At 38.2% G+C, this 144,179-nt stretch overlaps 2 protein-coding genes across 5 annotated transcripts in view; one reads left to right on the top strand and one right to left on the bottom strand.

Moving 5' to 3' along the window:
* gk (glycerol kinase) overlaps nucleotides 1-1,533 on the bottom strand; it is a 100,303-nt gene extending 98,770 nt beyond the window's left edge. For 3 of the 4 annotated variants that reach the window (XM_051926259.1, XM_028799708.2, XM_051926260.1), the window contains exon 1: nucleotides 1,306-1,532. In XM_051926259.1, coding sequence (XP_051782219.1) covers nucleotides 1,306-1,383 — 78 coding nt within the window. In that variant the 5' untranslated portion in view covers nucleotides 1,384-1,532. Of the gene's footprint in view, nucleotides 1-1,305 lie in introns of all 4 variants that reach the window. The other variant, XM_051926258.1, reaches the window with a different exon arrangement.
* A 46,978-nt stretch (nucleotides 1,534-48,511) lies between these two features.
* On the top strand, nucleotides 48,512-113,640 carry LOC114651128 (protein FAM124A). Its single transcript, XM_051926257.1, has 4 exons — nucleotides 48,512-48,656; nucleotides 69,376-69,407; nucleotides 88,020-88,759; nucleotides 112,373-113,640. Exons 1-4 carry the CDS (start codon nucleotides 48,553-48,555, stop codon nucleotides 113,198-113,200), a joined length of 1,704 nt encoding a protein of 567 aa, XP_051782217.1. The 5' UTR covers nucleotides 48,512-48,552; the 3' UTR covers nucleotides 113,201-113,640.
* Nucleotides 113,641-144,179: the final 30,539 nt, after the last annotated feature.

Below are 144,179 nucleotides of genomic sequence, written 5' to 3'. Positions count from 1 at the left end.
AGGTATCAGAATTTGATAAAATAAAAAGAGAAATGGATTGAAAGTCTTCACAAGGCAGGGCAATATTTATACATATTACTTACTATTTGTTTGTCATTCTACAGCTTCTCTCATTTTAGCTTGTTACTGTTTTTACAATGCATCACTCTCCACTGGGGTGGTGGTGGTGGTGCAGGTGTTAGCATTGCTACCTCACAGTTCCAGAGTTCTGAGTTTGAATTGGGTCACTTGCTTGTGTGAGTTATCTGGTAAATCTAAATTGGGCCAGCATGAATCTGTGTGAAGGTGCTCTGAGATGGACTGTCATCCCATCCAGGGTTGGTTCCTGCCTTACACCTGATGCTACCATGACAGGTGCACGCACGCATCCAGTAACCAGGAATAGATAAGTGGGTTGGAAAATACATGTATAAATCTCAGTTTGTGGCATCTACCATACCTTCCGAGTTCTTTGTAGTGTTTATAACTTTTGCGTAGTGTTTATGGGTTTGATTTGAGTATTGCTTGCTCTGTACCTGAAATACTTCTAATGACCCAATTAAAGAGACTGAAATTTTAAGTTTTCTTGTGGCTTTACTCCCACAATTTCAGTATTTGCTCAAAACAATTATCTATAGAACACACGACACCTGGAAGTTAACTGGTTTGTAACAGAAAGGACAATGTGATTCGGCTTTTTAATTACTGAGTCGAAGTTTGCGTCGTCTAAGGTTTTGATTCTGAATGGTATGTTCGATTAGCATCTCAGCGTACAGAGCCCGCTCTTCTCTATGTTTTTTTTTGTTGTGAGGTTCACTCAGAGTTTATGCTTGAAGGAGCATCTGAACTGCAGAATATTTTCATATGTTTCCTTTTCTGACACAGTCTTTTCTCAGCTTATAGTTTTATCGCGTGCATATGGATATCTGGAATCTCTGTGTTTTACGTCTTGCTCTGACCTTCAGCAAACTCGAGTCTGCACCACGTCTTCCGGCAGATATTGTGAAGGGCTTTTGCGAGATAGCCAATTTACTTCAATATCAATACATCACGTAAGTTTTAGTATGAACTGACACCTTTAAAGCCATCTTTCAATTGCTGACAGAATAGCCATCCATCCCACGTTTTATTTGACAACCACTTCCATGTTGCGTTGGCGCTGTTCTATTACCACCGTGTCTCGCCCATTCAATAAGTCCAAGCACAACGCACCACATTCAGTCGTTCACAAATACTCTCCACGCTAACATAAGCACGCGGTCACAAAAGGAAAAGAAATGATTCAAAACCGATCGCCATGCCTCTCGTGCAACACGAATGACTCACCAAGAACCTTGTGGAACTGGTTCCCTGGTCAATTGCGCCAACCAAAGGCCCCAACATGACCCTATCCGATGCGGCCATTCCCTAGTAAGATGACTTATCCGCCGTGATGACACCGTGTAGTGCCAAATGTCCCCTTCACGGCTTTAAAGTCTTTCTCAGACGTTGGAGGTCTGTCACAATACCGGCATCTTCGTGGCGCCCTCCCACTTGCAATTCCCGAAAAAAAAGCCCTGTTGGAGGAGGCGGGGCTAGCGCGGCAAGTGGGCGCTGGTAGAGGCGACGCCAACATTTCGACCAATCGTACAAAAAACGTCACGTCGACCAACCCAAACGTCAGCCAATCATAGGGGAGGCGCGACGGGAAACAAAAGCACGTGACGCGCATATGTAGTCTGTGTGACGTAAATAAAGTAGACGCCACTTTAACCTGGTGACCGCTACCATTCAATGTGAAATCGTTGTCGTTTTCCGAATAGACTGAAGCGGACCTCCAGAGCTCCACGCCACTGAGGAGTTTGTCACTTTATATTATACGTCAGTGATAAAATCTTGTTACGCTATGGTTAAGATTAAGGTTAGGGGAGAGTTATCTGACTCAAGTCAAGCAAACCAAGTGACAAAAACCTGCATTCCAATTGGTTGTCTAGCGGAGATGAGGAGGTCTGCTGCTGGACCCATCGTCGTTTTAGCCCACTGGAATTTGTGATGTCGTTAGCTTCAAAACTATTTTAACTGTTTTTTTCTCTCTGTCACTTTGTGTAGCTTGCATTCTATGTATTCATTATATACCTGTATCGTGCATTTTCCTATGCTTTAACTGATGGAACGGAGTGGCGCGGTGACGCATTGATTAGCACAAGAGTAGAAGTTCACGGTCGAGCGTCAGATATGAGAGAGTGTAAATCCCCATTCCTTCTGGATCATTCATTCCTGTATTTGTATAAAAGTCAAAGTGCAATCAGTTAATAAGTAAAGTTTTCATACCTTGTATGCGTCACTCTTCTTTAAACGGAGACGTGATATACATAAGTCTGAATGGTGTTTTTTGGTCAGAATTTTCCAATTAAAAAATAATTTGTTCAGAATTTTCGTAAGTTTAAAGTTTCAGTGTTAAAAGAAAATTACATACATTGCAATAATATTTATTTTATGAGTCCGGCACCGAAGCCAGAATGAATCCTTTGCTCTTTACATCGCTGTTTCTGGTGACTCGGTATGCTTAAAAGGACAGCTCGCCGTTGGTGTAGGAATTTTTTTTCTGACACGCATTTGGGCACCCGATACCCACTGAAAAATATCTAAATAGCAAAGTGCATCTAAATATTGTTGCTTACCAAGTTTATCCTTGTACCTCAGAATGCCATGTATTGTCACTGAATGGTTCTGGGAATATGCCAGTGAGGTTCCGTGTTTTCAGTTTTATGCACCGTTCCCAGATTCCAGACCTATCGAGCATCTGTTAGAAGAAATGATTGTTTGCAGCATGACTGTGGTCATTTCATTTTCAGCTACAGTATTACACAACGCAATAATTTGGACATGGTACTGCATTTCTGAAAAATGCATCCAGCATCTTGTACAATCTATGCCCATATGAACTCATGCTGCTCTGAAGGCCAAAGGAGACCCAGCACACTACCAGACAGATGTACATAATAAACTTAAAATTCAGTGTTTTTATATTGTGTACCCATGCTAAATCATTTACGGTAGTTTGTTGAAGGTTTGAGATATAAGCCTTTCTTTACAATTTTTGTCTGAGGGAATGTCACCTAAGATGACTTTTATATGGACAGAAAGGTCTTTATTAATTGTTGCTTGTTCATTTAGTTACCATTGCTGCCACATTGTCACAGTTTTTCATTTTGTCACCATTAGTATGTGTTATTTCAGCCCCCATGCCTTCCTGTAGATTCTACAGAATGTCTCAGAAGTAATAGGCAATTGTTCTATGTATTTTTTTATTTTAATTTGGACTTTTAATTGATTTTTAAATCTCGGAACTACGGAACACTGTAATTACCATCACTACACACAGAACATGCCTTTATTGTGAAAAATGCATTGACATAAATGGCCAGCACTTTGATCACTTGTTGTAATTTGTTTTTTTTTTTTGGAGCTGTGTTGCCCAAGGAGAGGAGATGTTGGGAACATGCACTAATACAGCACATTGCCACACCCACTACACACAAGCTTAAAATAATACTTAGAAAAACAGTATGTTAAAACTTGTTCAATGACTGTGTCTGTGTTACTGGAGAATATTCTAAAGGAAACGGTTCTCACTGCAACCTACCTTAAGTTGTTACATCCTAGGACTTGATTCTAAAATGTTGCAGTCCCCAGCCCTCATGTGGCAAAAATGATTTTACCCTGAGATATTGTACAACTGCTGCTCTTGCAACAAATTCTTACCCTAACTCTGTTACACAATTTAACATTTATTTAAACTACTGTTTGTTTTGCTGAATATACTGTATATACAGGTGCTGGTCATAAAATTAGAATATCATGACAAAGTTGATTTATTTCAGTAATTACATTCAAAAAGTGCAACTTGTATATTAGATTCATTCATTACACACAGACTGATGTATTTCAAATGTTTATTTCTTTTAATTTTGATGATTATAACTGACAACTAATGAAAGTCCCAAATTCAGTATCTTGGAAAATTAGAATATTGTGAAAAGGTTCAATATTGAAGACACCTGGTGCCACACTCTAATCAGCTGATTAACTCAAAACACCTGCAAAAGCCTTTAAATGGTCTCTCAGTCTAGTTCTGTAGGCTACACCATCATGGGGAAAACTGCTGACTTGACAGTTGTCCAAAAGACGACCATTGACACCTTGCACAAGGAGGGCAAGACACAAAAGGTCATTGCTAAAGAGGCTGGCTGTTCACAGAGCTTTGTGTCCAAGCACATTAATAGAGAGGCGAAGGGAAGGACAAGATGTGGTAGAAAAAAGTGTACAAGCAATATGGATAACCGCACCCTGGAGACGATTGTGAAACAAAACCCATTCAAAAATGTGGGGGAGATTCACAAAGAGTGGACTGCAGCTGGAGTCAGTGCTTCAAGAACCACCACGCACAGACGTATGCAAGACATGGGTTTCAGCTGTCGCATTCCTTGTGTCAAGCTACTCTTGAACAAGAGACAGTGTCAGAAGCGTCTCGCCTTTGGACTGCTGCTGAGTGGTCCAAAGTTATATTCTCTGATGAAAGTAAAGTTTGCATTTCCTTTGGAAATCAAGGTTCCAGAGTCTGGAGGAAGAGAGGAGAGGCACAGAATCCACGTTGCGTGAGGTCCAGTGTAAAGTTTCCACAGTCAGTGATGGTTTGGGGTGCCATGTCATCTGCTGGTGTTGGTCCATTGTGTTTTCTGAGGTCCAAGGTCAACGCAGCCGTCTACCAGGAAGTTTTAGAGCACTTCATGCTTCCTGCTGCTGACGAACTTTATGGAGATGCAGATTTCATTTTCCAACGGGACCTGGCACCTGCACACAGTGCCAAAGCTACCAGTACCTGGTTTAAGGACCATGGTATCCCTGTTCTTGATTGGCCAGCAGACTCGCCTGACCTTAACCCCATAGAAAATCTATGGGGTATTGTGAAGAGGAAGATGCAATACGCCAGACCCAACAATTCATAAGAGCTGAAGGCCACTATCAGAGCAACATGGGCTCTCATAACACCTGAGCAGTGCCACAGACTGATCAACTCCATGCCACACTGTATTGCTGCAGTAATCCAGGCCAAAGGAGCCCCAACTAAATATTGAGTGCTGTACATGCTCATACTTTTCATGTTCATACCTTTCAGTTGGCCAACATTTCTAAAAATCCTTTTTATGCATTGGTCTTAATTGATATTCTAATTTTCCGAGATACTGAATTTGGGACTTTCATTAGTTGTCAGTTATAATCATCAACATTGAAAGAAATAAACATTTGAAATACATCAGTCTGTGTGTAATGAATGAATCTAATATACAAGTTTCACTTTTTTAATGGAATTACTGAAATAAATCAACTTTGTCATGATATTCTAATTTTTTGACCAGCACCTGTATAAACTACTGTATATACTGTTGATACCTAGTTATAAATATATTTACATACTTAATCAAGAGGATTTAAAATTTGGAAGAAGGCTTGGATACCACGTATTAAACTGATTTTTTAAAATACAAAAATTTCAAATGCACTGTGATTTAGTGCCTTGCCAGCAGTGGGTGCAAGGCAGGATACAACCCTGAACAGGGTGCCATTCAATGCCAAGCACCCATTTTAATAAAAAATCTCCAGTCTGCCTGAGATGTGGGAGAATGCATGAAGGACCCAGGGAGGGAAAAAAACAACACAGACACGGGGAGAACTTGCAGACTCTAAACAAACACTAATGGGGCATTGAGTTTGAACTGAGTTCAGCTGGTCCATTAAGCAACAGGGCTAACTACTGTGCTGTCTGTAATATCTGTAATGAGTATTGATGACAGGCTTGTATTGTGTTGGCTTAAAAAGTAAAACAACACATTTATTTGATTATTGTTAATAGTTTAATTTTTTATTTTTTGGAATCATGTGAATCATTTTGCTTTGAAAATAATATTTGTTGTGATTGGGGAAATACCTTACTCATTATATTTCAAGCAAAAACACATATGGCTAAATATATTATTCATTATTAAATATTATTTTTTGAAACAACCATATTTGTAAAATGAAAGTGGCTAAGATCATTCTAATTTGCTTTAAACAGAAACATTCAATTACTTGAACCTGAGAATGATTAAAAATAGGAAAGTTGTGTTCATAGGAAGAACTTTGATATTTTACCTTTTGTTATAAGTGTACTTTTCCTATTATAATAAGCTTTGTAATAAAATACAAATAATACTTGATTTAATTAAATCTCTTCAATCGGTTTCTTTAATCCCACTATTCATATCTGAAAGAAATAATTTGCTAAAGTGGTGCATTTTCGGTACATATTTGTTTTTTAAATTATCTTTAAAATATTCAGTAGACACAGACAGGAACTTGGACAATAAAAACAACTGAATTATATAATGTTCTTTAATTATCTAAGTTTGATAAATTGACCTGTAATAACTGATTATTGTAAAAACAAGAAACACTATGACTATTTTGCTTTTATTTAATACCAGGATATATGTCAGATCATTAAAAATAAAGCAAAAAACATTTCCACATTTTTTCTTACCAGCAAAGCAAACTTACAACATTAATAGTAATATTTCAGTAAATGAAATAAAGAAGACCTTAAAAGAATATGTGAGAGGAGGCCATGAAGTGCAAAAACAAGGTACTTGAATAATAGAACTATAACTGCAGCTTGTTCCTAAGAAGATCCATGCCATATGTCCAATCCCAGGGCCCACTCCTGTGATACACACAACAGATAAACAGCAGCTCATGTTTGAACATCGGCCTTTTCACTCTTGCTATTCCTGTCTTTATTCCTTTTCTTTCATTTTCTGTCTTCAATACTTCTTCATCAACTCAGTCTATTCTCTTATGTACATAGTTCATTTCCTGTTTTTATTCCTCTTTAATTAATCATATATTTGCATTACTTAACACAGTGGCTTTGAAATATGTTTTCTTTCGTTTTTACAACAGATTCATGACTTCCAGATAACACACTTATATCAGAAGGAGCACATTGATATTTCACTATATTAAACTATAGGATATGGCAATTTCAAGCTATGAAATTAATTTAAGAATATTTTTGCACTAATGTTTAATAAGGGCAGCATGGTGGCGCAGTGGTGGCGCTGCTGCCTCGCAGTTAGGAGACTTGGGTTCGCTTCCTGGGTCCTCCCTGCGTGGAGTTTGCATGTTCTCCCCGTGTCTGCATGGGTTTCCTCCAGGTGCTCCAGTTTCCTCCCACAGTCCAAAGACATGCAGTTAGGTGCATTGGCGATTCTAAATTGTCCCGTGTGTGTGTGTGTGTGTGTCCTGCGGTGGGTTGGCACCCTGCCCAGGATTTGTTCCTGCCTTGCGCCCTGTGTTGGCTGGGATTGGCTCCAGCAGACCCCCGTGACCCTGTGTTAGGATATAGCGGGTTGGATAATGACTGACTGACTGCCTGTTTAATACATTTGCATGGGTTATTCTAGGCAGAGTGGAGGACATTTGTACAGTATGAAACATGCATTTTGGTGTCGTGTGGGTTTCTGTAGGGAGTGATGGAGGATCATTCAGACCTATTAATGAATATGTTTTTGCTCTAACAGTGCATATAAACACAGTGTCATCATTGGTACTGGTAAGTGTGTGTTGAGCCCACTAAAGAGGTAACCTTCCTGTTTAATGCTGCATTAAATGTGATTTGTAAGATTCTACACTTTAGGCAGTTGCACTAAAGTACATTAAAGTTATTATCATGTTCAAGGTCTTTTTACTAACAACACCATTTAGCCATCACCAGTTCACATCACTGCCATTGCAGTTCAGGTGCTGATGTTTTATTGAGTATTTTAGGAAGTGACTGGATGAGGAAACGGGGCAAAGCAGCTATTATTTGATCTATCCATCCATTATCCAACCCGCTATATCCTAACTACAGGGTCACGGGGGTCTGCTGAAGCCAATCCCAGCCCACCTCAGGGCACACACACACACACACACACACACACCAAGGACAATTTAGGGACACCTAACCTGCATGTCTTTGGACTGTGGGAGGAAACCCACGCAGACACTGAGAGAAATGCAAACTCCATGCAGGGAGGACCGGGAAGCGAACCCAGGTCTCCTAACTGCGAGGCAGCAGCGCTACCCACTGCGCCACCGTGCAGCCTATTATCTGATCTATTGAGTTAAAATTGATTGTTAAATAAATTATTTGCTTTTGTTTGTTTTTTGAATAAAGGACTAACAGTGCAGTTTCTGGAAGCCAATGTTACATGCTCTTCCTAGCATTCAACTATTAATTTGGAGTTAGTTTTCTGGTTGTTTCCACAATAAAAAAAAGAAAACCCTGTATGTGCAATAATAAAGCAAAACAAAAAAATCTCTCTTGTTCAAGTGTATCTAGAAATGATTTATATATTCAGCAACAGAAGCAAGAAAATAAAGAATTGTCATAATAAAGTCAGGTCTTCCCCTACTTGCCATTGATTTTTGAAGGAAAAGCTGTTCAAAGCACAGCTGGCTCCACAAAGTAAATACAGCTGGACAAGCCGCCTGGGTTGGAAAGATAGTCCCGTATTTTGTTATTTTTGATGGATTTTGCTCTTAATAGGTAAACAAATGTTCTTTCATGTGTCTGACAAAACATTGACATTTGTGTAGTGTACTTTGTACATGCTGCATATACTGTATTGTCACTAAGTACCCTTGGCCAGTTCCAAAAGAGCAGTTACAATAAAATATGACCTAGAATTGCTTCTACATAAAAATCTAGAAGATAAATATGAAAGAAAGATATCAATCATAATATGACAATACAAAAACCTACAGTTTGTGTTTTTTGGATAAAACCTGTGAACTCAGAAGAAACCCATAGGAAGTGTGCTAATGTCTCATTGGCAGCAACAGGGTAACAGATCTGAGCCCAGAACACTGAATCCATGAGGCAGGAGTTCTAAGGACTGCTCTGCCGATCTGTTTGAACTGGTTCTATGTTAGATAACTCTACCACCTCATACGTGCCCTTCTGTCTACCAGTCTTCTTTGTTTTCTTGCCAGGCTCATTAGCCAGGAGCAGAAGGTGATTACTACAACTTGGTGAGGGTCTAGAAGGGCCACAAATGTACAGCTGGCAAATCATCTGCAATGTGTACTTACTAATTAATGTATTCTCAAAAACAACATTTATTTATATAGCACGTTTTCATACAAATGATGTAGCCCAAAGCGCTTTACAAGATGAAGAAAGAAAAAGAAAAATATAAAAGTAAGATTAGGCAATGCTAAGTAACAAAGAATAAAGTAAGGTCCGATGGCCAGGGAGGACAGAAAAAACAACAAAAAAAAAACACCAGAAGGCTGGAGAAAAAAAAAAATCTGCAGGGGTTACAAGGCCACGAGACCACCCAGCCCCCTCTAGGCATTCTACCTAACATAAATGACCTCAATCAGTCCTCATGGTTTTCAGACTTCTCATGGAAGAACTTGATGATGACGGTCATGTGGACATCTGGCCTTCAACCCATCAATGTAGGAACTGCATGGTGCTTTGATCAGGTGGTGGTGGAGCAGATCAACACTACAGAAAACCAGAAAAAGAACAGCAGAGAAGTAGCGGTTAGTATGGACGGGAGGGCCATGATAAAAATGATAATTAAATGCATACCCAGAATATCAGGGTTACACTAAAATGAAGCTATGAGAAAGCCATGTTAAAGTAATGGGTTTTTAGCAGTTGTTTATATTGTTCCACTGTATTAGCCTGGCAATTTCTTATTGGTAAACTATTCCAGATTTTAGGTGCATAACAGCAGAGGGCTGGCTCACTACTTCTTTTAAGTTTAGCTCTTGGAATTATAAGCAGACACTCATTTGAAGATCTAAGGGTACGATTTGGACTGTAAGGTGAGAGCATTCTGAAATATAGGATGGAGTGAGATTATTTAAGGCTTTGTATACCATAAGCAGTATTTTAAAGTAAAAAATTTGCCTCTCAACCTGCCGCTGCTGGGCTATGGTTGTGTAACTGTCACAGGAACCCCTTTTCTACTCTTTGTGATTTTTCTTTCCCATAGCAGGCTCTAGGCTCTGTAACTTACAGCATAAGATATCCTCTACTGAATTTCTTCCCTTTACTAGGTCCTGCGATGAACTTGCACACCATCCAGGGTTGGTACCTGCTCCAGGACCTAAGAACTCTGAATTAGATTAGGTTGATTTGAGAAGATTATGTTACATAAATAAGATGCTGGCACTTTTTATCTTTCGATTGTTGAAATGTTGAATATATGAGGCCAAAAGTTGAATATATGAGGCCAAAAGGTACTATCAGTGCTTTGGTGTCATTTGTATAAATCCTCTTGTGAGCTCCCAGCTGCACAGTTGTTCTACTGCCCTCTTATGGATTCCTTTATCTCACCTAAAGTTTTATTTTGTGCAGGTTCCAGAAGATCAAGTACTGGCACTACACAAAAGGAGCATGGATGTGCCAGGGTTCAATGTGCCTTTACAGAGAAAAAATTGAAGAGCACAAATCACACCTAAAGACAAGCAACAATATTCAAATTAAAACCAATTCAGAATCAAATGTGGGTAAACATTGGCAACTAGAGGAATAGGAATTCTTGGAGCACCCGATTAACCAACTAGTCTGATTAGAAGGATCCAGAGAATCCTTACATGAAGCTAGGACATGTTTTAATCACCAATGAACTATAGAATGATATGGCCGCCTTCTGGTAGGAGTCTTTAAATCTGAAGATGGAAGATGGGCATAAAGACAAGTAGTATGGCCAGAAAATAAAAGAAAGGGAATGATAAATGGAGGAATGGGGTGGTTGGCTGTACATTAACAACAAGTTAATGATCATTAAAAACCTGGCACTCCCAAGAGCAAAACCAAAACTGAAATCCTATCACTAGGGCCTACTTCAGATTGAAATAAGGTTAAGTAACACTAAAGATCTCTTGAGGTTGTTTTATGTGCTGAAGGATAACATGTAGTGGGAACCCTGGCATATTTATTGTGTGGCATCCACTACATCTTCAGTGCAGTAATTGAAGTCGTGACCTTCAAAACAGCATCATGTGAATAAAGAAAATCATCTGTTAAATTTCAATGCAACATGTGAAAAAATCACCAAGAATTGATTCCATATGTGTCAAAACCTTAGAGTATGCACAAAAACAGTGTCACTGAGGACATAGATTGGCTGGCATCCTGGCTGGGAAGAATGGCTCCTTACCTGGTCAGGAGGTCTTTACAATGGAAGGATGGAAGGAGTCTGCCTCCTGGGGACACAAGCTCCCCCAACACGATAGATTGCAGCACCTCTCTGGTTGATCTCTCATGTGCACACCCCCAGGGCTGTTGCGTTTCTTGGGAGTCACCATGGACAACTTCATGGAGGTGGATTGCAACCTTTAAGACGATTCAGCCTGATCCAGAAGTCCTTCCTGAGTGCAATAATGTGGCTTCAGAAGTACTGTTGGAACCTGCTTTGCATCATTCAGGCAAACTGGAGTTGGGAGTGGTTTGCTTGCCTTTTCAATTTCCAGGTTTCCATTTACATCCATGAGATGTACATCTTAGCGTAACAAATTAAACCACTGACAGAAAACTGTTAATGAGTTTGTATGAATGTACAGTGGGATGGACTAGCCTTCTGTACGAGTCCAGTGGTACCAGGATATACTGGTACATATTGAAAAAAAAAACGGCTAAAATGGTTGGGTATGTTGGACCTGTTTGTCTACTTCACTTTGTCCAAATACAATAACATGCATTTTGAACCAAAGCTTCTATTTTCTGGTCTTCTTCTTCCTCTGAGTTCACTGCCAGCAACCCCTTACGATGTTCCTCATAGTTGTCTTTGTTAATGAAGCCCTTTCCAAAAATGTTTCCTAGTCAATGCCCATTTACTGTCTGTAAATTCTTAATTTCTAGACATCCTAGCAGTTATATTCCTCAATACCCATCCAGCGTTTTATTATATAAAACCCTGAGCAGGTCAAAGTGATTGGTGCCACTGCTGGCCTGGACACGTTCAGCTGCTGGCCTGGGTAATGTTTGAGCAGAGAGTACATGTTCTTTCTGTGTGCCTATCTTTTCTTGTCCTAAATACATAAGACAACTGGTCACTGTAAATTGGCCCGCTGTGGGAGTGTAAGTGTGGAGCGCAATAGACTGGAGCTTCTCATACTGTAGGTTTGGTTGTTGCTTGCGCCAAATACTGCCGATGGGACTCCCACAACCCTTTCTTGGACTAAATGGGATCAGAAACAAAATGAATGAATGACCCTGAGCATGTCAGAATGGTCCTTTATTAAATAGTTCAGGTATCATATCTGAATTGAGCATACTTCATGCCACAAGTGTTTTCATTTTTAATTGACTGACTTCCTCCTCTAAGTGAAGACATCACTGAAAAGATGGAAAGGAATCCTTTGACTGGGCTAGGAAAAGATACTGGGAGTAAATAACTCACTGGTCTACAAAAATATTTTTTGTTTGCTTCTGGAAACTTCAGAGCATCTCTTTATTAATTTTTTTACACTGATTTCATATATGAAATCGGAATTAAGCTAGCACGTCAGGTTTTTGAAATACACATCATTGACGTTTTGAAACATTTGAATATCAATATAATATATCAACATGATATCTGGAGTTTGGACTATGTCCCACCAAAATTGTTTTGATGTGTTTATTCTGAAAACAAACCAGAAGACAATACCAGAGACACGTTAAAGCATATTTATGTCAATTTACCTCAATATAAAAGTGAGGTCAGCATGCCCAAAAATGTTGGAAGGCACTCACCTTTGCATTTACTGCACATCTGTCTCTCTTTGCAAGAACCAACAGTAGTCACCCATCATGCTCTGAGTGAATTTTCCCTGATATCAGTTTTCCATCACCTTTATATCTTGATGAAATCTTTCTCCATGCTCATCTCTGACATCACTTAGATTTGGTGGAAAAAAGTCGAGATGAGAAAGTAAAAAATGCGTCTTCAGTGACATTCTGGCTCCTTTATGCTAATATACCTTCAGCAGGTTCTCCAAAAGCTCAGTATTATTCTCTGCTCTGTGACTATCAAGAAAATTCTGGACAACCCGCACAAATGAGGGTGCTGATTCAGTTGGTTTCAGTTTCCTTTTGAACTCATCATCAAGCATCAGTTCACGGATTTCAGGGCCAACAAAAACACCTTCCTTAATTTTGGCTTCACTTTTCTCGAGCCAAACTTATTTCTTAAATGCTGAAACACATCACCTTTACTGTCCAATCACCCTAGTTGTCCAAGACCTGGAACATCATAACTAAAAAATGGGACATGCTGGACGAAAACAGTTTTCAGATTTGGAGTCAGCAAGTGAAATTTGTTAAAGTACAGGTGAAAGAATCCCAGTAGCAAAATTCTTGTTGACCAGTGATTGTTCTGCATCAGAGTTTATATAAATTAATCAATCACTTTAACACAAATCACAGAAACATGCTTTGGGTTTTTTTCCCTTTGCCAATGTTTTTCTTACAAATAACAAAGTTGAAGTCGAGCATGAAGAAAGGACACATTATAAAGGCTGAGGATGCCTCTCAGTACGCTGTTGTGGTATAAGATGATGGCTAAAAATGTTCCAGGTGTCGTACATGGCTGGGGGTCAGACCCGGCCGGGACGCCTGGAAGGACAGAGTTGTGGCATATTTGTCCTCTGGGCCGCGAGGGGGCAACCGCCCTGGAGTAGAAGAGGCCCACGGAAGGAGAGCAGGGAGGCTCAAGACCGTTGGGGCCTCTAGTCACCGCCAGGGGGCGCCCCGAGCCTCATGGAGCCCGGGACTTATTTACTTCTGCCACACATACGGAGGACGATCCTTCCAGGGTCAACCGGAGTGCTTCCGGGTGCTCTCCTGATGCTTCCGCCACACCAGGACGTGACATTGGGTAGAACACCTGGAGCTCATCTGGGTGAGGATAAAGGGGGCCGCCTCCCTCATGTCAGTGAGCTGGAGTCGGGAGCAGGAGCAGGACGAAGCTCCTGGAGAGAGGAGACAGATGGTCCAGGGACAAGGAGAGAGAAGGCCCAGGAAAAGGGAGACTGGGGCTAGAAGCACATTGTGAGTTGTGCAGGACTGAGTTAGTGTTGTGTGGAGAAGAAAATAAAAGCATATCTTTGATAAAGATGTGGTCTCTGACTGATGGTGTCCGGGCAAATATCACACAGGATAATAAATCATGGAGAGGATGGCCAGCATTAGTTTTGTTAGCCTCTACTTTACCATCACCCTCATTTTTCACCACTGACTTTAGTAATCCCAGTGTCTGTCTCATGATGCAGATCGCTTTATTGTTTGCTTTCTTCATCAACTGGAATCCCCTGGTCTGTAGTTGCTCCTTAGCCAGGCCTCTATGTACTGTTAGAACATTGCCATAGGCTGGTCACATACCTCAAAAACAAAGCCTCTTCTCTGGTCCTTTTTGTATGGTATATCAGTGTTGTGCTCCCAATCCAATCTACTGCTCAGATGACTGATTTATGTAACTACAAAACCTCCAGCTCCATATTCACCTCCTCCTTCATTATAGTGGCTAAACTGAGAGGTTTCTTGGAATTCCCATTTGTCTTTATATGTCAGCCTACCACTAACGCTTTTGGTTTGATACTTTTTCAGTTGCGGATGGATCTCCCTGCACCACATAACAAAGTCCTCCATCGACTCTCTATACTCCTCCTCATCTCAGAATATCCTTACTTGAAGTAATTTTGCAGTTGTACTTAAAATCAGTTGTGTTGAGGGTGGGGTGTCCCTGTACTGTTGACCACCATCTCTGCTACACAGTCTAGCAGTCTCACAATTTATCTCATTAGTTAGATAGTCCATGCTCAATGACTTGTAGGGGCATCTGTGTGCATTATGTCTTGAGCTTGTTTCGCAACTGGAGAGGCTTATAGTGTTACAGGCACAGGTGAAACCAAAGACCATGATCCTGAACATAGTGTGAGCTTTGTTCAGGTGGGACCAGGTTCTATGGATCATGTAGATCAAAGTGTCATCTACTTATGTATGTGTCAAACAGATTTGCAACCAGGGATCACATTTGTTTCAGAATCTCAAAAGCCTTGGTGATGTTCTATTTAAGAGCCCCTTCTGATGTGTAGTCTTTAGGAACGCTAGAACAGTGTATCTCAGCCACTGGGTGGGTTGTGAATTTCTATTCTGTATAATGCAGGTGGGTCATGGCAAGTTGCCAAAGCATGATCTATTTCCACTCCTAGCTCTGATGAATGTAATTCACAAAGGGGGACCTGCCCCCAATCTAACGATTATCTTCTTTGATTCCCCAAGGGGGGGCATCCCCTCCAGTGAGTCACAAAGACAATGAGATGTGAAAAAGTGGATTGCAACATTAAAAAAGTTGAGAAACATTGCACTAGAGTATTGAGTTTTAGGTTTTGGAACTACACCGGATGTCTTCCACAGTTGAGGCACCCTCTGGAGATTCAGAAGGTGTTCAAATAGGGTATGAGACACTTCAAAGAACCTTTTAGCACAAATCTTGAGTGCCCTCTGGATAGTGCTATCCAGGCTGGCAGCTTTGGTAGGGCAGATCTTCTGTAGAGCATGTCTCACCTGATCAGTTGGGGCAGGCAGAGTTGGAAGGGGAGTTAGGGCTCAGATGACAAGTATGGTGACCTTTTAGGGGAAATGCAGTGAGGTGAGGACGTTGGTACACAAAATAATCTTGGCGAGTGGGAGTCAAATCTGTTAAAAAACACAGAATGGCACTGTCCAAATACCCTCTCCACCTTCTGATTACTGAACTGTTTGTACCCTGTGATGTCCTTTTTCCCACTACAGTTCACACCCCCAGTGTTGTTCGGTTAATACAACTCCAACTTGATCCTGTACTCCCCCTTGTTTTTCGCTGTACCTATACATGCTTGACTTCCTCCTTATCCTTAGACCTGAAGCCTTCTTCTGTTTGTTCTGCAGGTCCTTCTGAAACTTTTGGACTTTTGTTATTCTGGATCACATGTTACAATATGTGCAGAACTTCCCAGTAATGGTGTGCTGATGATGTTTATGGAGCTGACTTCATTATTTCATTTGGTCTAGTTTATACTGACTAAAAGACAGTTCCAAGACTAACCAATAGGTGGCAATCTTCCTCAATGAATCAAAGTATTATGGAGCAAAAAACAAAAACCTTAGTCATCTGCCCTCTGTTTGTGCGAGTAAAGCAATAATAATATGTAAACTGGACCAAAATGATTTTTACTCATTAAAAAATAAAAACAAGTTAGAAAATGTTTGCATGATTTTAATTGTTGTACTTACTTCATCAAGTAAGTAAAAAGTTAACATGTTCTTGTTTATTAAATATGTTTGAGTGATGTATGAGTCATATTCAGAAATAACAGATAAAGGAATGTAATTACATGCATTAGTAGACTACACTCAAAACATACTTTAACAGCACACTACAGTGTCATGTACCATACTTTAAAACGTAGTTCCAAAAAGGCTTTCGATGGCTAAACGGTTTTCAGAGACAGTAGATTCCCCTTCAACACAAAGTAAAAATGGCATATATTGATATTCTATTGTCAGTTGCCAGGTCTCAAACTAATTGTAGTTCAGATGACATTTGTTAAAAGAAGTACCAGACGGAGAGTTAAAATTTCTGTTGAAGAGATTTGAAGGTAAAATTGTTGGCTGCTTTGGCAGATGATGGGTGCTTTGGTGATAAATTATTGTGTCGGAGAAATACTGAGTACATACTGTATTTGTTCACCCTGTGCTCACAGAGATAGGAACACATAATTCCTTTCCTCTTACATTCACTTTTTTCCTAGTTTTATGGTTAACTTACTGTACCTCAAACAGCAGGCGACTTGAGCTGTTGTTTGATTAACATGTATTGGGGATCTGTTTCATTGCCATTAGTGGCAATTAGAAGAGTAAAGAGGAAAATGAAAAATTTAAATGAAATATTAAATTCACGTGACCTCTCTCAAGTTTGAAACAGCAAACTAATCAATAATTGCGGATGCACGTCTCTGTTTTCAGATAAACAAGTTTACAAATTTGCCAATGCTTTTCAATGGATTTTAAAATTTCAAAAATTTGTATGCCACACCTTATCTAAGACAACTCAGCAAAAAATGAATTTTCTTTACAAATTTCCTTAAAGAATCAACAAAATTGGTTCAGTGGGAGCCGAGTTTTTTCATGTAGACAGAAAGACAGAACAACCACAGTAGGTGCTTTTCACAGTATTGCAAACATACCTAAAAAGACAGTTGCCTAAATGGTACATTATCTACAAGGTTGCCGCCTCCCAAAGTAAACATAGTATAAAGCATAAGTAAAATGTGAAGAAAAAACAACTACATATGCAATAAAATCAGTTCACTCATTTAGATGATACTGATAAAACAGAAAATGCTTTCATAGTATATTCATACAGTATCTGTGCAGTGTGAGGTGTTTCATATTGCAATGGTCTTGAAAGCTGTGCCTTTAGTTTGCTGGCATTTTTTGAAACAAAAGGGGAATGATGACCTTAGGTGTACAGTAATCCCTCGCTATATCACACTTCGCCTTTCGCGGCTTCACTCTATCGCGGATTTTATATGTAAGCATATTTAAATACAGTGGTGTGAAAAACTATTTGCCCCCTTCCTGATTTCTTAGTCTTTTGCATGTTTGTCACACAAAATGTTTCTGATCATCAAACACATTTAACCATTAGTCAAATATAACACAAGTAAACACAAAATGCAGTTTTTAAATGATGGTGTTTATTATTTAGGGAGAAAAAAAATCCAAACCTACATGGCCCTGTGTGAAAAAGTAATTGCCCCCTTGTTAAAAAATAACCTAACTGTGGTGTATCACACCTGAGTTCAATTTCCGTAGCCACCCCCAGGCCTGATTACTGCCACACCTGTTTCAATCAAGAAATCACTTAAATAGGAGCTGCCTGACACAGAGAAGTAGACCAAAAGCACCTCAAAAGCTAGACATCATGCCAAGATCCAAACAAATTCAGGAACAAATGAGAACAGAAGTAATTGAGATCTATCAGTCTGGTAAAGGTTATAAAGCCATTTCTAAAGCTTTGGGACTCCAGCAAACCACAGTGAGAGCTATTATCCACAAATGGCAAAGACATGGAACAGTGGTGAACCTTCCCAAGAGTGGCCGTCCGACCAAAATTACCCCAAGAGCGCAGAGACGACTCATCCGAGAGGTCACAAAAGACCCCAGGACAACGTCTAAAGAACTGCAGGCCTCACTTGCCTCAATTAAGGTCAGTGTTCATGACTCCACCATAAGAAAGAGACTGGGCAAAAACAGCCTGCATGGCAGATTTCCAAGACGCAAACCACTGTTAAGCAAAAAGAACATTAGGGCTCGTCTCAGTTTTGCTAAGAAACATCTCAATGATTGCCAAGACTTTTGGGAAAATACCTTGTGGACTGATGAGTCAAAAGTTGAACTTTTTGGAAGGCAAATGTCCCGTTACATCTGGCGTAAAAGGAACACAGCATTTCAGAAAAAGAACATCATACCAACAGTAAAATATGGTGGTGGTACTGTGATGGTCTGGGGTTGTTTTGCTGCTTCAGGACCTGGAAGGCTTGCTGTGATAGATGGAACCATGAATTCTACTGTCTACCAAAAAATCCTGAAGGAGAATGTCCGGCCATCTGTTCGTCAACTCAAGCTGAAGCGATCTTGGGTGCTGCAACAGGACAATGACCCAAAACACACCAGCAAATCCACCTCTGAATGGCTGAAGAAAAACAAAATGAAGACTTTGGAGTGGCCTAGTCAAAGTCCTGACCTGAATCCAATTGAGATGCTATGGCATGACCTTAAAAAGGCGGTTCATGCTAGAAAACCCTCAAATAAAGCTGAATTACAACAATTTTGCAAAGATGAGTGGGCCAAAATTCCTCCAGAGCACTGTAAAAGACTCATTGCAAGTTATCGCAAACGCTTGATTGCAGTTATTGCTGCTAAGGGTGGCCCAACCAGTTATTAGGTTCAGGGGGCAATTACTTTTTCACACAGGGCCATGTAGGTTTGGATTTTTTTTTCTCCCTAAATAATAAAAACCACCATTTACAAACTGCATTTTGTGTTTACTTGTGTTATATTTGACTAATGGTTAAATGTGTTTGATGATCACAAACATTTTGTGTGACAAACATGCAAAAGAATAAGAAATCAGGAAGGGGGCAAATAGTTTTTCACACCACTGTATATATCGCGGATTTTTTGCTGGTTCGTGGATTTCTGCGGACAATGGGACTTTTAATTTCTGGTACATGCTTCCTCAGTTGGTTTGCCCAGTTGATTTCATACAAGGGACGCTATTGGCAGATGGCTGAGAAGCTACCCAACGTACTTTTCTCTCTCTCTCTCTTGCGCTGACATTCTCTGATCCTGACGTAGGGGGATTGAGCAGGGGGGCTGTTCGCACACCTAGACGATACGGACGCTCGTCTAAAAATGCTGAAAGATTATCTTCATGTTGCTCCCTTCTGTGCAGCTGCTTCATGAAGCGACATGCTGCACGGTGCTTCGCATACTTAAAAGCTCGAAGGGCACGTATTGATTTTTGATTGTTTATTTTTCTCTGTCTCTCTCTCTCTCTTTCTCTGCTCCTGACGGAGGGGTGTGAGCTGCCGCCTTCAACAGCTTTGTGCCGCACGGTGCTTCGCATACTTAAAAGCCAAAAGCTCTATTGATTTGTTTGCTTTTCTCTCTCTTTCTGACATTCTGTGCTCCTGACATGCACTCCTTTGAAGAGGAAGATATGTTTGCATTCTTTTAATTGTGAGATGGAACTGTCATCTCTGTCTTGTCATGGAGCACAGTTTAAACTTTTGAAAAAGAGACAAATGTTTGTTTGCAGTGTTTGAATAACGTTCCTGTCTCTCTACAACCTCCTGTGTTTCTGTGCAAATCTATGACCCAAGCATGACAATATAAAAATAACCATATAAACATATGGTTTCTACTTCGCGGATTTTCACCTTTCGCGGGGGGTTCTGGAACGCAACCCCCGCGATGGAGGAGGGATTACTGTATCAGCTCTTTTGCAACACACAATTTATTTTGTTCTCCAGCTCTGACTCTCCATATGGTCTTTGAGTAGTTTTTGAATTCCAAATTAAAAGATATCCATTCATCCACCACTTTTCTAACCTCCTTGTCCAAATCAGCAATGTCAGTAGTACTGGAAGCAAGATGGAAATCTACACTGGATTGGGTGGAAGTTAGCCACTGAGCACATATACACACCCACACGCAGTCCTATAGGGCCTTTTTAGAGTCATACAGATCAAAATTATATAAAAAAATATAAAACTATATAAAATAAGTTTGATCTTTTCTTCTCAGTATTATCCTTCTTACTTTCTTTCCTCTTTTATGAACAAGTAGTCAGCTTTAACTGTGACTTATCTTATGTAAAATACTGTTTCATAAATTAATGATAAAGAATTATTAAAGAGACATTAAACAAAAAAAGACTAGAATTACATATACAGTGGTGCCACAGTTTGCGAGCATAATTCGTTCCGGAAACGTGCTGGTAATCCAAAGCACTCATATATCAAAGCGAATTTCCCCATAAGAAATAATGGAAACTCAGATGATTCGTTCTACAGCCGAAAAATATTCATATAAAAATGATTAATACAAAATATAAAGTAAAAATACGTAAAACGAATTAACCTGCACTTTACCTTTGAAAAGACTCGTGACTGGTATGAGGGAGAGGACAGGAGGAGAGTTATTGTGTAGGACGACTTTCACTCTAACTAACGGAATCACTGCAATCTGTTGGCTCACTGGAATCTTTTTCTTTTTTTGTGACTTTAACAAGGAACCTATCCAATGACAGTTGCTTTTGCCTGAAGAGTCACTACACTTGGACACAAAATTTAAAAAATGCTTTACGCACTGTAAGGATTCTAAACTCTTTTGGGATTCCCCCCCCCAACGGGACGACACACGGAAGAGTGTCCCTTTAGCCACTGCAGGCTCCCAGCACTGTAGCAGTTCGCCGTAAAAGTGAATCAGAAAAGATCGCAGTCGCTCTATAAGCGGTCACCGTCGATGGGTGATGCAAGGAACATTATAAATGCAACAGCACAGTATTACTTAGCCACTTACCTGGTCACGACCCTGCCTGATTGCTGTGTCTCTGTATAGGAGCACGGTAGATCCCGCTACAATAAATAACCGTGCTGTTCCTGTTTCACTCTGAATAAAGCTGGTTTTGCTAAAGCACTGAGACTCAGCCTCGTGTTTTGGGGTGCATAACAGGGACTTGCACGTTACAGCACACACACGTGGTCACCATGCTATAGTAAACATTATATGCTCGTACGGATGTTGACTATTTGAGTGAGGCATGCCGACTGAGACCAAGCATGGGAGACGATTACTCACAATCCCGCAGTGAGATCAAAGCATATACATACTACTCGTATTGCAAGACCTCACTCGTTTATCAAGTTAAAATTTATTAAAAATTTTAGCTCGCCTTGCAAAAGACTCGCAAACCAAGTCCAAGGTTTTACTGCTGTGTAAATTAATCTGATTTATTCATTTAAGAAAACAAAATGATAATGGTGAATGGTCATATTGTAGGTGTGTATCTCATGGACTAAGTAAGTGTTTTCCTCACATTCTATGCACTTGGCTATTTGGACTTTTTTTATCCTTTATTTTATCCTTTATTAGCATTAACATTATTAGCATTACATTTACCCTGAGAAAAACAAGCCAAAATTTTCTTCAAAAAGAAAAAATGTTATTACGTGTGAAGAAAAGCGTAAATACCAAAATATCTACATATATATGGTAAGAAAAGTATGTTGGGTATCCATGCTGTACTGATGCAGATTTAGTACACATCCTATTTTAAAACAGGCACCGATGCACAGCCAGACGTCACAAGCCTATCCTGGTAGCTCTTGTTGTAATCCAGAAACCTAACCCTGGATGGAACAGTAAGCTGTCACAAGGTACACTCACACAAATGCTCACTTGCACTTTCTCTTAACCAGTTTATTGTAACTGCTAAATATAACTTTTTAAATTAACAGGATCACTAAGATTAACGGATCACTAAGAGGCCCACAAGAACAGATGCAAACAATGCAGTATTCATGACCAAAAAGCTATTAGAAATGAAAACTGCATCTCACATACCCATTAACCTCCCCTATCCCCTTCAACTGTAACACTTAATCTCTCCTTGGGCATCAACCATAACTTTCCTAAAATATGGACTAATCCTTCCAATAGCAATTTTTTTCTCTGGCTTCAGCTTTCAAAATAAATTTTGCCCTTTCACAACCATGAGTTACCAATCACACAGCACTCTGACGCTACTGCCATAGGGATAAAATACTTGTTTCAATCTTCTGTCTCAAAACTTTAATTATGCTGATGTCTGCTTAACAAATAAGGGAAAAAGAAATCTTCGCTTCATTCCTCTCAAGGACGCCTAAAACAATCATTAATCATTAAGTAAATGAAATGGGTGTAAAGTCCAATGCCTATTCACACTATAGAGAAATACTTGCACTAACATTAACTGAAAGGCTAATTCACTGACATGTCAACACACTGCCGTTCTATCTAATATTAGTTCGTGCCACAGGAGGGATTTGAACTTTATTTTCCTTACTCTCAGTTTAGTTTTATTCCCTTACTCGGTATGTTTAATGTTGCTCCCATTTCCTCTCTACACAAGCCAGCTTTTCATTGTCTTGACTTTGCCTTCATGTTCACTCCACTGAAATAATAGAATGGAAGGTATGACTGAAAGCTTGTTGTCACTGGAGAATCTGAAAGAAATGAATTGACTGTGACTTACTGTGCTTTAAGAAAATGTTCAATAAATTAAATGCTTATAAATGTGGGAGGTGGCTCATAGTATCATCACCCTGGGCTCAAATCCTGCACCTCCTCATTGTCTGAAAGAAGTTTTTATCATGTCTGTTGTTTTTCCAGTTTTCCTTCCCCTTTCCTGAAGGTGTGCATGTTATGGTTAATCCAAAATGGCCCCTGTGTGACAGTGGGTATGGCCACGAGGGGACCCAGTAATTGCCTGGCACACTGCTTAGAGTTGTTTCCTGCCTTGGGTACCTGGATAACTCTGAATTCTGCAACACGGAATTGGATTTAGCAGGTCTGTGTCTGCTATGTTATGTTACGTAATGAATATTAAAAAAAAGGTGTCACTACCATAGTCACTAATCTAGCTCTGCAAAAAATATATATAACAAATGAAAAAATATTATTTCAGTTGCTGTAAAAATGTTAATCTTAGTTTTATTCAGGAATAGCTTAGTAATGCAGTTCCAACTACTTCTACATTTCCTCATTCAGCAATGACAATTTTGCTGTGTAGCTTCCCCATGGGATATGTATCCATTCCATTCTAGTCCACATATTTTTTTATTTACTTACACACAACGATCATCATGTAATCAAGAATAAATAAAGAATAAAACTGATCCAGCCTACTCATCTTTCTTTAATACTATCTTTAACCAGAAGATGGCAATATACTAAAGGCAGGGAAGGACAAAAGAATTGATTTACATATGGAGTAGTATGAAGATGTTGTACCGTGTTAGTCATTGTGAATGTAGTGAGAAGTCAAGCAAAATGACACCTTTTATTGGCTAACTAAAAAGATTACAATATGCTAGCTTTCGAGGCTGGGGAGGATGAAAGCCACTATCTAAATCAAGTGGACTGTATGGTAAACTGGTGCAATAAAAATTCTCTCACTCTGAATATAAAAAAGACCAAAGAAATGATATTTGATTTTAAGAGACAGAAATCTGTATGTTCACCTATTGTAGTTCTGGGAGAGGAGGTAGAAATAGTGAATGAATATAAATACTTAGGAACTTACCTAGATAACAATCTTAACTGGAATACAAATACAAAAAAATTATTTTCTAAATGCAACCAGCGCTTATTTCTCCTCCTCAACTCAAACTCAAACTATTTAAAGTAGACAAGGACCTCATGTTGTCCTTCTATCGCTGTATGATCCAGTCTGTGATCACTTTCAGTTTCATTGCCTGGTTTAATAGTCTGACAAACCAAAACTCAAAAAAACTCCAGCAGATTACGAAGTATGCAGCTAAAGTTATTGGGGCTGATGTAGATGATTTGACTAGTGTGTGTCAGAGGGCAATGCTAAAGAAACTGGAAATCATCTCAACTGATGACAGACACCCATTACATGTAGAACTAAAGTTCAGTAAATCAGGAAGCATAGTTGCTTTGAAAACCCACACAAATCGCTCCAGAAACCCCTTTCTTCCTAGTGCCATATGACTTTTCAATAAGAAATATCGGAAATAATGTTTAAGGTTTTGATATATATCCTGTTACCTTTTTTTTTTTTTGGTGTAAATATGTTTTATCTAACTGCCTTACCTTAACCTTTCTTATTTCTATTTGTCTGTTTTATTTCATTCTGTCTGTTACCTGTTATTAGATGCAACTGAGAAGGCAAATTTCATGTTTTCTTGTGTAAATATGACTAAATGAAGAAACCTAAACCTAAACCTAAACCCCTTGTTCAGCCCACAACGGTAAAAGACACATCAGTCAAACAGTATCCAAACCATCCACATTCACACACAAAAACTTGCACTGTGTTACAATCTAGAATACTCAGGGACAGACTTGACTTTGCCTTTTGTCCAAGAAATGTGAAGCCCAGAACTTAACAATCTCATATGTCTTAGTAGACTGGAGGATAGTTCTGTACTCCTTGGCTTAAACTCATTTTAATGTACTTTACATTATGTTATCATTTACTTGTGTAACCATCACTAGGAGCTTTAAGACCCTGACAGACTGAGAAAATTAAAAAAGGAGAAGAAACACTGACTGTATTCATCAACAGTTCAGCCCCTTTGATTTGGTCTGCATGTTGCCATCCACCAGAATATCTGATTGAACTCGGTAGAACTACTGACAAGAAAGGTTAACTCCATCATTATCTCAGAAAAGGAATCAAAAGCCATCCATATACCACTCAGCCAAGTGTGGGCACAAACAGAGAGAAGGACAACATGATAATAATATTAAGTAGAGGGAGTAAAGAACTTGTACAGAAACAAATTGAATATAGACAAGTAGAAGGAGGATAAACAACAAGAACATTCACATAAGAAAACTAATGTTGGAAGTACAATTGGTAAAAAAGAGAGAAAAGAGATGGCCCTTCAGCCCTGATGTGATTTGTATATGCTTCCATTTAGTGGACCAACTTGACAGAAAGTAAGAGTTGTGGGGAACTGCAGCCTTAGATGAGGTGCCAATTCATTCCACAATACACTTACTCCTGCACACATCCATTCTCACTCATAATGGACCATTTCAAGTCAAAAATAAAATTACTCTCTATGTCTATTAGATTGGGAATGTACAGTATGTAGACTTCTAGAAGGCATCCACATGGACATGAGAAGAATGTGCAGAGTCCATATGGACAGTGACCAGGACTAAAAATAAACCCAGTTTTCTGGAGCCATAAATCATTAACATTATCCATTGTAGACTAAAACATAGGTATAACTAAATATAAGATAATTTATAGGAAAATATTAAGATACTGGGTTTATTCTACACATGTCAGTTAATATTCTTACAATATATTTACTTACTTATATAATGCAATGCTAAGCATTTTTATCTTTACTTTGTCTGCTACTGGTATGCTATGACAGAGGCAAAACAGAAACCATGAAAATACAGCAAAGTGCTGTCCTGAACTCTTGTCTACCTACATTTGTCTACAGTACATTTTGGCATTGTGAGCATAACTCAAGACGGAAATTTATGCATCTCATTTTATTTCAGCCTTCAACCCAGTTTTTACTCACTTATCCATTTCCTTCCATAACCATACAGCACTGGACACAAGACAAGAACTGACCGTGTGAGTGGGTACACTCGCATTCTCACTCACTTCAGGTCAATTTACTTTTGCCTGTAGATCTTTTATTTCAGTTTTTCAAAATTTGTTGATGTATGCCTTTTTAAAACTCACACCCTATAATTTACTCCTTCAAATGTAGTGTAATCTTCCATAATACTAGCATAATTCTTGTAAATGCTTGTCAGCTACCTATTCACAAAACCATGATCTGCTAGGAAAACATCACAATAAGAGGACTGGGATCAAATTTGGAGATGCTAAATTTTCCTACTAAAAAGTGTGAGATGCACACTGTGTACTAAGCATTCCTGACACATGTAAAATTATATTATTACTACTTTTCATAGGTTCCACATTAAACGTGGCAACACAGATGTTCCTGTAGCAGCTCACTTCAACAGCCATGGACACTGTGAAAGTGACTTTAAAGTCACAGTGTTTATGGGCAACTTCAGAACACAGCAAGAGAGAAAAGAATGGGAAGTGAAACTCATGCTAAAATTTAACACATTACAACATGGTTTGAATAGAGACAAGAGTTTTATGTCCAGAGGATTGTTTACATCTCTCAGAATGACACAGACAACCTGTCTACAGATCCACATTGTATTGAAAAACTCATCAGAAACTTCAAAAGACTTTGTTGGCCAGTTATCTTATCCAAAGATCTTTACCATACATTGTTCTTCTCTCTTGTTAAATGAACCCTAGCCTGAAGGAGTCTATTAATTTTTTACATTTAAGATTTCTCACTTAAAGATTTACCAATATTGTTTCTTATCCTAGTGTGTATATAAACACAGGGAACTCCAGTTTCTGTATTACATGTTGCCTGAAGAAGGGGCCTGAGTTGCCTCAAAAGCTTGCATATTGTAATCTTTTTAGTTAGTCAATTAAAGGTGTCATTTTGCTTGACTTTTCACAACATTTTCTAAAAAAATATAATGAACTGATTTAATTTCAGTGTCACACAGCCATGTAAGTTGTACTTTGTTTTCATTATTATGTAAACATATCTTCAATATACGATTAAGAACAAAAAAGTACAACAAAGAAGTAACAACAAATCATACTACAGTAATCCCTCCTCCATCGCGGGGGTTGCGTTCCAGACCCCCCGCGAAAGGTGAAAATCCACGAAGTAGAAACCATATGTTTATATGGTTATTTTTATATTGTCATGCTTGGGTCACAGATTTGCACAGAAACACAGGAGATTGTAGAGAGACAGGAACGTTATTCAAACACTGCAAACAAACATTTGTCTCTTTTTCAAAAGTTTAAACTGTACTCCATGACAAGACAGAGATGACAGTTCCATCTCAATTAAAAGAATGCAAACATATCTTCCTCTTCAAAGGAGTGCATGTCAGGAGCAGAGACTGTCAGAAAGGGAGAGAAAGCAAACAAATCAATAGGGCTGTTTGGCTTTTAAGTATGCGAAGCACCGCGGCACAAAGCTGTTGAAGGCGGCAGCTCACACCCCCTCCGTCAGGAGCAGAGAAAGAGAGAGAGAGAGAGAGAGAGAGAGAGAGACAGATAAAAACAAACATGCAAAAATCAATACGTGCCCTTCGAGCTTTTAAGTATGCGAAGCACTTTGCAGCATGTCGCTTCACGAAACAGCTGCACAGAAGGTAGCAACGTGAAGATAACCTTTCAGCATTTTTAGACTAGCGTCCCTATCGTCTAGGTGTGCGAACAACCCCCCTGCTCACACCCCCTAAGTCAGGATCAGAGAAAGTCAGCGCAAGAGAGAGAGAAAAGTACGTTGGGTAGCTTCTCAGCCATCTGCCAATAGCGTCCCTTGTATGAAATCAACTGGGCAAACCAACTGAGGAAGCATGTACCAGAAATTAAAAGACCCATTGTCCTCAGAAATCCGCGAACCAGCAAAAAATCCGCGATATATATTTAAATATGCTTACATATAAAATCCGCGATAGAGTGAAGCCGCGAAAGGCGAAGCGCGATATAGCGAGGGATTACTGTATTCTCTTTACTCATTTCTATTTCTCTTTTAATGTTTTTACCCTAACTTTGAACACTAAATATATTTTAATTTAAGCTCAGTTCATTGAAACTGGGAATCAATATCGTACCACAGTTCCCATCCTTGAATGAAAGTGAGACACTTCAGTGTACAGTATGTGATCTAGCTTGGATTAGATCCTGCCTTGTGTCAGTTGTTGTCAGGCTGTGACTTTGTAACAGAACATGGATAGAAGAAGGTGCTGGTACAATACTATCACCTTGCTCCTTACTCAAATGTTCAGTTAGTTGCATTTATCCTTCATTGTATTTCTTGGAACAGCTCACATTGACAGGGAAGATGGAAAGGTTGTCCTGACCATGCTTGGCTCCTTCATGTAAATTTTTATAATAATTATACAGAAATGCATACATACAGTATATGTTTTTGAATTGATATGTTATATATTATAGTCCAACATTCATATGGTAGGAATGAGTTATATAGGCTCATTCCAGGAATAAGTTTGCAATTGTCATCTGCCTTGATCAATACTTGAATTTATACATAGATCCACCAACACATCTGTAGTAATGGGACTACTATTTCCAGGATGCTTTGCGGTATGCCCAGGATGTGGGAGAGTAGGGAACTTCATGCTGCTTGTTGAATAAACGTTTTCTAAGGTTGCGACTCCGTGTCCCGCGTCCTCATTATACATGGTGTCAGAAGCTACGAACTGTAAGTCTCCAGTCTGTTTTAAAAGTTTGGAAGATGTTGTTATTACCGTCGCAGGACAGATGAGAGGTTGTGCGCACGGCTGTGTCAGGAAGAGTCAGCTGGTGTGAGTGAGAGTCGCTGCGAGGCACATGCAGGCGGAGGGAGACGCGCAGCAGGAGGACGCATCTGAAAGTTTGGATCCTGAACGCGAGGAGAACAGGGATTTACCAACCAGGATGGCGACAACTGTGCAAATAACTCCCCCAGAGCCGTTCGACTTTTCCTGTCCCACAGACTGGCCGAAGTGGATCAGACGATTCGAAAGGTTCAGAATTGCAACAGCTCTCAATGAAAAAACGGAGGAATATCAGGTGAATTCGCTCTTATATGCCATGGGAGACGCAGCTGATGATGTTTTGGCGGTTTTACCACTGTCTGATGCAGATAAAAAGAAATATGACTCTGTTAAATCAGCATTTGAACAGCATTATGTGGGAAAACACAATGTTATTTTTGAAAGAGCACAGTTTAACTCAAGACGGCAACAAGAAGGGGAGTGTGCAGAGTCCTTCATCACAGCTGTACATAAGTTGTCAGAGAACTGTGGTTTTGGAGTGCTTAAGGAGGAACTTATCCATATTACTAACCGAGAATGCTAAACCGGATGATGGACGCAGGCACATCCGGCAATGGGCCGTAGCTGCAAAAAGACGTACTGCGCAGGCGCAAAAAGAGTCCGCGAGGGTCGGCTGAGGAGCCGAGAAAGGCGGATAGAAGAGGGCGAGAGAGGCGGATGAGGGGCTGGCACTGCACGTGACATCCGTCTTGAAAAAATGTTGTTTATTGATGAATGTTCAATGGCATGAAGTCACTTACTCAACACCATTCATAAACTTCTACAAACGTTTATGAATAATAATATTCGATTTGAAGGAAAGGTACTTTTATGAGGAGGAGATTTTAGACAGTGATTAGCTATTCTTCCAGATGCCGTGCACTCAGCTATTGTTCAGTGCACCTTAAAATACGCAGACAATTGGCATTGCTTTCAAAAGATACAGTTAGTAAAAAAGATACGATGTCCAGAACCAGATCATAACAATTGCTTATTACAACTGAGAGATGGTACACTCACCAATACAGCTGGACTTCAGGCACATATTATTACAATTCCTCAAGCCTTTATCTGCGACAACTTAGTTACAGAGACATTTCGAACAGCAATCTCATTAGACCAAATGCCCCTTTTAACACAACGCACTATATTATGTCCAAAAAATATTAATATGGAAAACATTAATACCCAAGTCATTCCATTACTTCCTGGAGAGACACAACTCTTTCTAAGCTCTGACAAACTTGACTCTGATCACAACAATAACCATCTTAAATGACCTTACAAGTTCTGAGCTGGAATTACCTTTTACACTTAAACGGCGTGTACAAAGAAATTTTCAAATAAACCTTTACACTGTGCCACACACTTTATTGTTTGCTTTCTATTTGCATCATCTATACCGTCACACTATTCTATATCTCATTCATGCATCACACTCTTTGTCATTCCCAACACCAGGGGTTGGCGAGCGAAGCGAGCAGGGGGCGGAGCCCCCTAGTAAGAGATAGAATTGTGGTTGGCATTAAAGACAAAAAGTTGTCAGAACAGCTACAACTGGACTCAGATTTAACACTTTCTAAAGCCATACTTAAGGTCAGACAGAGCGAAACTGTGAGGAAACAACAAACAATATTGCTCAGCAGTGTACAAGAGGAAAAAACTTCAAACATGGACGCCATACGGACAAACATGAAGAAAGCAAAGTCACAAACGTGGCAACAGACAAAGAAAAGACAAGGACCAGACAAGCTGTGTGTTAAAGAGTGTGGCCGCTGTGGGCGTAAAAATACACACTCATGGAAAGACTGTCCCGCTAGAGACGTTGAATGTCGTAAGTGTCATAAAAAGGGACATTTTGCCGTAGTTTGTCGCAATAGTGAAGCTGCAGGCTTACGTGAGGTTGTAGAATGTCAAGATAACAGCGAAGATTTTGTGTTTTTGGGAGAAGTAGGGACTGAGAGATCCAAACCATGGGTAGAAAAAGTCCTAATGAATGGGGAAAATGTTGAGTTTAAGTTAGACACTGGGGCAGACGTTACGTCCATTCCTGAGAAGTGGTACATACCAGAACGAGATGGAGCACTGAAGAAACCCCAAAAGACTCTTTTAGGGCCTGGTGGATACCCACTTAACGTGAAGGGCTGCTATAAAGCACAAATAATAGCAAAAGGCCGCAGTACATCAGAGGATATTTACCTGGTTTCAGGGCTAGTTCAGCCACTATTAAGCAGACCAGCATGTGAAGCTTTGGCTTTGGTGTACAGAGTACACACAGTTATGAAGTCTGATGTAGATTTCAGAGCTGCTTATCCAGAGGTTTTTCAGGGTTTAGGCAAGCTACAAGAGTCTTACCACATTCAGCTAGAACAGGGAGCTACACCAGTGGCTCTGTCTGTCCCCAGAAGGGTCCCCCTCCCCCTCAGAGATGCAGTGCGTGCAGAACTACACAGAATGGAAGGAATGGGAGTTATTTCTAAGGTTACTGAGCCAACAGCATGGTGTTCAGGCATGGTAGTCATCCCCAAACTAGGTGGGAAACCACCTAGGATATGTGAAGATCTCACACCTTTAAACGCAGTAGTAAAAAGAGAACGTCATATCCTTCCAGCAGTAGACCAAACACTAGCGATGTTGAAAGATGCTAGGGTGTTTACAAAACTGGACGCTCGATCTGGATTTTGGCAAATCCCTCTTACTCCACAGTCAAGGCCCCTCACAACTTTCATCACTCCTTTTGGGAGATATCACTTCAACCGCCTCCCATTTGGAATATCATCGGTGCCAGAGCATTTTCAGAGGAGGATGTCTCAAATGCTCGAGGGCTTTGAGGGAGTCATCTGCCATGCCGATGATGTGCTTGTCTATGGCAGGGACAAACAAGAACATGACCAAAGACCTTACCGTGTGCTCCAAAAGTTTCAAAAAGAAGGACTCACTTTAAATGAAAAATGTGAGTTTGCCAAGACTGAAATCATGTTTGTAGGTCACAAGGTTTCGGCAAACGGCATTGAGCCCGACCCAAACAAAGTCAAGGCGATACAACAGCTGCCGCAACCCACATGTGTGGCAGATGTGCGACGTCTCATGGGCATGGCCAACTACCTTGCAAAGTTTGTGCCACAGCTCGCCACGATAACAATGCCATTAAAGGATCTGCAAAAGGAGAGAAATGAATGGAGTTGGGCAGAACCCCAAGAAACAGCTTTTCAAGGACTGAAAGGGATACTAAGCACTCCAGAAGTACTTGCTCAGTACTCTAACATGGCAGACACAAGAGTAGCAGCGGACGCATCGTCATATGGGATTGGAGCTGTTCTTACACAAAAGCAGCAAGATGGTTCATGGCGACCCATTACATACATTTCAAGAGGACTAACAGACACCGAGAGGCCCATGCCCAAATTGAAAAGGAGGCGTTAGCTGTCACATGGGCATGTGAAAGACTGTCATCATACTTAATGGGTCTACATTTCACTTTAATGACAGACCATAAACCTCTGGTCCCTCTGCTCAGCACTAGGGGCTTGGATGATCTTCCCCCGAGGGTCTTGAGGTTTCGTTTAAGACTGCTACGCTTTACCTTTAACATCATTCATGTGCCAGGAAAGAACCTCGTCACAGCTGATGCCCTGTCTAGAGCACCGCTACCTGGTCCGCCCTCTGCAGGTGAGCTGCAGTTTGAAAAAGAGGTGGAAGTTTTTGTTGACAGTCTGGTGATCGGTCTCCCAGCCTCAGACAGGAAGCTGGAGACTGTAAAGACGGCACATGATCGGTCTCCCAGCCTCAGACAGGAAGCTGGAGACTGTAAAGACGGCACAAAAAGAAGATTATGTGTGTAGAAAAGTGATTGAGCACTGTTCCACGGGATGGCCAGAGAAATGCCAGTTAGACCCAGACATTAAGCCCTTTTGGCAGCATAGAATGGACTTTCATCTTGCAAACGATCTTCTGATGAAAGGACAGAGATTGGTAATACCACATATCCTTAGAGCAAACATTCTAGAGCGTCTGCATGAAGGCCATCAGGGGATTTCCAAGTGCAGAGCCAGAGCTCGAGAGTCTGTGTGGTGGCCAGGCATCTCCACAGAGATTGGTCGCATGGTGGATAGCTGCGAGATATGTCAAAAACACAGGGTACAGTCTCACGAACCACTGATACCAACTCAGGTCCCAGACCGCCCATGGCAAAAGGTCGGTATGGATCTTTTTGAATGGTCCAAGAGACAATACCTTCTCTTAATAGACTTTTTCTCAAGATATATTGAGGTAGTTGAGCTTAAGTGCACTTCGGCTGAAGTCACCGTTAAAGCTATCAAGGAGATCTTTGCAAGACATGGAACCGCAGAGACTGTTGTTTCTGATAACGGGCCACAGTTTTCCTCAGAGCTATTCAAAATGTTTGCAGAGGAGTATCAGTTCACACATGTCACCAGCAGCCCACGTTATCCCCAAGCCAATGGGGAGGCCGAACGTGCAGTGCGGACTATAAAGGACTTGTGGAAGAAGGATCCTGATCATAGCCGAGCACTACTGACATACAGAGCCACTCCACTGGAACATGGGTTCTCGCCAGCACAACTGCTAATGGGGAGAAACCTGCATACGTCCCTACCCCAACCAACAGCTAAAATGGATCCTCAGTGGCCGGACCTGCTTGCTTTTCGAAAGAAGGATGAAGAGGGACGGCGTCAGCAGGCAAAATATTACAACAGGAGACACAGGTCCAGACCTCTGTCACAACTCACACCTGGACAGAAGGTTGGGATCACTACAGAAGGAACTAGTGGTGCAGTTGTCAGGTCTGCCAGTACTCCCAGATCATATGTAGTAGAAACAGATAGGGGTACTTTCAGGCGAAATAGAAGCCATCTTCGACCCACAGGAACTATTACTAGGTCTGGTCGAATGGTGAAAGCGCCTGACAGAATGGATTTGTGAACTATCAGAGAAAATAACATCGCACAAGTGTTCTAAATCTAAGGTTGTGAAAAAAAAAAAGTGTTCATTATGTGTTGTTGGGAAAGAAAGAGAAAGGGAAAAAGGAAAAGACGATTAAAGCTAAAAGGAAGAGGTGTAGTAATGGGACTACTATTCCCAGGATGCTTTGCGGTATGCCCAGGATGTGGGAGAGTAGGGAACTTCATGCTGCTTGTTGAATAAACGTTTTCTAAGGTTGCGACTTCGTGTCCCGCGTCCTCATTATACAACATCTGTGACCACTGCCCCTAGACTTGACAGAAGCTATTTCCCAAAAGAAATTACTTAAGAGATACTAACATATTAGGCAAGACATCACTTTAATGCTAAATAATATATCTCATAATATATCTCATGCCTCACTGTGGACTTCATTCTCAGACTTCTCCATAAGCATAACCATCGTTGTTTGCATGGGATTTCTCTAGTGATATAGATTAGATTAGATTAGATTAGAGAAACTATATTAATCTCAAGGGGAAATTCCAATGCACTGTATACAGCATCAGAAACATAAAAAACAAGGACACAGAATCACAGGGCAGATAATACAGCCAATCAATCAATCGATAAGTAAATACATAAAAATAAATCTAACTAGTACATCGGGTGGAAACATTGAATTACCTGATATCAGTGAGCAGAAAAGACACCCAGATACGCTTGCTAGCACACCGTGGTGGAATGAGCCTGTGGATAAAAGTGCTCCAAGAGAGTACCTCTTGGATGGGATGGAGGAGAGTTTTCATGATTGCATCCAATTTTGCCTTCTTCCTCTTTTCCACGACATCTTCCAGCGTGTCCAGGGTTAGGGCTGTGATGACACTGATAAGTTTGTTCAGGCATTGTGCATCTCTTGAACTCAGGTTGCTTCCCCAGGAGACTGCAGCTTAGAACACCACACTGGCTATTATGGCCTGGTAGAACATTTCCAACAGCATACATCAGAAGACCCAAGTCACCTTAGCAGACACAGCCTGCTCTGGCTCTTCTTATACAGAACCACTAAGTTGTCAGACCAGTCCAGTTTGTTGTTCATGTGAACTCTCAGGTACTTGTAGTTCCGCACCGCCTCCATATCCTCCCTCTGAATGGTGACTGGTCTCAAGAGGCTTCTTGGCACTCTGGGAGTCTACCAGCAAATCTTTTGTTTTGCTGATATTGAGTTGCAGGTTGTTGTCCCTGCATCAAAAGACAAAGTCTTCCAAAACCTTCCTGCACTCTGACTCGTCTCTACTACTAATGCAGCCTATGATGGACGAGTCATCTGAAAATTGCTGTAGATGGCGATGTACTGATGACTGATGTACATTTTAGGGTGATTATCATCTCTAAAGTGTATTTGACAAATAACAAAAAAAATGGTCTTCAAATTAGGCAACTTACCAAATGACATCTGTATGCACTTGACTTTTGCATTCCAATAACAGTGGAAGGAGCTTAGAACTTGGCCCTCTTGATTGCGCTCCTAATTAACCCATTTCACACCATCAATTTCTTTCCTAATCTCTCTTGCCCATGGTGTTTAGTGGGAGCTTCAAATTCTAGATTCTCCCTACATGCTGGGCACAAAACAAATGCCAAAGCAATGGAGCCAGGGAGTAATTTCTGTGCTTCTGTGCTTATCCATTTTAGATGATGGTTCTGGCTAGTCCTTTTAAAGGTTTAATAAACTTTAAGTAGGAGTATTTTAAAAAGGAATAAAAAATATGCACACATGACACTTTCTTCATAAATTTCATTGTATTTTTTTCTTTTACTCAAACTTACATTTTTATGGATTTTTGTTGTATGCCATGTGCAGAATTCTGACTATTGTATTTTTAGTTATGATATAGTATGTATTGGGTATTTTCATGAGTATTTCTGTATGTGTGCACCTGGCTTTACGCTGCCAGAAAAAAACAGTCATTCTATAATGAAAAAAACAAGCTCACTTCATGAAGTGTGATCTAGCCTCACCTGGGGAGGAAAAATGGGGGGGGGGGGGGGGTTTGGGGGAGGAGAGAAAGCTATTTCTGATCTATCCTTTTCATCCCCACAATTGTAAGTGCCAACACAACAATAGGCTTCATAGCCATAACTCCTTGCAATATTGGAAATTAAAGTTAAACCTACCATATGCAATAATGTACAACCTTAATTTAAGATTATAAAGTGACAACAAAAGATCAGAAGCAATGTCTTTACAACCAGACAGTAAACTTTGTGAGCTGGAGTGTCAAAGGTCTCAATCACGAACTAAAGAGGAAGAAAGTATTCTCTCACCTAACAGGTTTAAAAGCCAAGATAGTATTTTTACTGGAGACTCACTTAATCAACAAGGATCAGTTTCGGTTGCAAAGAGACAGGACTGGACAAATATTCCTCTCCATCTATACAAAGAAAACTAGAGGTGTGGGAATCTTAATTCACAGAACAATTTCATTTGTGGTATCAGATCCTGAAGGGCGATATGTGATGATTATGGATAATTTATTTAATTGTAAACTGATTTCGATAAATATCTACGCACCCAATTTGGATGATAGAGACTTCATCCAAAACGTATTTGCATCCATTCCTAACTTGAAGACTCACAAAATTATAATGGCCGGAGACTTTAAGTGTGTTTTAAATCCAGACCTGGACAGATCTTCAGATACAGGGGTGACAACATCTAACACTGCAAAAATAATCACACAGTTGTTAATTGATCATAATTTATCAGACCCATGAAGATTACTAAATCCATACTTAAGAGCATATTCCTTCTTCTCACAAGTACATGATAGTTACTCAAGAATTGATTATTTATTTATAGATACAGCGCATCCTCTGAGGTTTCTGTAGGAATACTCTGACCTCAAAGTTAGTCAGTGAAATTACCAGAATAGATCAAAAACACATCAGATCTCCAAATGAAGCACTTTTTAGGAAAAGACAGGCTTTGAAATCAGAACTCAACCACTTAACAACAAAAGAAACAGAACAACTAATTTTTAAATCGCAACATCTTTACTATGAACATGGAGAGAAGGCTAACAAGATCTTAGCGCAGTTAATCCATTAGCAGGAAGTTAGCAATACAATATCAGTAATCACCAACATAGACAGAGATAGAATCATTGGCCATGAAAATATAATGCACACATTTAGAGACTACTAAAAGTCCTTATATTCTACTCAGTTTAAAGAACACAAGACACAATCTAATGTGTTTTTGATACATTATGGATACCACTGCTAGATACTCTAAGTGCAGAGGAATTGGATAAACCTCTTACTAGATTCTATAAACTCATTTCAGAGTGGGAAAGCATCAGGTCCTGATTGCTACCCTGCTGAATTTTATTAAAAATTTTCAGTTGTTAGCTCCCTTCTTATTAGCAACATTTATAGAAGCCAGAGACAAAAAAAAATCTACCTCAAACTTTTCGCCAAGCATTAATTACCGTTTTTCCTCAGAAAAATAAGGTCTTATTACAATGTGCATCATACAGACCAATCTCACTTCTGAATAATGATGTTAAGATACTCTCTGAAGCCCTAGCTAGAAGGATTGAGAAAGTACTCTCTTCAGTAATATCACAAGACCAAATTTATTTATTTATTAAAGTTAGACATTTGGCTTCCAATCTTCCGACACGTATTTAATGTAATATATTCACCCATAAATAATAAATAATATTATGTTTGGAAGCAGAAAAAGCATTTGATATGGTTGAATGAGATTACCTGTTCACAACTTTGCATAAATTTGGGTTTGGCCAGAACATATGTGCATGGATCAAACTACGGTATACCAGTCCAGAAGTTCAGTTTGTATTAACATTATTTCAGACTACTTCAAACTAGAACGAAGTACTAGAGAAGAATGCCCCTTGCATTGGCTGTTCACTTTCAACATCAGAGATAAAGGGGATTTTCAGAGAAGGACTTGAACAGAAAATATAATTATATGCAGATGATATGGTACTGTATATATAAGACCCACAAAATTTTGTGCCTACAGCCCTAAATGTACTAGCAGAATTTCAAAAGATATCTGGACTCAAAATTAATTTGAACAAAAGCGTGCTTTTTCCAGTGAATTCTCTGCCAACAAACACTAGATTTGACACCTTCCCTTTTATCATTGCAGATCAGTTTAAATACCTAGGGTTCAACTTCACAAGTAAATATAAAGCTCTTTTTCAAAAATATTTTGCTGTTTGCATGGATAAAATTAAAAAATATGTGCATAAATGGTCTACCCTCCATCTTACTTTAGTAGGGAGAATTAACATTGTCAAGATGAATATCCTCCCATATACATTAGCAAGTCTTTTTTTAAGAAATTAGATTCAATCATAACCTCATTTATTTGGAATTCAAAAAAAACACACATTCAGAAGGCTCTACCTCATTTTCAATTTTATTACTGGGCGGCAAACATACAAGCTATATAAACCTGGACATTGACACAAACAGATGAACACACACTAGCTTGGTCTGCAATAGAAATAAAATCCTGCAGTACTTCTTTATGTTCCTTGCTTTGTACACCAGTAAACGCAAGGTATTGTCAATATACAACAACCCAATTGTCCTTCATTCACTCAGAATATGGAACCAATGTAGGAAGCACTTCAAGTTAGAGAATATTTTATTTGTGGCACCTCTACATGATAACCACCTTTTTCCACCCGCTCAAACTTTTTTTTTTTAATGTTTGGAAAATGTACAGGATTAAAATATTTAGAGATTTATATACAGTGCATCCAGAAAGTATTCACAGCGCAATGGATTAAATTCATTTTTTTCCTCAGAATTCTACACACAACACCCCATAATGACAACGTGAAAAAAGTTTACTTGAAGTTTTTGCAAATTTATTAAAAATAAAAAAACTGAGAAATCACATGTACATAAGTATTCACAGCCTTTGCTCAATACTTTGTCGATGCACCTTTGGCAGCAATTACAGCCTCAAGTCTTTTTGAATATGATGCCACAAGCTTGGCACATCTATCCTTGGCCAGTTTCGCCCATTCCTCTTTGCAGCACCTCTCAAGCTCCATCAGGTTGGATGGGAAGCGTCGGTGCACAGCCATTTTAAGATCTCTCCAGAGATGTTCAATTGGATTCAAGTCTGGGCTCTGGCTGGGCCACTCAAGGACATTCACAGAGTTGTCCTGAAGCCACTCCTTTGATATTTTGGCTGTGTGCTTAGGGTCGTTGTCCTGCTGAAAGATGAACCGTCGCCCCAGTCTGAGGTCAAGAGCGCTCTGGAGCAGGTTTTCATCCAGGATGTCTCTGTACATTGCTGCAGTCATCTTTCCCTTTATCCTGACTAGTCTCCCAGTTCCTGCCGCTGAAAAACATCCCCACAGCATGATGCTGCCACCACCATGCTTCACTATAGGGTGACGCCTGGCATAGACACCAAAGAGTTCAATCTTTGTCTCATCAGACCAGAGAATTTTCTTTCTCATGCTCTGAGAGTCCTTCAGTTGCCTTTTGGCAAACTCCAGGCGGGCTGCCATGTGCCTTTTACTAAGGAGTGGCTTCCGTCTGGCCACTCTACCATACAGGCCTTATTGGTGGATTGCTGCAGAGATGGTTGTCCTTCTGGAAGGTTCTCCTCTCTCCGCAGAGGACCTCTGGAGTTCTGACAGAGTGATCATTGGGTTCTTGGTCAACTCCCTGACTAAGGCCCTTCTCCCCCAATTGCTCAGTTTAGATGGCCGGCCAGCTCTAGGAAGAGTCCTGGTGGTTTCAAAATTCTTTCACTTACGGATGATGGAGGCCGCTGTGCTCATTGGGACCTTCAAAGCAGCAGAAATTTTTCTGTAACCTTCCCCAGATTTGTGCCTCGAGACAATCCTGTCTCGGAGGTCTACAGACAATTCCTTTGACTTCATGCTTAGTTTGTGCTCTGACATGAACTGTCAACTGTGGGACCTTATATAGACAGGTGTGTGCCTTTCCAAATCATGTCCAAGCAACTGAATTTACCACAAGGTGGACTCCAATTAAGCTGCAGAAACATCTCAAGGATGATCAGGGGAAACAGGATGCACCTGAGCTCAATTTTGAGCTTCATGGCAAAGGCTGTGAATACTTATGTACATGTGCTTTCTCAATGTTTTTATTTTTAATAAATTTGCAAAAATCTCAAGTAAACTTTTTTCACGTTGTCATTATGAGGTGTTATGTGTAGAATTCTGAGGAAAAAATTGAATTTAATCCATTTTAGAATAAGGCTGTCACATAACAAAATGTGGAAAAAGTGATGCGCTGTGAATACTTTCCAAATGCACTGTTTAAATAATGTCTTTGCATCCTATGAATAATTACTTTAGTCTCCCATCAACAAAATTTTTCTCCAAATTAGAAACTGCTAAATGAAATCTTCCCTATTTTCCTCACCTCCCACCTATTTATATTCCAGAAGAGATATTGATCAGTCTTGGGGACTCAGACAGCATTTCTATAATATATAAAAACATTTTAAAGTCACTTCCTTTTAAAGATCCCAGAATACAGTGGGAAAAGGATCACTTACTCAACATTTCAGAAACAGAGTGGAAGGCAGCCATGCACAGAATTCACTCTAGCTCCATATTTGCAAAGCATTCAAATATTCAACTCAAAATCGTTTATCAAGCACATCTGTCTCATTTAAAATTGTCCAAAATGTTTCCAGGGCAAGCTCCATCCTATGAATGTTTCAATCAAGCTCCAGCTTCACTAGTCCACATGTTTTGGGTGTGTACCAAATTAACATCATTTTGGAGAAAAATTTTTGAATGCTTATTAGACAGCCTTGGTGTCACAATCTCTCCTAACCCATTAAGAGCTGTGTTCAGTGTACTCCCAGATGGGCTTAAATTGGAGAAGGACAAATAAACTGTAATTGCCTTTACTTCATTATTAGCATGTAGACTTATCTTGCTCAACTGGAAGAAAACTAGCCCACCTCTTTTAAGTCAGTGGGTAACTGATGTTATATACTATTTGAAATTGGAAAAAAATCAAATTCTCACTTAGAGGATCTGTTCAAAACTTTTTTAAAACCTAGCACGACCTAATCAATAATATTTTAGAATAAGCATTTATAATTTAGGGAAAAGACTCCTTTCTCTCTTTACTTCTGTCAATTGTTTAACACTGGCGATTGGCCTTCCTCTCTTTTTCATGAGTGGGGGTTGATTTGAATTTAGTTTTGTTAAGTTTTGACTTGATTGTATTGAATGTTATGTTTTTAATACATTCCATAAAAGATTATAATAAAATTTAACTTTTAAGAAAATAAAAGTTTAAATTAGTGCAAGACTCCCTAATTTGGGGTTTTCATAAGAAATGTAATGATTTACTACATGAGATACAAGTACATGATAAACAATAGTGGTTGTATCAGATATTTGAAGTATTAAAATGTGTGCTTGAATTGAAATGTTTAAAGTCTAAATATTCTGATTGTAATAGAAAAAATCAAAAACAACATTATATTCGTAATCAGTCAATTTTTAACAGTTGTAAATGCTACATGGGTTGGGCGGGCATCCCGAACAGACAGGCATCAGCCCATTTCTGATGGGCTATCCGTCCATCCCCTCTGGCTGTTACTTCTGGGTCTAACTCTTTCCTTTCTTTTGGTCGGGATGCCCGTCCAACCCATGTTGCATTTACACAGTCTAAAACAATCCCTCATGTTAATATTTGAAATTCATTATTTTTAACCGTCTTCAACCACCGGTAAAGAAACAAATATCAAAAATATTACCATATTCGTCATCAGCAACCTTGAAATAGCATAAAATGACACTATAATTTTGTGAAAGGCATTTACTTTGCCTCCTCTTATCCCATTAAGGAGTGAACCCCTGGAGCCAGATGATGTGGCACGTACAACGTACAATTTTTGCTGAAGACATCTATTTGTTTACCCTATATTGTAAAGGTGTAATTTCCTACACAAAATATGGTCCAAAAATCATCTGAAAACGAGGGTTTTTCTAGTCTAGAGAGAGCCAAAAGATAGGAGGGAACCCCAAAAAGCTCAATGTCTTGTATAGCTAGACATCAAGATGAGCTGATCAGTCTATCATATGTGGGTGTTTTCTTGTACTGTTGAGTCAGGATTTCATAACATTCATAAGTAATTTTTATGGACACAATAAATAAAAATAACAACAACATTTATTTCTGTAGCACATTTTCATACAAATGATGTAGCTCAAAGTGCTTTACATGATGAAGAAAGAGAAAAAATACAAAATAAATAAGAAAATAGAATTAGGGAACACTAATCAACATAGAATAAAAGTAAGGTCCGATGGCCAGGGAGGACAGAAAAAACAAACAAAAAAAAAAACTCCAGACAGCTGCAGAAAAAAATAAAATCTGCAGGGGTTCCAGGCCACGAGACCGCCCAGCCCCCTCTAGGCATTCTACCTAACATAAATGACCTCAATCAGTCCTTATTGTATTCAGGGTTCTCATGGAAGGACTTGATGATGACGGTCATATGGATTTCTGGCCTTTAATCCATCAATGTAGGGACAGCACAGTGCTTTGATCAGGTGGTGGTGGCACAGATCGACACCACAGAAAAACGGAAAAAGAACAGAAGATAAAGTATGGGTTAGTACGGATTATGGAGTTTCAAAAATGAACATTGCAGTAACTAAACTAACTGAACTAATAAAAGCTGTCACCTCTACTAATCAAACATGCGGAAAGCGTAAATTATGCAGTTTGAATTTATTTTAAGTACAGACACACCCCAAAGGCCTATATTGCACAACCTGAGAGATGGATGCAGTTAAGGATAATGTTGAATTAAAAATGGCAACATCCTAGATAGATGGTAAGAATGAGACCTGGTCAGTGCAATAGCAGCAATGAGCAGATGTCCTTTTAAATAAAAAGTAAATATTTAAAAAGAGCATCCTGCTGTGGTAATAATTTAATTTTTTTCTGTAATTAAAAGAAATCACAATTCAGTGTTCATGTATTTTTATGAAAATAAAAATCAACATGCATATTTTGTTTCATTATGTTCATATGGTTACTCACAGTATCTATTTGTGTCTATTTTAGACAAAATTTATTGTGGACAAGTGAAACTGAAATTCTATTTTATCTTTTCCCATTATTTTTGACGGGTTTCACCTTCTGCAGCTATCCAGTGCTCTTTTAAATATTTCATTGCTCAACAAGCATACACTAGTCATGCATTGTGGCATAGCACATAAGGCCCATTTCAAAGTTACAGGACCAGATCTAAGTAGTGACTCATTAAATAGGTCGCAGAGCATTTATTAATATCGTTATCAAAAAATGGAATATTTTTATTTGTGGTTCACATGATTTCATGTTGTCTTTACTGTCCCTGTTTTGCATAAGGCTGATTACCTTAAGAAGTCCTTCATGGTGATCACTGCCCCATATCCATGTTACATTTCTTAGGGTACTCCAGGTTCACCTCTACATAGAAAAGACATGCAGACAAAAATGTTGGATTACTAGGTGCTTCTAAGTTTTATCTAGTGTGACGCAGTCTTGGTGTATGAAGAGTTTTACACTTCGTGTGGATTTGTGTCCCCTGCCTTGTTATTTCTCCATGAACCTACAGCATAATAGAAAAAATAGGTTCAAATAATGAATATTGGGATAAAGCAAATTACCTTAAGTGTTCACAATAAAAGGTCCTGAATAAAACAAAGATTCATTGAAGTGGGTTGCATCAAGAAGGCTACCTTATACGAATAAGTAGTAAAGCAACGTGATCCACAAGGCCGATTGTGCATTTCCCACCACTGACCTTGACTAAGTTGTTTGCTCTAGACTAATAGGATACACAGTGTGAAAGTTCACTTTGTTAAATTGTTTATGGGGTGTTAGTTGAATTACAATTATTATTGTAGTCCTTATTTTGCATTTTTTGATTAATGCTTTATTTATATTAAGCATTGTCGAATCACATTCCGTTCAGCTGCGGTAGTAATGGCATTAATGTTATTGTTTTAGAAAATATAATTAGTAAGTTAACTTGGATAAAAGCACCTATTAAATAAGTAAACATTAGCAAACATTATTCTGTACCTATTGCAAGCAATTAATAAAATATTATGCATTATTATGAGTGTGTCCGCTTCAATGTCATTAAAGTCAGTAATCTGGCAATCCTTTTTTCCAGATGCCTGTGCTTAAAGGCTGGAAGATGTCCAGTGTGGTAAGCTGATCCATGTTTTTGGAAGCTTTCATGCCTCACAGCATTTCTTCCCCATGTAGCCATTAATCATTTTTATGTACAATAAAATACTCTTTCATTGCCTTCACACTGCAAACCAGTTAACCCTGATGTTTTCCTGGCTGGGTGGTCTGAATTTCTAATTCATTCCATTGTGAGGCCACCTATACTATAAGTAGGTTATTATGCAATATAACCTTTTTTGCAATTATTACCCTTAATTAGTTTTATTAAATACTCAATGTTGACACTATTCCCTTCTCCACTTAGAAAATCCAAATATTTGAAAAGGTTTTACAATGATTAGTCATTTAGCCTAAAATACATAATTCCTGTTCACCTTACCTAACTTTAACAAAAGATCACCAAGTTGAGATTTGAAAATTACTAAAATATCTACCCACTACACTACCATTAACATATTTCATATATTTATGATTCTCTTTAGGAAGAAATATGTAGTTCCTAGCATTTACGCAAAATTTACAAGTGTTCACATGTATGTTTTCTCTGTCTCTGCAATGATTTTCTCTAAATATTGTATTTCAGTCCTTTGCCCAAACAAGTATGAGTTAGTCTGGTTAATCTGAATTGGATGGATGAATGACTATTGATGTATTTGTGGGTATATGTAATGAAATATCAGCTGGCCAGCAAGGCAAAATGTTGCTGCCTTTGGTTACTGCTCCTTGGACAGGCTCCAGCTCACTGCAACCCTGAACTGAAAAAGCAGATTCAGAAAATGAAAAGATAGAATACAGCTAATGTGGCATGAAGACCCAACACATTCTAAGTAAAAGAAGTGCTTTCTAGAATCTGTCTTCATCATGAATTATGAGGAATATTTTATTTTCACTTCACTAATATTTCCTCCCTTATGCAGAAGTGGGCTGTGGTTGCAGTGTGGTGGAGTGACCAAGTCACTCAGTCTGTTCTCAGCAGTTTCTTTCAGCTCCTGTTTGAAACTCAGAGAAAATGACATACAGTATAATCCTCCCAGTGGGTCCTGGATATTTCTGTCTATATCCTTGTAGTTCCTGCTCTATACATATCCCAGTGGAGTCACCCAGAGAATATCGTAATTACATGTCTAGTTTATCTCATCTTGCATTCTTTTAGATAGGAGAGGCACCTTATGTGATCTTAAGTCCTCATGCATTTCCTGAGGTCCTCACCCTGTCATGGAGAGTGAGCACAGAAATGTCAAGGAGGGGGCTTCATTTCAGCCACTTTTACTCATGACCTCATTTTTACAATCACTACTATGAGCGTGTACCCATAGGTGAAGATGGGAATATACCTGTAAATTGACAGCTTAATTTGGGGACAGCTTCCTTTTCCCTGTGGACAGTCAGGTAATTCAAGGCTTCTGTTGCAGTACTGAGTTGTTGGCTAATCACACAATCACTTCTACCCTCATGTGTGTAAAATATCACTTTGTTCTGGAACTGCTCCATTTGGCATAGCCAGCAATTCCTTACATGTTGAGAACAAGCCACTTTTATCTGGCCTGACCTCAGATTTGGAGGTGCTATTATTCTAGCTGCATCAGAGTCAGACATGAACCGTTTCAATATGCACCAGACGTTACATTATGATGAGAACAAGAAGTCAACATCGTCTGCAAACAACAGAGATGCCATCCTTGTGTTTCCAGACTCTATACCACAAAACCATAGCTGTGTCTTGACATCTTATCCATAAAAAATATGATCAGGAGAAGAGGCGAGATGCAGTTTGAGGTCAAATGTCTACACTGTATGTAAACACATCTCTTTTCCTCAATGTACAGGGTCTAAGAGGGTATATTGATAGGTACAATTTATAGACAATTGTAATTTTATTTTACATACATTTATTTCCTGTTTAAATTCCTTAATGTAACCATCTATTTGTAAACCTGCATATTTCAATTAAGAGTTGTAGGATCTAAACTCTATGCTGAAAATCACTGAAATTTAGAATCAAACCAAATGGATGCTGGTCCATCACAGGACATTCCCATATTGACAGAATTCAAAGGTGCTACCTGATGTAGCACATACATCTTTGGGACATGGGGATGACAACCAGAGTACCTAGAAAAAGTTTACACAGACATGAAAAGAATATGCATACTCCACACATTTCTGCATTAAATAAATATTGCACAGTTTTATAAATATAATGATCATATAAAGGAAATGGCATTAGAAAGTGTGCCGATTCACCATAAGATCCAATGACAAATACACATACTTATTTAAACTGAGTCCAAGTAGTCTAATGTGCATGTTTTTGGGATGCAGGAGGAAAACTCACACAGACATAAGGACAAAATACAAAAGTTTATACAGACATTGGCCAGCCTGGATAAAAGTTCAGAGTCCTGAAGCTGAGAGACAGAGTCACTAACCTCTGTAATACTGTGATGCACTTCTTCAGTATATTTATGGCCAGAATTTTTCAAAAGCATTGCCCCAGTTAGTGAAAGCTACAATTAAAGAGCAGGTGAGAAATGTACAGTTTTACCGGACTGATCTAGAATTTTTGTGAAATGGAGTGTTTTCAGTGAGATTAAAAGGTCACATCATAAACTGTGGTCTGTGTTTAGTCTCAAGTTTGCTTAAGAGCTTGTGACCTCAGACAAAATAAAAGACACAAATTAACATCTAAGTGTTCGCACATACCAGAGTTTTAGAAGGAGTAATTAGGCAGTGTTTGCACACACTCAAATAAGATCTAATGCAACTTGACTTGTTCAGGCTTTGCTAAGTAGACATTATTTAAAGCAACCTCCTTTTCTTCTCCTACTGGCCTTAACCCACGGGATTACATCTGGAGACATTAAATTTATCCACTAAAATAGGAAGGATCTAACTTACTGAGTACTTAATATAAACTACTTAACATTACATAACAATATTCTTAAACCAATTCAGGGTCAAGGGGGACAGTAGGTTACATTATTATTTACTAATCCATCTTTATTTTATATAATACCTTTCAAAACCTAATACAAATCACAATTTTTGCAGTTTTCTTTCATTTTATATTTATATACTTGTTACAGTAAAATACAATATTATAGTTCAAATCAATTTAGATCAAATATTTCTAAGCACTTCCTAAACCAAAAGACCACTTTGACATTATAATCATTAATATACACTAGACCACTTTAACATTATAATCATTAATATACACTAGCATTCAATGGTTTGGAATCACCTAGAAATGTTCATGTTGGGGTAGAATTTATCTCTGTTTTTATCAAGATACAATTAAACTGATTTAGAAATACAGACATGACATTATTAATGTCAAAAATGGTCATTGCTGCTTGAAATGACTGATTTACAATTTATTATTCACATATGACACTCAAAACCCCATTTTCAGCAGCCATTATTCCAGTGTCCTAATGGTAAACTCTCTTGCTTTATCCTTAGTTATTTAAGTATAAATGTTAATTGGGTTATAATAAGAAACATTTGTAATTGTGTTAGAACAAATTAAATGGTTATCCTGTTCAATAAAGCAAATAGATTGACTTACCTTGGCTGGAAAGTTCTGGCATTTCTCCAGAAACATGTCAGTCTGTTTTTGTTTTGCAAAATGAAGGTAATTTTATGCAAAAGATTGACAAGAAACTAAAGAATTCCTATAAACACATCCACTATTGTCTTGAGAACTGGATCTATCCAGAATAGTTGTTGTAAATTAAGTAACAGGTTTCAGCTGTGCTAGCACAAATATAAAGGCTTCTCTAATAACCAATTTAAACACGACCATAATTAAGGATGAGCTAAGGGAGTTTACCATTAGGACACTGCCGGAATGGTCGCTGAAAATGGGGCCGTACCTTACCATCAAGTGTGAGCAATAAATTAAAAATCAGTTATTTCAAGCATAAATAGCCATTAGCAATCTCTTGGCTGTATTTTAAAAATCTTTATAAAGCAGACAATGAATTTCTATGCAAAACATGAACTTTTGTATGGGTGTCCCAAATGTTTAATCGCCAGTGTACATAATCTATCTGTAAAATTTATGTGGAAAAACTAATAATACCTTATAATAATTTTTAGAAGACATTTTTATTAAGTGAAAAAACATAAGACAATTTATTTCTTGATTTTCTAACCTTTATACCTGCATCACTTGGTTAGTGCATGAGCTAGTCTAATGAAGCAGCAGTCCATGGCACACTCAACATAGCGACAGTATACTTACACTGGCACAATATTGAGTTGCCAGTCCATGTAAACAGGGTGTTTTTGACAAAAAGTATAACATATTATTAATATATAATACACTTACACATCAACTGTATAGGTATTTGAATCGCTCTAGTTCATACGTTCAAAACAAATGAGAATGTACATAATCCAAAAGACAGAACATGGAATTGAACACCTTAAACGAGAAATATATTTAGAAGAACAGACTTCCCTTGACAGCTACGACGAGACTAGCGACAGTGCTTCCATCCCCCAAACCCCCGTCTCTCTCTCTCTCTCTCTCTCTCTCACACACACACACACACACACACAATCACACACGTGCACACAGTGAGATGCCTGCGGAGTGCAATAGACATCAAGGCAGCATTCTGTCCTTTAGCATGGAAAAGAACTCAACTGAAGATGAATGCGCGGACTCGGGAGCTGAAACCGGCGGGTGAGTGAGCGTGCCCGTTCGACTTTTCCCGTTTTTGTTAGACAACTGCTACTGGCGACTCGCGACTCCGGTGACACACAAGCTCTGTTCGGAAACGGGTCGCCGGGGGATTTTCTCTGCCTGGCGTGCAAGGCCCTCAATGCCCCGAGAGAGCAGATTTAACTCCCATTGTACGTGTGAGTGCCAAGTGCTGCTGGCGCCTAGAGCGACACTCGCGAAGGTGATAGTTGAGACTCTTCCACGCTGTTGGGCCGTAGTATTTGCGGACTGGAAGCACTGTCACCCTCGGATCGCGCTTTATCTGCTCCTTCATGATAGGATGCGACACTACTGCCAGCATCTAAAACTATAACATTCTTCACATTATCTGTGACCATTCAATGGAGTACACATTTGATATAATATATTTGTGATACATCATATACAGATACTAGTCAGATGCTACTGAAATAATAATAATAATAATAATAATCATCATTCAATAAGTATACACAGCAACTGACATATTACAAATAGCATTACGTATTTATCCTACATTTCAGCCCATTTATCTAGTTAAGCATTTGAGTTTATTGTCACAAAGCCTCTACTTGACTGATACCTGAGTGCTACTCTGAACACTTCTTGCAAATAAAGTTTCAAAGTGAATACCCATAAAACATTAAGGCACTGGCAATGGGCATTGCACTTGATTGCAATGTGCATATTATGCACCAAGTCCCTCTCATCAGTTGAGTCTTGTAGTCTTGCAAACTTGTATAAACTAATGCTTGGAACGTCCATTTCAGCAACCTACTTAATGCAGCTCAGGCTGAGTCAGCTGGAGCCTATCCTGGCAGCATTGGGTGTAAGACAGGATACAATTGAGGACAAGGTACCAGCCAGTCATCACAGGACACAGTCACACACAAACCCACACACACTAATGCAGAGACAGTTCAGGGTCACCAGCCAAACTAATTGCATGTTTCTGGGATGTAGGAGTAAAAAAAGAGAACCTCACAGACTTAGGTAGAATGCATATACTTCATATAGACAACTGGCAGGGATTCAAACACAGTTTCCAGTCTTATGAAACTATGAAGAAGTTTTCCGGTTTAAATGGTTTAATTTAACGGTGGAATGTATCTTTTGATTGTGATTTCCATGTTCCATTCTGTCTTCATTTTTCTATCATTTATTGAACTCTTTTTCATGTTATTGTTATGTATACAGTATATGTATACATTGTATGGCGATGGTCTTTATCTTTAAGATCATTCATTCTTAAATTTAAAATTTGTTTTTACTGTGTAAATTAGAGTTAAATTAGAGTATTAATATTTAACTATGTACTATACACTTTTTCTGTATTTTGTCTTGCAGAAAACAGTAGGTGTCAAATGGCAGCTTGGTGTATTTTAAATGTGGTTTGTGCTGCTGCCGCACAGGTCTGGCATCCTAAGTTCAAATTCTGGTCATGCATGTTCTCCCCTTGTCTGCACAGGTTTTCCTCCAGCTACAGTAGTTGTTCTCCCACATACCCAAAGACGTGCTGGTGTATTAACCCAACATGAGCATAGGTCTATGCATAAGTGTGCCACATAATGAACTGCTAACCTGTTTTTAGGGCTATTTTCTGATTTGCATCTGATACTGCTAAAATAGACTTAGGAGCCACAGTGACCCTAGGTTGGATTAAAGAGGTCTGAGAATATATACTCTTTACCAGTTAAAACTATGATTCTCATGTTCGCCTCCTTCTTTTGCAGTCCAGGATTGTAAAATACTAACAAACAATACAGTACACGATATTTAAATAAAAAGTTAACCAAAATACTAAATAAAAATATTAAAAAATAAATCATACTTTAGCTGTGCCTTATTCAGGGCACTTTCCTAGTTTTTGTTCTTTGAATGTATATAATGAAAGGAAAGTGTTTATTTGTAGAATAGGCTGATTAATAAAGTTATTACAGTACGTTGGAAGAATGTTGTAGTGGTTAGATAGATAGATAGATAGATAGATAGATAGATAGATAGATAGATAGATAGATAGATAGATAGATAGATAGATAGATAGATAGATAGATAGATAGATACTTTATTAATCCCAAGGGGAAATTCACATACTGCAGCAGCAGCAGCATACTGATAAAAAACAATAAATTAAAGAGTGATAAAAATGCAGGTATAACAGACAATAACTTTGTATAATGTTAAAGTTTACCTAACGTTTACGTTTAGGACACTGGGTCTTAAACTAGTAGGCAGATGCCATTACAGTTTTAAGTTTTGCTCCACAGTGTGACCCTGAACAAATCAATTAACTTGTTTGTACTCTAACTGAAGCAAATACCTGAAAACAGCTGTAACCTGAACTTGTAAAGTCACTATGGACAAAGTTGACAACTAAATAGCCAAAAATAATACCATACCATACCATTTTTGAAGCTGGCTTAATCCTGAGTAGGGTAATGGGGGAGCTGGAGCCTAACCCAGCAAACATAGGACCCACGGCAGGAAAAGTCACCGGACATTGCACCATCCTGTTGCAGGCTGAACACACACACATGCACGCACACACCATGGCCAGTTTAGCTTTGCCAATCCACCTATTCTGCATGTCTGCATACTGTAGAAGGAAAACCATGCAGACACAGGCAGAACATGCAAACTCCACATACAGAAGACCTGGGATGCTAACATTGGTCTCCCTACTGCAAGGCAGCATTGTGCCAACCCAAATAATAATAATTATAAATGAAAATAGGAAAATGGGTTAATTACCTATAGCAAGAATTAAGGTCAAGTGTGGTGTTTAAAAACCCTGGAATACAGATTGTATCAGGAAAGGTGTAATTCTCAAAAGCTTGATAGTGCATTCAAGTGTAAGTCAGACTACTATACTGCCATTTTTACACTGAGTCAACTGCTAGACCGTGGTCTGGACACAAGCCTTGCAGAATATTCCAATCTGGCATGTGCTTTGGCCTAAAGAGCTGCTCATTTGTTGGATGACTGAATAGTGAGGTTGTGTGTTTATTTTTACTTGCTCCTAGAACTTAATCACCGGCTCACAGATCATCCCCTTGTCCGTCTACTTATGAGCTAAGACAATCTTTCTGCCTTCTTTGATTAAGGCTGGATTCTGCTGGACTGCTTTTGACTTCTAGTTTCTGCAATGATCCCTTACTTACATCTTTATCCTCTTTATTCTAAGGAGCTGTCAGATGTTATCATATACCCAGAAAAGGCAATCCTTGCCATTTGCCCACAATATACTATAGTCTGTTTTTGGTACTATTTTACCCAGATTCATGATGTACTATACAGTTTTCAGTGGGTCTAAAGTAAATTTTCAACTCTTTTGCTATGTTAACCTGTTCAAAACAAATGTGGCTTTCAATGTGTTAAAAAACATAAAAACTTTTGAATTCAGATACAGATGGAAATTTGTTACCCCTTTATTCATTTTGCCGAGTTACAAATACAGTTTATAGCATGAAACCATTGAATATGACAATATGAAGGTCCAGAGGTTAATACTGTTATATGTTCAGAATACTTACTTGTGTGTAATTTCTGTCTAGCAACGAATTACCAGTATATTGATATTATTGATGAGCACTGATAAATCTGCAATCTAATAGAAAATAATTGAAAATATGTATTATAATTTATTGTGAGTTAAAGTGTGTAGTGCATAGTAAATGCAGGACCAAGATTGTCTCAATTTAAAGGGTTTTTGTTACAATTTAGTTTCCTTAAGTCTCGGGGCACTAAAGGATGGTACATTTAACACCCATTCTTTAATGTACACTGCTTAATCTACTTTATCTGACATTGTATGCTTAATTCATTGTAGGTTTGGGGCTACAAGAGGGTCATACCATACCGCGACAGCAAGTGACACCAGTGACTCTATGAAAATGTTATTCTGTATTGGAACATGTCAATAAGTGCTATTGTGGCTTTGGTTATATTTCCAGAAAATGGTTTGATAATCCATTCATTTATATTATTGGAACACATATTTGGGCTTCACATGTACTGTATAAGCACATATCTTTTTTTGTTATCCTGCCAAGGTTCTTTTGCTGTCATAGAAGAGAATAGTACACTTTAATATTGATGTAGTGCAGTTTTATATTGGTGCTCTTAGAAGCAGATCACATCACATCACTTTTATATAGCTGGAAAGATGTAAGGATGTCTTGATATTCTCAATGTTTAACTATATATCTTTTAGCCACAGTCTTCCATTATACGAACATTGACCTTGTGTGATTAAATGGTTCTAATAACCTGTTGGGCATGTATTTCAGTACTCAGACAGTGAAGGTGAGAGTTTAAGGTGACTGTACATATTGGAAAACACTCTTCATTCTTGTTAGTTCATGATCATATTGTAGACTTTCAAACTATTTGCCTCATGTTCAACAAATACAGAGCAACATATGACCATTTAGGTTTATACAGAAGCATTTGCAGCACATGGAGTAGCTAGCCTTTGTTAATATTAAACCTGACAACCGCAGGAATTAAAGATTAGTAGCCTGTTTCTTAAAAAGCACTTAATTTTATTCTGTCTCTGCTGATAGCTATTAAAGCATTCCAATACTGAGGAGGAGGAAGGATTAAACAGAAGAAAAATAAGAGATATTCACAGAAAAAAAAAGCTCATGAAGTTCTTTTACTTTGAACCTTGGAGCTTCTGGTAAATTCTGGTAAAGCTCTATTTAAGTACTGAGAAAAGCGCTATATAAATGTAATGAATTATTATTACGCCTGCATAAGGCAACTGGCAAAGTCAGTAATAGAAAGCAGTGTCATTCTGCTATCTTTGGATGCAGAAAAAGCATTTGACATGGTTGAATGGGTTTACCTGTTCACCACATTGCACACATTTGGGTTCAGCCTAAACATTTGTGCATAACTACTCAATACTAATCCAGAGCCTCAGTTCGTATCAACAACATTGGATGTCCCCTATCACTATTGCTCTTTGCAGTCGCCATTGAGCCATTGGGTGTTTACTTTGGAAATGCATCAAAGATGAAGGGGACTTTCAGAAAAGGACTTGAACAGAAAATATCAATATATGCAGATGATATGGTATTATATACTGTATATATCAGACCCACAAAATTCTGTTCCAACAGTCCTAAAAGCACTAGCAGATTTTCAAAAGATATCTGGGCTCAAAATTAATTTAAATAAAAGTGTGTTTTTTCCAGTAAACTCTCTAGCACACAATATTAGACTGGACACCTTCCCATTTATCTTAGCAGATCAGTTTAAATATCTAGAGGTAAATATCACAAGTAAATATAATGCTGTTTTTCAATAAAAATTTGCTATCTGCATGGAAAAAATTAAACAAGATGTGAATAGACGGTCCTGTTAAGATGTTAAGATGAACGTCCTTCCCAAGCTTCTTTTTCTATTTCAGACCATCCCAAATATATTAGCAAATCTTTTTTTAAGAAATTAAATTCAATCATAACTTAATTTATTTGGAATTTGAAACATTAATGCAGTCAAAGGGCAACTCTACCATGATGTGAAGCAGAAAAGGGTGTGGCACTACCCAACTTTCATTTTTATTACTGGGCAGCAAATATACAGGCCATAAAGACCTGAAGACCATAAAGACATCCATCCATCCATTATCCAACCCGCTATATCCTAACTACAGGGTCACGGGGGTCTGCTGGAGCCAATCCCCGCCAATACAGGGCGCAAGGCAGGAAACAAACCCCGGGCAGGGCGCTAGCCCACCGCAGGGTGCGCACACACACACCCACACACCAAACACACACTAGGGACAATTTAGAATCGCCAATGTACCTAACCTGCATGTCTTTGTACTGTGTGAGGAAACCGGAGTACTCGGAGGAAACCCACGCAGACACGGGGAGAACATGCAAACTCCACACAGGGAGGACCCGGGAAGCGAAACCAGGTCTCCTAACTGCGAGGCAGCAACGCTACCCACTGCGCCACTGTGTCACCCCCGTAAAGACATCCATCCATCCATTTTCCAACCTGCTGAATCCAAACACAGATTGGCTGGAGCCAATCCCAGCCAACACAGGGCACAAGGCAGGAATCAATCCCGGGCAGGATGCCAACCCACCGCAGGACACACACAAACACACCCACACACCAAGCACACACTACGGCCAATTTAGAATCACCAATCCACCTAACCAGCATGTCTTTGGACTGTGGGAGGAAACCGGAGCGCCCGCAGGAAACCCACGCAGACACGGGGAGAACATGCAAACTCCACGCAGGGAGGACCCGGGAAGCGAACCCGGGTCCCCAGGTCTCCTAACTGCGAGGCAGCAGCGCTACCCACTGCGCCACCGTGCCGCCCCCCATAAAGACATAAAGACACAAATTAACAAACATACACAAGCATTCTACAATAGAATTAAAATCTTGCAGTACAGTAATCCCTCCTCCATCGCGGGGGTTGCGTTCCAGAGCCATCCGCGAAATAAGAAAATCCGCGAAGTAGAAACCATATGTTTATATGGTTATTTTTATATTGTCATGCTTGGGTCACAGATTTGCGCAGAAACACAGGAGGTTATAGAGAGACAGGAACGTTATTCAAACACTGCAAACAAACATTTGTCTCTTTTTCAAAAGTTTAAACTGTGCTCCATGACAAGACAGAGATGACAGTTCTGTCTCACAATTAAAAGAATGCAAACATATCTTCCTCTTCAAAGGAGTGTGCGTCAGGAGCAGTGACTGTCATAAAGACAGAGAAAGCAAACAAATCAATAGGCTTTTAAGTATGCGAAGCACCGCGGCACAAAGCTGTTGAAGGCGGCAGCTCACACCCCCTCCGTCAGGAGCAGAGAGAGAGAGAGAGAGAGACAGTGTTTGTTTTTCAGTCAAAAATCAATACGTGCCCTTCGAGCTTTTAAGTATGCGAAGCACTGTGCAGCATATCGTTTCAGGAAGCAGCTGCACAAAAGATAGCAACGTGAAGATAATCTTTCAACATTTTTAGACGAGCGTCCGTATCGTCTAGGTGTGTGAACAGCCCCCCTGCTCAATCCCCATACGTCAGGATCACAGATAGTCAGCGCAAGAGAGAGAGAAAAGTAAGCAATCTAGCTTCTCAGCCATCTGCCAATAGCGTCCCTTGTATGAAATCAACTGGGCAAACCAACTGAGGAAGCATGTACCAGAAATTAAAAGACCCATTGTCCGCAGAAATCCGCGAACCAGCAAAAAATCCGCAATATATATTTAAATATGCTTACATATAAAATCCGCGATGGAGTGAAGCCGCGAAAGGCGAAGCGCGATATAGCGAGGGATCACTGTAGTTCTTTATATTCCCTGCTCCATGCTCCAGTAAATACAAACTATCTCCAATACACTAATAATCCAATTGCCCTTCATTCACTCAGAATATGGAACCAATGTAGGAAGCACTTTAAGACAATATATGACAACCACTCTTTTTCATCTTCACAAATATGCATAATATTTAAGGTTTGGAAAATGTCTGAGATTAAAACATATAGAGACTTGTACATAGATAATGTTTTTGCATCCTACGTGCAATTAAGAATTAAATTTAACTTCTCACCAACACAATGTTTCCAGTAGTTTCAAGCTAGAAACTTTGCTAAACGGAACCTGCCCAATTTTCCTCACCTTCTACCTATTTCTATTTCAGAAGAAATATTGATCAGTCTTGAAGAATCAGATAGCATCTCGACAATTTATAAAAACATTTTAAAGATCCTTCCGTTCAAAAATCCCAGGGTACAATGGGGAAAGGATCTTTCACTTAGTATTTCACAAAAGGAGTGGAAGGCAGCCATGCACAGAATACAGTCTAGCTCCATTTGTGCAAAGCACTCAATTAGTCAAATTATAATCTTCTAACAAGCGCATTTATCTCGATTAAAACTATCCAGAATGTTTCCAGAGCAAGATTAAAGCAAACTAACTTCAACCTCATATTTTGGGCATGTAACGAATTAAGATTATTTTGAACAAAAATCTTTGAATGCCTATCACAATCACTGCTAACCTATTAACAGCCGTGTTTGATGTATTCCCAGACAGGCTTAAAGTGACGAAGGACTAACTAATTGTCTTTACTTCACTACTAGCATGTAGACTTACCTTGCTCAACTGGGAGAATCCCACACCACCACTTTTAAGTCAGTAGGTAACTGATGTCCTATACTATTTGACATTGAGGATCTTTTCAAACCTTTTTAAAAATATGGCAGGATCTAATCAGTAACATTTTAGAATATCCTTCTATATCGGGGAAAAGGAGACTCTTCCTTCCTTGCTGCTTTCAAATATTTGCTTTGTTGGCTGGCTCTCCTCTATTTCTTTTGGGTGGGCGTTGAATTTTGGTTTTGGTAAATTTCATTTGGTTGTATGAATTGTTATTTGAGTATAGTCACAGGACTCTGTAGTCCGCAGCATCATTATCGGTGTAACCATACAGGAGATACATAATTCATATCCAAGATACCTAGGGCTGTGACCATTCTGCTTATGTGTCAGCTCCATTTCCTAGCATTTGATAATAAACTGGACATTAAAATAAGTGTGATAAACATGTTCATTAAACCTAAACTTGAAATATGCCAAAATGTTGAGAAGAACTAGTAATTTTAGTGAACATTTGACATGTATGTAACATAGGCTAACAAAATGACTGAAAATTGATTGTTGTTTCAGTTATTGGACTCATTTTTGTTTAGGCAAAATAGATGGATATAAATTTTGTTTTCATCTAAAATTAGACTGATCTGTTCTATATTGTTTCAGGAGAATCTAAAAATGATTTCATAGTAACTTCAATAATCTGTCAATGTATTAAAAGCCTAATGTAACACTATACTTGCTTATATTCTAAGCTTAATTCCCTGATTATGTATCTCTTTGAGTTGCAGTAACTGCTTTAGCTGCTCAGTGATTAAAGAAACAAGCAACCTGCATGAGTTATGATCAAAAAAGTTACTATATTCAGGTTTTTGTTGAAAAATGTCTCCGTGCAGTGTTTCAGTGGCTACTAAATAATAAATCACTTATTTATCTGGTATTGATTTGAACTAGTGTTGACTTTACATGCTTTGTGCTTTTCTTTATATTATAAATTGTGATTTTGCTGTGATTCAAGTATATATGATGATCCTGCAATGCTGAGTGCCATTTGTCAGACCAATAAAATAAAAATGTAACGCAGAGATTCATAAATGCTCTTTTACTCATATTTAATTGAAAACGGTGCAAAGAGAAGACATGTAATATTTTTACCTCTCAAAACTAAAATAAAATTGTACATATAAGCTAATTCTAATTCCAATATTCCACAAAAGTTGGGACAGGCCATTATGTACCTTTAGAATGTGTTAAAAAATCCTGTTTTGAACAAACATTAGGTAACAGGTGATGCTATCATGATTGTGTATAAAAGAAGCATCCCTGAAAGGCTCTGACATTTACACGCAAGGATGGGTTGAGGCTTATCATTGTGTGCTAAACTTTGTGAGCAAATAATTGACAATTTAGAAACAACAGCTCTTAATGTGTGATTGCAAAGAATTTAGAGATTTCACAATCTACAGTGCGTAACATCATTAAAAGATAAAAAAAATAATGTGAAATTAGTGTGCGTAAAGGGCACAGAACTGCATAAAAAAGTAACATTCTTCTGTAATGAATGTAACACAGGGGCTTGGGGGTACTTAGAAAACCATAGTCAGTAAAAACAGTTTGTCACCACATCTACAAAATAAAACTATTACTAATGAAAGCACAAGTCATACATCATTCAACATCCGGAAATTCTAGTGACTTTTTTGAGCTAAACCTTGTCTAAGATGGACTGAATCAAAGTGGAAATGTGTGCTGTGGTCTGACAAGTCCACCTTTCAACTTAATTTTGGAGAAAATAAACACTGCATCCTCCCCACCAAAAAGGATAAGGATCCTCCTGTGTTATCAACAACCAAGATCAAAAACCAGCTTCTGTCATTTTATGGTGTGCCAGTTCCCATCCGTATGTCCATGGCTTGTTAAACTTATGAAGTCACCTTTAATGCTAAAGGGTATATAGGTATTTTGGAGCAACTTATTCTGCCATCTACACATCTTTTTCAGAGACATTGCCATGCCACATTCAGCTTATATTACAACAATATGACTTCACAGTATTGAGCTAATGTGGTGATGTGAATGTTGATGCTAATGTGAATTTCCCCTTGGGATTAATAAAGTATCTATCTATCTATCTATCTATCTATCTATCTATCTATCTATCTATCTATCTATCTATCTATCTATCTATCTATCTATCTATCTATCTATCTATCTATCTATCTATCTATCTATCTATCTATCTATCTATCTATCTATCTATCTATCTGGTGCAATATGAAGCACAAAATATGCCAAAGGAGGCCCAGGCCTGTTGAGCAGCTGAAGTACTGCATCAAGCAAGAATGTACAAGAAATATTTTCAGCATTACAACAATTGGTGTCTTCAGTTCCAAACTGAATTGTTTAATGAACAATTTAATGATTATTGAATTTTATTAAAAGGAAAGGTATTGTAACACAGTTGGTAAACACACTACTGTCCCAACTCTTTTGGAACTTGTTGTAGGTTTCACATTCATAATGATTGTTTATTTACCAAAATAAATAAAATGTAGTAGTTTAAACTTTACAGATATTGCCTTTGTACTGTTTTCAATTAAATATGGGTAAAGGAGTATTTACAAATCACTATTTTTATTTACATCCTGTCCCTGTTTGTTTTTGGAAATGGGGTTGTACAAGAACAAAGAGAGCAGGCATGTGACCACTTTTAATGGCATGTGACTGTATTGGAGAAAAATCATTTTCCAGAGTAATGACATATTACGGTATTTCAAAACATTTCAAGGCACTGTGGTAATATGTACACAGTGTGTTTTTTATCTGTGGTCCCATTGGTATTATTACAAAGATGGCCACAGCCCTGTGGGTACATTTATAAAAATGTTTGAACATCTAATGCACATAATGTCAGGTTTGGAAAAATTGCTGTGGGAGCCCTGCACTTGTAGAACTGATGTAGATAGTTTATATCAATGGACTAGGAAGTATAAATATGAAAAGCACTTTGAATAATATCAGAACATGATATATAAAAGATATCTGAACACTTCACTTAACTATTCATGAGAGGCAGGAGTCCTAATGATTACAGCTGCAAGTGCTGGCAGAAGAATAAAAGATCACAAATTGTTTCTCAAAGGTAACATCCAAGTAAGCATATATAATCAACTTTCATGTTTCATACACATGTTTTCTGCAATGAACTAGTGCCCTGTCCAGCCTTCCTCAACCATATTATGTGCGGAAGCTGTTCATAGTGTTCACAGGAAACATGGAATGATTGCTGTCTGTGAGAGTGGTGTTGGTTATGTATGGAAGAATAAATTATGCACTGAACTAATCATGCACACATAAGCTATACTCCTCAATACCCAAATAAATTACCTTCCCTTGTGTTTTGCTGAAATAAACATCTTGTAAAACTCTTTCTTATATCCTATTTCTTCTTCAATAATCATGACTTAGCAACTTGAACTCATTTGCCACCTGTGCTGCTTCAGCCATATCACATTGGCTTTGGCCTTTCTGCATGATATGGACTTGCAGACACATTGTTTGAATTTTTGCTTGAGTTCCTCACCCTTGCTGTGTTGCATGCTTTTCCTGTTCTCTTGACAAATTTTCCACATGCTTTGTTTAAAATTGCGACCTTTTTTACCTTCCCCAGACATTTTTGGTTCTGCTATGCATTGCCTTTCCCTTTGTCATTGACAACTTCATGTTTTTTTATGTTCACACAGACACCTCCTTCCATAATCTACCAAGCATTTTCTATAAACAGATCTTTTCCTTTTTCTGTGTGTTTCTATATTATTATTTTTGCAAAAACAACATATTACTGTATCATTTTATGTTACTTTGGATATATAACAGTATTTTAACTTTTCAGTAGTCATCAGTTATCCAGAAAAGGGACTGAAATAGAGTGACATCAGACATGATGGTATGGTAAAAGGGATATGAAAATATGTGAAGGATAATTACAGTCAAACTAAGGATGAAAATAATGTTTCAAATAATGAGACATTTTATTAGCTGTGTATCTATTTTGTTGCTTTCATAAACAAGCATTTTTTTACAACACATTTTTCAGTCAATCATGGAACCAAAGTGTACTCACACATTTCACTAAACCCATGATGAATTACGAATTATCTGATATTTTCTAACAGCTAGTTTTTTTCTTCACAACATCGGGTAATATGTTTCTGTAATCATTTTGGGAAAACATGACCCAATATAGAATATACTTGCTCATACAGAGGTATCTTTTCTATTACAGAACAGAGCAACAGATATTTTTTTTTCCTCCACGCTCCACAAACATTGTTAGAGCTGGGTATAGCTAACAGCATGTACTAAGTAATTGTGAAGGTATCAAAGAAAAGGGAAGAAAAATAATGCACTACAAAAAAAGGAAAAAAACAGTAATATATTATTCCATCCATCCATTATCCAACCCGCTATATCCTAACTACAGGGTCACGGGGGTCTGCTGGAGCCAGTCCAGCAAGGCAGGAAACAAACCCTGGGCAGGGTGCCAGTCCACCACAGCAGTAATATACTATTGCATTATGAAATTGTTTATGCCTTCATCTGACCAGGTCAGGTCAGGTTGGGGAGCATCAACTGGTACAGCGTGTTGCCGCACACACCACCAAAAAAACAGCTCAGGATCCTGGTTGGCAACCCCCAAAGCAGACATGCGGTCCAGTCCCACTCTCCGAAAATGACCCTCTACCTGTCTCAGCCAGGTGTTACATGGGTGTCCCCTTGACCTGGTCCAGCCTCTTGGGTCCTCAACAATGAGGATCTTGCGAGCCAGATCACCCTCTGGGAATGATGCCACATGGCTGTAGTGCTGTAACCAACGTTCCCTCACAATGCAGGTCATGTGCCTCATTCAGGGCTCCATGAGCGACTGCTCATTCGACACAAAGTCAAACCAGTGGTACCCAAGGATTCTCCGAAAAGACACAGTACCAAAGGAGTCAAGTCTTTGTCTTAGGTCAATGGATAGCGTCCATATCTCGCAACCATTTAGCAAGACATGAAGCACCTAGACTCTAAAGACTTGAACCTTCGTCCTTTTGCATAAATATCAGGAGCGCCACACACCCCTTTCCAGTGACCTCATGCCCACTAGTGGCATGCAGAATTACCTCACTTAACTGAAAGAATCCTAACCCAACCTTCTATAACTAAGTGGGTAAGCAATGTGCTATATTATCTCAAATTAGAAAAAATGTAAAGGATATGTCCAAAACCTTTCTTTAAACATGGCAAGAATTTGTTAATATTATTTTAGAATAAGTATGCTGGGCCTGCAGTTGACTTATGTTATTAATTGTTTTATCGTTTCTTTTTACCTGTGTCTCTATTCTGTTTCTCATTCTTATGGTGGGAGTTGAATTTAATATTGCTTTTGTTTCTTTTGTTTACTATTTTTCATTTGCTTTTATTGTATTTAATTTGAAATAAACAGTTCTAGTATGTTATTATAACTTGTTTGATTAATACAATGCTATTGCATTGTTCTGGTTTTTGAAAATAAAATATTAAAAAAAGATAATGTTGTAAGATAATCGCCATTCTTAATTTTGAAGAAGTATTAGTATTATTGTTAATGATCAATTACTAAAAGTGAAATGCCAATACATTTAGTATATGCACATCTAAGATAAATTAAATAATTAATGATTATCATCTGCGGTGGGCTGGCGCCCTGCCCGGGGTATGTTTCCCGCCTTGCGCCCTGTGTTGGCTGGGATTGGCTCCAGCAGACCCCGTGACCCTGTAGTTAGGATATAGTGGGTTGGATAATGGATGGATGGATGATTATCATATCATTGTTTCCAAAATATATGTCGAAATCCCTCTGATTTATTGTTTCATGGAGAAAATTCTCACTGCATATTATATTACATGATATCATTAAATTGGCCCCATATCTGCAACATTGTGTCAAATGTGGTTTCTGCCGCATATAAAGTTCCACCACTATAGGCATTAACTCTCCACAACCCTGAACTAGATAATACAGTTAGAAAATGGGTATGACTGATAATGGAAGAATGAATGGATGATTCTGTGTAACCCTGAATAGACTTAAGGTGGACCTGGCTAAATTCAGTTTCATTTTGATTTATTACAGTGTTAGTGGACAAAACAATTGAATAATGTCAAAATGCCAACTGTTCAGCTTTGCCACTACAAGTCATTGAACAAGGTCTCAGACTCATCACACTTGTAATTCAGGACCAGTGTATGTACTTCTTAATTCTTTTAGCTTGTTAAAAAGAAGAATTTCTTTGTTAGCTGCATCTAAAAATACACAGTATGAAACTAACTAAGAAAGAAAACAAGTTTAAGCACAAAGAAAAGTTAAAATATCCAAAAACTCGGAGAAGCCAGGAAATGTCTGATGCCGACCTTTATACCTCATGATGCCACACATCGCACTCTTGTGGTTGACCTTACTTTGGTGTGATTTTTATATATTATGGGTCAAAAAGAGACTGTAGAGTAACAGAAATGAAGATCGTTAAAGAAAAACATATTTCCATCTGTTGCTAGTTAATGCACTAAATAAAGGTCTGTATTTTATTGGAAGGCAATGCAAAACGTGGACAGAGATTGTCTTCAGTATTATTTGCTTATTTTGTAATCATCATCCTATTGTATCTATTGGTTTTCTTTAGAACTGACCTATATAACTCTAAATAATAATCTGAGTAGGACTCCAGTCTTTCAATTGGGGTGGATACAGTATGTGTTTATAGATCTCAATGCAGGTATGAATGTGGCTGTGTGAAGACTCCTAGATTACATTTCTGAATCTGACATTATTTTTTTCCACTTCACTGTTTTTGTAACATACAGTACTTAATTATAATTTTCAACTTGTCCCTAAAGTGATTAAACATGAAAAGTGATTGATAATACAGACCAGGGTACTGGAGGGAGATGTCATATTCATTTTCAGCTGGCAGAATGCCTTGTTCAGGAAACATTGATAAATATTGCAGTTATAAAATCAAATTTGAAAAAATATCTTCTGTCAGGTTATTTCTAAAAAGGCTTTCTACAAATAATGTCAACCATCTATTAAATCCCCAAGGGCCAGCAATATACAATCCTTTGTGCTGGTTTAAAAATAAACCAGAATTGTCACAAATAGAAGAGTGTCCTTAGTCCTGCAGTGAAGACAAATTACAGTGCCACAACTCACTCTCACAAATTTGTAAAAAGTGTCAGTTCAGACCAGAATTCTGCTTTTGTTAGGTAGCTGGCATCAAGAAACTGCTTGGGTACAGTACAGTAATCAAAAATATTCTTTGATGACAAATTCTAAAATCACTGAAATGGACCTTATTCTACCATATACTGTCCGTTACCAGACACAATATATTGTGTTAAATGTTAATGAACGGAGATATCTCTTTCATTTATTGAGTAATTTCCTAAGCCTAGTTTAATTTTCATATGTCCAATGCCCAAAATAAAAACATTAATACAGGAATCATAGAAGGCCGTATCTGCTATACCAATAAGAAATGCAGTAGTGTCTGCTTAGCTAGCTGCTTCTACTGATGAACAAGAATGTCATTCCTTGTCTTTAGGTAATTCTTGATTGCATGCCATCTTGCAAGCAGAGAATAAATGGAAATTGCTTTGGCAGCCAGAAGCACAACCTAGTTGTTGCCCAGGAAATGTTACTTTGTCTACATGAATTTACTATAGTAATTGTTATAAGTTGCTGGATTAGTTTAGCTATTATCTTGATTGACTGAATGATTGCCTCTTGTTTGTGAAACATTTTATGTTCTTATGCTTTTAACTTGTCTGACACAATTTTAGTTTGCAGCATAAAACGAGCAGTCTCACTTCAAAGTTTTGATTCCTTCCATCCATCATTCCATTATGCTAAAACCTTCTTAGTTCAGTTTAGGTTTAGAGAAAGCCTGGTCCCTTTCTTTGTAAATGTTTTAGCAGTATACAAGACTGTATGCAAGGGCAGTGCTTTGGGGAAGGATACTATTTATTTAAGCATAAACCTAAATCTAGTAACTTCATTCTAGTCTCACAGAAAGCCAACCTCAGCAGAAGCCGTTCTGAGTAATGTGTAAGTATGCAGCGGTTTTTCACAATGGATTGCTTTAATTTGGATTATAGGTATGGGCAGACAGTACAGTCCTCTCTAACTGCAATAATCCTCTCATGGCATCAATCGTTATGTCAAAGTTTTCACATTACAAAAAATTCTTCATGCAGTGTCAACACTGTGTATGGTAGGGATGGTGCGCTGCTGACCTCGACTCGGGACGTTGTGGGTCGGTGGGGGGAGTACTTCGAAGACCTCCTCAATCCCTCTAACATGCCTTCCAATGAGGAAGCAGAGCCTGGGGACTCGGAGGTGGGCTCCCCCATCTCTGGGACTGAGGTCACCGAGGTGGTCAAAAAACTCCTTGGTGGCAGGGCCCCGGGGGTGGATGAGATACGCCCAGAGTTCCTCAAGGCTCTGGATGTTGTAGGGCTATCTTGGTTGACACGTCTCTGCAACATCGCATGGACATCAGGGACAGTGCCTCTGGATTGGCAGACTGGGGTGGTGGTCCCCCTCTTTAAGAAGGGGGACCGGAGGGTGTGTTCCAACTACAGAGGGATCACACTCCTCAGCCTCCCTGGAAAAGTCTATTCGGGGGTTCTGGAGAGGAGGGTCCGTCGGATAGTTGAACCTCGGATTCAGGAGGAACAGTGTGGTTTTCGTCCTAGTCGCGGAACAGTGGACCAGCTCTACACCTTTAGCAGGGTTCTGGAGGGTGCATGGGAGTTCACCCAACCAGTCTACATGTGTTTTGTGGACTTGGAAAAGGCGTTCGACCGTGGCCCTCGGGGAATCCTGTGGGGGGTGCTCCGAGAGTATGGGGTACCGGACCCCCTGATAAGAGCTGTTCGGTCCCTGTACGATCGGTGTCAGAGCTTGGTCCGCATTGCCGGCAGTAAGTCGAACTCGTTTCCAGTGAGAGTTGGACTCCGCCAGGGCTGCCCTTTGTCACCGATTCTGTTCTTAACTTTTATGGACAGAATTTCTAGGCGCAGCCAGGGTGTTGAGGGGGTCCGGCTTGGTGGACTCAGGATTGGGTCACTGCTTTTTGCAGATGATGTTGTCCTGTTTGCTTCATCAGGCAGTGATCTTCAGCTCTCTCTGGATCAGTTCGCAGCCGAGTGTGAAGCGGCTGGGATGGGAATCAGCACCTGCAAATCCGAGACCATGGTCCTCAGCCGGAAAAGGGTGGAGTGCCCTCTCAGGGTTGGGAGCGAGATCCTGCCCCAAGTGGAGGAGTTCAAGTATCTCGGAGTCTTGTTCACGAGTGAGGGAAGAATGGAGCGTGAGATCGACAGGCGGATCGGTGCGGCGTCCGCAGTGATGCGGGCTCTGCATCGGTCTGTCGTGGTGAAAAAGGAGCTGAGCCATAAGGCAAAGCTCTCAATTTACCAGTCGATCTATGTTCCTACCCTCACCTATGGTCATGAGCTATGGGTAGTGACCGAAAGAATGAGATCGCGAATACAAGCGGCTGAAATGAGTTTTCTCCGCAGGGTGTCTGGGCTCTCCCTTAAAGATAGGATGAGAAGCTCAGTCATCTGGGAGGGGCTCAGAGTAGAGCCGCTGCTCCTCCGCATCGAGAGAAGTCAGATGAGGTGGCTCGGGCATCTGATTAGGATGCCTCCTGGACGCCTCCCTGGTGAGGTGTTCTAGGCACGTCCAACCGGGAGGAGGCCCCGGGGAAGACCCAGGACACGCTGGAGGGACTATGTCTCCCGGCTGGCCTGGGAACGCCTTGGGATTCCCCCGGAAGAGCTAGAAGTAGTGGCCAGGGAGAGGGAAGTCTGGGCATCTCTGCTCAAGCTGCTGCCCCCGCGACCCGACCTCGGATAAGCGGAAGAGGATGGATGGATGGATGGATGGAAAAAATTCTTCAAGTGCAATCAGTCTTCAGCCTATATAAGGCATTTCATGATGGAAAACCTCTGAAATTGTTTAATATAAAATAAATGGCATAACATTGAATTATATACTTACAGCTACAGAAGTGATTTGAACCAGCCATCTTGTGATTTCCAATTTAAGTTCCCTCTCATTGAAACATGCTATATATTAAAATGAAAATATCTTTGATGTGAAAGCCATATTTTATATGAAATTTATCTCGTGATTTAGGGCATAATGTTGTGAAAAAAGTATTCTCCTGCTTCCTGGAAGCTTCTGTCATTGCACGTCTACAGACAAATCTATTATTAGGTTAAGGGCACCTGATTGAACAAATAACATATTTTTAGTTATGTCATTTGTTGAATGAACAAACCTATCCCAAGCTTATTGGCACCACTTGTACTCAATAATTGGCTGTGCCACCTGTAAACATATTTCTAAAAATGACTACAACCATACCTGTCATGCAATGAAATGTCAGTCTCTTACACTGCTGTGGAGAAGGCTTTTCTTGCTTGCAGAACTGCTTTAATTTGGACACATAGGTAAGGTTTGAAGCATGAACTACCACAGCATCTCTTTTGGGCTTAGATTGGTACTTTGAATAAGTGCGGAGTGGTAGCTTTGAGGATGGGGATCTGCGATGGCAATAAGAATGTTTCCGGTTTGAATTCCGTAAACACCAGAAGTGACTGTACTCCATTGGGCCCTTGAGCCAGGCCCTTAACCTGCAGTTGCTTCGTCTTGGGTATGACATTAATCTGCACCCAACCCTGCAGGCAGGTCCTCCAACTTGCAGGGAAAACTTGGGGGTTAGTCGCAGGATTGGCATTCCAGCCACCGTAAAAAAAAACCTCACACTGTTCCAGTGTGGAGCTGAGATGTCACCCGCTGCACTTGGGTCTCACTCCACTCAGGTGATTTGTCGTGTGGTGACATACTCCCAACCTTCATTTCTTTTGATTAGGCCAGTCCTAATCTTTAATGTTGTTTCTTTTCAGTTACACTGATGTGGACTTATTTTGTTTTGGATTACTGTCTTGGTGCATTAACTAGCTGTGTAACAACTTCAGCTCAGCCTCTGCTACCACCATAATATTCCCTTAAAAATTTTCTTATACAGAGTAGAATTCATGTTTCCTTGATGTATGCCATATCATCCAGGTCCTGAGGAAGCAACACCTCCCCACATCATTATACTACCAGTTTTGTTTTGGTGGTGTGATGCTCAGACTCTGGAAGGCTGTTTTCTTTACAACAGGTACAATGGGACCCATCTATTCATATAACACTCTCCTAAAAGGTTTGGATCATCTAGGTGCTTTCTGTCAAAAGAAATATGAGATATTACAGGTCACCTCCTTGGATGTTTTCACATTTTATTCTCATACAACATTGAACCATAGACCACAGAGGATTAAACTTTGCTTTTTTGACACTGATCAACAGAAAAAAAAGATTCTTTAATATCAAATGGTTCACACACACAGACATTCTGGTGAGAAAGAGAAGACAATGTCTGTATCATCTCAAATAACGGAAGAAATTCAGAGTGTTAGAAAAGTCTTGAAGACCTCCTATCACTTGGCTGTTAAAAGCGCTGCAGAATGGTGCACTTGGCTGAGAACATCACAGAGATATCAATGCCATTCCTACAGGACCTATACAAACAGGTGCACTACCAAGGTAGCCAAGATCATGAAAGAATCCTCTCGCCCTTTCTACAGCCGGTTTAAATAGTTAAGATCTCAAGACCTCAAATCAAGAACAGAAAGACTAAAAAAGAGATTTATTTCCCAAGCAACAAAAATAACTATTGTTTATCTTGTCTCTCATTCCTCAAAACTGTAAAAATAGTCATCTATTATTTATATTTTTTAACTATTACTTAATATTTAACAAATATTATATCAATTTCTGCACCTTTTAACATTTTATATCTATTTTTATTGTATACCTTTTAATTTAATTGTGCAGTACAGGCTCTTCAGTGAGCTGCATTTTACTGTATACTTCTCTTATTATTTCATTTGATTTTGTGTTATGCCACATGTATTATGAATATTTTTGTAAATATTTTATTTGTATGTATTTTAAGGAAACTGTATAATTTTAGTATTTATATTGTCACTGAACGATAAGCCTTCAAAATTTAATTTTGTTAATAGAAAATGAACAGCTAACACATGTGGTGTATAGTTTAATTATAAAAATACACTTTAATATAGGACAAATGGTTTTATGTATCTGTTTATGCAGGAGCTTAGTGTAAAAAGTTTTTTAAATGGATAAAGGAAAAAAAAATTGGAATCATCCGATCAAATGACATGAGATCAGTGATCAGTATTGGCCTTAAAAAACCTGATTGGAGCATCCCTTATATACACATAGTAATAATACATTATATTCTTAGGTAAGCGATATGTAGTTGTGTATACATATGATCAGTTACACTAGTCTCAGTAAATTGTAGGACTTATGTTTGTGTACTGTGTTGGCAGTTTGTGTATTTGTTTTAATTCTTTTTAATAACTACTAAAATCTGCCTGTTAATTTTTTTCTCTTTCATTACTGCAGGTCTGATTGTAGCCCCATGTCTTCTGCTGGCAGTAAGTAGGCTTTATGTTTCTATCCTATACTCCCTTGATTTGCTTAATACTGTTAAACTTTACCATGTAGCATCTGGCACACAGGATGTTCTTTTCTTTTTAAGAAAGCTGACTTTAATCTCAGTCTCTTTTTTGTTGTTTTCTTATTATTAACAGTCTTTCTATCAATGTCCATTTTTTGATGACATACTCAGCTGACAAACAGTTGCCAGTTGCATCACTGCGATCAACTGAGCAGAGGAGAATTTCACACAAAATGTCTTGGCAAAAGGAGAGGTATTTATGTACTGGTGTGGCAAAGTAGGAGTCAGCTATGGGTTACAGCTCTTATTATTTCTGGTGATGAGTGTTATAATCAGAATTGGAATGAGAAAATCAGAAAATAAGAACCAGAAAGATGGGCCAAAAATCAATAACTAGGAATCCTAAATAGAGACCAAAGTACTAAAAGCCAGTGCAGAAACCAGAAGATGAAGCAGAAAAAAGAGAGGGCATAATCAAAAAATATCTAAATAAACAAAACGTACTGGGAGGTACTTTGCCGACAAACTTGGAGAGTAATGAGCTTAACCACTGCTTTAAATAGGCACAAGCTGACAACATCACACTGCTTGGTATTCATATGATTGTAATGAGCACCACTGCTACAACAAATGGTCCCTATTGCTACACAAAAATGACTTTGAACATGGAAATGTACATATTCACAAAAGTCACATAATCAAAATAAAATATAAAAACTTGCATAAAATGGGACAAAACCAACAAAATGTGTGAAACCATGGATAAACATGCAAACTGTATAAAAAGTATGTCTCTGACAAGGAGAACTTTTAGGGACAGAGAGCAACACACTGAGAATGACCCAGGCTACAAACCTGCAGTGAACACCTCAGGATATTGGTAGGCAGGCAAAAAAGGAAGTGACAGAAGTGGCCAATTTTGTTCTCGAAGAGAGTGTGACAGTATGGATGGTGGACCAGTGGTTACATAGAGTTCAGGCTGCTATGTGGCAGTGTAAGATTCCTTATTGTGAAGAAGAGGCCTTTTGAGGAACATGTGGGCTATGGAAGTCTGACAGGCGTATATCGATCATCAGAGCCATTAGACAGCCCAGTCGAACAAAAATTAATTTCAAAAAAACAAAAATGAAGCCTCAAAAAACTACCCAAAGCAAACAAAATCCAAATCAAAAATCTAAAATAAAAAACAAAAGTAAGAACAGAGAGGTCAAAACCAGAAAAATCAAAAACAAGTATATATGAATCAAAAAGAAATCCAATTTGAGACACATAACAAATAACTAATGATACAGCTGCCAGCATACACCATGCTAATCCCTTAAATGGGGTGGGGGCAGTCCCTCAACTGCAACAGTGGGAAGACCCACTTCCTTGAGCAAGAGAAACACAGGACACGGAAGAAAACTGAAACCATAATAATAACATATTTCATATAATAATATAAAATAATAAAATAATATTCACAAAACCAACAACAAATATGTGTTTAATAACAAATTAATATTTTAAAAACACCTAAAAAATCAAATAAAGAAATATGAGCCAAGGATTAAACTATCAAACCATTGGCAGGAGAGAGAGATAGGTGGTAACAAGTGAGTACTTTGTTGTTACCGAGACGTGGTTAAGACAGTCCATCAGACAGACCAGGTCAGTTTGAAATAAACAATTCCTAACAGGTGATGAAAAGCCTGGATGAACAAAACAGACATTTGTCCTGAAAAGGACAGTTTAAAAATGGCCAGAAGGTGACCAAAACAGATGTAGAAGGGCCAAAACCTCAACAGGCAAATATTACAAGAAAGTAGTAAAGTTTGTTACTCAAATACTTGAATGTAGGCTAAACACACATAGCATCTTATATAGGCATGCTGAGACGACATCACACATCATGGTTAGTGATTACATGACCAACAGTAATCATGGCAACAATAAACAGCATGCGTGCAATATGTCCAGAATGGCTTTAGCTGAAATCTAAATACAATACAATAATAATGTGGTTCCTAGGAAAAAATGTACTGTATAATTACATTACCCAAACCCAGAAATCATGACATCTGATGATATTTTAACAACAACCTCTGTGTGTTTCCTAAAGATAATGACCACACCATTTTTAGTATTTGTAGTTGCCTTGGGATGATACCGGTTGTGGGGAATCATCACAAGGGCACTATGCCCCGATATTACTTTTTTGTCTGTGTGTCCTGCATTGATGTTTCTTTTGTTTCCTGTTTCTAATGTCTACAGACAGTTTCCTGTATTTTTAACTTTCCAAGTATGAAGCATTATAAATGTGAATGAGCTATCTAAGCAGAGCTGAAAACAGCAACTTGAGCTCTGCAACCTTCTTGCGGCTGTGAGGTTTGATCACAATGTGGGGATTATGTTTTCTATTAGATCACTAATCTTTGTTTAGGAAAAGGCATTAGCCTAACTATAGCACAGGAAGCTAAAATCAGAAATAGGAACTATTGGGGTTTGTTTCTTCTGCACAGCCCTGGCTTTCCACTTTTGTGCTGTGTAGCTGCACTTTGCAGTTCTCTGCTAGTCACTTAGATTGTATTTCTTGTGAAACATAAGGCAAAAAGAGCTGTTAGTATTTGCAGATGTGTAGACAGCTTTATTGCACCAATTCAATTAGTTTACAGTAAATAGGGCATGCAGAAATGAACACTATTAGCTTAAGAAAGTCCTATTCTAATATATAACTGCAGACGTTGTATATTCTGTGAATGTGCTGCCATTTACTGCAGGCACGTGAGGTCAGCAGTGTCTGTAAAATAGACAGGCTTGTCAGAAGATTACTCCATTAAATAATACAGCCTTCTTCTAGCCACAGGTTATTCTTTTTTAACAAGATTGCCACAAACTATAGGACTTTTTCATTTGCTTGTCCTTAACTTTTTAAGATATTCTAGTTTTCAGGATTGCAGTGAGTGCTTATGTTAGAGGCCATTTTATTGAGACATGCAGCTCTGTAAACTGTGTGACATTACCAAAACGACTTACCTAAATTTGTTTGCCTTAAATACTTTGTAAATGTAATACTTGGAGTTATTGACTAATTGTAATGAAGAATCACAGGGACCAAGTTGCTGCTGATTCAGTTCCAGCTATTGACTTAATACATAAAGCAGTGCTAATCACTCAATTTGTCTAGCTACCGAGCATAAATACATGTTTCAGCACATAATTATATTGCACTGCTAATGTAAACATTTTTAAGATATTTTTATTTTTAAATTTTAATTTAAGCAAATGTCCTGATGTATATCACTTCTCTGATCTGTAACATCTAGTTTGACAAAGGTATACGGGCACAGTTTGGATTATTATTATCCATCCATCCATTTTCCAACCCGCTGAATCCAAACACAGGGTCACGGGGGTCTGCTGGAGCCAATCCCAGCCAACACAGGGCACAAGGCAGGAAACAATCCCGGGCAGGGTGCCAACCCACCACAGGACACACACAAACACACCCACACACCAAGCACACACTAGGGCCAATTTAGAATCGCCAATCCACCTAACCAGCATGTCTTTGGACTGTGGGAGGAAACCGGAGCGCCCGGAGGAAACCCACGCAGGCACGGGGAGAACATGCAAACTCCACGCAGGGAGGACCTGGGAATCGAACCCAGGTCCCCAGATCACCCAACTGCGAGGCAGCAGCGCTACCCACTGCGCCACCGTGCCGCCCGATTATTATTATTAATAATTATAATTAATCTGCTAGTAAAATGTGTAGAAATAATATATCTCTAAATAAATCATGTATTTTATGGTTTTCTGTCCTATTTGACACAAAATAAAAGTATTTCCAGATGCCACTTTGGCTACCAACTTTGTCAATTAAGTGTGCTGGTGAAGGCTCTGACGCTGCTAACGATGCCATCTTATTAACACCTGTGAGTGGGTACAAACAGAGCTGCAACTCTAGCCATGACCATTGGTAGTTCACAAGGCTCAAGTGTCAAAAGCCAGAATGAATCGGAAGTCACTCATAAAAAAGCAAGTCTCAATTTCTACTATGAAGAGAAGATTATGTCCATTCTGCAGTAGTGCAGAGCCAGTATTTCAAGGCCCTGTTTGTCCTTTAAGGAATGACTTTGTTACTGCCACCCACCCTGTCAAACCTGCAGCACAAAGTCTCCACTTCACAGTAGAAACTGAGACTTGTTTTTTTCAAACACTGTTAAGCTGTGCTTGACGTTGTTGTACTGTGAGGCGCCTAGCTGGTGACCCTCAGAAACTTGTTTCCTGATTGTGTTCTAACTTTGGGTCTGACAGATCTCTTCCTATCAGAGTTTCTTCCCGTTTCCAATTGCCTTTGGATTGTGTAGGATGCCATACTCACTGACACTTTGATTTGATTTTTTTTTTGCAATTTCTCTAAATGAAAGCCCTAAACTTCTAAGGGTAATAAAACTGTCTCATTTCATTTGTTAATTGCCGTTTTTTTGCCATTATCACTTGAATTTACAACTTTCTACAGTGTAATATTGCCCAACTAGAACTTCAGAGGATATAGTAACACGGTTCATTCCAACTCTGTTTTACGACAGATAGGGGGTTTAAGGGGGGGATTTTAAGTAATCAACATAAGTTGGGACACTTGTGCAAATTTTTTCCTTCAACCTGCAAGGCTTAATTTACTTTAATTGTTTCAGTTTGTAATATTCTGATATTTCATTTTTTTTCCACTTTTGCTAAGCTAAACTTTAAATTAAAACTCTGGTAGTTTAGTTTAGGCTTAGGAATCACTCCTGTTAAACGCCTAAGTAGCAGGAGTGACCACTAGGCTCAGGAGTGTGCTCTCGCCAATGAGGAGCCAACAGATCGGCAGTGATGAGAGGACAAAGCGCGCTTTTACAAGGTGGAGACTGGAAAGGCAGTGGTGGGCACGGAGAAGGGCACGGCGGCTCCCCACAGATGCTGTAGGATTTGGCAACGCGGACACAGACCAGGAGAAGAAGATTGTCTGTGCCTGCTGGAGGACTTCTCCTCAGTCCGGAGAGGGCAAGCCGAAGAGGAGTCATATTTTTAAAGGGACACCAAGGCAGGCTCACTGATAAAAAGACAGTTTCCTGCCTGAGTTTTAACCTCATTTTAATGGAGTTATGTATTTGCAGTTTCACCTCCACTTGCACTTTGTTTTTATGGATTATTTATTACAAGAGGAACGCTGCACTTTCTGAAAACTGTTTTGTTTTGATATATTTTATTAAAAGCACTGTGCACTTTTCACCATCCCCTTGCTTGGTGTGTTTGTCCTCATTTGCTTCGCTCATCCTAGTCATGACTATCGACAGTGTCGGGTTCAAGAGGCTCCCAAAATGGAAGAAGGAGCATGGAGCAGACCAACACCATCACAGCCACAGAAACAAACAAGAATCAAAACACCAAAAACCAGAACTTTAAATCTAACCAAACATTCAAAAGACACATTTTGATACTAAATTGATTAGTGGGACCCTAACTGTTGCTAAAATTTTTATCTTAATAATAAGAACCCAAAGTTTGAACAGTAAGTAATGGATGTCCGCATATTTTACAGCATGTGCACACTAGCACCCTTTCTACAGACGCTCCATGTTCTCTCTGTTGTTTCTTTTTATTTTTGAACTTGTTTTCCTAGTTACTAGTCTTCATTAAGATTAGATTTGATAAGGCTTCAGGCTAACAGCCACTAGAACTTAGATGCAGTCGACCCTTGATATACGACCGGCCTGACATGCGAACAACTTGCTTTATGACCAAAATTTTTGTTCTGAATTACGACCAACATCTTGCGTTACGACCCAAATGCGGTCACGTGTATCCGCTTGTGCGATTGTAAACAAACAGCCGAGAGCGTTTGTAAGCGTCAGTCGGAGCCCAGATACATGTGTTTGTGGACGTAATTTCAGTCAGTGCAGTGATTTATATAATTTATTTCGATAATTGCTAAGGAAGGAAGTGAAGGTAACGAAGGTAAAGAAAGCGATCACAATCGAAACGAAGAAGGAAATTGTGTGGAAATATGAGAGTGGCGTTTGTGTGACCGATCTCACTAATATGTACAGCATGTCGAAATCCACCATCTCGACAATTTTACAAAGAAAAGATTTGTATAAGGAAACTCCTTCCAAACAATAACCACCTTCCATTTTATTCTCCTCCTCCTTCCTTCCTGCAAGCCAAAGATGTCAACTTAAATGGTGAGTACAGTATGAAATTGTTGTTTCTGGTAGACTAGGCATTTTTTATAACTTTTTGGTTAGTACATTAGAAAAATTATTGGTGTTTTTGGTAAATTATGCACATTATACAACCCTTGTTTATTAAAAAAAGTTAAGTAAGTGTTGCTGTGGGAGGTTCAGAACACATTAAGGGCATTTCCATTATTTCTTATGGGAATAATAGTCTTGACTTACAACCAACTTGAGTTACAACCAGCCCTCGTGAACAAATTGAGTTCGTAAGTCAAGGGTCCACTGTAAATGGATTTTCAATTTACTGATGATCTGCCACAATGCAAACCCAGGTGCCAAATTGTCTTGACTGCACTTCAGATGGGCTGCCACTTACTTAGTAGGGGTTGTGAAGAGGACCTGAAGGCTACCTTATGTCTGGAACACCTGGAGACATAAAAGACACTGGGAAATAAAAGTGGGTTATATTAAATACTCCTATAATCAGCTACTGCACTTAGGCTGAGATTGCGAGTACCTAAGTAGCTCAATTTCACTGTACCTCAAGAGCTGTTTCGGTGAAGTTGTTGATGTGCTGGCATGAGAATAAAACCAGGGCAAAAAGAATTTAGAACTAGTTTGCCATCCATTGTAATGGGAGATATTTGATTGCTGTCAGATAATATGGATGAACTGTCTACTGTTATAGAGGGTCATGGAGCACACAGGTACAGTGGCATTTTATGTTTTATGGAGAGCAGACTTAAACCTGATATACCTGACATTGTTTTAATACTGGACTGACTTCATCTTATTCAAGCAGACAGAGACCCTGTGCAATGTGGAAAAAAGACAGGAGGGGGATGCGTCATCTGAGTAAATAAGAAAAAGGGTAGAACACAGCAAATTACAGTTAAAAGTACAGTTTGTAATTCAGACATTGAAATTCTGGAAGTTGGAATTTGTCCTTGCTGTTTGCCCAGGGAAATAACAACATAATCCTTACTAATGTTTATATCCCTCTTTCTGCAATTGGGTACTTAGCAATGGAAATGATTCAATTTGTCACCAGCAGTTTAACCTCCTTAGAGGTACCGTATTTTTCGGACCATAAGACGCACTTTTTTCCCCCCAGAATTGGGGGGAAAAAGTCCCTGCGTCTTATGGTCCGAATATAGCCTAAACATGTGCTGTAAAAAAAAAAATGTTCAACTTGCCCGGCTCTGTGCTCCATTCCCGCCGCGGCCGCCCGCCCCGCTCACTGGAGTCAGGCGCTGCTGCTGCTCTGGTACAGACGTGGTAGTAGTAGTACCGTACCTGCTTCCATGATCATTCCTGCTGGCTGCAATGCTGCATTCCCGCCCCCGCCCGCACCGCTCACTGGAGTCAGGCGCTGCTGCTGCCCTGGTACAGACGTGGTAGTAGTAGTACCGTACCTGCTTCCATGATCATTCCTGCTGGCTGCAATGCTCCATTCCCGCCCCTACCCGCACCGCTCACTGGAGTCAGGGGACTGGACTCTAACTGGTACAGTGTAGTGTACGGTGACGGTCCCTTCCTTGATCCTGCAGTCTGCATGCATCATCATTCATCGATTCCCATCCGCCTCAGCTGGTGTCCGCCCGCTTCCGGGATCGGAACCAGCGTGAGGCGCACATGTGACCTCCCTCCTGTGAGAACACGTGTGCGCCTCACGCTGGTTCCAATCCCGGAAGTGGGGGAAACCAGCTGAGGCAGGACAGGAGTTGCGAGTCGAGCGCCACCACTGCACACACCAGTGAAATACGAATAGAGGTAAATGACAAGTGAAATGACTGAGTGAAGGTAAAAGCGCAAGAATATGCATACAAATAGAAACCCTAATACAGTGGAACCTCGAGATACGATCACCTCTGTATACGAGAAATTCAAAATACGAGGAAAGTATGAGCGAAAATTTCTGATCTAAATGCGAGCATTGGCTTGCGTAACGAGCCACGAGCCAGGCTGTGGGTATAGCTCTCAGCTTAGCGAGGGGGCGTGGTAGCAGTTGCGAGCCGCGATCTGCGGTGTCTGCGTTTCTCACTTAAGTGCACAGGTGGGAAACTGCCCACATCCATGATTGTTCCTGTGGCTGATGGGCTGCAGCTGCCATGTCCTCCCCGCATATATAGAGAAGCGCGAGCCGGTTAAGGGGGAGAAGAAGTGAGAGGAGAGGAGAGGAGAGGAGAGGAGAGGAGAGGAGAGAGAGAGAGAGAGAGAGAGAGAGAGAGCGAGCGAGCGAGCGAGCGCGAGAGCGAGCAAGCAAGCAGGCAGGCAGGCAGGCAGGAGAGCAGGCTCGCGTGTAGCTGAACAGTGAGCTGAACAGGCGAGCCAAACAGCTGAAGCAGGACGGTGTAGAGAAGGTCAGCTGCATTAACTCTTTTAGGGCGGATGTCGTTTTTTGTCGACAGGAGGGGTTGAAGGCGTTAATGTTAATGCCGACAAATCTCACTGTCACGTCACAGGCATTCCCTCTGTGCTTGGAGGAATGCTAGACTCGTTGACTCGGCAAATAAACATTGCGTGTGCGTGAGTTGCGAAATGTAAACAAAGGCAAGATGGCACCGACATGTGAAAAGGCAGCGAAGCAAGTGCAGAAAAGAAAACACTTGGCAGACATTGTTTTGCGCATTACCGCGGAGTCGGACTCTTGATTTTTCAGAATCGGACTTTATTGGCAGTGATCAGGAGATCGAGCAAGAGAGTTAGAAGCAGGCATCAGCTGATCAGACACCAGCCGATGCCGCGCGAGCGGATCTGCTGCCAGTTGAGTGCCTTCGCGCAGCCGATGCATCTACGGCAAGGTTCGCGTGGGATAAATACACATACATTGATCCGTTGAGAGCCGATATGGCTACCGGAGTTTACAAGACGGCATGGCTTGCTGTTGGACACGACAGATCACCAGCTGCTATACTTCAGGCTGCTCTCTCCTGATGCTGCTTTTCAGCTACTGTCAGACGAGACAAACAGGTAGGCAGAGATTTTTTTTGAATCGCGGGCTGCGTTTGCATCGCATTCTCGTTATTCAAAGTGGAAACCCACAACGAAAGACGAGATGAAGCGCGCTGTGGCATTACAAATAGAGATGGGACAGAACTGGTGATATAACTTCAGGGAGCATTGGTCCAAACGTGTTTTGTCCCCTGGTGGCTTAGGTACGTGCTGCTGCAAAGTTTTATTCACTTCTGTAATAAACAGAAGCAAATCCCATGGGGTGAGCCAGGCTATAATGCCATACATAAAGTTCATAAAGTTTCAGAAGATGAAAAGAGGTGACAATACGGTTTTCATGCAGGCAGAAAACTTGGTGGCAGTGGCATGGCACGATGGCAAATGGGTGACTTGTCTCTCTACAGTACACACTAACAATATATGTTAGAAAATGCAGCAACAGACAATTGAAAAATAGGCATCAAAACAACACATAGAGAATTCAGGCTCATACAACATGCAAGACAGTAACATTTGTCAAAAGTAAATATTTTTTGTTGATTTGATATGTTAAACAATTGCTTTGTGTTCTTTTTTAAAAAATGTTAGTTTTTGGAAAAATATTCAGCCCTGGGAGAAAAGAAACAAAAAAAATATTAGCCCTAAAAGAGTTAAGAGTGTCTCGCCTAGATTCTGACTCTAGCGATGAGGAGTTCTTGGGGTTCTCATAAAACAAGCAGAACCTAAAAGAGCGTAACTGTTCAACTTTATTCTATTTTATTACTGAAGTCTCTCGTTATTGTGTTTTACAGTAATTTTGTCTTTTGCTGACTGTATTTGTTAATAATGGTTCTAAATGCTGCTGTTCACTTTACAGGGTTGATTACATGTGTTTATGACTGTGATGTTGGGTTTTAATGCACATAAAATGTTTTAAGACATCAGAATCTTTTTTTTCTTCATTTCCCTTCTCTAAAAACTGGTGCGTCTTATGGTCTGGTGCGTCTTATGGTCCGAAAAATACGGTACATTGTTTCTCAAAAAATATGTAAAAAGCATTACATTTTTTGGATTGAAAAATTACATTTTTATTAAATCTCATCTTCCTACTGTAAAATGTGCAAAACACTAAAAGTACAAAGTCAGAAGTGTAAAAAGTATAATAATGATACAGATAATAATAATAAAGATAAATAGTGTAAGTCACGTAAGTGTCACTTTCGGTTTCACCAGAATCACTTTTGGTTTCACTGACCTTTTCAATTTCAATTCCTGAAGACAGATTCACTTCGTCATCACTGCTGAGAGATGTTTCTTACAAGATGCCATTATGAGGCTAGGAGAAGACACATTTACACTGTTGCCTGAGCATGCCTGTATCGTTGTCCAAGTAATGCTCGGCATTAACGCTGTTGGTACTTTTACAGCCTGAGTAAACCTCTGGTCTTACGCGAGATGCGTCTATACCATTGCCCGAGTGATACTTGGGTCTAACACTTTTAGCACTGTTTCTGCAACCTGAGTGACACTCGTGTCTAATGCTAAGGAGGTTAATGATGACTCATTTTACAGTTGTTATATGTGGTGACTTTAACCATATGACTTTGGAAGGAACCATGACAAACTTCTATCAGTGTGTGTTTTGTTCATCTTGAGAAAATAAGAAGCCTGATCTGCTCTATTCAGATATTAAAAATGCCTTTAAGTGTAAACTACAGTGTCACCTTTGGGCAAATATGACCACAACCTGATTCCTATTTCTTCCTAGCTACAAGTCTATTATTATTAGATGGCAATTTGTTACCACCAGTATTGTGAGTAAGTGGAGCATGGATGCTGAAATGGCTCTGAATGACTGCTTAGAAATGACAGTCGGGCAAATGATGTGTGAGTCACATGTGGATGATATTGAGGGACTCAGTCACTGCATCAAAGACTAAATGAACTTAGGAGTTGACACTGTAGTACCCTCAAAGACAATACATTGCTTTCCATCAATAACTCCTAACACGTTTACTGGAATGGCCAATGATAAGTACACCTCTGATCATCAGTATGGGCTGTCCATAACTGAAGACCAAATAAAGAGAAAACTGAGGAAGCTGCGTACAGAAAAATCCACAGGACCAGAGAGAGTCAGTCCTTGCGTTCTTAAGGCCTGTGCTGACCAAGTTTGTGGTATCCTCTATCACCTACAGTATACAGTATGTCCTTAAGGCTCTAAAACGGGGGTGGCGAACTCCAGGCCTCAAGTGCCGCAGTGGCTGCAGGTTTTCGTTCTTACCTTTTTCTTAATTAGTGACCAGTTTTTGCTGCTGATTACTTCTTTTAATTAACTTGGCTCATGCCCCATAGTTGTATCTTTTTCTTTAATTAGCAGCCAAACAATAATGAGACACAAAACAAGCCACCACATGACCAGCTCCCCTGTGCCCATTACACAATATCTGAAATTAAAGAGAGGTGATGGTCTTGATAAGGTTGATCTCTCACGTCACCAAAACGTTTTGACGGTGCTCTTAGAAAGAACAGAAAAACAACAGTTTTCGAAATGTGTGCTGTAGCAGAATGAGAGCAGCAACAAGCCATGGAATTAAATAATGGGTTTAATTAACAGCAAGAATTGGCTTCTTATTAAGAAGTGATTGGAGTGAAATTGGTTGGAGTTTGAATGCCCAGTTTAGCTGGTCATCTGTTAGCTCGTTCCACATCTCATTTCTGCTTGGCTGTCATTTAATGAAGAAAAGGTTCAATTCAGAGGGCTGAACTCTTCTAACAGGGCTATTAAAGTGATGGGGAAAAAATTAATTAGCAGTGAAAACTGGTCACTGATTAGGAAAAGGGTTAGAATGAAAACCTGTAGCCACTGCGGCACACCAGGCCTGGAGTTTGCCACCCCTGCTCCTGAAAGTGCAACTGCTGTGGAAAACATCCATTGTTTCTGTTCCAAAAAAGGTGGGATTCTCTTCATTTAATGACTACAGACTAGTGGCACTTAGACATCACATCATGAAAACCTTTGAGAGGCTGGTCCTGGACTATATGACTCCTCTTGTCATGACCACATGGACCCACTGCAGTTTGCCTATCGGACAAAGATCGGCGTGAATTATGCAATTATCTATCTGCTCCACAAAATACATTTTCACCTGGACAAAGCTGATGGCACTGTGAGGATTATGTTTTTTGATTTCTCCAGCGTTTTAATAGCATCCTGCCATCCCTGTTAAGGTGTAAGCTTAGAGATATACAGGTAGATGAGCCTATGGTGTCCTGAATAATGGACAATCTGTTGGGCAGACTCCAGTTTATGAAATTCAAGGACTGTACATCTGATATGGATGTGAGCAACACTGGAGCACCACAAGGAACAGTCCTGTCTCCTTTTCTCTTCACACTGTACACCTGTGACTATAAAATATTACACCAGGTTGTGTCACTTGCAGAAATTCTCAGAAGATTGTGAACTTACGTAGTGTACCCATAAGGGAGATAAGACAAGAGTATAGGAGTCAGGTGGAATCCTTTGTTTTCTGGTGCAGAAAGAATGGTCTGCAATTAAACATCAACAAAACCAAGGAAGTTGGTTTGGTCACTATTCAGGGACTGAATGTAGTGGTGGTGCACTCCTACAAGTACTTGGGGGTCCACATTAACGACAGGTTGGACTGGTCTTGTAACACAGAAGAAATATATAAGAAAAGGCATAACAGACTTTTTTCTTTGAAGACTGCAGTCCTTTATTGTGGGTAATGATATCCTTCACATATTCTATTCTATTCTATCTATCTATTTAATTAGCTTGTTCTATCTGTTCTATGGAACATGATTTCAATATCACATCACTGGCAACAGGCATAGTGACAGCAGACAATATTGCGATGAGATAATGCAAGGATCAACATAAAATGGAAGCAACAATAAAGAAACAATACTGCAAAATGGCACTGAGAAAACTTCTCTAGTAAAACGGTTAAAAAATATAACCAATTACATAAAAAATAAAGAAAAAGAGTCCAAAAACAGTGCCAAATAAATGATGGAGCTAAAATACGTAGGTTCAGTCCAGAAGTTCAGTGCAATGTCACTTTTCTATTAGCTAAAGTTTACTTAAAAAATAAGTTTGGTATTTTTCATGTCAAAGTTATTTCTTTACAATCATGGAATATATTAATTTGCCACATTAAACATTGTTCTAAAGTAAAGCATTTTTATAACTTTAAAAATGTCCTTGTTTGTTCTTGCAGCTTACAGTGTTGCAAATGGATACAAAGGTTAATAAAAAAGCCTTAAAACTTACCAAATACATATATTTTTCAAGCTAAAAATGTTAGAGTATTGACCTCTGTCTTGAGACTGCAAATATATGGGAAAAAAAGCATATCCATGTCAATTTGAGAAGGAATAAAAAGCATAAAGCAAACATTGTTGTGACATTCAGCCATTTTTAAAATGGGACAGTGCACTTCACTCTGCCACTTCTCTTCTTCTGTGTCATTGTTCAGCACCAGATACATTGATACACCTCAGAAAGTCATCACCATGTACTGCTGCCGACACTGAATGTTGATTTCCAGATGTGAATTGTGTTCTTTAGACAACTTGGAAATAATAATTGAAAAAGGCACATGATTGCATTTATTTCATTATTTCAGTGGCTGTTTCAAAACCATGCAGTGACACATGTTCCCACCAACTCACCCATATGTCATGGTTTACCCTGATCCTCATTGGCGGCTATGTATCAGGAGTACAATCTCAGTCGACATTTTTCTACTAAAATGCAACTTGTGTTATTAAAATATCATATGAGACATGGTTAAAAGAGCCTCCAAACAAGGTGACAGTTTACAGGCTGAGCAAGAGCCATTTCTGCAGTCTGCGTCTTCACCCTCTGACGCTTGGTGCTGCCACAGCTGCTTGCAGAGCACTCACTTTATACTGGCTTCTGCAGATAGCACAGAGCTGTTATTCTTGCCTCACAGCAACAGGATCTGGATACGTTTTGCATGTTCTCCCCATTCATTTACTGATTGATTGTTATTTGTACAGAGTACAATGAAACTCTTGTGTGGTCACCTATGGACCCATGTATTCATTAGTCCCACTGTAAGCTGCACAAACAGACAAGGTATTTTTAAAACATATAAAAATGCTTCACTTCAGAACGCAATTATATATGGAAAACATGACTGTAAGGTAATGTTTGCCTCGAAAAAATACCGAACTTTAAGATTATCATGAATTTGACATGGATTTGGTCTTGCAATGCAAACTAGGTTATATACTGAGATGGGCTGAAAAATTCATACAAATTGGGACGCAAAATGACTTTTTAAAAAAGGACCACCTATTAAAAAAACAACAAATGTATCAGTCAGTGCTTTTAACTGCTCATTTGATATTTAAAACTTATACCCATCAAATGCTTAGCAGACCCAGCTTTATGCATCAGTGCTTTAACGGTCCATTTACCATTAGATCTCAGAATAATTCAGCTGTTATTTGCATTTTACTGATTCCGGAAACCATATGCTGGGAGTGCTATGGTTAATCCAAATAAATATAAACAAACTACATTTGTCCTAAATCTATGGTTACCCTGTCTTCTGCAAAATTAACAACACATTCTCAGAATGTGCACTTTGGAACCTAAAGTATCTGTGTGTTTGTAGAGTATGTTAACTGTAACATATATAGTAACTGACATTTTATTACTGAGTCTGCTTCTCCACTACATTCTTTGAGAGAATGAAATGTTGTCTCCTAGCCCATACTACCGTATTTACACGTGTACCATGCGCACATTTTTTCCCGAAAATTAGCATTAGAAAATCAGGTGCGCGTCATACACAAGGAAATTTTTTTCTGTAATGTTTACTTCTTCTGCTTGGGCTCTCTCTCTCGCTCTCTCTCTCTCTCTCTCTCTCTCTCACACGCGAGACAGAAGAAAGAAAAACTTTCGTCATGCAACAAAAGCAGAAGGGCATTTCATGGAAAACGTGCCCTAAACGCTTAATATACAATCACAACGCGTGTCGTACACGGGGCAAAACGGTTTTCGCAATTTTCTTTGTAAAAATTAGGGTGCGCATCTTACACGAGGGCGCGTGGTACACGAGTAAAAACGGTATATTGAATTTTGCACTGTGTTAAAGACCATGACTATCAAGTTATCCTAGAGAAAGCCACATGTAGTTTTAGTATATTGTGCCTTTTCTGATCAGTAGCAAAGCACTGTTTGGGAACAGTATCACCAAACTCATTTGATACCAGTTAGAGTGCATGTGGTTTAGACTGATGGGTAGCTTTACAGTCTTACAGTGAACCTCCTCAGTTGGGATTTGCTTCCTCGCCCTGTCCTTTGAAGATTAACTAATTATCTGTTAGACCCAACTGTTTGCCTACTGTATCAAGCTTATTTCCCTAGAGCTTGATTAGCCTAATTTGGAAATTAAACATGCTCCATAGTGCTTATTTTTTGATTATATGATGAAAAATGTATAGTAAAAATGTGCATTTTCGCAAACAGCTTGCTTTAATGGTGCATGTAACAATTGGACGATTGTCTCTGTATTTCATACTGTGAAGGACTGAGTCAAACTGCCCTGAATTTGAAATAAACACTTACCTCTGCACACTATGATAATATGATGTGAAGATCAAATCAATGATTGATAAATTCTGTAAAAATTTACTAATTTTGTTCAACTTCTGCTTAAAGACCCTTCCTTTTTTAGCTGGGTTTATAAAATAGCATAGAACATGTTGTAGGACAGGAAAGTGTCAGATTTACAGATTAGAAGCTTATTAACACTCCACTGAGAGCTGCATAGTAAATCCGTTAATCATTTAAGGATAGTTCTGGTTTAGCCTTTACTCCAGGAAAAAAAAACATAAAAATAGCTCCTCAGGATCTTTAACTGAATGAGCCCCACTTCCACATCTTGCTATATTTTACCAAAAATTGTCTGCATATCAAAGCTAATGGCATGTTATATTTTGTTTTCTTTTTAATGAACACTTCCAAGGAAGTGGCATATTGTAATTACATTTAGTATTTCAGCAAGTCTAACTCTGAATATAAATGGAGTAGACAGGATAGGTTTAGTGCTGTGATATAATGAAGAAGCCATTCTAAATCCCTAACCTTGTGCTGGAGAAGGCTGGATTGGAGGCCAGAAAAGCTTGCCATGTAAAGCATGAAAGCTTTGATTTCTAAAAGCCTATTTGTACTACAACCAAATAACAAAACTTATGACCAAGCGGCTCCATAATTATCACTCTTAATCATCTGAAAGCCTAAAAAATCAAAATTGTGAATTCTGTTTTTCCAAAACTTGCTTTGGTGTTGTAAAGCAACATGTTATTGGGTTTGTAATAAGGTATTGTAGCAGCCAGCAGATGGCTCTTCACAGACTGTTTGTGAGCTCTTTACAGGTTGGGCAGGGATATGTAGTTGTTTGAGTGGTAGCAGCTCATTTCCACCTTTTTTCAAACCTTGGGATATACAGAAAAGGATAACTAGGAGCCCCACCCAACCATTAGTACTGGGCTTGGTCTTAGTGATACTGAATATCAATGTTAAAAGTCAGAGAAAAAAGTGAAATAAAAGCTACCTAAATTCATAAAAAATTAAATGTCTGTAGTATTAGGGTGTTGTACCATGTTAGCCATTATAAATGTAGTGAGAAGTCAAGCAAAATTACATCTTGCCGGAAGAAGGGGCCTGAGTTGCCTTGAAAGCTTGCATATTGTAATCTTTTTAGTTAGCCAGTAAAAGGTGTCATTTTGCTTGACTTCTCACTAAAATATTAAAGAAAAAACAAAATCCCAACAGACTCAACAATGTATGAGCTGGCATTTCATCATCCAAATGAGGAACTGAGGAACAGCTGAAGGGGAGCCTATAATATTATATATTTGCCAAAAGAAAGAAAAGCGAACTACAAACAAGGAAGGTGACCAGGAGGAGAAGTGTCAGAAAACCAGAAAAATAGTTGATACCAAGAATCTCTTAATACCTTTCAACTAAACCAAATTGTTAAATCAAACATTATAATTTGGAGCCAGAAAAAGGGTCTTTAACTCTAATCATGAATACCATCAACTACGTGCAATGATTTTTGATTTATCCGCAAACTAGAATGACCAGGAAGTACATGGTGCTGACCTTTTATCCCGTTATGTTGGTAACATCTACACCACAAATGTCTGGATGTTGCTGCATAGAAACAATATAACAATTAATATCCAAAATGATGCTACCCAGGAAAACTAAGATGGAGCCACAAAAAGATGCAATAAACATAAAACAATTAGAAAACAATGTGCAATCCAACAACTGGTCACAAAATTGAGTTCTGTGACCCCCAAATCTATATGCTAGATATGCAGTACAATGTAAAAACCACAGCTGCAAGAGGTAAGTAATTAATTTAAAACAAACATATACCATAACATAAAAAGGGTGCCACTGTCACATGATGTCCATTCTAGTGGGGCTAAAGCGAGAACCTTTCTAAGGATAGTGAGGTCTCTAAAAGAGCAACACAATAAGTTAAATCCATTAGGTTGGCAATGTCAAGCATCATGCAGTACTATACTGATGTTAGAAGTGGAACGAGGATTAGGACTATATTCCAACTCAGAAAGTGGTGAGCGTCACGGAGACCCAAAAAATTGACATTTTGTGCTTTTCAGAGCTGTTTAAGTGAAGTATTGAAGCTTAGACCTGGGACTCCTGTTGCAGGGTCATTTCAGGAGGGAAGACAGGCAAGAGACCACTAACTCTACAACCTCCTACAAGTATTGTTGCCTGCCCACATATAATGGACAGATCACCGCATTCTTGCTATGCCACCTAACAGCACAGTAATCAGCATCTCTGCTGTTGTATCCTCATCATAGGTCACAAAACCCCTTGTTGTATCAATTTTTTATTGACTCAGCTTTAGTCAACTCATGCATTGTAAAACTAGCGGGTCAAATAAGAGGGAAATTCTGATTTAAAAACAAAGGGATAATCAAAACTGGATTCAAAATAGTACATATCAATGTTTTACAAGTGTTTACTAAATTTACTTTAATCACATATATTGTGATTATTATGTATTTTAGGCTCCTATGTTTGCATCCTTGTTAGACATTTTATGTATACTGAATGTTAGGTACCGTGTCTTAATTTTCAGTTGAATCCTTGCAAAGATCTTTTTGCTATTCTATAAACTCACTGGATGGAGTTTTCACATTTTTGCCTCTATGTGAATTTTTATCTAGATACATATCCTTGATATGTTGTATTATGCAGCAGGCTGTGCAAAATATAATATGAATAATCAGGTTTCACCCTTGGTGTTAGTAAAGAGTTGCAAGCAAGCAGTAAAATAGCCCTGTACAGCTTCCACAAGGAGCTGATCATGCAAATAATCTTTTTTTCCCTTCATTTACAGGTGAACTGTCCATGAGTGATATACAGGACCCCTTTCTGGTTAGTGTTCACATAATCACCGATTTGGGAAATGGGCAAGTGCTGCAAAAAGCCATTGATAGTGTCTTGGCTTGGATCCACCCTGACCTAAAACTCTTTCGAGTATCTGAAAGGGGCTACTGGAAGAAACCCAAAAAATCCAGATATGAAATTGTGATTCAGCCTGCGTTGGCGGTCATCTTGTTTCTGCAAGAGGACTATGGAGAGCAGCAGATCATAAAACTGCACCAGTCTCTTCAGAAGCCGCCGTGGCAGTACCACCACACCGAGAGTGTCAATGGTCACATGCTGCCCTATATGGCTTGCAATCAAGATTACTTCATTTTGTCCTCTGGCACTCCTTTATGGGCAATCCGGCAGGTACACTATGGAAAGGAGATTGTTCGTTTCACTATTTACTGCAGCCACAATAACTTTTTGGACATGGTAAAAATGTATCAGCTTATTCTCAAAAGGAGTGTGTCCCAAAAGAAGGGAGACTTCTGTTTCTTTATTGTCTACTCCAACATAGACACAGAAATACAACTTTCTCTGAAGAGGCTCCCGAAAGGCCAGTATCCTACTCCCACTGAATATGCAATTGTTGAATTTCGAGTAAAGAGTATTGGTGAGCTTGTTCCTATGTTGCCCAATCCTTGCACCCCTATTAGTGATGTCAGATGGCAAACTGTGGACTACGATGGAAACCAAATTCTTCTGCAGGTATTTATTAGAATCTTCTTCCAAAGCCTTTCCCAATTTAATGTGGAATCTCTATGTTTGAGCAGTCCTCATTCTTATCTATTGTACATAAAAACATAACAATTGTAACAAAGGAGAGGAGACCACTCATTTTATCAAACCCGTTTGTTTAGCTAATGGCTAAGCTGTCCCAATACCTCATCCAGATATTTCTTAAAGGTTGTTGAGGTTTCTGCTTCAATTACATGTCTTGGTAGTTTGTTCCAGAGTCCCACAATTCTTAAAGAAGTGCTTCCTGGCTTCAGTTTTAAATGTACTTTCCCTTAATTTTCACCGATGTCCCCAAGTATGTGATTCACCCTTAGGACCGGTTTATACTTCACACTCAGAACGCATCATGGCTGCCACATGTTCCCAGCATTCATTCGACATGCACTCTGGGCACATCCTTAGGAATTAACGCAATGAGTTGCAGTAACAGCAAAAAATCAAGGGGTGCAGTGTGTTCAAGTTGGAACGTGACATTAGAGTCTCTGTTTACTATCAACATGTGATAGCAAGCTGCTTTGCAGATCCTACAGGCTGACTGTGTGTGCATCGATTGAATATGGTGAAGCAAAACACGGACATACAAATGCATTCGTGATGCTTTTACATTCAAGTGTCACATATTCCCCATCGTAATGATGTAACAGTATCAGAATGTACGATAGTGTATTTGAGCTACAGAGAAAAAAAATTAGGGACACAGTGAAAAGTTCTATTTTGTGATTAAAGTGGAAATTTCGGCTTTAATCTTGTAGTTTATTTTGTCATTAAAGTAGACTGTTGTAAATGTCATCTTAAAACCGGCCCAGTTGTTAATCGCTACGTGCTTGTGTGGCTACCGCCTGAACTGACAGCAGTGACAGGGAGCAATTGCTACACAGAATACATTAAATATATGATATTCAAGCTCTCTGGACATTTAGAATCCTTAGATTTATACTTGATATCACTTTCATGATGAAATGCATTAAACGCATGTATGTTACATTTTGAAGATAAATCATTAACTTCATTTAAATAATTCATACTGTTAATAATTACACATGTAGGGGTGGCACAGTGGCAGAGCAGTAGTGCTGCTGCTTCGCAGGGATTCACGTTCCTTCTGTTCCCTGCCTGTTGTTTCCATGTTTTCCTGGTGGGTTTCCACAGTGTGCTCCAGTTTCCGTCTAAAGACATGCAGTTTTGGGGATTTGGTGATGCTAAAATGACACTAGTGTATGTGTGTGCTTATATTCACCTTGCGATGAGCTGATGCCCCATCCAGGGATTGTTTCTGCTTCACACCCGATGCATGCTGGAATAGGCATATCCCTGGATTGATGGATGTAATCATTAAACATCCATACTTTTCAGAGATATTGTGGTAAGGTGTCCTTGGAATTTAATGGATGTTTCAGGAAATTCACAATACAGGGAAACCAAAACGTTTTCTCGACATGATGATATCTCCCAGTGCCCCCTGCTGTAATCTTCCAGTTTTATATAGTATGTGCAGAAGTATAAACAGTGCACCGTTTGCTTAGCAGTAATGTCTGCATGAGCAAATGTTGCGTCACGTGAAGTATAAACCCAGCTTTAAGCCAAAAGAATGTTGCTGGATCTACTTTATCAACTATTTTATCATCTGTTTTATTTGTGCCTGATAGCTCTTTCTCCCTTAGATTATCCTTCACATAGTCCATCCACTTTCTCTTTGATTATTCTCTTCTCCTCCTTCCAGACACCTCGTCCATGATTCTTCTCATCAAATTGTTCATCTCTCTTCTTATTACATGCTTGTATCATATGATCTTCCTTCCTGAATTTTATTAGAGATTTCCCCAACTTTACTGTACGTGTGATTCTCTCATTCCCCATCTTATCAAGCTTAGTCATTCCATACATTTCAGTATTCTCATTTCTTTAGCATCTATTTTCCTTTCAGTCACCTTTTTAATCACCCAGGTTTCGGATCCATACAACAATGCTAGTCTGACTACTGTTTTATACACTTTACATGATTGAAGAAGTAGTGCAAGAGTGAAGGGTAAACTTCTCCCAATACCTTTTTTTACAGTTTTTCCAATGGGAATGCATTCTGTGTTTTATTTCTGAAAATTGCACGCTATTCTCTGTTATTATTGATCCTAGATATTTAAACTATTACACCCTTTTAAGCTCTGCAGTGGGCTGGTGCCCTGCCCGGGATTTGTTCCTGCCTTGCACCTTGTGTTGGCTGGGATTGGCTCCAGCAGACCCCCGTGACCCTGTGTTGGGATGTAGCAGGTTGGATAATGACTGACTGACTGACCCTTTTAAGCTTTTCTCCCTGGAGGTTAACATCTCCATCTTGTTTTTGTCCCATAAATTTTAGATATTCGTTTTTTTCTTACTAAACGTACGGGCCTCTATCCTACTCTATCCTAGGAGTAGTTCTCTACTCCTCTAGTTTTCTTTCCACAATATTCTTAGAAGTGGCAGATTGCACAATGTCAACTGCAAATACCATTTATTGTAATGCAATCAGAATTAAAACAAGCTTAATCTGTCTTGTGTCATGCTTCCTTATCCTAGCCTCGTGTCATACGTCTATATTCAACTGAAAAGGCCATGTTCTCATGGATACAAAACAGTCTCATACTTCTTGTGGAATTCAAACAGTATTCTACTCAGGTCAAGGGATCCACAGTGTGCACATCATTCTATAGCAAACATTAGCCTCTATTGATGACATTTGCATGGATGGATCTATGGACTCATGGGGTAGACATCAGTCTAGATAAACAGGGATGATTAAGATGCATGAGATACCTTCCTAATTTTAAAGTATTTGTAAACCTTGACCTACAGTAAATGCTTTTTATTTTTCCACTGAAAGCCGTGGGTATCTGCGGTTACATCTGGAGTCATTGGTTATGATATACCAATTCTTAAGAATGTTGGAATGGGTTTGCTTTCTGATTTGCTAAACTGTCCCCATTCTGTAGCCAAGTTTTGCTTGACTCTGTTGACACCTTCCAACAGTGGTTGCCCTTCAAGTGCAGGACCACCATTGGCTAGATGTTTCCTGGGTGATGGTCTATTTTCAATATATCAGTGGCTTTGTTGTACATGAAAATGGCAGCAGGGTTGCTTTGCTGGTACACTCATGCAGTATCTGTGTGTCCATTACCATGCTACATTCAAAGTGTCTGAAACCTTTAACTTTACCCGGTTCACCTTCTGATGTACACACACACATAAGCAAGTGGTACCAGTCTACCTGCTATCACTGGTGTGGTCACTGACTTAATTAGGAAGGGCAGGTGAATGATATAAAGTGGTCACTAAGTGGACAATTTACTTTTATAAGGCAGAATTATAGCTTGCATTTTATAGCTGCTATGTAAAGATACAGTACTTTCATCCATCATATCATACTCAACTGCATACAGTAAGCGCACACATACAGTAGATGCTCATCCATGATGACTACTGAATATTGCATGTACAGTTTATTTAAAAAGTATTCAATCCCCTGTACATTTTTCACATTTTGCTATTTTGCAGCCTTCTCTTAAATCATTTGTTATATTTTTCCCCATATAAATTTGCAAAAAGTTATAAAATACTGTTTTTGCTTTGTCTTTCTGGAGTATTGAGTGTTGCTTATTGTGGCGAAAAATGAATTTAAATGATTTTACCACAAGGCTGCATCATAACTAAATGTGAAAAAACTGAAGTGGGGGGTCAGAATTCTTTTTTTGAATCCACTGAATACATATAATGAAAAAGTCTGACTTCAGCCTTGACAACTAGGCTGATTATGTACAATGTTATCATAAAAACTGCCAAAACATTTAAACTTAAATACATATGAAAACTTAATTGACCTTTTTTGTTAAATGTTGATAATGCTAGCATGAATGACCCCACAGGTCACAAAGGTAGTTTAAGAAAATGGTTGGACCAATGGACAGTTTAATTATGAATCTCAGACCTCTTGCTAAACCACACTTTTTCTGAGAAAAGTAAGCAAGCTGTTTCTCATTTTATTCAAATTATATTATAAAAATGTACAAATTGGTAACTAATCTCTTACAAGCTAGAAACATTTAGCCAAATGAAGAAGACCAGTTACAAATAATTTCATAAAGATTTTAAAAGTTCTAATTACATATGACAAAGCATCTAATGTTTAGACAGATTGTTTAATGTGAATTTTAGCATTGATATTCATATTTACGGTGTGATAGGTTTTTCAGTACAGTAAACGGCATTGCTTTTACATGCACAATTTGTTAGAGAATAATGTAGTTGTAAACCATGAATAAAATTTTTCTCTAGGTACAAGTAAAATACTTTTATAGTATATTGCTCTTGCTTTTCTGCTTATAGCTTTTTCAGATGTTCTCGAAGCAGAATGAAGTTTTTTTTTTAAAATAGCTGACCTGGGAAGAAACATTAAAAAGGGGTATGAAGGAAAAAAGTGGAAATTCCCATTTGTACAAGTGGGTGGCCTCTTATTTCACAACAGATTTTATGACTTCTACAGGACCACAGTTTAAAACTAATTCTGAGTATTTCAGCATTTTTGTACGTGACATGTATACAACAAACACTACTACGTAAAAATATATATTTATAATACAAGGAGGGAAAAATAAAAAATAAAATAAAGAAATAGCTTAATGAAATGTACATACAGCACTTACATAATGTGCTGATAAAAATGTATATTATTAATGCATAAAACAGGAAGAATGATCATGAGTGCCCATAGAATTTAAAATTTTAAAGCCAGTAAGTCACTATGCAGTTTTAAACCCATATTTGTCATGATTTCTAACCTTCCAACAGTTTTTTGAGATTGTGGTGCAGTTTGTACTATATGAACAGTGGTCAGAACATTTGAACCTTGTTCAGTGTGAGAGGTTCAGTGACCTTCTACTAATGTCTTCTTTGTTATTGCAATTACTGTAGTATGTACTGATTTTTCCAATATGAACAGAGGCACTGCATAACTCCTTAAACTATGCAGAGCACATATGTTCATATAAATCTGTCAAGTCCACCAAACCCTAGAAAAACAAGACCCAACATAACTTCGGGTGTAAATGTTAGGATTTTTAATCCAGACAGCTCAATCCAATTACAGTTGCAGCCACTATATGCCTTTTAAGTTCTCTCTCCTTGTCTCTTCTCTCCTCCAAGAGTATGGCCCACTGTCTCCCAATTCTGACTCATCCGTGTTTGGCAGTGGGCTCCTTTTTATGCTGGACCTGGGAGCACTTCTGGTGATGTGACATGGCCAGTTGGAAGCAACTTCTGAGGCATAAGAAAGCCAGAGAGGTCCTCCCCTGGCAATGCCCTCTATCGTCTGCCAGGGACTTCTACAGGGCTACACTTCCGGATTCCAACTCCCAAGCAGCCTTATGGGTGTCCAAACTGGGACTCTATATGAGTGACACTGCCACCTCTTATAGTGGGGGATGAACTGCTCCCTGCCATCCTGTTTAACTGGTTCTTGTAACCTTTGGGCATTCCACTCAAGATGGGACTCATAAAAACACAAACACACAAGATAGTCCCAGGTTCAAATAAAGGGTGTTTAATACACAAATACCTTGTATACACAAGCAAAAAAACAACAAGTCATCTCTCCTTCCTCTCTCTCTCTCTCTCCAACACACTACTCTTCTTCAGTTGAGTGTTGCCTTCCTTCTTCCCAGCTCTGAGTCGCCTGGATAAGGCAGTGTGGTCCCTTTCATTGAGGACAAGGGAGTACTTCAGGTGCCAGGGCTGTTGCCTGTTGGAAGTACAGTACATACCCAAAATTCGTGGGGGTTACATTCCTAGAGCACCCACGAATTGTGAAAAACCGTGAATTTTGGATGTGGTTAAAAAATGCCTATTTTTATGGTTTAAACCCTAAATATGCCCCCAAAACACTTTAATTTAATTTCAAACTCAGCTTAATACATTACCTAAAAATAAAGAATGTAAAGGTAAACCTGTATACTGTACTGCTATGTCTCCCGCGGTGCTAGAATGTAAAATACCGATGTTACTGCTATATGTACTGTAATTCATGCAAGCGCGTTTTCATTGCCAGAAGCCTTAGAAGGTGCAGGGCGTTTCGGCGGCATCTTGGGGCTTTAACCTTTAAACTGCCACATACTTGGGGGTTAATGCATCCTTAGACGCCAAATACTTTTTTGCTGCACTTTAAGTAAACGTCACAATTCACAAAGAAAAAGTGAAAATTTAATGGAACACATTTTTTTTCATGCGAAAAGCATCACAATTACTGCAACACTGATCATTTTACACACTGCTAATGAACTGTAAAAAACTATTTAAAAAACTACTGGAACAATATGTACAAGGTGCAACTGACGCCATGGATGAAACTCAGTAAATCACTGAGCCAACTGCGCTTGAACTGGCTGCACTCAAGCACACAGAGGTAAACGCTGACGCTGGCAGGCTAGTCTAGTGCAGCGGCTCAATCCCAGGGACAGTAAGGCTGCAGTGCTGCAGGGTGTCACGCTTGTGTCACAGAATTGCACAGAAACACAGGAGATTGTAGAGACAGGAACTTTATTCAAACACTTCAAACAAATATGTCTCTTTTAGAAGTAAAGTGAGCTCATTATGCAGTTAGTTCTCAATTAAAGAATAGACAAACATCATAGGGGAGCACAATGGGAGCGGGACCCCCAACAGCAGCAGAGGATTCTGGGGGAGGAGAGAGAAACAAAGCAATCAACCAAAAATGACAGGTGCTGTTCAGGCTTTTAAGTAAATGTAGTGTCGCACGAGAAGCATATCACGCGACAGAGCAGCCGCAAGTAAGCCAAGCAAGTAAGGGAGCAATGTGAAGATAGTCTATCAGTGTTTTTTAAGAGGGTTTTTTTGAGGAGCGCCCGTGTCTTCTAGGGGTGCGTTCAGCCCCCCTGCTCGCAAGGGGCAGGCAGTGGTCATGAGCTGGCTGCTCAACGAATGTATGGCACTGACTGATCAGCTCCTGCGTACTCGCAAATGGCACTGGGAAATGACTATAGCCGGTTGTGGCGGCTTAAGGGTTAAGAGGAGCAAAATGGAAAACACAAGAACACTCAGCTGGAGATGCACCACAGTCAATCAGCAGCAAGTAGAAATAAATAACGATGTAGCGGTCCGGTGCCGCTAAGATTCACATCGTCGAGAAGACGGCGATTTATTTATTTTTATGGTGGAGATTCCAAGGACGCACCCAGCCTTGGCCCGACCTGCACGCACTTACAAACAGAGACAAAAACAAAGCAAACCGGTAATCAAACAACAAATAAAGAATGTAATGAAAACAAATGAAATAAATGAAAACAACAATACCACCCCTGTTCCCCTTATGGCAATTACACGTTAAATACAACAAAGCACAAACAAAACACACAGAGTAAATCATGAAAAACGTTTGTGAAAAATGGCAATGGATGAAATGTAATGATGAAAATAGATAGTCCTACCGCTAGTTCCTGAAATAGTGAAGACGGGTGGACGGGCTCAGGAGCGCTCCTTTCTTTGCAGGATGGCCATGAATCCACTTGTAGTCCTCTTGTACACAGGCAGACCGTAGACAATCCAGACAGCAACCACGAAACGATCCAGGACAAAACGAATACGTACAGGTAACCCAACAGAAGGCAGAGAGACAGGAACTTGAAATACAAATTACAAAAACTTTTTTTTTACTTTCAGTCACCGGCCCCCTTTTTAAAAGCCGCGCTGACATCCTTTGACCCCAACAGCCCCAGCACCCTCAGCAGAAGACCAATCAGAGCCACTGCAGGGACTGCTGGGAGTTGCAGTTTCAAATTGTATTGGATACTTTCACCATCCCAAGACGTGTTTTCCTCTACAGATGCTTCCTGTTCTCTCTACAGTACAGTATTGCCACAAAAAAGCCATAAAAATTGGGGAGGATATTTGCGGTTTCCGCTAACAATTATTAGATAGGTTCTAAGGAAAAATCCGCGAATGACTGAGGCCGCGAACTCCGAATCGCAACTTCGCGGGGGTCTACTGTACTTCCAAGTCAAGTCCCACATAACAAGGAGTACATCTCCCTGCAGCTGGACTACAATTCCCAGCATTCCCTGCTGGTTCCTGAATGGGTGCCAATATTGAGGGCCGCCACTATCTAGCGACTGGGGGGAATAAACATCTCACAGAGACAGTCCTTCCCTGACCTCCTGTTCTATCCTGGCCAGGGATGGTGCTACACATATTTCCGGTCAGGACAGCTGTCCATTTATCTGGGGCTTCACACCAGTGTAAGGAACCATCTTCTGTATTGGTTGGGATGTCCGTCAGTCATTTGGGAAGCCTTTCTGTCCACTCGGGGCTTCCCATCCGGGTAAGATATGTTCCCAACTCATATATATATATATATATATATATATATATACAGTACTGTGCAAAAGTTTTAGGCAGGTGTGAAAAAATGCTGTAAACAAAGAATGCTTTCAAAATTGGAAGTGTTAATCATTTATTTTCATCAATCAACAAAATGCAATGAATGAACAAAAGAGAAATATAAATCAAATCAATATTTGGTGTGACCACTCTTTGCCTTCAAAACAGCATCAGTTCTTCTAGGTACACTTGCACACAGTTTTTGAAGGAACTCGGCTGGTAGGTTGTTCCAAACATCTTGGAGAACTAACCACAGATCTTCTGTGGATGTAGGCTTCCTCACATCCTTCTGTCTCTTCATGTAATCCCAGACACACTCGATGATGTTGAGATCAGGGCTCTGTGGGGGCCATACCATCACTTTCAGGACTTCTTGTTCTTCTTTACGCTGAAGATAGTTCTTAATGACTTTGGCTGTATGTTTGGAGTTGTTGTCCTGCTGCAGAATAAATTTGGGGCCAATCATACGCCTCCCTGATGGTATTGCATGATGGATAAGTATCTGCCTGTATTTCTCAGCATTGAGAACACCATTAATCCTGACCAAATCTCCAACTCCATTTGCAGAAATGCAGCCCCAAACGTTCAAGGAACCTCCACCATGCTTCACTGTTGCCTGCAGACACTCATTATTGTACCGCTCTCCAGCCCTTCGATGAACAAACTGTCTTCTGCTACAGCCAAATATTTCAAATTTTGACTCATCAGTACAGAGCACCTGCTGCCATTTTTGTGCACCCCAGTTCCTATGTTTTCGTGTATACTTGAGTCACTTGGCCTTGTTTCCACGTTGGAGGTATGGCTTTTCGGATGCAACTCTTCCATGAAGACCACTTCTGGCCAGACTTCTCCAGACAGTAGATGGGTGTACCTGGGTCCCACTGGTTTCTGCCAGTTCTGAGCTGATGGCACTGCTGGACATCTTCCAGTTTCGAAGGGTAATAAGCTTGATGTGTCTTTCATCTGCTGCACTAAGTTTCCTTGGCCGACCACTGCGTCTACAATCCTCAATGTTGCCCGTTTCTTTGTGCTTCTTCAAAAGAGCTTGAACAGCACATCTTGAAACCCCAGTCTGCTTTGAAATCTTTGTCTGGGAGAGACCTTGCTGATGCAGTAGAACTACCTTGTGTCTTGTTGCTGTGCTCAATCTTGCCATGACATGAAACTGTCTTCCACAACCTCACCTTGGTAGCAGAGTTTGGCTGTTCCTCACCCAGTTTTAAGCCTCCTACACAGCTGTTTCTGTTTCAGTTAATGACTGTGTTTCAACCTGCGTGTGACATTGATGATCATTAGCACCTGTGTGGTATAATTGGTTGATCATACACCTGACTATAATCCTACAAAATCCCTGACTTTGTGCAAGTGTACCTATAAGAATTGATGCTGGTTTGAAGGCAAAAGGTACTAACACCAAATATTGATTTGATTTAGATTTTTCTTTTGTTCGCTCACTTTGCATTTTGTAAATTGATAACAATAAACAATCATTATTTATATTTCTGAACGCATTCTTTGTTTACAGCATTTTTTCACACCTGCCTAAAACTTTTGCACAGCACTATATAGATATGTATATATATATATATATATGTATATGTATATATATGTGTATATATATGTATGTATATATATATATGTATATGTATATATATATGTGTATATATATGTATGTATATATATATATATACTGTATGTATATATATATATATATATATATATATATATATATATATATATATATATATATATATACAGAAAATGCAAAGTTGATTGATTGACTGACTCACTCAATCACTCACACCTCAGTAAAAACACTTTTCCAATTACTTAAAAAGATGACATTTGGCAGGATTGTACATATAGCTCAGTAGGTATCCATTAAGAAAGGACATTTTGATAAATCAGTATTTAGGGGTAAATCCCACAACCCCAAAATAAAAATATACTGTAAATACCTCAAAATCTCAGATATGCTTTGAGTGACTTGATTGAAATTTAGTTAAGTTACAGATAAAACAAACTTAGCCAGCACCTTTTTTTATTTTTTGTCAACATTTATTAATATTATGCTAACTTAGATGCTCTGCACAATGCTTAGAGGTAGATTTATGCAAGCAAAGTATGCAGCAGAAGAGATTAGCAGCAGCACTAACCAATAGGATGGACAGTCGATTAAAGAAAAGACAGTGTCCTGGACAGGAAAAAGCATATGTAATCACATTTAGTATAGATACTGCTTAGCTTAAATGTCACTAGCATTGTAACTCACTTTCAACCAGGAAATAGATGAAATGGAAAGAGAACGCTCAGTGAAGTTCAAGGAAGATGTAAAGCACAATGATTAGCAAACACACTATAACCTTTGAACAGTGATGCCCCCCCAAACACCCAGCTCACCAAAATTCTATACATATACATTCACTTAATGTGCAGCCTGTAAGTGAAATTTCTGTTGGTAATAAGTTAAGGTAAAAATTGATTCAGTATTAGAATGATTTTTTGCCTATTGCTGTGGCAAAAAAATACAAGCTTGACTATACAATTGATGAAAAACAAAAAAAAAATTCTTACGACAAAATTAAAACATTAAAAGTGAAAATCGTAAACCTCTAATTGTGATAATAATATATACTTACATTTCACATTATGCCTACAGCCTCAGGGTTTGAAGTGCTAGGTACAAAGCCTTAATTGCTACACCACATTGTCTGATAATAATATTAGACTTTAGTAAAAGCACTATAAATATTGCCTACAGAAAGGCACTTTGTTACATAGTACTTATGATACACCTGACTAACTGAAGGCACTATAACCAAGGGTGATCGTCTTACAAAATTCTCATGAGGAAGCCTAGTAACACAGTTAATTAATCGAATTGCTGTTGTATGATATTTAAGCTAAAGAGTATCCAAGTACAGAAAGGATGGAGTTGGAGGTAAATTACCTCAAATCTACAGGATTTTAATATTTTCCACAATACCAGGATTGTAGAGACCAAGCCTATCCTAGAAGTACTGGGAGCAAACCAGGAAACAGCCATGGACTGGGCCAATTTAGAATTGCTAAATGGCATTCAACGTCCAGACACTGGGTCTGTGATGTGTCAGAACTTTTCACTGCATCACCTGCTATTGGATCTGTAAAATGCTAAAATGTAAGACAGAATGAAAATAAGAGGCATCACTCTCGTTCATGTCTTGGCCCTTTTATACTCTGGTGTTACCAAACACATATTAGTACATTAAAAACAGATGATTTTTATACAAGATTGTTATTACAATAAAGTTATAATCACAGCTAACTTGTAATGTAGCCAGTTGATTAGTGTCCGTTAGCATTTTCATAAATTTCTGGTCAGTTTCCAACAAACTTCCATTATTGAGAGATACTCGAGGAACAGGATAACAGATCTTTATGTTTACATGTAAATAAATACAGAATGTTATACAACTAGAGACAATAGAAAATAGATGTATATACATATTGGCATAGATTCATGTGATCTACCACAAACTAGTGAAAATTTCTTAGCACCTTCCAGACTGCAAGTTGCTTCTCATTCAACCACACTAGCAACAGTTTTTCTACCTCTTCCAGCACTTGAGACCTCTGCTTGGTTAACATTGTAATCCCTTTTTTAACATCAGCTGCTTTGTTAGGCCCTGTATACGCAAACAAAAGAAAATGGGAAACGGAGAATGGGAAATCATTGGCGCGTACGAACACACGTAGGGAAACTGGCTGCCAGTGTTTTTGTTCGCCACCAGAGCATGTGATCGTGAACAGATGTAAAATTTTGGCAAACTTTTTGATTGGAACCCGATTTGTACGTGTTCGGAAATGTTTGTGACCAGAGGTTCTACTGTATATGTCTCATGTTACAATCCCGTGTCCCTCTTTGAGTGTGTGTGTGAGCGTTAGTGTTTGTGCATTGCAATGGACTGGCACCCCATCCAGGAATGGTTCCTGTCTTTTGCCAGTATAGGCTTGGCCCCCCATGACCCTTACTTGGATTAGGTGGGTTCGAGAGCGTTGGGTTACACTGTAATGCAGCTCAGCATAGTGGCGTAGTTTTACTACTCCTGCATTATGGACTTCATTAAATTTCAACTATACAAATGTCAAGATAAGCAAACTCATCATTATAACAATGTTTGTATTCTATGTTAAAATTGTGAACATTAATAGATGTCGTCATGAATTAAATATATTTATATATATAATTTAGGACTGAGACAAAATTGAAAAGTTAGGACCAGGTGTTAAAATTGTACAGTTAATTTAGCAGGGTACTATTAATATCACAATACACTACGAAAATGTAAAAAACTCATAAAATTACTGTTTCTTATATTGCAGCAGACAACCTTTGTTTAACGTAATGCTATGGGGTACTGCACCCAGAAATCTGAAGACAAAGAAAATTTTGAATTTTTTTTGTGTGTGTAAAAAAAAAAATATATAAATACAGCTTCATAGCTTTCAGAGAGTGTTAAAGAAAGAGGGACTACTGCACAATTTTTCCTGCTTGATTAAAACCCGCATGTATTGTTGGTCACCTTACTGACCTTATCTTATTTCTAATCCTATTTTTTATGCTTTACAGATATTTTATCATATTACAGATTTACTGAAAATGTGAAGATCCACCCGCTCATGTTGGTACTCGCATTATTGACTGTGCCTGGTATATTGGCTATAAATTAGTGTGCTTCCTGTTAAGCATGAACAGCTTGTCACCAACACACAGGGACAGCCTTTGTTAGCTCATATAGCAGTGTTTAGCAGCTTTGTTCTTCCTTTGGGACTTAAGCATCTGAAAAATGCCAAGCTTTGACTAGCAGAATGTAGGGGCCGGGGGGCAAAATGATGACAAAAAAAGCTGATAATAGCATCCAACAGAGAACAGCATCAGTAGGTTAAACTTCTTATGTGTTAACAATCCAGTTGTTTCTCGGTTGGCTCATGTGAGCTGGAAAAATGTGTAGAATATATGTACCATTAATATATAGCATAGCAGTACTTCTGTATTTTTGACACAGTGAATGGACAAAAAATTAATTATACAAATAAAGGAATATTTGATAACTGGTAAATGTGCATTAGTGTATAGTGAGGTGGAGTGGTGTTAATTTTTACCTTGTGCTTGTTGCTGCTGAAATAGGTCCAGGCTTGCTGCAACTCTATATTGGATAAAGCAGATTCTGAAATTGGGTGTTAACTAAAAGCTACTTTAGACCAGAGAATATGCTATGTTAGAAAATTCATATTTAGCTTTGATCAGGTTAATGAAGAAAAATTAATTTAGATACAGTGCATTTTATATTGACAAGCTTGGAGTGCTGTGTGTGTTAACAAGCCGACTCAATCCAATATTGTATCATAGGGAGCCAGAGAATATCACTAGGTGCAAGGCAGGAAGTCTCACTCACATACACACACACACACACACACATTGAGTCAAGGCAGAAAAGGCATTAAACCTAACACATGCATATTTTGGAATGTGAGGGGACCTGAAGTACCTAAAGGAAAACATACAAACTTCACATGGACAATGACCAGGTGTAGAATTCAAGCCTAGGATGCTGGGTCATAATGGTGAAGTGGAGACCACTATGGTATTGTTCTGCCCATATCCCACACAGTATAGCTTGTTTTTTTCTTAAATGATTTTTTATCACGTCCAATGCAATATTGAAATTAAAACAAAGAACATCTTGTGAGTTAAACTCAATCTAGGGATTATAATTAGTCCTGATTCCAGATGCCCTTACCTTTTTAGCAGCAGAAAAAGGCCAGTTTGAAATGAATGAGTCTCCAGACATTATAAAGGTTTGGGGCAGCCACCTGTATATTATATCCCAGCTGCAAAAGTTTGAAATAATTGAACAGAGATGTTCACAAGACTGAGTCCAAAACAGAACTGAATACTTGGAGGTAAGATGGCGGTTTTTAAGGGCTGGGGAAGGAAATGATGTCATCTATGCCAGAACCGGAAGTGACATCATCAGAGGTGCCGGAGTCAGAAGTGACGTCATCAGAGGTGCCAGAACCTGGTGAGATTTCCTGGGAATGGTCTGCAAGAAACTGAGACCCCCTGGTCTGGTGTAGTATTACATTTACTCAGGCACTTTAGCTGTCTCCTACTCGCACATGTGTGACAACAGTGTGTTGGCTATGTGAAAATGGCTGATTTATTTTTACTTATAAAGTTTAACCTTAGTAGACTTTATCTAGAAACATTTAACTTCACCTGATCGTCTTTACAATATGGATCTTTTAGTTTCTAAGCAAATAAAATAAAGCTACTTGTTCTCTGGTCTAAACAATATGTACTATAATTGTGTTGTGCTGCCAGTTCTAGAAAATGGAATTCATAATGGAACCTGCTACTTAACACTAGAATTACCAAAGCCTATGAAAAAACTCGTAGATCCGTCCCACCTTAAATCCCTTCGCACCTCTCCGCCAGCGTCTTTTGTCCTGTAAATGTGTCGATAAGCAGCAAGCAGCCTGCTATCATATCCCCTACTGCCGCACAGTTTTCTCAGCTCAAATCTGTTTACCTGCGTGTCAGTTGCTTGAAGTTGTATAGAGTGAGAAGTCAAGCAAAATGACACCGCTTTATAAATACTATATCATTATTTGGAACACATGCATTTCTTGTGTGTTCCGTGTCTGCAACAATCTATGTAAACACATCATTAAAACAGAAATGTTTTTCATGTTTTAGTAATAATTGACAAAATGTAGACATGAAGTGTATAATGTGTGAAGCCTGAAGTCCAAATATCAAATAAACACTTTTCACAAAAGATACAAATATAATAGAACAAGTGCGCTTCTATTCAAGAATATAACTGCAGAAAAAGAACCTGCGTTAGGGTGCGACATTCACACCCCTTTGATACGACTGCTTTGGTGGCGCAACAGTATCAACTGTTGACTGGTAATCAGAACTTCACGGGTTTGACCCTGGACGAGTCCGTTTTGAGAAGTGAGCTGCTCTTATTCTTACTATTTTAGAATAAAAACATTCATTTGATATGAGTCTGTAACAGCCGGTGTAAATATATGATACTTGTAAAGGTTAGCTTTTTTTTTTTAAGTACAATTATCATAAAATTCGACTGATTAGACTGTTTTGTCCATACAGCCACTGAAAGACAAAGATTGGTGGTGCTGTGCTGCAAACCTTTAATTTTGCTGAGCCACATCAAAATAGGAACTTTATATATAAAATGAAGCAAAGAAGTAAATTGCGTGGATTCCAGGAAATTAGATGAGGTGTGCCTTGGAAACCAATGCATTTCACGAGCAGGTAGTCTGTGGCTGTTGCTTCTTCAATGCACTTAACTGACTGGCAGAGGTCATAGCTGCCAGACTGTTACCTGTTTAAAATTTTGGAGGCTTAATGGCATCTTTAATAGTGAATCTCTGCCAGTATCGAACATTTCATCAGGAATGCAGTTTGTCATGGTATGCAAACTCAAATGCTGCACTGATTAAGAACCAACTTGTCTCCAACCCTGCTGGGAATTGTCTGTGGGGTGCTTGCTCTTTTTACTCACGAGGTTGACCTCTCCAGTTTAAGAGTTTATTCTTTTAATTGTTTTGGCAGAATGGAATTCTAAACTATGGGTCTCAGATTTCTTAAATGATTGACAGGATAGCTTGATAAAAGAAGAAAAAAATACAGAACAGTGTAAAATCTGTTTTCTGATCTGTCATCTTTGGCAGATGTAACAAAACATAAGGACACCAAAAATGTGATGTTTTCACAAAGTAATAAAAAATAAAACTGCATAACTGCAATACAAACATATGTACAATATTATAGTATTACTTTGAAAATAACATTTCCGTAAAATGTAAATTTGTTTGACTAAAACTCATAAAATAAAGATTTGTTTGCTTAAAGACAATCATAAAAATGATTGGGTAGGTGAATGACAGGTGTCTTTACCTAGAAGAGAAAAAGAAATTTTGCAGATTTTAATAAAACTCTGCTGTTATAAATCTCTGTTTGGCATTTAGAGCTTTACATTTTTGTAGTGTGGGCACATATGCTGTTTCTTTTTCTTTTTTTTATTATATATATTTATTTTTATATATTTATGTTGGCTATGCCATTTTTTGCCATTTATTGTTTTCTACCACTCTCCCCGTTTTGTGTTTTTCTTTTGAAGTTGCTACCATTGTATGAGTTTGGTTCCTTAGGGACTACCATGTTGTTTGTATCAATGACCTCTGCTGCCATTCATGTGGTTTGTGACCAGTGATATCATCCTTAGCTTCATTATAAGCTTATTCTTATTATATTATTATTATATTCTTTATGTGAATTTCCCCTTGGGATTAATAAAGTATCTATCTATCTATCTATCTATCTATCTATCTATCTATCTATCTATCTATCTATCTATAAAAGATGATGGCTCCCATTGCTTCATGTCATACTTTGGGTTCTCTATGAAATAACAAAGAGTTTAGTGAAAGGTAGGAGTAAATAATACAATACAGTGTTGAAACCTTTTGCTAAAAATAAGTTTTGACCACAGTTTCTATGTTTTGCATTTCTGCCTTTGATGATTATTTTCTAACCATCTTCCAGGTATTTCTGACCCCTGTGTGTTTCTTCTGCCTATTGTCTATCTGATGTTAACTCTCTTCATGGTCAAACTTTTGCAAACATTGTAACAAGCCCATCCTTCGATACCTCTTCTCAATTAGAGAGATACATCTGTAGCTTATACTAAATGGTCTTTGACCCTAAAATTAAATGTTTACAAGAAAACAAAAATGTGTCTTTACAAATGTCTACACACAATAAACCTAATTTTTTAAAAATTTCAATTTTGAAAATTTCACAATTTCAAGTACTGTGGGGAAAAAAAAACGTTTTTCTGTCAGGCATTATTGAACAGAATACAGAAAGTATTTCCTAGATAAAAAGTCAGCATTGACTTATCTTTTGGGATAGTAAAAAGACTGCTGCTTTGTCATGTTAGAAGCTTACTGTATATTTAAAAGTTGTGTAGAAATGTCACATTCTTGTGGGTTCTCTTCTGGAAATCTGGTTTCTCCCCACAATACAATTTCAGGTCATTCATACAGAGTACAGATAAACTATTACTTGCATGTCTGACCAACATGCAATACATTGTCACTCAAGTAAGTATAATGGTGACTAAACTGGTGTTGTATGAGTAAGGGTGTGGGTATTTTTGAGAGAGTGTGTCTCATGTCGAATCTTGTAACTTTCAATCCTGTAGTGGAATACTCAAGTTCTGAATATTGATAAGGTAAACTTGCTTTGGTGTAGTTTGGCGATGTCTAGTGTCTTGCTTCTTCTGCCTTGACTTTTATTTTGTTTCATATGTTAATGCTGGTGATGGCTATTATCAAACAAGCTTACATATTGTAATGCGTGAGCCACTGTCTTGCACCCTAAAGAAGAGGCTGAGTCGAAGGGCTTCAAACGGGAGCTACCACTTCCCTATACACAGTCACAGCAAATGAACAGGGATGGGGACAGGTTATAATGTAGGTGACAGATACATTATGTGGGGAGGCTGCAAACTTGCAATTGCCTTGGTGGTGCTGCAAACCTGTGGGGAGCTGCAAACCTGTGGTTGCCTCGGCAATGGATAAGCAGTCCTCGACAGATGCGTCAATAGTGTTTTGGCATGCAACCCCATCGAGGACGGTCTGAAATGAGCTCAGAAGCATTGCAATATGTTTACAAGAAAGAAAACTTTCAAAATTTTTTGTTAAGCCAAATGTAAGAAAGGGAGAGATCACATAAGTAAAATGTAAATAAGGGATCAAAAAATAAATGTAGTCTAAATAACAGGCAAAAATGCTGAAAACCAAGAAGGCAAAAATCACTCTTACCTAAGCCACAATGTGAAACAAAAGCCATAGTAAAAATTCCAAAGCTATGAGTCAAAACCTTGAATAAACAATAAGCCTTAACACCGGCAAAATTCTTTGATAAGTACTTACAAACTTGGACATTTGAAAATAGAGACAGTGGCTTATAAAGCTTTCCATTCATGATATCACACCTGTGACTAAGCCAAACACTCCTCCTGCCAACCAATCGATCACCACAACTAAGCAACAATTCTACAAAATGACAGCGGCCGTAACAAAAACATATGACGTTGCATCCTAACAAAAATAAGAAAGACACTAATATATATTAACTTTTGGTTAACCAGAATTATAAAATAAAATAATAATGGCAAGCGAATCCCCATGACTTCAAATCCCATAAACAGGATTTTCTTACACCAAACATAATTTAAATATAGCTGAAAATAAAATTTTAATTTGTCCAAAACCTAACAGTTCTTTGATCCAAAAAGGAGACTTGCAATGGATAATGCTTACTTGACCAGCCTGGCCCTGAATATCAATCATCAAATACAGTTCTTTTGCAAACATAATGAGAAAGAGAGATGCACCATGATCAAAATTCAGAAAACAACACTTGCCTGATCAGATTATTAAGAGTTACACTTCAGAATCAGTGGAAGCGTCTGGATTCCTCAGCTAAGATTATTTGTGAGGAGGGTTTATGTAATGCTGTCTCCTTAAATCACCCATACTGCAACACAAGTTCAATACTACCTGCCACTGTCGCTCTGTACATGTTGCTGTGGCAGCTATCTACAAAACTGTGTGCACTGGGAGACATGGCTGGTTGTTTTTGGATTTTAAGAAATAAGCTGCCACATGTGAGCCTGTGCTGTGTTCTATTACTAAACTGAACGGTAAGGATAAGAGCTGCTGAAAGTCTTAAATTTGTTAATTTCTGTATGCACAGTCATTCAAGTTGTAGTGTTGAGAAACATTTCTTCTACAGACTAGAAACATTATTTCCCTTATACAAATGTTGTTTGCTTTTTGAAAAATATATTAAAAAAATTAAGTAACTAAATCCCAAAATATGTTTGCTTACATAGTACTTTACACAGTGAGCACTATTGCAAATCCATCAACATGGTTACAGTTGAGATGTACAGTAAAGGTAACAAAACAGGGAAATGGGATTGAGAAAGGACACATATAGACCATGTTGTGCAATGTGCAAATCCAAACATTATTTTGTAAGCTATATATGGATCACCATACTTGATACAGCTTCTCAAAGTGGAGTCTGTATTAGGTTAATTTTTTTTAAATATGGGTAGAGACAAGATGGAGCTTTGTTTGAGTATATCAAAGTGGACACATTTCATTGTGCAGCACAGTAACGTGCCATGCTTTGAGGTTTGGTTAAATATTACAATATATGCAGCAATGTAACACAATTATGCAGTAATTTTAAGTAACAGAATATCCATACAGGAGACTGGATGTACCAGGATGTGAAGTGCTTCTGAGGCTTATTAATTTAAATTATGGTCACTTCCCACAATTTAATATTTGTTAATTTACAGATTATTTTAAGGGGAAGGAAAAAACATCAGTGAAATGTTCATCTGAACATGTTGGAGAAGCTATGTAGGTGATGTTTTTTAGAGATAGGCTCATTACAGGCCCAGCTGTATTGTGTATGCTTTTTTGTAACTTGTGGTCTTGATCCCTGGTAGTGCCATCATGACAAGAAACATTGGGTAGTAATGCTGGTGGAAAAGGTCTTTTGAGGAAGATGTCTTAACTTTCAGCAAATTCTGATTTAAGGCCATCCGCCTCAGAATAAAAATAATTGCTAACAATAGTAATAGTGAAATGCCATGATGACTACTTTCCATTCTTTAAGTTTTCTGTTAAACACTTATTTAAATTTCATTGCTTCAGTGGCAACTTCCTACCTTGAAATATTTCTTAAGGACAGAGACAAGTGTTAAGTGGTGATGCTTCACAACATGAAGCATGCAATAATGTGAGGCTTTGTTTTGCAAAGCTGAAATCTTTTGGGAATTTGTTTTACTGAAATGCTTGCATTTTTTATCAATAATACTTAGAACATTTTGCTTATTTAAAAGTAAAGACAAACAGTGCAAAGTTTAATTTTAATCCACAAGAATGTTTGCTTAGCTAGGGAAGTAGGGAAGTACTACAGCCTTGATACCTTTAAATATGCATCTTAACTACTGTAGTCATTTTGTCTTTGTACAGCTACATTCATATTATTCTACTTATATACTTATAATGCAATTTATAAAGAAACTGTACTTGTAATTAAATGCAGCACACTACAAGCTTTATAATAGTGGACGTCTTTACATGCCACTAACCTGACTCTTGCTTGCCCTCTGCTGGTATTAACGTACCTGTAATAAGCTTTTTAAAACGATTAGTGGCAGAGCGCCTTGGAACTTTAGGACCTGTAAAGGCACGCAGTTACAAAATTAAAAGGGATTAACAGTTCTCACCTTTGTATCAGAATAGCATCTTCTCACATATTGTTTAATGCTGAGGTGTACTAGAAGCCTGTTTTGTTAAAATTATAAGAGTACATTGTGGAATGTAGACTACATAAAGTTAAACCCCACTGTTTGTTGTGCTGGGATTACAGATACGCTCCTGGGAAGTATAAAATAAAAGAGACTAGAAAGTTGCAAGCAAGGGTCTGTATAACTTTTGAATATGTTCATTAAAAATAAACTGTGCTTAATGTATTAAATTAATTCATTTTAATTACAAATAATACATATACGAGTAAGTAACTCATCTTTATTTGTATATGATGTTAAAGTAATATATTTGCACTAAACATTTAGCTCCAAGAATCCATTATTTATAAATTTTACGTTTTGTTTTTCCATTATGCAAAGTATATTTCAAGTTTCAATAAAAAGTATGTGTATAGCTTTTTTTTGCAGCAAACACCTTAATTTAATTCAACTTGCAACAAAAATTACACAGAAACAGCACACAACTCTCAGCTCAGCACTCAGTCCAAAAAGAGTGACGTCAGCACTTTGTTTTTAGAAAGGATAATGACCAGAAGTACCACAAAAATATTACCAGTGAGACAGACTTTAGAGATGGTCATGGCGTAGATCAGGGGTGGGCAGATTCAGTCCCAGAGGGCTGCAGTGGTTGCAGGTTTTTATTCCAAACCAATTAGTTAATAAGAAGGACCTAGTGCTCAAGTAACACTTCTCCTTCACTTTAGTTGTCTCACTCATTAAGATTTGGAACCCTTATTGCTTATTTTAGTCTTAAACAGCTGTAGTCTTGGTTTTTAATTGCTCCTTATTAGCAATAAGATGCAAATGACAAAAGAAATCAGCATTTCTCCATTTAGCTTGTTTCTGTTTACCCCTGTGTGTATTTATAGTGCACTATTGGGTTTAATTAAATACTTGGAAGGAAAGTGAAGAGAAAAAAATGAAGCACTGACAATAACTCGTCTGTTTCAGACTTCAAATCATTTGGATGATATCCTTAGAAAGGAAAATAAATCTAGGTTATGAGAATGACCTGATATGGCAGAGTTAAAGCACCAGCAAGCCATGAAATTAAATAATTGACAAGGATTGGTTTTCAATTAAGCAACTGGGTTGGAACAAAAACCTGCAACCACTGCGGCCCTCCAGGACTGAATCTGCCCACCTGTGGCTTAGATAAACTTGGCCTCCAAGAAGGATGTTAGGAGTTTGCAGAGGGACCTCCAGAAAGGTAATGCCATTTTTTATTAACAGGATTGTGCTACTTGTTGGAGGTCAATAAAAAATGGTCATACGTACAATGGAGTATAAGCCCCATTACATGACTACCCAATCCAAAGCTTACTTGGCAAGACATCAGCATATGGGAGGCAGTGAACTGCGGATAACTTCTCTGAAGCCATGATGTGGGTTGAATTATGCTACAGTGTCTTTGGTTCACCCGCTGATTTGAAAAATCCCTGCAGGATAAATAACTGAAACAAGATACAAAAAGTGCAATCCTGAAACAACTTGAGGAAAAATATGACAACCAATTTAAGGATTGCTGTAAGTCACAGCATTTTTTGATCCATGCTGTTCCAGTGATATGTCACTAATGCATTGTCAAATACAAAATGCAAACAATTCATACTGAGAATTGTATTGAAATGTTTGCGAAAGAGTAACAAAAAGGAGACATGCTTGTATTTTTGGAAAAAAACACTAAGGTAACAATAGTATATTAGTAAATTGTATATTTTAAGCAGTGATGAGTGAAACCTGTGCAGTCTGCTTTGCCACAGGTTTGCTGAAATTGCGGAAGGATACTAGAACTTATTCAAACTCTGCAAAATGCATTGAGGTCAATGGGAAAGGAGGAACTGAAGCAGTTTGAGTGGATTATACTAGTGTAATGGTCTTTAAAATGTCCATGAGGGCTAGGGAAATTTCTGCCAGCTATGTTGGAGTAATTTTTGTGGTCAGAAATGTGGCCTGAACTGTGAGGAAGCAGTGCAAATCACTGCACCACCAGACATCAAGCAACAAAAGACACAGATAGTACAGTAACCACCAACAAAATACAACAAATGGCCACAAACTAGCAGTAAGTAAAAATAGATATCTACGTTTATCATTTTTTACAGAGTTCCAATGTTTGGGGCACAGAGCCACACAACATTTTTTGAAGTCATGCAGCATACTGTTTTGAGTCTGATCGATCTGTGCAGATGCTTCACCCACAGCTCTAGGCTGGAGTTCCTGTAGCAAAGATAGGGTAGCCGGAACCTGACTAAAAGTGATGTAAGGAACAGATTTAGAGGTGACTCGGTGCTCAGAAAGGAGAGTTTGGTGTGAAATCTCAAGCACTGGGAGGAATAAGCCAGTGTTGAGAGTGAAAGCAGAGAGAGAGTGACAGTAATGGAGAAGTGTATTTGTCAGGTGGGCATGTGGGCAAGCCCCCTCAGTAGCCAGAAAGGGATCCAAGACCTATATAGCTAGGGCAGGAATGACGGTAGAATTTGATTTTCTTGTTTGTATCTTCTGTTCTACATGTATTTATCCCTGTCTACATATATTAATAAATGCATACCATTTTTAACATTTTAGCCTCCACAGTATAATTTCATGTGCATCACAGTCACTTTTGTTGTCTGTTTGTAGAGTTGATAATGATTTGAATGTAAAAAATATGCAAAATAAAAAATATCTTTAGGAAGTGGGTGAATCACATACTGATGAAAATGATTGAATTCTGTCATTGTAGGTCAGAAAGCCATCCAGGAACTTTCACCGAAGGCACACGGTCTCACAGTACAACCTGCAGCAAGAGCCCTTGCTAAACTCGCCACCTGTGTGCGTTCACCACGGCCGAGGACCAGTGTCATATCGCAACAGACGTTATCAGAAGGGAACCACTTCTTCGCGATCTCGACAGCACCTAAGGCATTCTCAGCAGGACCTATCGAGTTACTACCAAGGTGACAGCACCAGTCGCAGAAGCAGTAGCTCTTCTGAAACATCACTGTCGGCACAACGTAGTCGATCTCTTTACTGCTTGCCATCTGCCATTGACTCCACCTCTTTCACATCCTCAGTGCTTTCCCGAGCAGTTTCAGACAGGAACATTTCGTTCAGTGTCTTCACTGATGACCTGGATAATGCAGAGGAGACAGATGTGGACACTGGATTGAAGATGAGAAGCTCTGATATGACAGTGGTATCTGGCTATTCCAGGCTAGGTGATCCTTTCCAGGGCTGTAGGTCTTCCTCTGAGAAGATTTGCCAGACATACTCCAGTAAAACTCTTCCCAGTCAGGCTCGTTTACAGTCCATGATGAAGAATCCAGTCCCTTCTTTTTCTCAGTTGTCATGTGGTTCACTCCCTTCCCTCACTGACATCCTGCATGCCTCACCTTCTTCCAGAGACCTGTGGCCTACTAGTGTTTACCAGCACAAACTGACCACTTCAGTCACACAGCGCCATCCCAAAGACCATAGACATTCCAAAAAGACAGACACTACCTCTTTCTTATATCATGACAATTTCCGCAATTTACCACAGGAGGACCTTGAACTGGAGTTTTATATCTAAGTTATCTGACATGTATGCACTACTCAAGGATTTACTATCTTAATTTTTGGAAAATATGTATCAGGTATCAGCTGTATGTGATGCTGAATGTCCACCTGTTCCAGTAGCGTCACCCTTATGACTTTGCATTTACTGGCTTGCATTTCTGCAGCTGCCTTTGTTTAGCCTTTCCAACAGAAGTGCTGCTGTTTTATATAAGATACCTGCAAGAATTAGCAACATTACCTGGAATTTGTGTTGGGTGTGCAAAAGCCAGCAAGGCAGCAGACAGCAAACTGAGGAAGGAATTCAGGATTACTTGAAGCACCATGGGCCAGGAGCTGGATAGTTTGAAATGAAATAAAATAAAACACATCAATTATTAAACTATACAAATTATATTTCATGTGTAAACTTGACTCAAATTAAAATGAATAATAAATCATCTTCTTTACCAAATTTATATATAAATGAAAAATTACATTTTTACAGGTATTTAACACGTAATGCCAGTAATCCAGAACAACATATCACACTTGACCTTTTGTATTTTGCTCTACGTTATATACATTATTAGTAAATACTCATAAAACATAAGAGTATAGCAGAGCAACCTTTACTGTTTAAACATACCGAGATAAGCTTAATTTGAGCCATGCTGCTGCAAATGGTTAACTTAAGGTAGAAAACTGACCTTATCTAAAATTGTATTTTGAAGACCAAATCAGTTTAAAGAAACTAGTGTGCAGCATACTAAATACAATCTCTCATTAACTTACATTCATTTTGATGTGTTAATTGATTATGTAAAAGATAGAGGAATTCCACACTGAGCTATACAATTTGGAAATACAAAATGAAACTGTGTTTTTGCATAAAACTCTTCATATTCATTAGCCTCAACTTTGTCTTTTAGCAAATTTAGTGATTATCGTATTTCCTTATCTACCAAATACCACTTACTGTATATATTCTTTTTCCTATGTAAAATGTATTTATTACTTGATATGGCATATTGATGAAAAGCTGACAGATTCCTAGGATCCTTGGAGGATTCATAGTCACACCGTAGAAAAGTTCTGCCACGTCAGCAGGAATTTTTTATTCATATCACAGTTTACCTTTTCTAAATAAGGCTTTCAAAACAATCAAGCAAATCAGTGGAATAATTATTTCTAACTGGCTCTTGTATGAGTCGATTTCTAAATAAAAATCACTGAAGTAGTTAAATATGAATATCCTCGATAGTGAAACAGCTGACTCAAAGTAACAAGGAGACGTGTATTATAAACTTTATAAACTTTATAAACATATGTGTACTCATTAGCTGTGAGAACTGCATTTAGTGAAGGTTTCATATAAACACAAGAGCATTATATATCAAATGACTTTGTATTTTGTTCCATTAATTCACCAGATATTCCAGAAAACCTTTTGTAATTTGTCTTAACTTTACAAAATAATAATGATTAATTATGCCTTTGAATAGAAGTATACTTAGTACAGACAATTAAAAGATTTCCAGCAAATACTGAACAAGAAGAGAGTATAACTGAAGCAGATGGTTACACTTCCGTAGCATTATTACCTTGTCTGATGAGCTTTAAAAAATTGGTTTAATATTTGTAGATGTTTTGTGGTGTCTTTGTTGTTAGAGATGTCCTTCTATCAACCTTTCACAATGTGCACCTTTACAATGCATCAGTTGGGTAACTGTGGGTATATCTTACTTGTTTGTAAAATATAAATTGTGCATTTTAAATACAAACAAACTGTCAATAAAATCCACAGCAGTGTTAATCGATGGTACAGTGTTTACTGCTTATAGTTCACATCTCAAAATCCAATCCTAAGCATATTGTGTGTGGAGCTAGTGTTTTCTTCCTGTGTGTGAATGGTCGCTGATTGGAAATATTAAATTGGTCCTGTATAAGTGAGTGTGTCTGGCTATGTGAAGTGCGATAGCTTGGGATGTTTAAGACTTGATACTCATTGCTGCCAGACTAGACTGTTGAACTTCACAAACCTCTACTGGAACAAGTGGCCTCAAAAACATCAATGGATTCATATTAATATTTTAGGACTGAAATAAACTGTTAATGCAAGATGACTAGCAAGGATATTTGAAAGGTAACAAGGAAAACAAATTGATCAGAATTCGAAAAAAAAGGAGTCAAAAACCGAGAGATCTGCTGCACCACAGCCAAACTCAAAATGAGAAAATCAAACTCAAAACACAATTGCGAGTCAATAGCCAAAAAATTTAGTTTTTGAAAAAAACAGAATGATCAAACGTGGATGAGGAAATATACTACAGGCTGACTTTTTAACCCAATGCATGATGACTGTGAGGATCGTGACTTCCATGCCCGGCCTGGCAACCACTGAAATGACCCAGTAACTGGTGGACAAAATAGCAACACCTGCAGACACCCAAAATGGTGTCTGAAATGATTCAAAATAAATATTCATAATAAATAATCACTTGATAACATAAACACAGTATTGGTGAAGTACAAAACTGCCACATGAACAAAAATAACACCTTAACTATACCAAAGTAAAATACGAGAACCATTCCCAATTGTGCATTCCACGGACATTTACATTACTACTAGTATTGAGATAATATAAGTGGCATCAGAATTTTGGAAGCAGTTTTCATGAAAGATGTCACCTCATATTCGTATGTGCTTACCTTGTACTTAATGTATTGTTGCTCTGTTGTGCATTTTTTCCTTGTGTATATGCAATTGTTTTATTCTTGTATAGATGGAATTAAATGTGTGGCAATAAAAGCCACTTGTTTCTCTAAAGAATGTATTTCTTGCTTATGTCACAGATGTGAAATAGAATAAACAATTTTGTAGGCTTCTGCCTTGGGGTTTTGAATGCTGAATAAGCAAAAGAGAAGGACTAAAAACTCTTTAAAAAAAAAAGATGTACACATTATAGAATCGGAAGGTTGCCGGTTCGAATCCCGTAAATGCCAAAAAGGACTCTGCTCTGTTGGGCCCTTGAGCAAGGCCCTTAACCTGCAATTGCTGAGTGCTTTGAGTAGTGAGAAAAGTGCTATATAAATGCAAAGAATTATTATTATTATTATTAACATAATGTACTATTCTCAAAACAGCCATAATTTAACAGGCGGCATTAGCTAAAAGAAAGGAAGCAATCCTTGACACATTGACCATCCATCGCTCTCATACACACACCTACTCTCACACAGGGCCAGTAACATAACACACACTGATGCAGAGATAACACTGTGAGAAAGAAGAAGGGGAATTGGATTGAGTGGTATTAATCAACCAACCAATTAATCAATTACCAGTTTTGCTTTTGATGATGCATACAAGACATTAGACATTTTAGTAAGATTTCCTTTTATTATCCTTCCCTTTCTCTGTAGACGTGTATCCTGGCCAACAGACTTTATATGAGTGTAAATGAATCACATTAATTTTAAGAAATAGAATAATAACATTTATTGATAAACACAAGATTTATAGAAATATGATAACTGCTTATATATCAACTTAAAAGGTCAAGTGAAAAGGAAATTTGTGTATCAGATACTAAAAAAACAAAAGGTGGGACACAGACAGATGATGTACACAAACATTTTTTAACAAAATCTTCATAACTACTTTACAGGTATTCTTGAGATTCTTGATTTTACAAACTTTTCTGTTTAGTGGTTTTGCTCTTAGCAGTTTATGTGCCACAGTTCACTTGCTCTCATGCACAGCCGTGGGTGAGTGACGACAACACTGTTAAGCTGCAACTTGAGGCTTTTGTCTCCAAATGAGTTAAAACTAGGGATGCTCCAAACAGATTTCTTTAGGGCCGGTAACAATCACCAGTTTCATGTTATTCAAGCTGGCCAATTGCAATACTGATTACAATTTTATACTTTATTAATTATTTTTTTTTTACATTCAGCTTCTGCATAACCAGCCATGTAGAAGCCTTATGTTCTTTGTTAAAGGTGTAAAGCGACCTGTTTATTTTCTGTTAACAAAAATAAATTTTATAAGCTTTTTTTCCAGAGGAAATGAGTCTTTATAAGCTCTTTTTCTAATTAAAAATGCAATCTGCTATACTAAACACAAGCTCCCTCCCCGTCCACACAACAGGAATAAATGAATTTATTCGCACTTTAATTTCTACCTTAGATGCGCCTCTCTTTTCTTACACTCTTCATTTCTCTCCATGCTGAGGGTGTCTGTGCAGATTCGATTTTTATAATTTATTGCTCTGCTTACTTTAGTGTAAAAGCTGATATTCCTGCCTTGACTCTCTCCTAAAGTCTGCCTAGCTGCTCTCTGTTTACAAGAACTTCAGCAGCAAAATGACATGTGCAATTCCTCCAGTGATGTAGGACTTTGCATGAAGAAGTGCTACAAATAAATTAGTGCAACACTTACAAAAGAAGGTTCATGAAAAAACATTGAGATCGGTTAATTTATCAATCTATGATTGAGTCATATGGAGTGACAATCATCCGATCTCAATTAGAAGTTGCCCGATCAGAGCATCATTAGTTAAAACAGGTAACAGTTTATCTAACATAGTTAATCATAAAGTTGTTATACAGTACCAATCAAATAGAAGAAGCCATGTCTTTAGCTTGCTGTATACTACCTACCTAGAGCTAAGTAAGGCGCAATATAAAGCTTATAAGGATCATGTGCAGTGCTGTATGGAGTTAGGTTTCAGTTTCAAATGAGGCATTTTTGCAGTAGAGTGCTATGATGCAGTGTTATCTTCCTCAGGTCTTTGCCATTTCTGCTGCCATTTTGTAGGGGAAAGAATGACTCTTTCTAGCATAAGAGTTTAAATGCTGAAGTTCCCTTCTCTAAATCTTGAATCACTTGCATAAAGCTTAAGCTTGGAAGATAGATCTCAGAGTGGGGTCAGCTTAGTGCTCCTCTTTGATTTACATGATTTACTTATTATCATATGAAACTCAGAAAGGAAGATGGTCAGATGTTGGTTTAATGGAGCACAATAGCTCAGCCGCTCATAAACAATCTTCCTGGAATGCAAAGGAAGGCAGTGCAGTTTTATTTCAGCATTTCTGTTAAATCTGCTCTTTATAACAGAGAAAGGTCCTGTCCCAAACATTGTGCTGCTGTGCTGGGGCTATGATGGGCAGGGCATTAGGTGATGAGGTTGTGTTGTACGATTTAGGAAAAGTGACTAAACCTATAATGTGTAAAGTTTTTGCAGTTGTTTTAATTAGGACAGTCATACTGTTGCAGGAGTTTTTAGGTAAAACGGAAATAGAGTTGTTTGTTTTAGTTTAGATATATTTACTGCTGAAAATGTGTCTGCTAGAAAATACAAAATGCAAATAAAAAGACACTTGTTGTAGAACTGGGGCAAGACCCTCCCTCCCATCCCTCGCAAATGGTGAAAAGGCCTGTCATAAAAAGGTAAAAAGGCTGACCAACAGATCATTTCCTTATCCAAGCTATACGTAGATAAGCTTTGGATATAGGTATCCAAAAACTTCAGTCACAAATCTGCAAATATTACATTTTTGTAAAACTTCTTTCCTGGCATTCTCATGATTACAGCATACAAATTATTTTCTTCCCATCTGTAACAGTAGTGAAAAATGTACTTTATGTTCAAAACATATGTACTGTATACGTGTGTTTCCTTGGATGCACTCATAGGTTTTAGGATTATTTATGACTTCTTTCAGGATGATGAAGTCTGATCTTGAGTGAATTGACCATATGCTACCAACCCAATTTATTATTGGGATTAATAAAGTATCTATCTATCTATCTATCTATCTATCTATCTATCTATCTATCTATCTATCTATCTATCTATCTATCTATCTATCTATCTATCTATCTATCTATCTATCTAACAGATAGAAAATTTGGAAGGCCATGTGAGCGACTTTTCCACTTTAATCACGTAGTTTATTTTGTCATTAAAGCAGAACATCATAAACTTCATCTTAAAATCGTTTAATTTACTAGTTTCTCAAATCCCATCGTAACTAAAGTAGCACGTTAAATGCTTTTTGTATTTGATCTTCTATGTGCTTGAATCACTACGTGCTTCCGGGCTTTCTCTTCCTCCGACAGGACACAGAATCCATTACATTCGTAATATTACAGCTCTCTGAATAATTAAAATACTGAGAAGCATACGTGATATCATTTTCTTTTTTTTTAATTTATTAATTTTATTGTAATCATTCCATACAAATAGATCAATTTATACAAAAAAGGATTGAAGACAAATCAAACCCCACCCTTGAGAAGGAGAGCATGTCCAAAGGAGAATTGCTAAGGGCTTTTTAATAGGGCAAAAATAAACAAGGAAAAAAAATATATATAAAAATAAATAAATGGAGAAGGGAATTAAATGTGGTAATAGTTATTTCTCTTATTCTAAAATAATATTGATTAGATCCTGCCAGGTTTTGAAAAAATTCTGTACAGATCCTCTAACTGAGAATTTGTTTTTTTCCAATTTCAAATAATATAAAACATCGGTTTCCCACTGACTTATTAGAGGAGAATTAGGATTCTTCCAATTTAACAGAATAAGTCTGCGTGCCAAAAGTGTAGTGAATGCAATCACCGTTTGCTTGTCCTTCTCCACTTCAAGTCCGTCTGGAAGAACACCGAACACAGCTGTTAGTGGGTTAGGAGGAATTGTGATACCAAGGCTGTCTGAAAGGCACTTAAAAATTTTGGTCCAAAATGATGTTAATTTGGTGCCGGCCCAGAACATGTGACCCAGTGAGGCAGGAGCTTGGCTGCAGCGTTCGCAGGTTGGATCTTGCCCTGGAAACATTTTGGACAGTTTTAAGCGAGACAGATGAGCTCGATATATAATTTTTAGTTGAATAATTCTATGCTTTGCGCATATGGAGCTTGAGTGAATTCTCTTCTTTGCTACCTGCCACTCCTTTTCTGATATATTGATTAAGAGATCTTCTTTTTCCCAATGTCCTCTTGGATCTTTGAAAGGAAGGGACTCTAACAAATTTTATATAATGCGGAAATGGTGTCTAATTCCTCGAAATTGAGCAGTATTTTTTCCAGCATGGTGGAGGGCACGAGATGAGGAAAATTGGGCAGTTTCTGTTTAACGAAGTTTCTAATTTGAAGATAGTGAAAGAAATGTGTAGCTGGGAGGTTGAATTTGGAACGTAATTGTTCAAAGGATGCAAAGATATTGTCTATATAAAGATCTCTGAGCAATTTAATCCCAAATCTTTTCCAGGTATTAAAAACTGGATATGTTTGCGAGGGTTGAAAGAGGTGGTTCTCCTACAGGGGTGCCACAGATAGAAAGCATTTTAAGATGGAAAATCTTCTAAGTTGGTTCCATATTCTGAGTGAGGGAAGCACAATTGGGTTATTAGTATATTTGCGATAACTTGCATTTATTGGAGAGCAGAGCAGGGAGTATAAAGAAGTACTACAGGATTTTATTTCTATTGCAGACCAGGCCTGTGTATGTTCATTTATTTGTGTCCAAGTTTTTATGGCTTGTATGTTTGCTGCCCAGTAATAAAATTGAAAATTAGGTAAAGCCATGCCACCTTCAGCCTGAGGTCTTTGTAGGGTCGCTCTTCGGATACGTGGGTGTTTTGAGTTCCAAATAAATGTGGTTATAGTTGAATCTAATTGCTTAAAAAATGATTTATTGATATATATTGGAATGTTTTGAAACAAAAAAAGAAGTTTAGGAAGGATATTCATCTTAACAACGTTAATTCTTCCGGCTAGAGTGAGATGAAGGGTTGACTATCTATGCAAGTCATGCTTAATTTTTTCCATACAGACGGCAAAATTTTGTTGATAAAGAGCTTTATGTTTACTTGTGATATTTACCCCTAGGTATTTAAACTGATCTGCTATGGTAAAAGGTAGGGTGTCCAATCTAATATTATATGCTTGTGAATTCATTGGAAAGAGTATACTTTTATTCAGATTAATTCTGAGACCGGATATCTTTTGAAATTCTGTAAGTGCTGTTAAAACTGCAGGCACAGTTTTTTCTGGGTCTGATATATATAAAACCATATTATCTGCATATAGAGAAATGTTCTGTTCGAGTCCTTCTCTGATAATCCCCTTTATCTGATAAGAATATCGACAGTGGACCGCCAGTGGTTCAATGGCGATTGCAAACAGCAGTGGTGACAAGGGGCATCCTTGTCTGGTGCCACGTTCTAGCTTAAAGTAGTCTGAACAAATGTTGTTAATACAAACTGAAGCTTCTGGATTGGTATACAGTAGTTTGATCCATGCACAAATATTCCGGCTAAACCCAAATTTCTCCAATGCAGTGAAAAGGTAGTTCCATTCAATCACATCAAATGCTTTTTTTGCATCTAGTGATAATAACATCTCTGGGGTGTTTGACTTTGCTGGTGAATATATTACATTAAACAGGCGTCGGAGATTAGAAGATAAGTGTCGGCCTTTAATAAATCCAGTTTGATCCTGTGATATTATCGAAGGCAGCACTTTCTCCATCCTTCTAGCTATAATTTTTGAGAGTATCTTAATTATTCAGGAGTGAGATTGGTCTGTATGATGCACATTGTAACAAGTCCTTATTTTGTTTAGGAAAGACGGTGATTAATGCTTGACGAAAAGTTTCAGGTAGAATTTGATTGTCTCTAGCTTCTGTAAATGTTGCCAATAAGAGGGGAGCTAGCTGAGTGGAGAATTTCTTATAAAATTCTACAGGGTAGCCATCAAGGCCTGCTGATTTCCCGCTTTGAAGTGACTTTATAGCATCTAGTAATTCTGATAGGGTCAGAGGTTTATCCAGTTCCTCAGCACTTAAAGTATCTATTTGTGGTAACTGTAATGTATCCAGAAATGCATTAGATTGTGTGTTGTCTTCTTTGAACTCAGAAGAATATAAGATTTTATAGTAATCTCTAAATGTGTGCATTATATTTTTATGGTCAATGATTTCTTCTCCATTTGTGTTGGTGATTACTGGGATTGCATTGCGAACTTCTTGTTTGTGAATTTGTTGAGCTAAAAGCTTATTAGCGTTCTCTCCGTGTTCATAGTAATGATGTCTTAACTTATAAATAAGTTGTTCAGTTTCTTTAGTTGTCAAGATGTTGAGTTCTGTATGCAGGGCCTGCCTTTTCCTATGAAGAGCCTCACTTGGACGCCAGGCTTGTTCTTCATCTATTCTAGTAATTTCACTTCTTAGCTCTGACGCTTTCTTGGTTTCAAATGTATTTCTGTGGGAAAGATATGAAATTATCTGTCCTCTTAAGAAGGCTTTTAGAGTTTCCCAGAGTGTTCCTGCAGAAACCTCTGAGGGTGTTTTTGTCTTTATGAAGAAGCTGATTTGTTTGGATATAAATTCTGTGCAGTTCTCGTCTGCTAATAGAAGAGGGTTAAGACGCCATCTGCGAGGTGAGTGTGAGGGGCTTAATGATTTTAGCTCCAAGACTAGAGGGGCATGGTCGGAGATAACAATTGTGTCGTATTTGCACAATTTAATCATAGGCAAGAAATTATTATCTATAAAAAAATAATCAATTCTTGAGTAGCTATGATGCACTGGTGAGTAGAACGAATATGTTCTTGAGTTTGGGTTAAGAAACCTCCAGGGGTCTGATAAGTTGTGGTCAGTTACAAACTGTGTAATTGTCTTTGCAGTGTTAGATGTCGTCCCCCCTATGATGGGAGTCCTATCTAAGAGTAGATTTAAAACACAATTAAAGTTCCCAGCCATTATAATTTTATGAGTGTTCACATTGGGAATGGAAGCAAATAGATTTTGCATGAATTCCTTATCATCGACATTGGGTGCATAAACATTTATCAAAATCATTTAACTGTTAAATAAGTTGCCCATGACCATCACATATCTCCCTTCAGGGTCCGATACTACATCTGATGCTACAAATGGGACTGATCTGTTTATGAGAATTCCCACACCTCTAGTTTTCTTTATAAAGCTAGAATGGAACATTTGGCCAGTCCAGTCTTTTTGTAGTCTGAACTGAACCTTGCTTAGTAAGTGGGTCTCCTGTAAAAATACTATTTTAGCATTTCATCCTGTTAGGTGAGAGCATACTTTCTTTCTCTTTAATTCATGATTCAGGCCTTTAACATTCCAGCTCACAAAGTTAACTGTCCCATCATGGAGACATTGATTCTGAGTTTTTAATGTCATTTTATAGTCTTAACTGGTAGTGATGCAGTTTTAATCTTAATTTCAAATTTCCCCACAAGTTATTGCCATATAGCCTATTGTTACATTGATATTTATAGTTATAAGGATTAGAAGAATTCGTGATATCATTTTCATGATGATAGGCGTTAAAGCATGTTACTAAACATGGGAACACAGTTGCCCAGTGATTGTTCATGTCTCACGCAAGATGCTTGCTGCGCCATGCGTGACCTTCGATAAAATACTTTATTACAGAAGTACTGTCTCTTTTAAATGTACTAACCCCCAATTCCTGTCCTTACTTTTCTTTCTCCAAATACCCAATCGCCGCACAATCAGCTCTGTAATAGACGTTAGGCAATCTGTAAGCTTAGAAAGCCGATTCTTCAAAACTTTTAAGGAACATTGAAATATCTTCGTAATGTTTAATTATTCTATCCATCTGTCCTTCCAGTGTTGCGCCAGCCACAGCAAGAATACAGCGCGAGGCAGGAACAATCCGTGAACGAAGCTCCAGCTCCTCGCTAGCGCTGCGGCAATGTGTAGTTAAAGTTAACGCTTTATCTGTATAATATAATAAACATATTTTGCTGCATTTCATCTTAAAAATGATATCGTCATCATATGTAAATACGCGCTTTATAAAGTATGCGCTTTATAACTGTATCGCAAGTTTACAGTGAGGTAATTGTACTTATAAGTACAAGCAGTTCTACAAGGAGCACTTGATGGACTGATTGAGTGCGTTTATAGTTCTTGGGATGAAACTGTTTGTGAACCGCGAGGTCAGTACAGGAAAGACTCTGAAGCGTTTGTCCTATGAGAGCAGTTCAAATAGCGAATGGCTGAGGCAGCGTGTGCTTGATGCTGTATACCGATAATTCTCTTTCCGATCAGCTGCTGTACAGCTGTGATTTACACTCAGATACAGTGATATAAATACTCCCAAGTGGTGCAGTGAGAGTAATATGGAAAAAGATGATCCGATGTGGCAACCCCTAACGGGAGCAGCTGAAAGAAGAAGAAGATGGTGCAGTGAGAGTAACAATGCTAAAGCAGTTATAGTATTTCGAATAGTTTGACCATTCTGTGGACCATTATATTGTTACAGGTTAATTACAATCAGATGCATTAAACTAATAAACAATATGCGGTTAATTTCAGTGTATTTATAAAGCTGCGTCAGGGATGTGGATCTAAAAAAGAAACGGTAACCACACAGGAACAGTAGCACTGCTTTGACGCTGGGTGCTGCCAGTCTGTAAAACCAAGCGGAGAACTTGCGTACGACAGGGTATGAGCTACTGTGGAAATGTGCGTGGCTTTATGCCAAGTTTAGGTTTTATACATTGTGATTTGAAAGTGGAAACGTTCTTACGCAACATTTTTGTGCGTATGCACCGTTTATACATGAGGCCCCAGGAGATGGAAACTTTAACCAAAATGTCATGTCAGCAAACTGACGAGAATTTGAGAGGCAATCTAGAGACAGAAGGCTCAATGCCAGGAGATATGTGCGTCAAATCCAAAGCAGTAGACAAAATACATAATCAAAAATTATTTGAGTAAAATTCAAAGCCAAATGAAGAAAAGAGGCAATAGTAAGTGATTTGAAAAATAGTTTTGTTATCCAAAGCTTGGATAAGGAAATGATCAATTGGTCAACCTTTTAACCCATAGCTTCCTTATCTAAAAATTATGGCCTCCAAGGACATGCCCCTAACAACATGGGCAGCTGCCTCCTAAAGACAGAAGACCTAAAAATGGCAATGATCATGAAAAGCAAAATGGTGGCCAAACTGCAACAGAACGATTAAAACTTAACATGATAGATGAAATCAAAGATAAATGCTAGAATCACAATCTATAACTCCGAAACTCCGTAAGTGATAGATCTCCGAATGACAGAAAAAAATAAGAAATAGAAACCAATTAATAATAAAAAGACTAGCAAGGGTTGTAAAGATAAAGACAATTTACCTTGCAACAGAGCTAAATATGCAACACTGAAATAATAACAAAAGAAGCAAAGCAAAAAAGTCTGAATACTGAGGCTTTAGAAAGCAAAGCACGCATGATATGTTTTTAGTTTTAAATCCACAATTTTGGACAAAGACTTACTGCTGACAGCGGTTTATATACTGTCATGCTGATGATGTCATTGAGCATTAGTTCCAGGACCACATTCTCTGACAAAAGCCCTATCTTTAAGACAAACACATGAAATTTTGGCAACATAGTGTTGCAGTACACCAAAATTCAAAACGATGAAATTAATTTAATGTCCCAAAACAAAATATACTAACAAAACGAAATTGAATTGAATACTGTGAGGATAAACATCTATAAAGGAAAATAGAAAGACTTAAGAGAACAATTTATTAAGTAGAATAAAAATGCACCAAAATTATGAATGATAACAGGCTACAATGCACACTCTTGGGAAAACTGTAAACTGTCTTGAAAGATCTCCATTTGTAAATACCGATAACTCTTTTCACTGCAGAGGGATGGACTTCTGATTGTTTGGAATTTGCCATCTAACCTTTCCTAGATGGATGCATTGAAAAAATAAGGACAAACTAGATGACTGTTAGGTTTGTCCTAGTGCATAAAATCATTGTAGAACTTACAGAGCCATTTAGTTTTACTGTTTTATTGTAATAATTCATTTTTCCTATTTATCAAGAGGATTTTTTTCATTCATACAATTTTTGATAATTTTCAGTCTTTTTCAATTTACAGAAAATTTAATTTTGCTAAAGATATTATGGGTGCAAGTCCTTGGGTTTGTGTGAGTGACATGATCTACATATAAAATAAAGAATCTCCATTGCTAAGTTCCAATACATTCCTCAAGAGGGCACTCATTCCCATTACAAGAAGCAAGTGGTTTTTGAAAATTATGTCTTACTGGCTTGTGTTTTTCTACAAACAAAATATTTGAGAATGTGAATTTTGTATCAACCCAAATGTTTTGAACAAAATCGTAGTTGATTTTGGTAAGAAAATATTAGTAAAATCTGGAAACTGTTGATTATAGTAGACATTAATACATAGTAAGTAGAATGTTAAATAGCATAATACAATTATATCCATATTTTAGTACTTTTATATATATGTTAAAGAAGCGTCCGTTTATTTAAACACTTGTAATCTCAAACAGTGAAACAACAATAACAACATAGTAGTAATTTATAATTATTTCAATGTTCATCTAATTAGATATTTCTGGTTCGAGTTGAAATTTATTGTCATGTGTAAAATAAAATAAAATTCATACTTGCATGTCTTCCAGAGAGTAAGATTAGTAGTGCAATAAACACATATGTTGATGAGGACCAATAAGTAATGCATTGAAAGTCAACGGCAACATTCTAAAAACTATATTGATAATTACAAGAAAAATCTGATAACAAGTAAATTATAAATGCATATAAATCACCGTTGATATGTCAATCATAAAATAACACAAATAACGCAGCATACATAATCAGTGCTGGCCAATGAATAGATCAGGCAATCAAATCACAACATTGTCTTGAGATGTGGGAAGAAAACCAGACCACTGGCAGAAACACAGACATCCTGGAAGAATATGGAAACCCCACATAGAGGATATTACAGTTTAAAATCAGATGACAGCCCTAGTTTCTATTGCACACTGAAGCTCATGTGCACTGCTATACATCACCTATCATTTGGTGAACCTGAGTCACAGTAAAAGTTGAGGAGTAATTCACCATGCGGTTAAGTTAAATAACAAATGGTCACTGGACTCCTGAATATGCCCTTCAAATGATTCCACTCAAAGAAAAAGATAACCATTTTTACTAACAAAGTTTCAAAGCTGAAATAAAAAATTATAACAAAGCAAAAATATGAAATATGAAGAGGACAAAATTAAATGTATCCCTAAAACACATCAGACTATTTAACAGACATTGGTTCAGTTACATCCAGAACAGAAGATGGCACCTCCTCCATATGCAAGGAAATGTCTAAAAGAACAGCCATGAGTACAACAAACATATACAAAAATGTATACTGAAACACAAAACATATCATACCCTACTCCTGTAAGTGAAACAGATATGTATGTGCCCTTGTAATGGGCTAAACAGCTCCTACTCTAGACATTGGTATAGTGGAAAATATCATCTGATGTAAATATACCCAAATTCCTGCTGACTAATACTAATGAGAGCACCAGAATATGCAAAAATCTTAATGGTCTTTGGATTCTACCAGACACATCACAAAATATGGGTAGCACACATTGTCTTCATTAATGCAAGCAGAATTTCTGAACATTGTTGTTGATCAAGTGTACCCCTTGACATTGCCAGTGTACCCATCTGCTGTTTTGATGCTGCCACTCTAAAATATCAAAGAGGGAGTTGCAGGTACAACAAACAAAATCCAGACATGCTCTCTGCACAGTTCTGCAATAAAGGAGCCTCAGGAAGCCTAGCCCCAAACTCAAATGGCAGGCTTGCACCCTACAAAGGCTCAAAAATCTGGCAAAGGCTTTTAAAGTCCACTAAAGAAGAACAGGAAAATTATAAAATCTCTGGTCAAAGGACAAACTGTTTCTTTTATATTTCAAGATTTTGTAATGGATTGCACAATTTAAATAAGAAAAGTAAGGCAAGAACAAAATAAAATAAAAATGGAGCAAAATGAATAATGTGAATTTAAATCCACAGCAGCCAAAACAGTACCTTAAAATAACTGCAGGTGTCAAAACCAGGAAATCCAAGAATCAAAGAAACACACTGATCAAAAGGCAGGAAACAAAAATAATTCTGAAGCCGCGGTGTTTTTTAGCACCTGAGTGCTAGAGAATGAGATGAGGCCTGCAATTGATGTTAGAATTGACATGAAATCAGGATGTTAGAAGATAGGTGACTGAGTAGTTGCTGTCCTCAGAAAAAGAGAGCAAGGTCATTGAGTGCTGGCAAGAAACTAGAAGACACAATTGCTGACAGAAGCCAACACATGCTCCCAGACTGGAAGAGTAAGACCTAATTTCCCCTGATGAGTAGATGTAGTAGATGTAGAGCGTACAGTATATGTCTGTAAAGGTATTCAAAGTGGAAATAACAATTACAGTATAATTACTTATAAGCACTACTGCTCACTATTACAGTGGTAGTGGTGTATGTTTGTAGTGTTTCGACCTGATATTTAATTCAGAGTACAGGATGAGAAGCTCTTTTATATGGGGTTACAAATATATACACTCTCCTACATATTAATGTGCATTTCCTGTGCAGACTCTTGCTTCATCCCACAGTTTATAACACTTACACTTTTAAATTGCACTATTGTAAGTGTTCAAGTGCTCCATGTTATAGTATTCTATCAGGTTAAAATGGGCAATCTAAGACCCTAAATTAGACAGAACTATCAACTACTATGTTTCTTAAGGTTTAATACTTCTTGGCATGATACTATTACCATCTTTTTATGTTTTTCTATCAGTTTTCTAGAGTCTCTTTTTCCACCACTTCCTGCAGGATTTGGAACGTGTTGTTGAGGGCTATTTTGTATTCCTCCAACTTCTGTGCATCCTTTAAAAGTCCTGTGTTATATCTAAGCCATTGTGGTGGTCTCCCTGTCCCAATCTTTTTCAGTTTCAACTTCAGCGTTGCCACCATAAGATGATGGTCAGATGCATTGCTTGTCTGCCTCCTCACTTGCACATCCTCCTATGCAGGAAATACTGCCGCCAATAACCAGGTTGTTGAGAGCACAAAAATCTGTAAATATTTGCCATTTTCATTCATATCATAAAGCCTATGACATTTCATCACCTTCCAATCTTGTTATCGAAATCCCCCACAGGCTTGGGATTGGCGGTGGCGAGTTCCAACATGGAGTGGATTTTAGCAGGCACTGCAAAAGATTAACCAACATAAAGAAATGAAAGCAGCTGTAAACAAGATTAGGGAAGGTAAAAGCACAAAACAAATATATAGAAATGAATAGAGCAGCAAAGAAAGGTATCGGGAATAACACGTTTCATCAATGGTATAACAACAGAAGCAGAAAGATAAGGAAATATGCATAAATTATGTAACATTATAAATATGTTTTTAGAGAAGTACAGTAACCCAGAGAGACCAATGAAATACAGGGAAGGAAAACCAGTAACAGGAGATACCAAACAGCAAAGGAAATGGATAGCGTATTTTAAGGAACTGTGTGGTTTATAGGAGGGATTACACTTCTGTACACCCCTGGGTACGTTTACAATTGAACCATTTTAAACAATTCAGAAGTAGGCACTTAGCTTTGCAATAATTAAGAAGGATTCTGCAGAGACAAATCCTGCACAGACCAGACAGCCATGCTGCACATTATTATTGAGTAGTTGATGGAACTGAATTACCTACTCTATATCTGCTTTGTTGACTATGAAAAGGGCTTTGACATTGTCAACACAACAGTCCTTTACAAGCTTCTCCAGCATTAAGGTATACCAGTGAAGCTTGTTGACATCATGGGGCACTCATATGTGGAAATGACCTGTAGGGTAGTCCATGAAGGATGGCTCAATAGTCCATTTGATTTGAGGGCCTGGGTCAGGCAGGTGGTCCCACCACCATTCCTCTTCCTTCTCGTGACTGAGTAGATTATGAAGATGTCCACAGCACAGAAGAAGAATAGAATCCAATGGACACCTTGGATGCAACTAGATGAACTTGACTTTGGCGTTTATGTCCCACATGTGTCATTAGATGCATGAGAAGACCAATACTATAGAAGTCAAATCTGCACAGTTGACCTTAACATTCACAAGTTATAGACCAATATACTCAATGCCAACAATAATAACACAGAGTCAGTCACTCTGTAGGGTGAGGTGATAAAAGCGGTCAAAGAATTCCCATATGCGGGTAGTTTCAGACATCAATGTTAAGGTGAGTACTGGTGAACCAAGATCAGCCATTAAACAACTAAAGAACATCTGGAACTCTAGGGAACTAACTTTCTACATTAAGGTCAAAGTGTTTAACTCTAACATCACATCAGTCCTTCCCAACAGAGCAGAGACATAGAAGAAGACATGAAGATCTGTGTTAAAGGATAAATCATCCAACAGTAGAAGAAGGGATAATGAGAAGACACTGGGGATGAATTATTCCATACATTCTGCATCCACACTGCAAATATCACCAGGCAAGCCTCACCTGAAATCCTAAGGACAAGACATGATACATAGTGCCAAGACTTGCAGGCAGACATTAAAACACTGGGTTGGACCACCTGGAAGAAGAACCCAGGACAGAGATGGTGGGAGGACTCTTGTAAGCAGCCTGTGCCCCAAGAGGGGTTGTTAATTCGAGTTAGTATCAAATATTCTGCCGTAATTTGTAAAAATTCTATTTTAGCTTTCAGAAAATAACCATTTTATTATATAAAGATACAGTACTACATAACAGATAAAATATTTCCAAAACCCCTCAAACTATTTTATGGTCACAGGAAGCCCAATGTCTATTAATCACAAGGCAGGTTACAAATTTATCACAAGGTTCAGTGTTACAAAAATGGACAAAATACAACTTCTTTGATTTTTTGATTATCTAATTTGATGGTATTTTTCTCATAAGAAAATGTAAAAGAAAAGAAAAAAAACCCCAGCTTTTTTGGCCATTCAGATTTTCCAGGACATACGCTTGAACAATTTGTGCTCCAAACTAAGTTTCCCACAGTGCTAACTCGAACATTCTTGTCATAAAAATTTCTTTGGGAAAGCTATTTCATCTCCTTAATGTTTGGCAGTATATCCTATTTTAAACAAGCTGTCACCAAGTGATGCAACTGTTCACATCTGACACCGACAGCACATGCCCTCACCACTAATCCAGATTGGGTTACCTCTGTGTACCTGGCAGCACGCTACTGTGCATTGAGCAGATATCACAACCCTTTGCAGTTAATTAGGATAAGTTTAATCCGTGCTGACTGCCCTTTTTTCCCAGTGCAAATAGGGCACTGGAGGTTAGAGAAAAAAGTATAAAGACTTTGCATACTTGGTTGTGCAAAGTTAAAATCAGGCAGCTGGTATTTACATGTGATGCAGATATTTATGGTCTTCCTGCAAGAACCACAAATCTTATATGACTTCTTGTTCATACATCTTAACTTTTTAGAATAAATAGTGTTAATTCAAAGTGATTTATAAATTAAATTGCATTAATTTTACTTATTATTGTGATTATACTGATTAATGTGCTGTCTTCCTCAATACATGATCATGGGAATGTAAAGCCTGTCTTGGCTGCACTGGGTGTAAGACACAAACCAACCCTAGACAGGATGCCAGTACACCACAGAGCACATTCAGGCATACTCTCATGCTCCTTACTGGAAAGATTTTGAGAAGCTGATTAACCCAACATGCACATCACTGCATTGTAGAGTATGCAGGAAAGACCCAAGCGAACAAAAGAAAAATAGGCAGATTTCATACAGACAGCGACTTGGCCAGGATTTGAAACCAGACCTCTGAAAGTCTGAAGCAGCAGCACTTACCATTATATCACATTATGCGCTGTTCTCATAACGTATCATTCTTTTAATTATTCTATTAATAATTTGCAAATAGTGAGCAAAAATATAGCATAACATGCTCAAAATCTTTGAATCCAACTCACGCCTAGATTTGGGATGTTAGAGACACATTTTAAAAACATTGTGAGGCAAGACAGTAAAAAAGTCCTGAACAGAACACCAGCTCATCACAAGACCTACTGGTACAAAACAACCACCCTCTAGAGCTACCAAATTAACATAAAATGCATGTCTTTTTAGAATGTAGAAGGACAACTGTAATACTCAGAGAGATATTAGGTGAACATGCAAAATCCATACAGACAATGACCAGACATGGGATTCAAATCCATGATGCTGAATGTGTAAGGCAGAGGTGGTAACTGTATCTCTGCTATTGTACTCTAGGCAAACACAATGGAACAAAACAAAAGTGATACAGTGTTTAATTTTGTTCACAGCAAATATTCTACAACTTTTAACAAAAAATCAGAAATGAACGAATTAATAGCTTTATAACAGAAATCTTGCACCCTATGTTGGCTGGAATTGGCTCCAGCAGACCCCCGTGACCCTGTAGTTAGGATATAGCGGGTTGGATAATGGATGGATGGATGGATATAACAGAAATTACGTGAAATAATTATAGAAAACATTATACTGATTTCTTTACTGGATATTTTATTTAAAGTGCATAGTACATATTTGTACAATTCTACAGTTAGCACCTATGCATTATGTAACTTTCTCCATGTCACAAAAAAGTCAGTAGTGAATATTAAACCAGCAGCCTTGTGTTTAGAATCCAGCACTTTAGATACTTGGCTTCAACTCCTGTTTAAGAACAATATAAGATAATACAGTATCCATGTTATATGTTTTAAGCAAAAATGTGTGCATTGTGTTCTTAGACTAAAATACTGTAATGTGAATCCACACAAGCAAACATAAGGATACATTAAAGGAGATTCCATTCTGAAAAATAAATGAAAAGGCTACAAAATTATTGTCCAAACATACCAGGTTTTTTTATTTATTTATTGATAAAACATATCTTACAAACATCTTTCTTGTGCTATAAATGTAAACATTCGTAATTGGATAAAATGTTATTTGCTACACATTTCATTGTGATGAACTACTACAACATAACCAAACAGTTTCTTCCAGTTTGCCAACATCCTCTGCTTAAACAGAGGTGCATTTCTGCTCAGTTTTCACTGTGAATTTTGATTTGCTGTATACAGTATACAGCTGCGGTGGGTTGGCACCCTGCCCGGGATTGGTTCCTGCCTTGTGCCCTGTGTTGGCTGGGATTGGCTCCAGCAGACCCCCGTGACCCTGTGTTCGGATTCAGCGGGTTGGAAAATGGATGGATGGATGGTATACAGTATTTTAGAGAGTTTATTTTTTAAGCTGCCTTTGAGGATTTGAAAGAATGAGACAAGATAGCAGTAAAGGCTCTGCAAAATAGCAGCCATTAGCCATATATGTTTCTTTGTTTCTAGCTTAAAGTAACATGTATTCATTTACAAACATTATTTTCAATGGGTAGATGTTGCTTTTCGAGTAACTTTGAAATTATTTAGTTAGAACCAGCCATGCTACAGGTAATTAAATACAAACCTTACTGATGCTTTTGTAATATAATTTATGTTTGTAACCTTTATTAAAATAATCATTTTACCTTTTATTATAGTACTGTGCTGCTACTACCTCCTCATAGCTGCATTAACCCTGAATCCACTACTCAATCCAATCACTGTCTACAGAATTTCTCTGATATCCTCTCATATTACAATTATAGGCATCTTAGTTTAACTGGTGACTCTAAATTGTCCCAGTATTAATAAGTGTGGGTACACTCTTGTACACTCCCTAATACATGATCATACTCTGTGATGGACTTACTTTACGGTTGGTGCAAAGTCTTATGTGATTGGCACCGGATTCTGCAACCTTATAATGGAAAAATCATGTTTAGAAAAAGGATTGTTTTATTTTACAAAGCATCTTTCTTTCAAACATTTAACTTAGCAATATGACATCTTAAAAAAAACTATTTAATGCTTTCCTGTCACTTTATTTATAATAAATAAATTGTTGTGAAGATTTAACAAATGCATGGACAAAAGCTTATGTATTATTGTAGCACTCTTGATTCTGAATTGCTTCAATGCATAGTTTTTCAGTAAACATAAGTAATATTTTCTTTAGAATATAAGTCTTCATAAGTCTTCAAGTATCTGCAAGCAGTTTTTTTTTCAACAAAAAGTCTGCATTGTGTAAACTGGAAAATATGGCTATGAAGGAAGGGCAAAGGCAAACTAAATGATAAAGTACTAAAAACAACTATCGGTTTGATGTATACAGCATGAAGCTAACTTCTCCCCGGTAAAACTTTGCACTACTACATCACATCTAATAAACCTATAGTACAGTTACACTAACTAAATTTTGTGGAGAACATAGACAGCATCAGAACCATTTCAGATTTTGGTTTGGGCTCTACTAATGATCATTCAATAAATTTAAAAATTATGTTATGATTTGTAGCCTTGGGCTTTTGCAACCTCCTTTGGAATTTATAATTTATTTACTTTGCTTTTAGTTATGTTTCTTTATTTATGATTCATGTCTTAGTTTTTAATACTGATGGTTGGGAATTATGACTAGTATTATTGACCAGTGGTTCCCAAACTCAGTCCTGGGGACCCACTATGTCTGAAGAATTTTTTGTTCCAAATTTTTACATTTTTTCTTCTGTTTTTAATCAGACTCCTATTCTAATTAAGTGGTCTGTTATTTCCCAGTTACTATGGATTAGAGTTACTATAGAAAGTACAAAAGTAAGGTTGGTCATTTTTTTACTGAAATGTAATAGGCAATAATATATGGATAATGTTGTTTTTTTTTTGTTTTTAATAATATTTTCATTATTTTTTTCCAGGTGTTCCAGTCATTTAATCCACTATTTCCTTATCAGTGGGTTTGACACTAAAGTAGTTGCAGCCTTTTATCATTCTGTGTTGTTTGCCCCGGTGTCTACTCTGCTTGTTTTCAGTTGTCATTATTAAGATACAATAAACAGAGCAAACTACACAACTATACAGAAAAGGGACAAAACAATAGGAAAACAACAAAAGAAAATGAGACATATAAAGCTAAAGCAAAAACAGAAATATTTCTAAATGCCTTAAAAATGTAAAAATTATACCACTATACTTTTCTGAATGCAGAATAAGAGAAGAGAAAAAAGGACCAGCTAAATAAATTAGATAAATTATAATCAATGATTGTGAGATTAGTTGGAATAAAAACCTGTAGTCACGGTGGGTCCCTAGGTGTCTGGGAACCACTGGTATACACAAAATTATTAAATTGTATTTTGAAGTTTATTTATTTTGGATATTTTTTATAAAAATTTGTTTATTTAATTTCTCATGAAACATTTAGGAATGCTGAATTATTTAATTCTTTTGAAACTTCTGCATACATTTTTATTTAAAATTCATGTACTGATACTGATAAAAGTACAGGATTATAGAAGTTTAATTTATTCACATTAAGTTATTGGGCTTTTAATCCTGCTATTATTACTTAGGATAAAACTAATAGTTTGTTTTTCTTTCCTTGGCAATGTTGTGTACCAATCACTAGTCATACAGATGTAAACATTCATACTGTTAAGGCGTTATGTCAGTTCCTTGTTACAATGAAATTAATTCAGATGAATTAAAGGTGGATATAGTACACTGACAACCACTAGCTTGTAAAGCTGTATAAATTATGGGAAAGAGAAAGAAGCAAACAAATGTGCAGATATGAAAATAGTGAAGGATACTAACATTCCTGGATGGTACTGCAGGATTGAACTATCTATTGAGTCTAAAACCAAAGCTAAGTAAGGGGAGTTATAGCGATGGCAAATCTATCAAAGTTAAGTGAAAATCTCCATGGGGACAAACATTTGTAGCTCATACTCAAAAAGCTGGAGGGAGAGGTGACTGGCACCAGCTTTAACTTAAGCCCATTGAAACCGTGTTAAAAACCTTCTGAGCTTCAATGGTACCAGGCGAATGAACGTAATACTCATTTTCTGACAATATCGAACATTGAGAAGCAATGCATTCCTATTTTTTTTTTGTGAATTCTAGAATACTACACAGTGAAATCTAACAATTTTGAATGTATCAAAATAAAAGTATTACTACACTCATAGGCAATGTACAGTAGATAAATATTATCCTTGTTGGATTTCAGATAAGTTTGATTTTATTAAAATTCACCAGGGGAAACCAGACAGTGGCTCTCAGCTTTCAAATAAATAATTAAATACTTAGTGTCAAAATATTATTAGTTGTCTATTTACATAACACAATTTATATTTATTAATCTACTTATATATAAACCTAGCATAGCAGAATGGCCATTTAACAAAACAGGCATAATATTACAATGGTAAGTTTCATCTGTTTTGATCAAGTCATGCATTCAGGAACTGTATATGCTAGCCTTTATGTCCCTCTTTCTTTGTGCATTTTGTTGCCTTTGTTCACAGGACATTCTAGCCCAAAGGAGGGTAACTATTTTTTATGGGGGGGCCATATGAGAAAACCAGCTTGTTGAGGAGAGCCAAATACATTCTGTCAACTGTTACATTACAGTACATTTCTTTTTTCACCATAATAAAATTAATACAGACCACATATTCACAGATTCTGTTTGATTTATTTAACCATGGAACATACAAACACTATAGCATGCTTTCTAACACAATGTACAATATCTGATTGTGTAAAATAAAAAAACAAAATAAGAAATATATTTTAATGCAGTAATCACTGATATAGTATTTTGCTCTCTGTACCTTTGACAACTTAGTGGGATTAATTAAATCTTTGATGACCTTCAGCTGGTGCATTAAAGTTAGGTGTAATTCTTGATGTTGTCATTTGCAGTACAGCAGACAGACAGTCATCACCGAGAGAAGTTCTGTGCCTGGAGTTGTTGAATTTCATTACTGAGAATGTCTGTTTGCATCTGTATGTTGATCCGAAGAGGACAAGCATTCTCTGAGCTAGTATGGGAAAGTGTGGGGAATTCTCATTTTTGAGAGAATTGCAGTGTGTCAATAATGGCACTGACTTGAATTGTTCTGCCAGGAATGCATCAGACTACAAGTCTATAAGTTCAAATTTTATCTCACCTGGGCACTGTTCACAGCACCTGTGAAAAGAGAGGAGATGGCGAACATTTCAGTTTCCACTGCTTTGAAGTCTTCAAATCACCTAGAAAGCTCACCATGCAGTGCCTTGAACATGGCTGCATATTTGTTATGCTGATCAGCACATAGATTCCTCCCTCTCAGTGTGGGAAGGTATGTCAATGTGATCCTCTCTACTTGCAGCAGCTTCCTCCTGAAGGCCTTGACTAGGCTATGCATATCATGTGCAAAAAGACCTCTGACTTGCAATTTTGTATTCAGTTTATTCACAACTGCAGTCACATCAACAGCAAATGTTAAATCTGATAGTCATACAGTGCTGCTTAGTTCAGGGATGGATTTTCCTTTCATTTGTCAAAACTCCTGAATGTCTGATTTCAGATCCCAGACCTGTTTGAGCACTTTGCCCAAGCTTAGCCGCCTGACAGCTGTGTGGTAACCCAGATCAGTGTGATGACTCTCATGCTCCTCCAATAGTGTAACAAACTATCTGTGATTTAATGCCCTAGCAATGATGAAATGTATAGTGTTTATTACAACATCAACCACATGATTAATTTTCAGCACTGATTTACATAGCACTTCTTGATCAATAATACAATGTAAAAATATGTGTTTTTGGGCAGGGTTAATCTCAGACACACCAACAAACTTTTTCCACTGCAGTCCTAACTTTTGCATGCACATACTGACTTCAGTAAATAAATCCTCACCAGTTGTTTTCCCTTTCACTGACTGCAAAGAAGCCAGTTCCTCTTTCATTTCAAAATCTTTTATTACTTCTTTCACAAAAATCAGCAGCTGCACTGTGTCATGAACATCACAGCTCTCATCCAAGGTCAAGGAGAAGAAACTGACATTTTCTACCATGCATTTCAGCTGTAGTAACAGAATCTCTGCAATTTCCTTAATCCATCTTGTAACCATTCGCATCCTTCTTCTCTGGGAGAGGATTGCTGAAGACTCCAATAAGCACTCTTTAACAAATTCTCCATCAGAAAGTGATTTGCTTCTTTTGTCAATTTTGTGAGGTAATATGTAACTGGATTTTACTCTTCCATCCTTTGCTTTATGATGCTTTCTAAAAAGACTTTGCTGTTCTTTTAGTTTAGCTAACAATTCCTCTGCAGTCCTCACCTTCTCCTCTTCAGGTAAATTTTTGCATTTTTCGGCGTGCTTGGTCTTGAACTAATGGCTCAAGTTATAGTCTTTAAATGCAGCAGTGTACTCTTTGCATACCAAACAGACTGATTTACTGTTATCCTCAATGAAAAAATACCTAGGAGTCCAAGATTTGTTGAATGATCTGTTTTCCGCATCAACTTTTAGTTTTTTACTGCTCATTTTTGTTGTGTCTTTGCACAAAATGTAGACGGGATGTAAATTAACAATAGGTGTCGTCTTCCATTATTCAATATAACATGAACAATCTCTGTACCACCCCTCCCGCAACTCCCGCAATTTCCCATACATATCAATTTTGATCTGCGTCTGCACAGTCGCATCTAGCTGGGGCAAGTACATGCCGTCCGCACCTTCCATGTACCAGACAGAACCAGACCACAGCCCATGCAATGCCCAGGGGCCTCATGTATAAATTGTGTGTGCATACAAAAATGTTGCATACACTTGTTTCCTCGCACACTTTGAGATATATAAAAACTAAACTTGGCGTAAAGCCACATACATTCACGTTTCTGTTCAATTTTGCAAACTGGCGGCAAAGCAGTGCTGTGTCAGTTTTTGTGTCATTTACCTTTCTTTTTCATATTCGCATCAATGACTTGGGATTTGTCAAATACACCAAAATTAATTGTATATTGTTTACAAATTTAATTCATTTGATTGTCATCATTCTGTAACAATATAATGGTGCATGGAATGGCCAAACTATTCCAACTACCATAACTGCTTTAGCATTTTTAGAAGATATCACAAATGGAAGAATTAGAAGAGAGTGCATATTTATAGATGATGACGATGATGATAACTGGCTTCTAAGATGATTTCGATTTCCAAGAACTATCCTCTTGGAGCTGTGCTCTGAACTGGTGCTGGCTTTACAAAGGCAGACTTTGAGGAACTATGCTGTACCTGCTCCTTTGCAAGTTTTATTCACTCTTGGATTTTTAATGTGAACTTGCTGATCGATCGGTTATTTCACAAATATCACCAAATCACAGCATGCCAGCTTCATAGCATGGTATGATCCACTTGTCATCCAGATATACAACCCCAATTCCAATGAAGTTGGGACATTGTGTAAAGTGTAAATAAAAACAGAATACAATGATTTGCAAATCCTTTTCAACCTATATTCAATTGAATACACTACAAAGACGAGATATCGAATGTTCAAACTGATAAACTTTATTGTTGTTTTGCAAATCTTCACTCATTTTGAATTTGATGCCTGCAACACGTTCCAAAAAAGCTGCGACAGGGGCATGTTTACCACTGTGTTATATCACCTTTCCTTTTAACAACACTCAATAAGCATTTGGGAACTGAGGACACTAATTGTTGAAGCTGTGTAAGTGGAATTCTTTCCCATTCTTGCTTGATGTACAACTTCAGTTGCTCAACAGTCCGGGGTCTCCGTTGTCGTATTTTGCTCTTCATAATGCGCCACACATTTTCAATGGGAGACAGGTTTGGACTGCAGGCAGGCCAGTCTAGTACCCGCACTCTTTTACTACGAAGCCACGCTGTTGTAACACATGCAGAATGTGGCTTTGCATTGTCCTGCTGAAATAAGCAGGGACGTCCCTGAAAAAGATGTCGCTTGAATGTCAGCATATGTTGCTCCAAAACCTGTATGTACCTTTCAGCATTAATGGTGCCTTCACAGATTTGCAAGTTATCCATGCCATGGGCACTAACACAACCCCATACCATCACAGATGCTGGCTTTTGAACTTTGCGCTGATAACAATCTGGATGGTCCTTTTCCTCTTTGGCCCGGAAGACACAACATCCATGACAAAAACAATTTGAAATGTGGACTCGTCAGACCACAGCACACTTTTCCACTTTGCGTCAGTCCATCTCAGATGAGCTCGGGCCCAGAGAAGCCGGCGGCGTTTCTGGGTGTTGTTGATATATGGCTTTCGCTTTGTATGGTAGAGTTTTAACTTGCACTTGTAGAGACGAACTGTGTTAACTGACAATGGTTTTCTGAAGTATTCCTGAGCCCACGTGGTAATATGCTTTACAGAATGATGTCGGTTTTTAATGCAGTGCCGCCTGAGGGATCGAAAGTCACGGGCATCCAGTGTTGGTATTCGGCCTTGCCGCTTACGTGCAGAGATTTCTCCAGATTCTCTGAATCTTTTGATGATATTATGGACAGTAGATGATGAAATCCCTAGATTCCTTGCAATTGTACGTTGAGAAATGTTGTTCTTAAACTGCTGGACTATTTGCCCACGTAGTTGTTCACAAAGTGGTGAACCTCACCCCATCCTTGCTTGTGAATGACTGAGCCTTTTGGGGATGCTCCTTTTATACCCAATCATGACAAACACTTGTTTCCAATTAACCTGTTCACCTCTGGAATGTTCAAAACAGGTGTTTTTTGAACATTCCTCAACTTTCCCCGTCTTTTGCTGCCCCTGTCCCAGCTTTTTTGGAAAATGTTGCAGGTATCAAATTCAAAATGAGTGAAGAGTTGCAAAACAACAATAAAGTTTATCAGTTTGAACATTCGATATGTTGTCTTTGTAGTGTATTCAATTGAATATAGGTTGAAAAGGATTTGCAAATCACGTTATTCTGTTTTTATTTACGTTTTACACAACGTCCCAACTTCATTGGAATTGGGGTTGTATAAGATTTCCTTACACTGTACTTGAACTGAGAAACATCAAAGACCAATTTGCGGCAATGTCCACTTTTCCAAATGTAATTGGAGTGGTCAGCTGCACACATATTGCTATTGCAACGTCGCTGGACAAGTTACATCATCCAGGGATGAATCACCAAAACAACGCACTGGCATTACATCATATATAACTGGAAAACCTATAAAAACAGCAGCATAGTACAGTCACAGGTGCTTTTTCCAAATAGTGTGGCAAAAGGCAAGCAGTTCTTTTAAAGATAGTGAGTCACCTCAAATAGCCACGTAAAGAGAAGAAAATCATTCTGTTACGTCACTCTGCACCAATGCTACACAAGAAAGGCGCCATCAGAGAATGAATTTGCTTATGTAAACAGAATGCATTTTCACTCTATTAATGTGCTGCTCTATAGTCCACAGAAAGTGTGTCGCATTGTGCAGGCATGTAGCATCCTGCATAATGTGCCACATAATCATGGCTTGCCCATACTTGAAGAGATGTAGTATGATGAACCTGACCCACCAAATGATCAGCCAAATCGGACAGCATTACAACTTCATTTGAATGCAATTAGCAGCATGTAAAAACAGGTAATCAGATGCAGCATTAATTTTTTAACCAATTCATTTAATGCTCACATAGTATAGCCCTTATATTCCTATGCTCATTGGCCACATCTCTTACAGCATCCACTATTACATTTTGTGACTCCAGAACAGCATCCGTCAGCACACAGCTAGATGGTCGCCCAGTGATTTCCGAGGCAGAGGTGGGTATGCAGCGAGTGTCTGAAGATGTGCTGGGCACAGCAGCACCATCATCGCATGGAGTCATGTCTTCGGCACGGGGTCAGTGTTTGTAATATTGTCTCTGAAACAGAATAAACAGACGGTGGGCTGCGATTCGACTTTTCACATTGACTTTGATACCTAATCGCTTCTTTTTTATTTTGGGAACTCTGTGAATTTCTGAACTTGAATGTTCGAGTGTCTCTGCCATGCTGTATCACTCCATAACTTCCTTTTCTTGCTTATACCACTGCTTAAGCCAAAAAAAACACTAAATGGAAGGTGTTATTTATATTGATTTGAATATTAAAAGATATGCAAAATTTTGGGAGGAGTCAAGGTGGGGCTGTAGGCACGTGCATGTGCATTAAATTTCACGTTCACTGGAACTATAAAGGGGATGTGTATGGAACTTGGCGGACACAAAGTTTTATGCATCTGGATTATTTTGTGAATATGCAAATTTCTATTTTGGTCTGTATGCCATTTTTAGTGTGAATTCTATGCACAGCATTATAAATGAGGCTCCAGGTCTGTTCTAACCTTTACATTGTTCTTTCTTTGTGCTTCTTGTTGCCTTTATTCATCGAACACTCCAGCCATCTTGTGGATGCCAGACAACATTACGCCTGAGCACGTTAACAAAACACATGTATTGCTTAATACTTGTCACAATTAAATTTGTTTTACTATTAATATCCTTAGTTTATATGTTAAGGTTTTGAAAGTCTTTTGACTAATGACATAAGAGTTAAGTGTAATTATAGCTGGCAAAGAATAAAAGTTACACATCTCATTTAATGAATTAATTAAGAAAAATACTGATTTTGTCATTATGTGTAAAAACACATATCTCATGTATATTTATAGAAATCATTTTAAAAATTCTTAAGTATTTGTATATGGCACAATAAAATACCAGGTTTTAACACCTAGAGTGGGGCAATGTTTATGCAGTGTAAAAAATGTAATGTGTATTTTTTTTTAACGTTCCAACTCTACTAAAAAAAATGTCCAGGACATTTTACAGGTAAATGTGAGCACACATGGATTTTCTGATTCCAACTGTATGTTATGTAGTTTATGTCATATTAATCTATAGAAATAGTTTATGATAGCCAAAAATATAAACATAATGAAAAAATTACATTTGAATAATTTGTTTATCAGACTAAGAGACAGTTAGGTAGCAATTTCACTAATTCAGTTCTATTAGTAACTGACTAAATATGGCAAATTGCTCATTCCCCAGTATGCTTTTCAAACTTCCAACATTTCTATCTATCTATCAATCAATCATCTGGTACCATACGAAGAATAATGCTGCAAGAAAAAGAAAAGACCATATTGACAGTGCTCTCATATGAACACCTGTAAGTCTTGCGTCTTTTCTGAAAAAAAAAAAGCACTGCAGTAAACGTACAGCACTGCACATGAAGGAACATTATGGAATCTACTGGTTACTGAAAAGAAAAGCTGTTTAGCCAAAATTGGATCTTTTACAATAACAGCAGGGCTCATATTTATCCTTGAAAACCCACAAAACTTTGAATTTAATAAACTTTTCTAGTTGTGGAAAACACCTATAAATACAGAAAAATGTTACATTTTGTAGAAAACACAAGGGAATTATTGAATTTAGAAAAATAAAGCTAATTGATTCTGTAAACATTTCGGTTGATGCAGCAAAATATATGGGAAGATTGTATGAATTAATCAAAGACATGACCATATGTGTTTACAGTACAAGTGAGAAGGGTCTGTTTGTGTCCCACACCCCCCCCCCCCCCCCCCACTTCCAGCAATAAAGCAATATACTTACTGTATATTATTCAATAGCTACTTTGACTCTGTTCCAGTATAACTGATACACTGATCACTAATGTGTTAGTGCTAATAATATTTAATTGTAAGAAATTGTTAACTGTGTCATTGAGTACCGGTATTGTGCGAAAGATTTGTGACGTAAAGTACCATTCATTAGGACAGACTTAATTCATTATACGTATCATGATGTGTGACTATGTTTTTTAACTGTAGAGCACCTAGGGTACATGGTATCGAGGTATGATATATAGTTCTTCAAAAAAACATATGTTTTACTGTTTAGAATATATTAATATAATTTGTTGTCATAAACATATTTCAGAAATAGAGGAAACAAAGCATGTTTTCTGAAGTCAAATCCTTTGAAGTGAACATACACAGTGTTGTATTTTAGTTTTATGTAGTTAAGATATCAGAATAATTACCTTAATAACAAACTCATCAGTCATTTGCAATAATGGGTGTGATGATTTGGGCTGTGCTTATATTTTTATAGGCTTTCTCTTGGCTTCTGAAAACAATGGAGATATTGTTTGGTGAGTTTAAGTAGG

Source organism: Erpetoichthys calabaricus, chromosome 4, assembly GCF_900747795.2.
Source record: "Erpetoichthys calabaricus chromosome 4, fErpCal1.3, whole genome shotgun sequence".
Lineage (NCBI taxonomy): Eukaryota > Metazoa > Chordata > Cladistia > Polypteriformes > Polypteridae > Erpetoichthys > Erpetoichthys calabaricus.
This window is presented reverse-complemented; position numbering and strand designations above follow the sequence as displayed.

Excerpts from the sequence above, each read along its gene's own strand:
- LOC114651128 (XM_051926257.1), top strand. The coding sequence starts at position 48,553 with ATGCCTGCGGAGTGCAATAGACATCAAGGCAGCATTCTGTCCTTTAGC. Across the intron at positions 48,657-69,375 it reads TCGGGAGCTGAAACCGGCGG|GTCTGATTGTAGCCCCATGT; the intron begins GTGAGTGAGCGT and ends TCATTACTGCAG. Across the intron at positions 69,408-88,019 it reads CCCCATGTCTTCTGCTGGCA|GTGAACTGTCCATGAGTGAT; the intron begins GTAAGTAGGCTT and ends CTTCATTTACAG.